Raw genomic sequence first — 144,179 nt, 5'->3', positions numbered from 1 at the left:
AATGTTTGTGCTATGATCGTAATACGACACCAAGGAATAACATTCTAATTGCTTCTCGATATGTTCTGTATTAGTATGAACGAAAAAATAAGACAAGCATGTTCAATTCTCACCAGCGGCAATTTTTTTTTTATCAAATATTTAAAAAAATATATATATATTTTTTTATGTTATGCATCGTCTTTATTTTTTATTTTCGTCATATATTTTCGTATAAATATATTTTGTCCATTAAAAATCAATAAAAAATTAAATATTCTCATAATTTGCAAAACCTTCGCAAAAGAACTTCCATGGAAGCGAAAAAGTCAAACGGCACAATTTCAAATCCCAGCGGAAATGAATTTTTTTTCATTATTATACCCTCCATCATAGGATGGGGGTATATTAACTTTGTCATTCCGTTTGTAACACATCGAAATATTGCTCTAAGACCCCATAAAGTATATATATTCTGGGTCGTGGTGAAATTCTGAGTCGATCTAAGCATGTCCGTCCGTCCGTCCGTCCGTCCGTCCGTCCGTCTGTTGAAACCACGCTAACTTCCGAACGCAACAAGCTATCGACTTGAAACTTGGCACAAGTAGTTGTTATCGATGTAGGTCGGATGGTATTGAAAATGGGCCATATCGGTCCACTTTTACGTATAGCCCCCATATAAAGGGACCCTCAGATTTGGCTTGTGGAGCCTCTAACAGAAGCATATTTCATCCGATCCGGCTGAAATTTAGTACATGGTGTTGGTATATGGTCTCTAACAACCATGCAAAAATTGGTCCACATCGGTCCATAATTATATATAGCCCCCATATAAACCGATCCCCAGATTTGGCTTGCGGAGCCTAAAAGAGAAACAAATTTCATCCAATCCGGCTGAAATTTGGTACGTGGTGTTGGTATATGGTCTCTAACAATCATGCAAAAATTTGTCCACATCGGTCCATAATTATATATAGCCCCCATATAAACCGATCCCCAGATTTGGCTTGCGGAGCCTCAAAGGGAAGAAAATTTCATCCGATCCGGCTGAAATTTGGTACATGATGTTGGTATATGGTCTCTAACAACCATGGAAAATTTGGTCCATATCGGTCCTTAATTATATATAGTCCCCATATAAACCGATCCCCAGATTTGGCTTGTGGAGCCTCTAAGAGAAGCATATTTCAACCGATCCGGCTGAAATTTGGTACATGGTGTTGATATATGGTCTCTAACAATCATGCCAAAAATTGGTCCTCATCGGTCCATAATTATATATAGACCCCATATAAACCGATCTCCAGATTTGGCTTGCGAAGCCTCAAAGAGAAGCAAATTGCATCCGATCCGGCTGAAATTTGATACATGGTATTGGTATATGGTCTCTACCAACCGTGCAAAAATTGGTCCACATCGGTCCATAATTATATAGCGCCCATATAAACTGATCCCCAGATTTGGGTTGCGGAGCCTCAAAGAGAAGCAAATTTCATCCGATCCGCCTGAAATTTGGTACATGATATTGGTATATGGTCCTAACAACCGTGAAAAAATTGGTCCACATCGGTCCATAATTATATATAGCGCCCATAATTATATATAGGCCCCATATAAAACGTTCTCCAGATTTGACCTCCGGAGCCTCTTGGAGGAGCAAAATTCATCCGATCCGGTTCAAATTAGGAACGTGGTGTTAGTATATGGTCGCTAAGGGCCATACCAAAATTGGTCCAATCACACAAAAATTGGTCCATATGGGTTCATAATCATGGTTGCCACTCGAGCCAAAAATAATCTACCAAAATTTTATTTCTATAGAAAATTTTGTCAAAAGTTTATTTCTATAGAAAATTTTGTTAAAATTTTATTTCTGTAGAAATTTTTGTCAAAATTTTCTTTCTATAGAAAATTTTGTCAAAATTATTATTTCTATAGAAAATTTTGTGAAAATTTTATTTCTATAGAAAATTTTGTTAAAATTTTATTTCTGTAGAAAATTTTGTCAAAATTTTATGTCTACTTTGTCAAACTGAATTATATACGTTCGGATCGATCTTTTTTGATTTAATATATACCACGTATGGACTTACATACAATTTAGAAGATGGTATTAGGAGGTTTTAAGATACCTTGCCATCGGCAAGCGTTACCGCAACTTAAGTAATTCAATTGTGGAATGCAGTGTTTAGAAGAAGTTTCTACGCAATCCATGATGGAGGGTACATAAGCTTCGGCCTGGCCGAACTTACGGCCGTATATACTTGTTATTTTTTTACTTTTTTATTAATTTTCTATTTATACCCTTCACCACTACTGTGGTACAGGGTATAATAAGTTTGTGCATTTGTATGTAACGACAAGAAGGAAAAGTCTGAGACCGTTTAGTATACCGATCGTCTTAGAATTAAATTCTGAGTCGATTTAGCGATGTCCGTATGTCTGTCTGGCTGTCTGTCCGTCCGTCCGTCTGTCTGTCTGTCTGTTCATGTATTTTTGAGCGCAAAGTACAGGTCGCAGTTTAAGTCCGATCGTTGTCAAATTTGGCATAGGGTCGTTTTTTGGGACAAAGACAATCGCTATTGATTTTGGAAAAAATCGGTTCAGATTTAGATATAGCTGCCATATATATTTATCCCCGATCTGGTCATAATTGGCGTGTTTATCAACCGATGTTCTTCAAATTCAGTACATCCAAATATTTTATGAGTCTCGAAAAACTTGCAAAATATCAGCTGAATCGGTTCAGATTTAGATATAGCTCCCATATATATCTTTCGTCCGATTTAGACTCATATGACCACAGAGGCCAAAGTTTACTACCGATTTACGTGAAATTTTGCATACAGAGTAGAATTGACATTTTATCAATGCTTGGTAAATTTGATTGAAATCGGTTCAGATTTAGATATAGCTCCCATATATATCTTTCGTCCGATTTGCACTTATATGGACTCAAAAGCCAGAGTTTTGCCGTGATTTGGTTCAAATTTTGCACAAAGAGTACGTTTAATAGTGCCGATAAGTGTACCAAATTTGGTTGAAATCGGTTCAAATTTAGATATAGCTCCCATATATATCTTTCGTCCGATTTGAACTTATATGGTCTCAAAACCCAGAGTTTTGCCGTGATTTGGTTCAAATTTTGCACAAGGAGTACGTTTAACAGTATCGGTAAGTGTGCCAAATTTGGTTGAAATCGGTTCAGAGATAGATATAGCTTCGCCCGATTTATACTCAAATGACCACGGGGCCAAAGTTAAACTCCCATTTACGTGAAATTTTGCAGAGATAGCAGAATTATTATTCTAACTATGCATGTAAAATTTAGTCGAAATCGGTTCAGATTATATATAGCTCCGTTATATGTACACCAGAGTTGGGAAAATATGGTAGACTATTTCATATTTCAGACACATTTTCAATGGGATTTTCCTCCAATTGACTGCATAGTTTCCACGGAGAATATATTTAATATGATATTTAAGTGTGTCAAATTTGATCTAGTTTGGTTCAGAATTAGATAAAGCCTCCATATATTCGTTTTTCCGGTTTATACAAATATGGCCTAAATTCCCACACTTTACACAAAATTCTGTGATACTTTCCCCATATCTTAGTCATATCCTACACACTGTAATGCCAGACTTTCCACAGAACGTTTGAGTTTTAAATAAGGCTCCAAGTCGCCCGACTTGACCAAATAATATATCACAACCCACACTTGACCACATATCTTGGCAAGATCTAACCAATATCCTTGTAAAATCGTCACTGCTGAGTAGAAAAAATTGTAAATGTTACTCAAATTGTCCTATATCTCGAATACATAAGTATCGCCTGATAAATCGCTAAATGCTCTTTTATACAATTGCCTCAAAATTTCTCTCGCTTCATATTTCCCATATTTTTTTTATTAACATTGTGTTTCATTCCAGGGCATTAGCCGATTTCAATTTTAATTCTAGAGATTTTGTAGAAGTACAAAAAATTGTCTCCATTATAAGTATTTGTATCTGGAAATGCAAACCTTAATATAGCTCCCAGCAGTAGTTGAGATGGTAACACAAATGTTGGTCTACATGGAGGTGAAGGGTATAATATAGTCGGCCCCGCCCGACTTTAGACTTTACTTACTTGTTTTTTATTAATTTTCTTTTTTTTTTTTTTGGTAAAATTTAAGTGTCCAAAATTTGCATTTAAAATAGTCTGATTGCGTACTTTCTAATACTTGTCCACAACGACTGCATCGGAAGTAGAAAAAAATCATTGGGGGATCCCAAGATGCGCTTTAGAAGAAATGTTTGTGCATTTGTCCAAAAGGACTGCATCGGGAGTGGAAAAAAATTATTGGGAGATACCACCATGCGCTTTAGAAGAAATGTTTGTGGACTTGTCCAAAAGGACTGCATCGGAAGTTGAAAAAAGTCGATGGGGGATTCTGGGATGGGCTTTAAAAGAAATGTTTGTGGAACAACTTCCAATTTTTTTGCTGGGATGTTATATAGGCAAGATGATAGATATACCCATAACTCGGTTTAAAAGTTCGTTAGCTATGTTAACGGACCACTAATGGAGGTTCATGCAAATGGGGGTTAGTGGTATAAATTTTAAATTACAAATAAGTTCGATTCTTAGTATAGGCGAAGGGTAAAATCGAAAAACAAACCAGTAAGGAAAGTCTAAAGTCGGACGGGGCCGACTATATTATACCCTGCACCACTTTGTAGATCTAAATTTTCGATACCATATCACATCCGCCAAATGTGTTTGGGGCTATATATAAAGGTTTGTCCCAAATACATACATTTAAATATCACTCGATCTGGAAGAATTTTAATTACTTCTACAAAATCTATAGACTCAAAATTTAAGTCGGCTAATGCACTAGGGTGGAACACAATGTTAGTAAAAAACCAGTAAGGAAAGTCTAAAGTCGGGCGGGGCCGACTATATTATACCCTGCACCACTTTGTAGATCTAAATTTTCGATACCATATCACATCCGTCAAATGTGTTTGGGGCTATATATAAAGGTTTGTCCCAAATACATACATTTTAATATCACTCGATCTGGAAGAATTTGATATACTTCTACAAAATCTATAGACTCAAAATTTAAGTCGGCTAATGCACTAGGGTGGAACACAATGTTAGTAAAAAAATATGGGAAACATTTAAATCTGAAGCAATTTTAAGGAAACTTAGCAAAAGTTTATTTTTGATTTATCGCTCGATATACATGTATTAGAAGTTTGGGAAAATTAGAGTCATTATTACAACTTTGCGACTAAGCAGTGGCGATTTAACATGGAAAATGTTGGTATTTTGACCATTTTTGTCGAAATCAGAAAAACATATATATGGGAGCTATATCTAAATCTGAACCGATTTCAATCAAATTTGGCACGCATAGCAACAATGCTAATTCTACTCTCTGTGCAAAATTTCAACTAAATCGGAGTTAAAAATTGGCCTCTGTGGTCATATGAGTGTAAATCGGGCGAAAGCTATATATGGGAGATATATCCAAATCTGAACCGATTTCAACCAAATTTGGCACGCATAGTTTCAACGCTAATTCTACTCCCTGTGCAAAATTTCAACTCAATCGGAGTTAAAAATTGGCCTCTGTGGTCATACGAGTATAAATCGGGCGAAAGCTATATATGGGAGATATATCCAAATCTGAACCGATTTCAACCAAATTTGGCACGCATAGTTACAATGCTAATTCTACTCCCTGTGCAAAATTTCAACCAAATCGGAGTTAAAAATTGGCCTCTTTGGGCAAATGAGTTTAAATCGGCCGAAAGCTATATATGAGAGCTATATCTAAATCTGAACCGATTTGGCTGGTATTTTGCAAGTTTTTCGAGACCCATAAAATATTCGGATGTACGGAATTTGAGAAAGATCGGTTGATATACACGCCAATTATGACCAGATCGGCGAAGAATATATATGGCAGCTATATCTAAATCTGAACCGATTTTTTCCAAAATCAATAGGGATCGTCTTTGAGCCGAAACAGGACCCCATACCAAATTTTAGGGCAATCGGACTAAAACTGCGAGCTGTACTTTGCACACAAAAATACATCAACAGACAGACAGACAGACAGACAGACGGACAGACAGACGGACAGACAGACGGACAGACAGACGGACAGACAGACAGACGGACATCGCTAAATCGACTCAGAATTTAATTCTAAGCCGATCCGTATACTAAAAGGTTGGTCTATGATTAATCCTTCTTGGCGTTACATACAAATGCACAAACTTATTATACCCTGTACCACAGTAGTGGTGAAGGGTATAAATATGGGAAACATTTAAATCTGAAGCAATTTTAAGGAAACTTTGCAAAAGTTTATTTATGATTTATCGCTTGATATATATGTATTAGAAGTTTAGGAAAATTAGAGTCATTTTTACAACTTTGCGACTAAGCAGTGGTGATTTTACAAGAAATTGTTGGTATTTTGACCATTTTTGTCGAAATCAGAAAAACATATATATGGGAGCTATATCTAAATCTGAACCGATTTCAACCAAACTTGGCACGCATAGCAACAATGCTAATTCTACTCTCTGTGCAAAATTTCAACTAAATCGGGGTTAAAAATTGGCCTCTGTGGTCATATGAATGTAAATCGGGCGAAAGCTATATATGGGAGATATATCCAAATCTGAACCGATTTCAACCAAATTTGGCACGCATAGTTTCAATGCTAATTCTACTCCCTGTGCAAAATTTCAACTAAATCGGAGTTAAAAATTGGCCTCTGTGGTCATATGAGTGTAAATCGGGCGAAAGCTATATATGGGAGATATATCCAAATCTGAACCGATTTCAACCAAATTTAGCACGCATAGTTACAATGCTAATTCTACCCCCTGTGCAAAATTTCAACCAAATCGGAGTTAAAAATTGGCCTCTTTGGGCAAATGAGTGTAAATCGGGCGAAAGCTATATATGAGAGCTATATCTCAATCTGAACCGATTTGGCTGGTATTTTGCAAGTTTTTGAGACCCATAAAATATTCGGATGTACGGAATTTGAGGAAGATCGGTTGATATACACGCCAATTATGACCAGATCGGCGAAAAATATATATGGCAGCTATATCTAAATCTTAACCGATTTTTTCCAAAATCAATAGGGATCGTCTTTGAGCCGAAACAGGACCCTATACCAAATTTTAGGACAATCGGACTAAAACTGCGAGCTGTACTTTGCACACAAAAATACATCAACAGACAGACAGACAGACGGACAGACAGACGGACAGACAGACAGACGGACATCGCTAAATCGACTCAGAATTTAATTCTAAGCCGATCCGTATACTAAAAGGTTGGTCTATGATTACTCCTTCTTGGCGTTACATACAAATGCACAAACTTATTATACCCTGTACCACAGTAGTGGTGAAGGGTATAAAAACAAGTATATACGTCCGTAAGCTCGGCCAGGCCGAATCTTATGTACCCTCCACCATGGATTGCATAGAAACTTCTACTAAAGACTGTCATCCACAATCGAATTACTTGGGTTGCGGTAACACTTAACACCGTCTTCTCAATTGTAAGTTAGTCCATACGGGGTATATATATTAACCCTCTAATGCCCCAATTTTTTTGCCAGCTGATTAAATTTTCAATGATAAAGACACAAAAGCATGAAAACTAAACAAGAAAAATGTATACGTTAAAATTCAGTATATGCTGCAAAGCCTCTTGAACAGTTTAAACTAAGTTTTCTTTTTATTTTACCCATTTTTGTTGTCTTACGGTGTGTTTTACTAAAAGTTTCCATATTAAATGAAGCCCGCCTAAAGGCGGGATTGGGCATTAGAGGGTTAAACAAAAAAAGGCCGATTAAATACGTAAATAATTCAGTTTGACAAAATCTTCTGTAGAAATAAAATTTTGACAAAAAGTTCTATAGAAATAAAATTTTAACAAAAATTTTCTATAGCAATAAAATTTTGACAAAATAAAATTTTGGTAGATTATTTTTGGGGATCGGCTATGAGGAGCAAAATTCATCCGGGTCGGATGAATTTTTCTCCTCCAATAACTCCGGAGGTCAAATCTGGGGATCGGTTTAAATGGGGGCTATATATAAATAAGACCGGTGTGGACCAATTTTTGCATGGTTGTTAGAGATCATATACTAACACTACGTACCAAATGTCAACCGGATCGGGTGTATTTTGCTCTTCCAAGCGGTTCGGGAAGTCAAATCTGGGGATGGGTTTATATGAGGGCTATATATAATTATAGACCGATGTGAACCAATTTTTGCATGTTTGTTAGAGACCATATACTAACACCATGTACCAAATTTCAGCCGGATCGCATGAAATTTGCTTCTTTTAGAGGTTCCGCAAGCCAAATCTGGGGATCGGTTTATATGGGAGCTTTATATAATTGTGGACCTATGTAGACCAATTTTTGCAGGGTTGTTAGAGACCATATACTAACGCCATGTACCAAATTTCAACCGGATCGGATGAATTTTACTCCTCCAAGAGGTCCCGCAAGCCAAATCTGAGCGTCGGTTTATATGGGGGCTATACGTAAAAGTGGTCCGATATGGCCCATTTTCAATACCCTCCGACCTACATCAATAACAACTACTTGTGCCAAGTTTCAAGTCGATAGCTTGTTTCGTTCGGAAGTTAGCGTGATTTCAACAGATGGACGGACGGACACACTTCCTTAGATCGACTCTGAATTTCACCACGACCCAGAATATATATACTTTATGGGGTCTTAGAGCAATTTTTCGATGTGTTACAAACGGAATGACAAAGTTAATATACCCCCCATCCTATGGTGGAGGGTATAAGAAATCATAGAATCGAATGATTTCTTCTACATTGTTTGTATTACAGAAAAAGGTGCTAAGAGCTAAAAAACTCGTGGAGGTGAGAAAGTTGTGAGAAAAATTTTTTTTGAGTTAGTCTTTATGAAATAGGTTCTACATGTTCTAAAAGAATAAACGTTTATCACAAAATGTATATATTTTTCTTCCAAACAAACTTCCTTACAGCGAGTTTGTTTGCATCCAAAGATTTTTACCTTGCCTTAAGTATTTTTTAGCGACACTTTTTAGCGACCTATGTGGCATCTGAATCTAAGATCAATAAAATTAAAATTAGGATAGATATTTTATTTATCGAATTTTCATTCGCTTTTCGCGGTATAAATAAAAGCTATTCAAGTACAAACAACTGTCACTTTAAAATTTCAAATTATAACGGATAAAGTGTTTTCTTAATTCCAAAAGGACTTTAAACCTACACAGTCTTACACAAGTTTACATAAGGTTTAAGAAATTGTATTTTCTTTAATTATTAAAATATAATAAAATATGCATATATATGCTTTAGATTTTGTAAATTAATTTGAAAAACAAAGTATTTGTCCATTTTCAAGAAGATGTTTTTAGTCTGGATTATAAACAACGACAAGAAACATGTTTAGTTATAAGGTAAAAACCTCAAGGGTATGTAAACTTATGTGAGACTGTGTATATCCTCAAAATAAGTCTTAGCCTATATTTGAAGCGTTTTTATCTTAAATCTAAAGATTCTATATATCAGTTAATTTAAGAACGATTTCTTTAAATCAAAAATGTATTTTTTTTCATTTAATTTTTATTGAGATTAAAAGATTAAAGATTAAGATTAAAATCTTATAATTATAGTGCAGGATTATAAATGTTATAACATCTCCGACTTATTATAAATATATATAATAATTAAATTTTGAAGATAAAAAGAAAATAAATAAAAATTAATATAAATAAAATACAAAATTAATATTAATTGAAAAAATATTAAAGACTAATTTTAATATTCAAATACATTGTACTCTTGATGATTGAAATTGTGAGCCAATATTATATCCACAAGCAAAATTTTAATATTAGATATTCTAACATAATTGTGAAATAAATTTTGAATATTCTTTTTAAAAGATGGTGCGTTGCTGATGCATTGTGCAACGGGTGGTAGAGTGTTCCAGAGACGTATTGTACCAATAACGAACTGCCACTCGGATACAAGACCTGTCCTTCTAAAGGGTATTATATTCCTATTCCTATCAGATCTGGTAAACCGTATTCTATCAAGAGATAGCTTGGTTTTCGTCTGTAAATCAATTTATGTGGAGATACTAACGATTTGACATTAAGCAGGGTATTAAAACTAATGCCAAAGAGGGAATCTGTAACATGCTAACCATGATCGGTCCTGCGTAACCCATACACATAACGAACTACTATAGAATGCCACGTTAAGTCTATTTTTGCTCACGGAGTCACAATTCGCGAAGAGTTCAGATCCGTAAATTAACCCCGGTATCAAAAGACTTTTCGCCAGGAGAAGTCGAATATTGACTGGTGTGTAGGAATGAGTAACCCATTAAGAACGTAATTTAGCATATGTCTGTCCAACGACTGTCTTTACATGACTTGACCACTTCTGACCATTTATCGTATGAGAATATCAGCATTCGACAAAGAGAACCTTCTATTCTTGTGTATAATCAATCAAACATTTAGACTTTTGTGGATTTAGTTGGCCCTTGCCACACTATCACACTATAAACACACTATCAAGGTCGTGGTTAAGTTTCCTCAAACACACTGAAAAAAATATTGTCGTGAGGTCAAAGATTTCATGTCTTTAAAATACGAATGCAAATTTTGCTTAGCATAGAAGACGTATTTTTCTAGTATAAAGTTTTTTTCCTTGACCAAAGGTCGATAAACTTTTCAATGAAGTCGTATTGTCCTTATAATTAAGTGATTTGATTTAAAAATGGATATCATAACATGAAAGAAAAAATGTTTGAGCTAAAGTCAACTTGACTTTAATAATTTATAAAAAATCTTTAAATTTTATGAAATTGTCTTTAAATTTGTTGTCTTTTTGCATCTTGACTACAAAGCAAAAAATCGTTCAAATATAGGACATGTTTTTCAACACTTTATTTTAAAGACGTTTTTTACTTGAAACACAGCATAATTTCTACTAGAAGTCGAGTCTTAATTTGGAAAATAAAGTCGTCGTTAACTTGTTTTTAAAGGACTTTGATAGCATATGAAGAAAAAAAGCTGGAAAAGCGAAAAATTAAAATTTGCTTCCTAGAAGCAAGTACACAAAACCCGATTTTAAAAGAGAATTGTATCTTAAAAGTATCCTTACTTGTATTCTCCGCTTCTTTGGCTCAGAATCAATACCAAATTTTTTAAAGTATAGACAAAATCTTTGGAACCGGGTATGCTTTTTTTCAGTGCACTCACTAGCATCACCTTGGGAGTCACCGTGGTGCAATGGTTAGCATGCCCGCCTTGCACACACAAGGTCGTGGGTTCGATTCCTGCTTCGACCGAACACCAAAAAGTTTTTCAGCGGTGGATTATCCCACCTCAGTAATGCTGGTGACATTTCTGAGGGTTTTAAAGCTTCTCTAAGTGGTTTCACTGCAATGTGGAACGCCGTTCGGACTCGGCTATAAAAAGGAGGTCCCTTGTCATTGAGCTTAACATGGAATCGGGCAGCACTCAGTGATAAGAGAGAAGTTCACCAATGTGGTATCACAATGGACTGAATAGTCTAAGTGAGCCTGATACATCGGGCTGCCACCTAACCTAACCTAACCTAACCTAGCATCACCTACCGGACTGCTTAAAAAGATTTGTATGTCGTCTGCATACATAAGCATCTGACCATGGACTATTTCTACAGGGAGGTCATTGGCGTACATGCAAAATAATAGAGGTCCAATTATAGAACCTTGTGGAACCCCTTTCGTAACTGGTATTTAATGGCAATGAAAAAGTATCTCCGGTGTAAACCGTCTGTAACCGATTTTTAAGATAGGAAGTAATACGAGAGGTAGCAGTAGGAGGGAGCCACCGTGGTGCAATGGTTAGCATGCCCGCCTTGCATACACAAGGTCGTGGGTTCGGTTCCTTCTTCGACCGAACACCATAAAAGTTTTTCAGCGGTGGATTATCCCACCTCAGTAATGCTGGTGACATTTCTGAGGCTTTCAAAGCTTCTCTAAGTGATTTCACTGCAATGTGGAACGCCGTTCGGACTCGGCTATGAAGATGAGACATTGACACAAGGGACATTGAGCTTAACACGGAATCGGGCAGCACTTAGTGATAAGAGAGAAGTTCACCAATGTGGTATCACAATGGACTGAATAGTCTAAGTGAGCCTGATACATCGGGCTGCCACCTAACCTAACGTAGCAGTAGGTGAGAAATTGAAAAATCTTTGAAGTTTCAGACATAACATTGTGGGATCAACAGTATCGAAACCCTTTGAGTGATCTAAGAGGACAAGAAATATTTAATATTTCTCCTAGTTGATTCTGATACTTCGATCAATGCACTCACATAACTGTGATCTCTGCGAAAACCGGACTGCCTTTCAGATAACAAGTTACCACGAAGAAGATAATCATATATCTGATTAAGTAAAATATTTTTGAACACTTTGGAAACATAACTCAAAATAGCAATGGGTCGTGACTCTGAATTAGATTTCGGTATCGGAGTAATCTTTACATGCTTCCATATGACGGTATAAGTGCTGGAAGTCAGAATTGTGTTAAATAAGTAGATGAAAAGAGGTACAAGTTGAGGGAGTAGTATTCGTATAAACCTGGGGCCCATTCCATCTAGGCCAATAGCATTTGACTTAACCATGAAAAAAACTCTCTATTACTTCATCCTGGGTTACGCACCTGAACTCGAAATCGTTCCTCTCAGATAAGTTTCCTCATACACTGTCATCCGTGTCATAGAAGGATATGTCTGTCGGAGGGGCAGGAATATTAGAAAACATTTCGTTCAAATCATTTGGATCGCCATGATAACTGCCCGATGACTCAGACTTCCCAACACCAATATCATGTATAATTCTCCATTTGTCCCTGGAATCTACAGCAGAATTGAAACACGTTGCGTAATATTCGGTTTTCGCCACATTGATATATATGTTCGCTATTCTTCTCGCCGATCGATATTCCTCTAGAAGTTGTGGTAATCTAAAGCGCTTCCATCGAGAGTATGCAATATCCCTTAATTATGTCGTTAAACCATGGTTTAGTATTTGATTTGACTTTGATCCTCTTAATAGGCACAATTGCGTCATAAAGTTCACATATAGCATTTTGCAAAAAATTAAATTGTTGGTCAACAGAGATGAGTTCGTACATGTCATGTCAATTTATTTGTCCAAACATATTCTGCAGTTCAATATAATTCAAATTACGGAAATCACGGTACATGTATTCGATCTGATCCTTTTGAAGTTCAAGTTTATAAGACAGGAAAATAAAATCGTGTTTCGAGAAACAAGGAGCCGAAATCTGGTCGTATAGAAGGACGTCCGACAAATTATTGACAAAGAACATATCCAAAAGAGTGTTAGAAGAGGATGAAACATGTGTTGGATTCGTATTATTAGTTGCATATAGCCCAATAGCTAACATATTATCTGTTAATGTGGAATTGAAGAGAATATTCGAATTAAAATCACCGGTAAGAATTACGTCTTCATACCCCAATGTAATAGATTCTAATTTAATCTGAAACTGATCCAAACTTATTGTATTATTGGTTCGATAACAACATCCAACTAAAATTTTCCTGGAAGTCGATACAATTTCAAGAAACACATACTCTATTCTCTCATCGCGGGTAGATTTCGTCCGAAACTTTGCCGTCATTTCTTTACCTCAAGGAAAATTGGAATTAGTTCAAAGACATACGACCTTAACGGAAGGACGCAAATTTTCAAAAAAAATGTGTCCCACATTTAACAAAAATTTTTAAATTATAAGATTATAGTTTTTATTTTAATTAAAATGTCTTTATTTTATGGAAATTTGTCCTTAATATATTGCAAATGTCCGATGTATCAGGCTCACTTAGACTATTCAGTCCATTGTGATACCACATTGGTGAACTTTAGGTTGCGTAATCTTTAATATTACGTAAATATTATTTTTTTTTTTCAGTGTAGGAGAGTCTACGAGTATACATAATTATGAGCCGATGTGAACAATTTACGCATGGTAATTAGAAGGTCAAATTTCAACCGGATTGGATGGAAGTTGTTTTTCTATGAGCCTCCCGAAGTCAAATGTTGGGAATTTATACACTGAAAAAAAGCATGCCCGGTTCCAAAGATTTTGTCTTTACTTTAAAAATGTTGGTATTGATTCTGAGCCAAAGAAGCGGAGAATACAAATAAGGATATTTTTAAGACATAAATCTCTTTTAAATTTGGGTTTTGTGTACTTGCTTCTAGGAAGCAATCAAAGTCCTTTAAAAACGAGCTAATGACAACTTTATTTTCCAAATTCAGACTTTATGCCAAATTCAGAAATTATTCTATGTTTCAAGTAAAAAACGTCTTTAAAATAAAGTGTTGAACGATGCAAAAAGACAACAAATTTAAAGACAATTTCATTAATTTTAAAGAATTTTTCTGAATTATTAAATTCAAGTTGACCTTAGCCCAAAAATGTTTTCTTTCATGTTATGATACCCATTTGTAAGTCAAATCGCTTTATTATAAGGACAATACAACTTCATTGAAAAATGTTTTTACTTTTGGACAAGGAAAAAATCTTTATATTAGAGAAATGCGTCGTCTATGCTAAGCAAAATTTGCATTCGTCCTATTGCATAAGAAAAAGTTCAAATATACGTAAAAATAATGATGATTACTTTCCCATACAATTGTTTACCATTTGCACTGAAAAAATGTTGTCGTGAAGCACAAGATTTTTTTTCATTAAAATACGAATGTTAATTTTGCTTAGCATAGAAGATGTATTTCACTGATGCAAATTTTTTTGCTTGTCCAAAAGTTTAATAACTTATCGGTGAAGTCGATTTTTCCTTATAGTTAAGTGATTTGACTAAAAACTGTGTATCTTTACATGAGAGAAAGTGTTGATTGATTAAAGTCAACTTGGCTTTATCAATTCTTGGAAATCCTCCAAGATGATTAAGTTTGCATCTTGACAACAAAGCAAGAAAGCGTTCAAATACAGGAAATGCTTTTAAATATTTTATTTCAGAGACGTTTTTACTTGAAACATAGCATAAATTCTACTTGAAGTCGAGTCTTTGCTTCTTTGGCTCGGAATCAATACCAAAATCATTAGTGTAAAGGAAAAAATCTTTGGAACCGTGAATGATTTTTTCAGTGTGCTTTCGCTGCAAAAAAAGTTTTTTTTTTTTTTGGAACAAAGTACAGCTTTTTCAAATATGTTCCATGTTTACCTTCCAAAAATAACATTAAGGTCATACGTCATTGATCGCAGCAAGTGGTAATCAGAAGGAGCAATGTCTGGGCAATATGGCAGGTTGGGTGGTACACTGTGAACCCACCAAGAAGTACACTTCCCGAAGATAAATTTAAAGATTTACCTATGAAGACTATATCAGATTCTGGATTTGCTAGAACCAGTTTTGTTTGAGTTTTAGAGGAATCATTAACATCTCTTGTAAGTGTGCAAGAAAATGATGAAATAACGCCTTGATTTGAAAACTTAAATCTGTAGATTATACCCCTTTTATTTAAATGATTACGAGTAGTAAAATCTGGGAATTTTACTTTCAGTTTCAAGCAATTTTCATGATAAGTGCGCCTTATATACCCTCAAGAAATCAAATCGTTCTATATGGAGGCCTTACCAAATCGACCCATAAAAACTAAATCCGATACACGTATTTGTGACTCTAAAATACCAGTATATTTACATTTTCAGGCAAATTGAATAAAAACTACGGTTTCTAGAAACCCAAGCAGTTAAATCTGGAGATCTGTCTTATGAGCGCTATACTACAACTTGGACTGATACTCACCATTTTTGACACACCTCTTTATGGTCCTAAAATACCTCTAGATTTCTAATATCAGGCAAACTGGATAAAAACTACTGTCTCTACAAGTCCCAGACCCCAAATCGGGAGGTCGGTTTATATGGGGGGCTATACTAAAACATGGAACGATATAGCCCATCTTCGAACTTGACCTGCCTGCAGACTGTAGCGTGATTACAACAGACAGATAGACAGACGGACATGTTTACATCGTTTTAGAATTTCTCCCTGATCAAGAATATATATACTTTATATAGTAGGAAATCGATATTTCGATGTGTTACAAACGGAATAACAAACTTATTATACCCCCATCACCATTCTATGGTGGTAGGTATAAACATGTATAATAACCTGGTTTGACCACATTTATTGTAGCCTAAACAAGTATATACGGCCGTAAGTTCGGCCAGGCCGAATCTTATGTACCCTCCACCATAGATTGCATACACACAAAAAAATTTCACGAAAAATTTTCCAATTAAAATTTTAATTGAGTTTTAAAAAATATTCAATTAAAAATTTAATTGTTTAATTCAATCACAAAAATAATAATATCAATTATTTTTCAATTGGATCAATTAACTTTTTAATTGACCTTCAATTAATTTTTTAATTGATACTATCATTTCTGTGATTGAAGACATTTCAATTAAAAATTAATTGGATCAATTAATTTCGTGATTGAATCCGAAACAAATTTTTTGTGTGTAGAAACTTCTACTAAAGACTGTCACCCAAAATCGAATTACTTGGGTTGCGGTAACACTTGCCGATGGCAAGGTATCTTAAAACTTTTTAACACCGTCTTCTAAATTGTAAATTAGTTCAAACCGGGTATATTTTAAACAAAAAAGCCCATTAAATACGTATATAATTCAGTTTGGCAAAATTTTCTATAGAAATAAAATTTTGATAAAATGTTCTATAGAAATAAAGTTTGGACAAAATTTTCTATAGAAAGAAAATAAAATTTTGACAAAAAATTTTATAGAACTAAAATTTGGACGAAATTTTCTATAGAAATAACATTTTCTATAGGTATAAAATTTTAACAAAATTTTCTATAGAAATAAAATGTTGACAAAATTTTCTATAGAAATAAACTTTTGACAAAATTTTCTATAGAATTAAAATTTGGGCAAAATTTTCTATGGAAAGAAAAAAAAATTTTGACAAAATTTCCTATAGAAATAAAATTTTGACAAAATTTTCTATAGAAATACAATTTTGAAAAAAAAAAATATTAGAAATAAAATTTGGACGAAATTTTCTATAGAAAGAAAATAACATTTTAACAAAATTGTCTATAGAAATAAAAATCTTGACAACATTTTCTACAGACACAAAATTTTGACAAAATTGTCTATAGAAATAAAATTTTTACAAAATTGTCTATAGAACTAAAATTTTGAAAAAAAATTCTGTAGAAATAAAATTTTGACAAAATTTTCAATAGAAATAAAATTTTGACAAAATTTTCTATAAAAATAAAATTTTGACAAAATTTTCTATAGAAATAAAATGTTAACAAATTTTCTATAGATATAAAATTTTGACAAAATTTCCTATAGAAATCAAATTTTAAAAAAATTTTCTATAGAAATAAAATTTTGACAAAATGTTCTATAGCAATAAAATTTTGACAAAATTTCCTATAGAAATAAAATTTTGACAAAATTTTCTATAGAAAGAAAATAAAATTTTGAAAAAAAATTATAGAAATAAAATTTGGACGAAATTTTCTATAGAAAGAAAATAAAATTTTGACAAAATTTCCTATAGAAACAAATTGTTGACAAAATTTTCCACAGAAATAACATTTTCTATAGAAATAAAACTTTGACAAAATTTTCTATAGAAATAAAATTTTGAAAAAATTTCTATAGAAATAAAATTTTGACAAAATGTTCTATAGAGAGAAAATACAATTTTGAAAAAAAATTTATAGAAATAAAATTTGGGCGAAATAAAATTTTGACAAAATTTTCAATAGAAATAAAATTTTGACAAAATTTTCTATAAAAATAAAATTTTGACAAAATTTTCTATAAAAATAAAATTTTGACAAAATTTTATATAGAGATAAAATGTTGACAAATTTTCTATAGATATAAAATTTTGTCAAAATTTTCTATAGAAATCAAATTTTAACAAAATTTTCGATAGAAATAAAATTTTAACAAAATTTTCTATAGAAATAAAATTTAACAAAATTTCCTATAGAAATAAAATTTTGACAAAATTTTCTATAGAAATAAAATTTGGACGAAATTTTCTATAGAAAGAAAATAAAATTTTGAAAAAAAAAATTTATAGAAATAAAATTTGGACGAAATTTTCTATAGAAAGAAAATAATATTTTGACAAAATTTCCTATAGAAACAAAATTTTCCGCAGTAATAACATTTTCTATAGAAAGAAAACTTTGACAAAATTTTCCATAGAAATAAAATCCTGACAAAATTTTCTTTAGAAATAAAAATTGACAAAATTTTCTACACACAAAGAAAATTTCATTAAAAGTCAACCAACGAAAAATTTTCATTGATATAACGAAACATTTTCATTAATACAGTGAACCTATTCGTTAATAGTACGAAACGTTACGTTGATTTGCAGAAAATTCGTTATATTAACGAAAATATTCGTTGTATTAACGAATTTGTTTCATTGGCTGACTTTTAACGACACATTTCGTTAATATAACTAAACTTTTTCTATTAGTGTATAAAAGTAAGATTTTGACAAAATTTTCAATAGAAATAAAAATTAACAAAATTTTTTATAGAAATAAAATCTTGACAAAATTTTCTTTAGTAATAAAAATTGACAAAATTTTCTAAGGAAGTAAAATTTTGGTAGATTATTTTTGGCGATATGGACCAGTTTTTGTGTGATATATAACAGACTATATAAAGGGTGATTCTTTTGAGGTTAGGATTTTCATGCATTAGTATTTGACAGATCACGTGGGATTTCAGACATGGTGTCAAAGAGAAAGATGCTCAGTATGCTTTGACATTTCATCATGAATAGACTTACTAACGAGCAACGCTTGCAAATCATTGAATTTTATTACCAAAATCAGTGGCAGAAAATCCGCTTTTTTATCGACAAATTTTGTTCAGCGATGAGGCTCATTTCTGGTTGAATGGCTACGTAAATAAGCAAAATTGCCGCATTTGGAGTGAAGAGCAACCAGAAGCCGTTCAAGAACTGCCCATGCATCCCGAAAAATGCACTGTTTGGTGTGGTTTGTACGCTGGTGGAATCATTGGACCGTATTTTTTCAAAGATGCTGTTGGACGCAACGTTACGGTGAATGGCGATCGCTATCGTTCGATGCTAACAAACTTTTTGTTGCCAAAAATGGAAGAACTGAACTTGGTTGACATGTGGTTTCAACAAGATGGCGCTACATGCCACACAGCTCGCGATTCTATGGCCATTTTGAGGGAAAACTTCGGAGAACAATTCATCTCAAGAAATGGACCGGTAAGTTGGGCACCAAGATCATGCGATTTGACGCCTTTAGACTATTTTTTGTGGGGCTACGTCAAGTCTAAAGTCTACAGAAATAAGCCAGCAACTATTCCAGCTTTGGAAGACAACATTTCCGAAGAAATTCGGGCTATTCCGGCCGAAATGCTCGAAAAAGTTGCCCAAAATTGGACTTTCCGAATGGACCACCTAAGACGCAGCCGCGGTCAACATTTAAATGAAATTATCTTCAAAAAGTAAATGTCATGGACCAATCTAACGTTTCAAATAAAGAACCGATGAGATTTTGCAAATTTTATGCGTTTTTTTAAAAAAAAAAGTTATCAAGCTCTTAACAAATCACCCTTTATAACTATAGACCGATATGAACAAATTTTGGCATGGCTGTTTGCGGTCGTATACTAGCGCAATGTACCAAGTTTCAACCGAATCGGATGAAGTTTGCTCCTCCAAGAGGATCCGGAGGTCAAGTCAGAGGATCGATATATATTATATCGGGATTATATATAATTATGGACCGATATGGACCAATTTGTGCATGGTTGTTAGAGACCGTATACAAACACCACGTACCAAATTTCAACCGGATCGGATGAAATTTGCTCCTGCAAGAGGCTCCGGAGGTCAAATCTGGGGATCGGTTTATATGGGGGCTATATGTAAACGTGGTCCGATATGGCCCATTTGCAATACAATCCGACCTACATCTATAACAACAACTTATACCAAGTTTCAAGTCGATAGCTTGTTTCGTTCGGAAGTTAGATCGACTCAGAATTTCACCACGACCCAGAATATATATGCTTTATGGGATCTTAGAGCAATATTTCGATGTGTTACAAACGGAATGACAAAGTTAATATACCCCCATCCTATGGTGAAGGGTATAAAAATAATGATATTATTTTCTGTGCATTATCAATTTTGTTTGCATAATATCTCATAATAACTCAATGTTTTTGTTAGTGTTCTATGAAATTTATTCTTGATTCTAAAACTGTGATATGCCATCGATCTTAAAGAGTCAAATTAATCTATTTCCATCGAGTGTTATTAATGATTGTCATAGATACAATATTGACCTATGAATTAGAAGACCAAAATGCTCAAAATTCCCTTTGTTTTTCCACAGAATCTTGTTAATCACAGCAGTAGCATGGCCATCATAATGATCTCCATTATAAAACAATTAATAAACCATGACATCTTTTGCCTATGAAACACTTACACAAAAAAAAAAACAATTTCTATGGAAATAAAATAACACAAAACAACAATTCCACATGAACCAAATAAAAGTCTATGGATTTACATCTTTCTTGGCTACAAACCACCACAATGGTTGGTCCAACCAACAAAGCCAAATAAAAGACAATGAACCGCATAACTCTACAATATTTCAGGAGCTGTAAGCAATTTCTAATTCCATTGAAATCATAACATTATTAGGGCCAGTTAATAGATATCACAAATTGAGATTGAGTTGGCTGGAATGAATGGCTTACTGATTTAGGGCCACAATGCGTGAGGTATGGATGAGTGAGAAGAAAGCGTGATAATGCTATGATTTACCTAAGCAATGTCCCAGCCTTAGCCATGGAGACAAGAGCCCTTGAGACTATGACAAATTATCTGACATTGTGAGCCTCCTGAGATGCTTGTGAATATAGGCTGTCTGTCGGTCGGTCGCACATGCGCTATCGTTGATTTTTATGGTTGGTTATTAATACCAAGAATTAATATTTCTCTTTGTTTCGGAGCTGTAGATAAGACAAACCAAGTACAAAAAAAATCTCAATATAAACGAGAGCAGTAGCCAGAGGCCAGCAGTCGTGTATTGCCCCATTTTTCTTATTTTTATTTTCTTTACACATGAAAGGAGGAGTGTTTGTTATTATAGGAAATTGTCTTTAATTCTAAAGAAACCTACTGAGGAAAGAAAACATAACACAGTCACCGAACGACCAAACCTACCAAATTAACCCAACTTGAACCCAATGTTGCCCATTGATGTTGGTTTTATGGCCACAAAACAAAAATGAGAGAAAACCAGTAGCCGACACATATGACAGTTAAGAAATGACAACTTATAATTTTCAGACCTTTTAAGGAAACCGAGGCAAAGAAACAGATACGATCACAATCAGTTTAACTCATTCAAAATATGAATGTAATGAAGGTACACCGAATGTTTTTTTTTTTTTTTTTGGTTTATTATGAATTTATAACGCCATATATGCACTCAAAAAAAAAGTGAGCCCTCTATTTCACTAAATCCAATGTAACATTATTTTAGTTCATGGAATTAGTATTATTGGAGAAAGTTTCCTTTACTCTTATAAATTTTTGAGTACGTTCCCAATAAGTACCAAACACAAAAATCATATATTGTTAAAATTTTATTTTTATATTTTTTTACAATTTTTATACCCTAAACCACATAGTGATCAGGGTGTAGTAAGTTTGATCGGCCATATATATGTATCGCCCGATTTCGACAAATGGGGTCACGTTGCGCTTTTTTCAAACTGTTCGTTGTCAAATATGGCACAAAATAATCTTTTTTATCACCCTTCAAGTGTGCAAAATTTCATCGAAATCGGTTCAGATTTAGATATAGCTCCCATATATATGTATCGCCCGATTTTGCCAAATTAGGTCATAAAACCCTTATTTATCAACCGATCTTACTCAAATTTGGCTAAATGTAATCTTCTATAGCACTAACTATATGTGCCAAAAATCATCATCATATATATGTACCGCGCGATTTTTCTATTTTTCTTTTTTTCGATTTTTCTCCCAGACCTACATCAATGTTACCCCACAAATGCTTATGTTTACTAATTCAGTAAGTGTGGTTTAGGGTATGATGGTCGGCCCCGCCCGACTTTCTACTTTACTTACTTGTTTTCATTTTATTTGTATAAACAAATTTTGTTAAAATTTTATTTTTAGATTTTTTTATTTGTATAGAAAATTTTTTATTTGTTTAGAAAATTTGACAAAATTTTATTTCTATAGCAAATGTTGTCACAATTTTAGTTATATAGAAAATTTTGTTAAAAATTTTAGTTATATAGAAAATTTTGTCAAAATTTTAGTTGTATAGAAAATTTTGTCAAAATTTTATTTCTATAGAAAATTTAGTCAAAAATTTATTTCTATCGAAAATTTTGTAAAACTTTTATTTCTATAGAATATTTTGTTAAAATTTTATTTCTATAGAAAATTTAGTCAAAAATTTTATTTCTATAGAAAATTTTGTTAAAATTTTATTTCTATAGAAAATTTTGTCAAAATTTTAATCCTATAGAAAATTTTGTCTAAAGTTTATTCCTATAGAAAATTTAGTCAAAAGTTTATTTCTGTAGAAAATTTTGTAAAAATTTTATTTCTATAGAAAATTTTGTAAAAATTTGATTTCTATATGCAATTTTGTCTAAATTTTATTTCTATAGAAAATTTTGTCCAAATTTTTTTCCTATAGAAAATTAAAAATTTTGTTTTTATAGAAAATTTTATCAGTATTTATTTCTATATGCAATTTCATCAAAATGTTAATTCTGTAGAAAATTTTAACGATTTTTTTAAATTTTTTTTCTGTACAAAATTTTGTCTAATTTAACGTTTTTATAGAAAATTTTGTCAAAATTTTATTTCTATCGAACATTTTGTCAAAATTTTATTTCCATAGAAAATTTTGTCAAAATTTTATTTCTATAGAAAATTTTGTCAAAATTTTAATCCTATAGAAAATTTTGTCAAAAGTTTATTCCTATAGAAAATTCAGTCAAAAGTTTATTTCTGTAGAACATTTTGTAAAAATTTTATTTCTATAGAACATTTTTTCAAAATTTTATTTCTATATAAAATTTTGTCTAAATTTTATTACTATAGAAAATTTTGTCCAAATTTTATTCCTATAGAAAATTAAAAATTTTGTTTTTATAGAAAATTTTATCAGTATTTATTTCTATATGCAATTTAATTTTTTTAATTTTATTTCTGTACACAATGTTGTCTAATTTAATGTTTTTATAGAAAATTTTTTTCAAATTTTATTTTTATAGAAAATTTTGTTCAAATTTTATTTTTATAGAAAATTTTGTCAACATTTTATTTATATGGAAAAATTTTGAAATACCTCTCAGTTAGAGAGGAATATTTTGCGAAATCTATCAAACCATCAAGAACTCTGCCAAATAGTAATAAATCTACCATTCGAATTCTACCTCATCTTGCATACACCGGGTCGTGTGTTCGATTTCTGCTTCGACCGAACACCGAAAAGTTGTTGGATTATCCCACCTCAGTACTGCCGGTGACGCCGTTCAGACTCGGCTATAAAGAGGAGGTCCCTTGTCATTGAGCTTAACATGGAATCGGGCAGCAGTCAGTGATAAGGGAGAAGTTCACCACTGTGGCCACCTAACCTAACCTAACTCTGGCAACTGTGCATTTTAGACGCGATACACACAAAGAAAATTTCATTAAAAGTCAGCCAACGAAAATTTTTCATTGATATAACGAAACATTTTTATCAATACAATGAAAATATTCGTTAATAGTACGAAACGCTACGTTGATTGGCAGAAAATTCGTTATATTAACGAAAAAATTCGTTGTATTAACGAATTTGTCTCATTGGCTGACTTTTAACGACACATCTCCTTAATGTAACTTAACGTACCCTTTCACGATATTAATGAACCGGTTCAACATGGGCTACCAACAGCCACCCATCCAATTTGGTATATGGTGTTGGTATATGGTCTCTAACAACCATGCAAAAATTGGTCGACATTGGTCCATAATTATATATAGCCCCCATATAAACCGATCCCCAGATTTGGCTTGTGGAGCCTCTAAGGGAAGCATATTTCATCCGATCCGGCTGAAATTTGGTACATGGTGTTGGTATATGATCTCTAACAACCATGCAAAAATTGGTCCACATCGGTCCATAATTATATATAGACCCCATATAAACCGATCTCCAGATTTGGCTTGCGAAGCCTCAAAGAGAAGCAAATTGCATCCGATCCGGCTGAAATTTGGTACATGATATTGGTATATGGTCTCTAACAACCGTGCAAAAATTGGTCCACATCGGTCCATAATTATATATAGCGCCCATATAAACCGATCCGCAGATTTGGGTTGCGGAGCCTCAAAGAGAAGCAAATTTCATCCGATCCGCCTGAAATTTGGTACATGATATTGGTATATGGTCTCTAACAACCATGCAAAAATTGGTCCACATCGGTTCATAATTATATATAGCCCCCATATAAACCGATCCCCAGATTTGGCTTGCGAAGTCTCCAAGAGAAGCAAATTTCATCCAATCCGGTTGTAATAGAAAACGTTCTCCCGATTTGACCTCCTGAGCCTCTTGGAGGAGCAAAATTCGTCCGATCCGGTTCAAATTAGGAACGTGGTGTTAGTATATGGTCGCTAACAACCATACCAAAATTGGTCCAATCACACAAAAATTGGTCCATATCGGTTCATAATCATGGTTGCCACTAGAGCCAAAAATAATCTACCAAAATTTTATTTATATAGAAAATTTTGTCAAAATTTTATTTTTAGAGAAAATTTTGTTAAAATTTTATTCGGTTCATAATAAAATTTTCATTATTGTCAAAATTTTATTTCTATAGAAAATTTTGTCAAAATTTTATTTCTATAGAAAATTTTGTTCAAATTTTATTCGGTTCATAATCATGGTTGCCACTCGAGCCAAAAATAATCTACCAAGATTTTATTTCTATAGAAAATTTTGTCAAAAGTTTATTTCTATAGAAAATTTTGTTAAAATTTTATTTCTGTAGAAATTTTTGTCAAAATTTTCTTTCTATAGAATATTTTGTCAAAATTTTTATTTCTATAGAAAATTTTGTTAAAAATTTATTTCTGTAGAAAATTTTGTCAAAATTTTATGTCTACTTTGTCAAACTGAATTATATACGTATTGGATCGATCTTTTTTGATTTAATATATACCACGTATGGACTTACATACAATTTAGAAGATGGTGTTAGGAGGTTTTAAGATACCTTGCCATCGGCAAGCGTTACCGCAACTTAAGTAATTCGATTCTGGATGGCAGTGTTTAGAAGAAGTTTCTACGCAATCCATGATGGAGGGTACATAAGCTACGGCCTGGCCGAACTTACGGCCGTATATACTTTTTTTTTTTTTTTGAGTGTACAAATTCACACTCACACCAAAATAAAAATGAATCTCAAACACGTCAGACCATCGCACACAAATGGTTTTGAAAGAAACGTGGCCAATAAACTTGAATGCCACATTGGTAATGAACTCCTTTTTGACCAGGATCACTGTTTTTATGACCTACAAACATTTTTTAATGTAGAATATATGATCAGTGTACATGTGTATGAATGTTTACATCTTTTATCACAATGTCGGAATCTCTAATGTTTCAAAAGCAATCACAGATACGATCACAATCATATATCAAAGGACACAAGTGCGCTTCGAAACGTCAACAATAAAAATGTGGAAGTGATTTTGGTTATACAATAATCGCCTTAAATCGCTTGGATGTGGTCTTCTTATACGATTTTAGAGAGACAACACTAAAGCTACAAGATATTGTATCTCGGTGTTTAGAAGAGGTCAGATAAGTTTAGATAGATTGTTTACAGATTGATATGTTAATTCATCCCTGGATATTTTATAACATCCACCCCAGTGTCTAATAAATTTTCTTGAATTTGTCGAAAAATATTTACTTATTTTTATGATATCGGCGTGATGCCAGCGTCTGTAATACTGTTTAGTTAAAATTTCCTAAAAAATAATATAAATTTTCTAAAATTAATCAAAATTGTTGTTCCTGGTGGGTTCTCTGCTTTTCACTTCAGCTACTTTATGTACCCTTCAGCTACGAATCTTATGTACCCTCCACCATGTAGTAACTTCTACTAAACGCTGTCATCCACAATCGAATTACTTGGGTTGCGGTAACACTTGCCGATGGCAAGGTATCTTAAAACTTCCTTAACACAGTCTTCTAAATTGTAAGTTAGTTCATACGGGGGATATATTAAACAAAACAAGGCCGATTAAATACGTATATAATTCAGTTCGACAAAATTTTTTTGAAAAAATTGTCTATAGAAATAAGATTTTGACAAAATTTTCTATAGAAATAAAATTTTGAAAAAATTGTCTATAGAAATAAAATTTTGACAAAAATTTCTATGGAAATAAAATTTTGGTAGATTATTTTTGGCGATATGGACCAATTTTTGTGTGATTGGCCGTCGGCTATATATAACTATAGACAGATATGGACCACTTTTTGCATGGCTGTTAGCGCAATGTACCAAATTTCAACCGAATCGGATGAATTTTGTTCCTTCAAGAGGTTCCGGAGGTCAAATCTGGGGATCGATTTATATGGGGGCTATATATAATTATGGACCGATATGGACCAATTTTGCATGGTTGTTAGAGACCACATATTAACACCTCTGGAGTTGAAATCTGGGGATCGGCTTATATGGGGCCTATACGTAAAAGTGGTCCGATATGGCCCATTTGCAATATCATCCGACCTACATCAATAACAACTACTTGTGCCAAGTTTCAACTGCCATTGCATTGTATTTGCATCAGTTTTTAAGTAACAATTTAATTTTTTTACTCTCCACTATTGGTTGGGAGTATCCTAATTTTTTGTAATACGTCGAAATATTGGTCCAAGACCCCTTAAAGTATGCATATTCTGGTACGTGGTGAAATTCTGAGTCGATCCGTCTCTCTGTTGAAATTACGCTTACTTTCGAACGAAAAAAGCTATTGACTTGAAACTTGATACAAATTGTTGTTATTGATGTAGGTTAGGTGGCAGTCCTATGTATCAAGCTCACATAGACTATTCAGTCCATTGTGATACCACAGTGGTGAACTTCTTTCTTATGATTGAGTGCTGCCCGATTCCATGTTAAGCTCAATAACAAGGGACCTCCTTTTTATAGCCGAGTCGGAACGGCGTTCCCCATTCCAGTGAAACCACTTAGAGATGCTTTTAAACACTCAGAAATGTCACCAGCATTGGTGTGGTGGGTTAATCCACCCCTGAAAAGCTTAACACGGAATCGGGCAGCACTCAGTAATAAGAGAGAAGTTCACCAATGTGGTGTCACAATGGACTGAATAGTCTAAGTGAGCCTGATACATCGGGCTGCCACCTAACCTAACCTAACCTATAGTCTCCAATAAACTGGAAAAATTGGTCTCTATCGATCGATAATATATAGCGCTCATATAAACCGATCCCCTGATTTGATTTCCAGATCTTCCTGAAATTATTTATACACTCATGAAAATATCATGCACGGCGTGCTCGTTTCAAAACGATTCGTTCATGAAATTGAATCAACACACATGTGGTGTCAAACTGTGGACAGGCGGTGTCAATCTGACAACGATAAAATGACACCATGCGTTGTCAAAACAACCAGCGTTAATGATCTGGAAACGTTATGGTTACGACTTTGTAAACAAAATTAAAAAAATATTTCCGCTAGAGTGACTCGACCTGTGTATTCTGCACCATACGCGTTAACAGTCGCCTTAGCACATTGCACCACCGAGGGAGTTGCCATAACATAGTCTAACGATTATTTTAAGGCTTTTCATGGCCAACGAAAAACGAATGCCGTTCATGAAATCGTGAACGCCCGTGGACGAAATTGTGCACATTCCGTTTTGATTTTTTGTGAACGTTTCCGTTTCATTTTGTCACCGTCCGTTCACGACTATGGAACGTAATTTTTATACCCTCCACCATAGGATGGGGGTATATTAACTTTGTCATTCCGTTTGTAACACATCGAAATATTGCTCTAAGACCCCATAAAGTATATATATTCTGGGTCGTGGTGAAATTCTGAGTCGATCTAAGCATGTCCGTCCGTCCGTCCGTCTGTCCGTCTGTCCGTCTGTCCGGCTGTCCGTCCGTCTGTGGAAATCACGCTAACTTCCGAACGAAACAAGCTATCGACTTGAAACTTGGCACAAGTAGTTGTTATTGATGTAGGTCGGATGGTATTGAAAATCGGCCATATCGGATCACGTTTACGTATAGCCCCCATATAAACCGATCCCCAAATTTGGTTTGGGGACCCTCCCGGAGCAGCAAAATTCATCCGATCCGGTTGAAATTTAGTACGTGGTCTAAGTATACGGTCTCTAACACCCATGCAAAAATTGGTCCATGTCGGTCCATAATTATATATAGCCCCCATATAAACCGATCCCCAGATTTGACCTCCGGAGCCTCTTGGAGGGGCAAAATTCATCCGATCCTGTTGAAATTTGGTACCTGATGTTAGTATACGGCCTCTAACTACCATGCAAAAATTGGTCCATATCGGTTCATAATTATATATAGCTCCCATATAAACCGATCCCCAGATTTGAGCTCCGGAGCCTCTTGGAGGAGCAAAATTCATCCGATCCAATTGAAATTTAGTACGTGGTGTTAGTATATAGTCTCTAACAACCATGCACAAATTGGTCCATATCGGTTCATAATTATATATAGCTCCCATATAAACCGATCCCCAGATTTGACCTCAGGAGCCTCTTGGAGGAGCGAAATTCATCCGATCCAGTTGAAATTTGGTACATGGTGTTAGTATATGGTATCTAACAACCATGCAAAAATTGGTCCATATCGGTCCATAATTATATATAGCAAAAGTCATCCGATGCGGTTGAAATTTGGTACATTTTGTCAATATATGGCCTTTAACATCCATGTAAAAATTGGTCAATATCGGTCTTTAGTTATATATAGCCGATGACTTATTACACAAAAATTGGTCCATATCGCCAAAAATAATCTACCAAAACTTTATTTCCATAGAAAATTTTGTCAAATTTTATTACTATAGAAAGTTGTGTCAAAATTTCATTTCTATAGAAAGATTTGTCAAACGTTTATTTCTATAGAAATGTTTGTCAAAATTTTATTTCCATAGAAAGTTTTGTCAAAATTTTATTTTTATAGAAAATTTTGTAAAAAATTTATTTCTGTAGAAAATTTTGTCAACACTTTATTTCTATACAAAATTTTGTCAACATTTTACTTCCATAGAAAATTTTGTCAACATTTTATTTCTATAGAAAATTTTGTCAAGTTTTTATTTCTATAGAAAATTTTGTCAAAATTTTATTTCTATAGAAAATTTTGTCAAGTTTTCATTTCTATAGAAAATTTTGTCAAACTATATTATATACGTATTTAATCGGCCTTTTTTTGTTTAATATATACCCCGTATGGGCTAACTTACAATTTAGAAGACAGTGTTAAAAAGTTTTACGATACCTTGCCATCGGCAAGTGTTATCGCAACCCAAGTAATTCGATTGTGGATGACAGCCTTTAGTAGAAGTTCCTACGCAATCCATGGTGGAGGGTACATAAGATTCGGCCTGGCCGAACTTACGGCCGTATATACTTGTTTTCTATTAGTGTAGTCACCATATAAACCGGTTACCAGATTTGACTTGCGGATCGTCTTGGAGGAGAACTTTCATCAGAACCGGTTGAAATTTAGTTTGTGTTGTTATTCTATGGCCTAGGATATCTAGCAGTAAGAGATATGCAATATTTTCTGACAAATAAATCAGACAAAGTAAATATTACAAAGTTCCTAAAAAAACAGATCATAACATTTTTTCAAATGAGGAACATGCACGGACGAAAAAGACTGTTTTTCATATGTTTGGATGTAAAAATTATATGTTTGGAAATCAAATGTATTAACACATTATTTTTAATTGCAAGTATATAATGTTCATAAACTAGCATAACATGTTATTCGACATATATGTTAATATGTTAGAACATATTACGTTTGGGACATAATTTTTTTGTAAATATAATATGTTTGGATGCAAACATATATTAATTTAGATATAGCCCATAAACTTATGTGTGTTTAGAAAGAGAGACCTAGAGAGTAAGCTGCAAGTAATAGAATGGAAGTAACCAATTGGCGCCTTAAAAATAAATATACACAAAGAAAATTTCATAAAAATTTTTTTCTACCAGTGTATGCTTAAGGTGAAACAAATATGTTTGAATAATACAAACAAAATTTTGTTTGGACCAATCCTGAAAATATATATGCTTGAAGCAAAATGTGTTTGGGGTAAATGTTACAGAAGCGATTTTTTTAAGGGTCTGGAGAAAATTCCTTTCCGAGCACCGGAAGATGAAGCACCCTCTGTATTGTCTGTCACTAAATGTAAATTTATGTTTTTTACTTAAAAAAGTCGGACAAGAAGAAACTTCCCCTCCTGTGCAACCGTCAAAAACTAATGTAGTTAGTTCCCATACAGATGAAAATCGGAAAAACTTGGGTAGGGAGAAGTGTAAATCCTCGACGAGATATTGCAAAATTACGTACCCTAAGATTTTTTGGTTCTATTGTTTTAAAAAGGCATCCCCTTTCCCGATCAAATATTGAAAAACAAATTGTTCAGACACAACTTTAAACTTCTCTGAAATTTCAAGAAAATCGTTTCAAAAAGTTTAAAAATGTCGGGGAAGGAGGTAGTCCTGATCCCGTCCAAATATTAAATTAAATCAGGTATTAATATCAAAACCCCCAAAGTAAATCAGAGATTTTTAGTTTTTTTTTTGCTGAACTTAAAAAAAAGTCGGGCAAAGGGGAAGCCAACCTCGCCGACCAAATATCGGAAAATGTCCTTTGTAAATTTCAAGTAAATCATCCAAGATACTCTCAGCGATTAGCCAATGGATTTCCTGTTTATTTTTCGCAAAATACATTGTGTGCTCATATTACCATCACGCTTACAATTTAGCTCTACGTAATGCGGCAAAAGAGTACAGCTCTATGTAATGCGGCACAACAGTACTTCCCCATAGATTATTTGGTAATGCCCTTAGTTGCTTCCAGGAGATAACATTTCTATACACTATTCAAAAAAATTTATTTTGAGAGCAATTCGAATATTTTTTTTTTTTAAATCAGTTACTGCCTATTGCATATCGCTATGATATCTTAAATCATTATAAAAATACTTTTAAAATTCCAAGTTGTTTTTGCAATGAATGTCCAAATATTTGCAAATTTTTATGTAATTTATTTGTATGTATAAAAATTCCCCTGTGTATTCTGCACCATACGCGTTAACAGTCGCCTTAGCACATTGCACCACCGAGGGAGTTGCCATAACATAGTCTAACGATTATTTTAAGGCTTTTCATGGCCAACGAAAAACGAATGCCGTTCATGAAATCGTGAACGCCCGTGGACGAAATTGTGCACATTCCGTTTTGATTTTTTGTGAACGTTTCCGTTTCATTTTGTCACCGTCCGTTCACGACTATGGAACGTAATTTTTATACCCTCCACCATAGGATGGGGGTATATTAACTTTGTCATTCCGTTTGTAACACATCGAAATATTGCTCTAAGACCCCATAAAGTATATATATTCTGGGTCGTGGTGAAATTCTGAGTCGATCTAAGCATGTCCGTCCGTCCGTCCGTCTGTCCGTCTGTCCGTCTGTCCGTCTGTCCGGCTGTCCGTCCGTCTGTGGAAATCACGCTAACTTCCGAACGAAACAAGCTATCGACTTGAAACTTGGCACAAGTAGTTGTTATTGATGTAGGTCGGATGGTATTGAAAATCGGCCATATCGGATCACGTTTACGTATAGCCCCCATATAAACCGATCCCCAAATTTGGTTTGGGGACCCTCCCGGAGCAGCAAAATTCATCCGATCCGGTTGAAATTTAGTACGTGGTCTAAGTATACGGTCTCTAACACCCATGCAAAAATTGGTCCATGTCGGTCCATAATTATATATAGCCCCCATATAAACCGATCCCCAGATTTGACCTCCGGAGCCTCTTGGAGGGGCAAAATTCATCCGATCCTGTTGAAATTTGGTACCTGATGTTAGTATACGGCCTCTAACTACCATGCAAAAATTGGTCCATATCGGTTCATAATTATATATAGCTCCCATATAAACCGATCCCCAGATTTGAGCTCCGGAGCCTCTTGGAGGAGCAAAATTCATCCGATCCAATTGAAATTTAGTACGTGGTGTTAGTATATAGTCTCTAACAACCATGCACAAATTGGTCCATATCGGTTCATAATTATATATAGCTCCCATATAAACCGATCCCCAGATTTGACCTCAGGAGCCTCTTGGAGGAGCGAAATTCATCCGATCCAGTTGAAATTTGGTACATGGTGTTAGTATATGGTATCTAACAACCATGCAAAAATTGGTCCATATCGGTCCATAATTATATATAGCAAAAGTCATCCGATGCGGTTGAAATTTGGTACATTTTGTCAATATATGGCCTTTAACATCCATGTAAAAATTGGTCAATATCGGTCTTTAGTTATATATAGCCGATGACTTATTACACAAAAATTGGTCCATATCGCCAAAAATAATCTACCAAAACTTTATTTCCATAGAAAATTTTGTCAAATTTTATTACTATAGAAAGTTGTGTCAAAATTTCATTTCTATAGAAAGTTTTGTCAAACGTTTATTTCTATAGAAATGTTTGTCAAAATTTTATTTCCATAGAAAGTTTAGTCAAAATTTTATTTTTATAGAAAATTTTGTAAAAAATTTATTTCTGTAGAAAATTTTGTCAACACTTTATTTCTATACAAAATTTTGTCAACATTTTACTTCCATAGAAAATTTTGTCAACATTTTATTTCTATAGAAAATTTTGTCAAGTTTTTATTTCTATAGAAAATTTTGTCAAAATTTTATTTCTATAGAAAATTTTGTCAAGTTTTCATTTCTATAGAAAATTTTGTCAAACTATATTATATACGTATTTAATCGGCCTTTTTTGTTTAATATATACCCCGTATGGGCTAACTTACAATTTAGAAGACAGTGTTAAAAAGTTTTACGATACCTTGCCATCGGCAAGTGTTATCGCAACCCAAGTAATTCGATTGTGGATGACAGCCTTTAGTAGAAGTTCCTACGCAATCCATGGTGGAGGGTACATAAGATTCGGCCTGGCCGAACTTACGGCCGTATATACTTGTTTTCTATTAGTGTAGTCACCATATAAACCGGTTACCAGATTTGACTTGCGGATCGTCTTGGAGGAGAACTTTCATCAGAACCGGTTGAAATTTAGTTTGTGTTGTTATTCTATGGCCTAGGATATCTAGCAGTAAGAGATATGCAATATTTTCTGACAAATAAATCAGACAAAGTAAATATTACAAAGTTCCTAAAAAAACAGATCATAACATTTTTTCAAATGAGGAACATGCACGCACGAAAAAGACTGTTTTTCATATGTTTGGATGTAAAAATTATATGTTTGGAAATCAAATGTATTAACACATTATTTTTAATTGCAAGTATATAATGTTCATAAACTAGCATAACATGTTATTCGACATATATGTTAATATGTTAGAACATATTACGTTTGGGACATAATTTTTTTGTAAATATAATATGTTTGGATGCAAACATATATTAATTTAGATATAGCCCATAAACTTATGTGTGTTTAGAAAGAGAGACCTAGAGAGTAAGCTGCAAGTAATAGAATGGAAGTAACCAATTGGCGCCTTAAAAATAAATATACACAAAGAAAAGTTCATAAAAATTTTTTTCTACCAGTGTATGCTTAAGGTGAAACATAATATGTTTGAATAATACAAACAAAATTTTGTTTGGACCAATCCTGAAAATATATATGCTTGAAGCAAAATGTGTTTGGGGTAAATGTTACAGAAGCGATTTTTTTAAGGGTCTGGAGAAAATTCCTTTCCGAGCACCGGAAGATGAAGCACCCTCTGTATTGTCTGTCACTAAATGTAAATTTATGTTTTTTACTTAAAAAAGTCGGACAAGAAGAAACTTCCCCTCCTGTGCAACCGTCAAAAACTAATGTAGTTAGTTCCCATACAGATGAAAATCGGAAAAACTTGGGTAGGGAGAAGTGTAAATCCTCGACGAGATATTGCAAAATTACGTACCCTAAGATTTTTTGGTTCTATTGTTTTAAAAAGGCATCCCCTTTCCCGATCAAATATTGAAAAACAAATTGTTCAGACACAACTTTAAACTTCTCTGAAATTTCAAGAAAATCGTTTCAAAAAGTTTAAAAATGTCGGGGAAGGAGGTAGTCCTGATCCCGTCCAAATATTAAATTAAATCAGGTATTAATATCAAAACCCCCAAAGTAAATCAGAGATTTTTAGTTTTTTTTTTTTTTTTTGCTGAACTTAAAAAAAAGTCGGGCAAAGGGGAAGCCAACCTCGCCGACCAAATATCGGAAAATGTCCTTTGTAAATTTCAAGTAAATCATCCAAGATACTCTCAGCGATTAGCCAATGGATTTCCTGTTTATTTTTCGCAAAATACATTGTGTGCTCATATTACCATCACGCTTACAATTTAGCTCTACGTAATGCGGCAAAAGAGTACAGCTCTATGTAATGCGGCACAACAGTACTTCCCCATAGATTATTTTGTAATGCCCTTAGTTGCTTCCAGGAGATAACATTTCTGTACACTATTCAAAAAAATTTATTTTGAGAGCAATTCGAATATTTTTTTTTTTTTAAATCAGTTACTGCCTATTGCATATCGCTATGATATCTTAAATCATTATAAAAATACTTTTAAAATTCCAAGTTGTTTTTGCAATGAATGTCCAAATATTTGCAAATTTTTATGTAATTTATTTGTATGTATAAAAATTCCCCAAAAATAGGATTGAAAACAAAAGGAGCGACATAATTTTGACAAGAGTCTGCAGTGCTTTTCAGCTCTTGAGAGCAATACGGTTTATGTCACACGCTGTATCTCTTTCCGGATTTGTGAACATTTTTATATGTGGTCTGGATCATAAGAAAAATCCCTTGGTCAATGTCCACCTGATGATCATAGCGAAAAAAATTACCATCATTAATAACTTAACCTGTGGGCACCAAGGGCAGCTATCCTTCCATGGCATCTTCTCTCAGAAATGCTTCCCATGGACGTGTTTTATTTTTGTATTCTTAACCTTATCATAAAAATCCACCGTTGTGAATGATTCAGCGGGAAAATGTTGTTTTTTTGTTTTCCATCCGTTTTCATCCCTTTTTTCCTATACTTAAACCTTTCAACCACACAGTTTCAATTCATCTCCTTTCAAGATCATATTAATGGTTTTCAATTAATTTAATATACGAAATGGGCCCATGAATTTTATAAGACAAGTGGACAAATGGGTTAAAACTGTCACAAAAATTCCATCACAAAACCATTACATACTCAGTGATTCATAGAAAGTGTCAACATTTCTTCGGTTACCTACTGTTTTAATGGATGGCCAAACTCGGGGAATATTGACAAACCTATGTTAAGCCCTTATGTGGTCAAGGATTACCGAATACTGACTGAGCCAAGGAAAAACCTATCGGTATATTTATCAAACGGCTATGAAATTCTCAGAATATAATTAAATCCAATATCGAGTTTAATAGTGAAAACTTCAATTGACCTAACCAAAGATTTAGGTTTTAACAAACGGTGTGATTAATGACACTGCACTGTAATAAAATAACAATATTTCACTGTTGCGCTTGCTATGTCCTCGTTTGATAGTAGAACTTCAAAGATGCAGTGCCACACATAAGTATTGGCACAGCACTTTAAACCACATAGTGTCCGGGGTATTTGCGAAAATGTGCCTACCAGAAATATTGATTTTAAGCCCCATAAAATATATACCGATCGACTCTGAACCACCTCCTGAGTTGGTTTGTTGTTCGCAGTATTCAGGTCGCTATTATAAACCGATTATGTTGAAATTTGGTACAGTGTTGATGGGAGAATGGGGGGATATAGGTGCAGATACAAAAAAAAACAAGTAAGGAAAGTCTAAAGTCGGGCGGGGACGACTATATTATACCCTGCACCACTTTGTAGATCTAAATTTTAGATACCATATCACATCCGTCAAATGTGTTGGGGGCTATATATAAAGATTTGTCCCAAATACACTGAAAAGAAGCATGTCCGGTTCCAAAGATTTTGTCTTTACTTTAAAAAATTTGGTATTGATTCCGAGCCAAAGAAGCGGAGAATACAAGTAAGGATACTTTTAAGACACAATTCTCTTTTAAATTTGGGTTTTGAGTACTTGCTTCTAGGAAGCAAATTTTAATTTTTTGCTTTCTCAGGTTATTTTCTTCATATGCTATCAAAGTCCTTTAAAAACGAGTTAAGGACAACTTTATTTTTCAAATTAAGACTCGACATCCAGTAGAAATTATGCTATGTTTCGAGTAAAAAACATTTTTAAAATAAAGTGTAGAAAAACATGTCCTAAATTTGAACGATTTTTTGCTTTATAGTCAAGATGCAAAAAGGCAACAAATTTAAAGACAAATTCATTAAATTTAAAGAAATTTTCTGAATTATTAAAGTCAAGTTGACCTTAGCCCAAACATTTTTTCTTTCATGTTATGATACCCATTTTTAAGTCAAATCACTTAGTTATAAGGACATTACGACTTCTTTGAAAAGATTATCGACTTTTGGGCAAAGAAAAAAGCTTTGTATTAGAGAAATGCGTCTTCTATGCATTCGTATTTTAAAGACATGCAATCTTTGACATCACGACAATATTTTTTTCAGTGTACATACATTTAAATATCACTCGATCTGGACAGAATTTGATAGATTTCTACAATATCTATAGACTCAAAATTTAAGTCGGCTAATGCACTAGGGTGGAACACAATATTAGTAAACAAATATGGGAAACATTTAAATCTGAAACAATTTTAAGGAAACTTCGCAAAAGTTTATTTATGATTTATCGCTCGATATATATGTATCAGAAGTTTAGGAAAATTAGAGTCATTTTTACAACTTTTCGACTCAGCAGTGGCGATTTAACAAGGAAAATGTTAGTATTTTGACCATTTTTGTCGAAATCAGAAAAACATATGTATGGGAGCTATATCTAAATCTGAACAGATTTCAACCAAATTGGGCACGCATAACTACAATGATAATTCTACTCCCTGTGCAAAATTTCAATTAAATCGGAGTAAAAGATTGGCCACTGTGATCATATGAGTGTAAATCGGGCGAACGATTTATATAGAAGCTATATCTAAATCTAAACTGATTTCAATAAAATTTGGCACACTTGACTACGCTACTAATTGTACTCCTAGTGCAAAATTTCAACCAAATTGGGGTAAAACTCTGGCTTCTGGGACCGTATTAGTCCATATCGGGCGAAAGATATATATGGGAGCTATATCTAAATCTGAACCGATTTCAATAAAATTTGGCACACTTAACTACTCTGGCTTCTGGGACCGTATTAGTCCATATCGGGCGAAAGATATATATGGGAGCTATATCTAAATCTGAACCGATTTCAATAAAATTTGGACCGATTTCAATAAAATTTTTCTTCTTGTGCAAAATTTTAAGCAAATTAGAGTAAATCTCTGGCTTCTGTGGCCATATAAGTCCATATCGGGTGAAATATATATATTGGAGCTATATCTAAATCTGAACCGATTTCTTCCAAAATCAATAGGGTTCTATTCTGAGCTAAAACACATACTTGTGCCAAATTTGAAGTCGATTTGACTAAAACTGCGACCTAGACTTTGATTACAAAAATGTGTTCACGGACAGACGGACATCGCTATATCGACTCAAGAGCCCACCCTGAGCATTTTTGCCAAAGACACCATGTGTCTATCTCGTCTCCTTCTGGGTGTTGCAAAAATATGCACTAACTTATAATACACTGAAAAAACAGTGAACTCACCAGGAAGAAAACTTTCGGTTAATTTTAGAAATTTTTGAATATTTGTAGAAAATTTTAACTAAACAGTATTACAAACGTTGGCATCACGCCGATGTCATAAAAATAAGTAAATATTTTTCGACAAATACAAGAAAATTTATTAGACATAACTAAGTTTTTTCACTTGTTAAAGAAAATGTTGTAGTTTGAAGAAAAAACTTGGTGTTCAAAATTGCAAGAATATCTTTAGTGACATACGAAGTTCACGATGGACGCATTTTTGGTAAAATTTACAAATTTAAAGAAATTCTGAACTATTTTGTGGAAGACACGAATTTAGTTAATCTTTATGCTTCATTTGAGTATATTTTTTTCCTCGGGTTTAGTTAATTTAACTAACGTACACAAAAAAGTATTAGAGTAAAGAAAACTTTCTCCAAACATAATATTTCTATGAACTAAAATAAAGTTAAATTGGCTTTAGTGAAATAGAGAGTTCACTTTTTTTTGAGTGTACCCTGTTCCACAGTGTGGCGCAGGGTATAATAAGGCCATTCAATGTTTAGACTGCTTGATGCTGTTATCAAACAAAAAGAAATGCCAACAAGTACTAAATGTACCAAGAAACTAATTTAGAATTCCCTGTGCCAATAATTTCCTAAAAATTGAGATTTTCCAATTTTTTGTTTTATAATTTAAATACCCACCAAAAAAGCGTCGCCAAAAATGTAGTGAAAATCTTCTTTTTGGATCCGGAAGTGGTGCCAAATTGACGCAGAAACGATTAATTTAACATGGGCTTGTCTTTGGACCGATCTCCACCATTTCAACAGTCGTTGCACTGAATTTGCATCACTTCCTAAGGTGTGATCCGAAATCAGTGGTTTGGATGTTAATTAAAAAATTTTGTGATATTTTGCGAAATAAATATTTTTTATATTTTTTATGATTTTTATAGCTCTTAATGCTTGTCTGAAACGTTAGCCCTCAAATATTGCCAAAAATTTGCGATTGTTATACCCTGCGCCAAACTGTGGAACAGGGTATTATAAGTTAGTGCATATGTTTGCAACACCCAAAAGGAGACGAAATAGACACAGGGTGTCTTTGGCAAAAATGCTCACGGTGGGCTCCTGAGTCGATATAGCCATGTCCGTCTGTCCGTGAATACATTTTTGTAATCAAATACTAGGTCGCAAATAAAAAATTGTTTGTACTGTGCAAACATATTTTATATTTCACCCTAAGCATATCTTTTTTAAGGCTCCGAATACACAATGTTTAAATTGCATAATGTTTAGATTTAAGCAGTTAAAATTTTTGATATCGATGAATGCTAGCTCATTTGATTATATTGCTCATAGAGAAATGTCTCTCAATCAGAACACCATTCCCATTTAATTTTCGCACTGTGTTACGTTGATGTCTTTCGTTATCTATCTTCGTCGCCATATTTATATTTTTCCTCTATTTTCTCTTACACTTATCTGACATTTCTAAACATATATATGTTTACACGAAAATTTTAAATTAATATATGTTTGCATCCAGATATTTTATATTTAAAAAAATGTGATGTCCTAAATATAATATGTTCTAACATATTAACACGTACCAAACATGTTATCCTAGTTTATAAACATTATTTGATTGCACTTAAAAATAATGTGCTAAAAAATTTGAGTGCCAAACATATCATTTTTACACTGAAACATATGCAAAATACTCCTTTTCGTCCGTGTATGTTCTATAACAATAACTGCTTGAACACGCGCTGTTTGTGCTTTGGAATAACTGTCCGTTGATTACAATGGCCCCATCCCTGCAAAAGGCATAATTTAGAAATTCAATTATTTTTTTCTTCATTGTTTGTACTACTGAAGAACTACATAAACCTTGTGCACCCTAAAAAAATCGCTTCTTTAACATATGTTCCAAACATATTTTGCAGGAAGCACATATATTATTGGATACTGCCGAAACATTAATATGTTTGTTTTATGTGAACATATTACATGTTTGGAAGCATTTTGAGCCCAAAAATATTATATGCTTGGAAGAATTTTTCCCAAAGGCGATTGTGCTCATTCCCTAACATACTCGTAATTTTCACTTCCACAAAATTTTTTAGTTATTGGTACCTTTTTCTGTAATACAAATAATGTTGAAGAAAATATTCACTTTTATAATTTTTTTTAAATTTTACCTTTCGCCTGCACCGAGAATCGAACCGCGGACCATGCACTTTGTAAGCCAACACACTAACCACTGAGCTATGTACCTGTTATGGTCACGAATAGATAATTATCCATATAAGTTATATTTATATAGCATAGCTTGCGGCGCCCACGAACCGAATAAGCAAAGTTTATTTAACAGAAACAAACATTTAGTTTGGCACCGTGGAGCATTGGTTTCTACGTCCGACTTGCATGCCAAGGGTCGTGGGTTCGATCCCTGCTTCGACCAAAGATTTTTTGTTTTTTTTTTTGTTTACATATATTCCAGATATGTTCGGAAGACTCCGAAAAAATGTTCAACATTATATTGTACTATATTAAATTTTGAACTGTAAAATGTGTCTTACTAAAGACTTAAAGTTAGAAAAGAACAGTGTTTGATATAAACGAAATGGACTGTGTTGTAAAAAAAAAGCGTCGCCAAAAAAGCAATGAAAATGTTCTTTTTGGATCCGGAAGTGGTGCAAAATTGACGCAGAAGCGATGAATTTAACATGGGCTTGTCATAGGACGGAAGTCCTCCATTTCAACAGCCGTTGCACTGAATTTGCATCACTTCTTTAGGTGTGATCCGAATTCAATGTTTTGGATGTAAATTAAAAAATTCTGTGATATTTTGGCAAATAAATATTTTTTATAATTTTTAATGGATTTTAACGCTTGTCGGAACCGTTTGACCTCAAATATTTTTAAAAAATCACAAATTTTTTAGATTGGATTATGCATTTTTTCAACAAAATTTAAATGATTTGTACCATTTTATGAATTCTTACTCTGTTTTTAACCTTTTTGAAACAAAACAAGTATATACGGCCGTAAGTTCGGCCAGGCCGAAGCTTATGTACCCTCCATCATGGATTGCGTAGAAACTTATTCTAAACACTGCCATCCACAATCGAATTACTTAAGTTGCGGTAACGCTTGCCGATGGCAAGGTATCTTAAAACCTCATAACACCATCTTCTAAATTGTATGTAAGTCCATACGTGGTATATATTAAATCAAAAAAGATAGATCCAATACGTATATAATTCAGTTTGACAAAGTAGACATAAAATTTTGACAAAATTTTCTACAGAAATAAAATTTTAACAAAATTTTCTATAGAAATAAAATTTTCACAAAATTTTCTATAGAAATAAAAATTTCGACAAAATTTTTTATAGAAAGAAAATTTTGACAAAAATTTCTACAGAAATAAAATTTTAACAAAATTTTCTATAGAAATAAACTTTTGACAAAATTTTCTATAGAAATAAAATCTTGGTAGATTATTTTTGGCTCGAGTGGCAACCATGATTATGAACCGAATAAAATTTGAACAAAATTTTCTATAGAAATAAAATTTTGACAATGATGAAAATTTTATTATGAAAACAAATTTAACAAAATTTTTTCTAGAAATAAAATTTTGACAAAATTTTCTATAGAAATAAAATTTTGACAAAATTTTCTATAGAAATAAAATAAAGAAATAACTATGATTATGAACCGATATGGACCAATTTTTGTGTGGTTGAACCAATTTTGGTATGGTTGTTAGCGACCATATACTAACACCACGTGCCTAATTTGAACCGGATTGGATGAATTTTGCTCCTCCAAGAGGCTCCGGAGATCAAATCTGGAGAATGTTTTATATGGGGGCTATATATAATTATGGACCGATATGGACCAATTGTGGCACGGTTATTAAAGATCATATACTAACACCATGTTCCAAATTACAACCAGATTGGATGAAATTTGCTTCTCTTGGAGACTTCGCAAGCCAAATCTGGGCATCGGTTTATATGGGGGCTATATATAATTATGAACCGATGTGGACCAATTTTTGCATGGTTGTTAGAGACCATATACCAACAACATGTACCAAATTTCAGGCGGATCGGATGAAATTTGTTTCTCTTTGAGGCACCGCAACCCAAATCTGGGGATCGGTTTATATGGGCGCTATATATAATTATGGACCGATGTGGACCAATTTTTGCACGGTTGTTAGAGACCATATACCAATACCAGTACCAAATTTCAGCCGGATCGGATGAAATTTGCTGCTTTTGAGGCTCCGCAAGCCAAATCTGGGGATCGGTTTATATGGGGGCTATATATAATTATGGACCGATGTGGACCAATTTTTGTATGATTGTTAGAGACCATATACCAACACCATGTACCAAATTTCAGCCGGATCGGATGAAATATGATTCTCTTTGAGGCTCCGCAAGTCAAATCTGGGGATCGGTTTATATGGGCGCTATATATAATTATGGACCGATGTGGACCAATTTTTGCACGGTTGTTAGAGACCATATACCAAAACCACGTACCAAATTTCAGCCGGATCGGATGCAATTTGCTTCTCTTTGAGGCTTCGGAAGCCAAATCTGGAGATCGGTTTATATGGGGTCTATATATAATTATGGACCGATGTGGACCAATTTTTGCATGGTTGTTAGATACCATATACCAACATCATGTACCAAGTTTCAGCCGGATCGGATGAAATTTGCTGCTCTTTGAGGATCCGCAAGCCAAATCTGGGGATCGGTTTATATGGGGGCTATATATAATTATGGACCGATGTGGACCAATTTTTGTATGATTGTTAGAGACCATATACCAACACCATCTACCAAATTTCAGCCAGATCGGATGAAATTTGCTTCTCTTTTAGGCTCCGCAAGCCAAATCTGGGGATCGGTTTATATGGGGGCTATATATAATTATGGACCGATGTGGACCAATTTTTGCGTGGTTGTTAGAGACCATATACAAACACCATATACCAAATTTCAGCCGGATCGGATGAAATATGCTTCTGTTAGAGGCTCCACAAGCCAAATCTGAGGGTCCCTTTATATGGGGGCTATACGTAAAAGTGGACCGATATGGCCCATTTTCAATACCGTCCGACCTACATCGATAACAACTACTTGTGCCAAGTTTCAAGTCGATAGCTTGTTTCGTTCGGAAGTTAGCGTGATTTCAACAGACGGACGGACGGTCGGACGGACGGACGGACATGCTTAGATCGACTCAGAATTTCACCACGACCCAGAATATATATACTTTATGGGGTCTTAGAGCAATATTTCGATGTGTTACAAACGGAATGACAAAGTTAATATACCCCCATCCTATGATGGAGGGTATAAAAATATGATGTCCTAAATATAATATGTTCTAACATATTAACACGTCCCAAACATGTTATCCTAGTTTATAAACATTATTTGATTGCACTTAAAAATAATGTGCTAAAATTTGAGTGACAAACATATCATTTTTACACTGAAACATATGCAAAACAGTCCTTTTCGTCCGTGTATGTTCTATAACAATAACTGCTTGAACATGCGCTGTTTGTGCTTTGGTTGTTATAGGAATAACTGTCCGTTGATTACAATGGCCCCATCCCGGCGAAAGGTATAATTTAGAAATTCAATTATTTTTTTCTTCATTGTTTGTTCTACTGAAGAACTACATAAACCTTGTGCACCCTAAAAAAATCGCTTCTTTAACATATGTTCCAAACATATTTTGCAGGAAGCACATATATTATTGGATACTGCCCAAACATTAATATGTTTGTTTTATGTGAACATATTATATGTTTGGAAGCATTTTGAGCCCAAAAATATTATATGCTTGGAAGAATTTTTCCAAAGACGATTGTGCTCATTCCCTAACATACTCGTAATTTTCACTTCCACGAATTTTTTTAGTTATTGGCACCTTTTTCTGTAATACAAATAATTTTGAAGAAAATATTCACTTTTATACATTTTTTAAATTTTACCTTTCGCCTGCACGGAGAATGGAACCGCGGACCATTCACTTTGTAAGCCAACACACTAACCACTGAGCTATGTACCTGTTATGGTCACCAATAGATAATTATCCATATAAGTTATATTTATATAGCATAGCTTGCGGCGCCCACGAACCGAATAAGCAAAGTTTATTTAACAGAAACAAACATTTAGTTTGGCACCGTGGAGCATTGGTTTCTACGTCCGACTTGCATGCCAAGGGTCGTGGGTTCGATCCCTGCTTCGACCAAAGTTTTTTTGTTTTTTTTTTTTTTTTGTTTACATATATTCCATATATGTTCGGAAGATTCCAAAAAAATGTTCAACATTACATTGTACTATATTAAATTTTGAACTGTAAAATGTGTCTTACTAAAGACTTAAAGTTAGAAAAGAACAGTGTTTGATATAAATGAAATGGACTGTGTTGTAAAAAAAAGCGTCGCCAAAAAAGCAATGAAAATGTTCTTTTTGGATCCGGAAGTGGTGCAAAATTGACGCAGAAGCGATGAATTTAACATGGGCTTGTCATAGGACGGAAGTCCTCCATTTCAACAGCCGTTGCACTGAATTTGCATCACTTCTTTAGGTGTGATCCGCATTCAATGTTTTGGATGTAAATTAAAAAATTCTGTGATATTTTGGCAAATAAATATTTTTTATAATTTTTAATGGATTTTAACGCTTGTCGGAACCGTTTGACCTCAAATATTTTTACAAAATTAAAAATTTTTTAGATTGGATTTTGCATTTTTTCAAAAAAATTTAAATGATTTGTACCATTTTATGAATTCTTACTCTGTTTTTAACCTTTTTGAAACAAAACAAGTATATACGGCCGTAAGTTCGGCCAGGCCGAAGCTTATGTACCCTCCATCATGGATTGCGTAGAAACTTATTCTAAACACTGCCATCCACAATCGAATTACTTAGTTGCGGTAACGCTTGCCGATCTTAAAACCTCCTAACACCATCTTCTAAATTGTATGTAAGTCCGTACGTGGTATATATTAAATCAAAAACAAGTAAGGAAAGTCTAAAGTCGGGCGGGGCCGACTATATTATACCCTGCACCACTTTGTAGATCTAAATTTTCGATACCATATCACATCCGTCAAATGTGTTGGGTGCTATATATAAAGGTTTGTCCCAAATACATACATTTAAATATCACTCGATTTGGATAGAATTTGATAGACTAATGCACTAGGGTGGAACACAACGTTAGTAAAAAAATATGGGAAACATTTAAATCTGAAGCAATTTTAAGGAAACTTCGCAAAAGTTTATTTATGATTTATCGCTTGATATATATGTATTAGAAGTTTAGGAAACTTTGAGTCATTTTTACAACTTTTCGACTAAGCAGTGGCGATTTTACAAGGAAAGTGTTGGTATTTTGACCATTTTTGTCGAAATCAGAAAAACATATATATGGGAGCTATATCTAAATCTGAACCGATTTCAACCAAATTTGGCACGCATAGCAACAATGCTTATTCTACTCCCTGTGCATAATTTCAACTTAATCGGAGTTTAAAATTGGCCTCTGTGGTCATATGAGTGTAAATCGGGCGAAAGCTATATGGGAGCTATATCTAAATCTGAACCGATTTCAACCAAATTTGGCACGCATAGCTGCAATGCTAATTCTACTCCCTGTGCAAAATTTCAACAAAATCGGAGCAAAAAATTGGCCTCTGTGGTCATATGAGTGTAAATCGGCCGAAAGCTATATATTGGAGCTATATCTAAATCTGAACCGATTTCAACCAAATTTGGCACACATAACTACAATGCTAATTCTACTCCCTGTGCAAAATTTCAACTAAATCGGAGAAAAAATTGGCCTCTGTGGTCATATGAGTGTAAATCGGGCGAAACCTATATATGGGAGATATATCTAAATCTGAACCGATTCCAACCAAATTTGGCACGTATAGCTACAATGCTAATTCTACTCCCTGTGCAAAATTTCAACTAAATCGGAGCAAAAATTAGCCTCTGCGGTCATTTGAGTGTAAATCGGGCGAAAGCTATATATGGGAGCTATATCTAAATCTGAACCGATTTCAACCAAATTTAGCACGCATAGTTACAATGCTAATTCTACTCTCTATGCAAAATTTCAACAAAATCGAAGCAAAAAATTGGCCTCTATGGGCAAATGAGTGTAAATCGGGCGAAAGCTTTATATGGGAGCTATATCTAAATCTGAACCGATTTGGCTGATATTTTGCAAGTTTTTCGAGACTCATAAAATATTCGGATGTACGGAATTTGAAAAAGATCGGTTGATATACGCGCCAATTATGACCAGATCGGTGCAAAATATTATGGCAGCTATATCTAAATCTGAACCGAAATCAATAGGGATCGTCTTTGAGCCGAAACAAGACGCTATACCAAATTTTAGGACAATCGGACTAAAACTGCGAGCTGTACTTTGCACACAAAAATACATCAACAGACAGACAGACGGACTGACAGACAGACAGACAGACAGACGGACATCGCTAAATCGACTCAGAATTCAATTCTAAGACGATCGGTATACTAAACGATGGGTCTCAGACTTTTCCTTCTTGGCGTTACATACAAATGCACAAACTTATTATACCCTGTACCACAGTAGTGGTGAAAGGTATAAAGATCGATCCAATCGATCGAAATAAAATTTTGATAAAATTTTCTATAGAAATATAATTTTGGTAGATTATTTTAGGCTCTAGTGGCAACCATGATTATGAACAGATAGGACCAATTTTTGTGTGATTGGACCAATTTTGGTATGGTTGTTAGCGACCATATACTAACACCACGTTCCTAATTTGAACCGGATCGGATGTATTTTGCTCCTCCAAGAGGCTCCGGAGGTCAAATCTGGAGAACGTTTTATATGGGGGCTATATATAATTATGGACCGATATGGACCAATTGTGGCACGGTTATTAAAGATCATATACTAACACCATGTTCCAAATTACAACCAGATTGGATGAAATTTGCTTCTCTTGGAGACTTCGCAAGCCAAATCTGGGCATCGGTTTATATGGGGGCTATATATAATTATGAACCGATGTGGACCAATTTTTGCATGGTTGTTAGAGACCATATACCAACAACATGTACCAAATTTCAGGCGGATCGGATGAAATTTGTTTCTCTTTGAGGCACCGCAACCCAAATCTGGGGATCGGTTTATATGGGGGCTATATATAATTATGAACCGATGTGGACCAATTTTTGCATGGTTGTTAGAGACCATATACCAATATCATGTACCAAATTTCAGGCGGATCGGATGAAATTTGCTTCTCTTTGAGGCTCCGCAACCCAAATCTGGGGATCGGTTTATATGGGCGCTATATATAATTATGGACCGATGTGGACCAATTTTTGCACGGTTGTTAGAGACCACATACCAATACCATGTACCAAATTTCAGCCCGATCGCATGCAATTTGCTTCTTTTTGAGGCTTTGCAAGCCAAATCTGAAGATCGGTTTATATGGGGTCTATATATAATTATGGACCGATGTGGACCAATTTTTGCATGGTTGTTAGAGACCATATAGCAGCACCATGTACCAAATTTCAGCTGGATCGGATGAAATATGCTTCTCTTAGAGGCTCCACAAGCCAAATCTGGGGATCGGATTATATGGGGACTATATATAATTATGGACCGATGTGGACCAATTTTTGCATGGTTGTTAGAGACCACATACCAACATCATGTACCAAATTTCAGCTGGATCGGATGAAATATGCTTCTCTTTGAGGCTCCGCAAGCCAAATCTGGGGATCGGTTTATATGGGGACTATATATAATTATGGACCGATGTGGACCAATTTTTGCATGGTTGTTAGAGACCATATACCAACATCATGTACCAAATATCAGCCGGATCGGATGAAATTTTCTTCTCTTTGAGGCTCCGCAAGCCAAATTTGGGGATCGGTTTATATGGGGACTATATATAATTATGGACCGATGTGGACCAATTTTTGCATGGTTGTTAGAGACCATATACCAACATCATGTACCAAATTTCAACTGGATCGGATGAAATATGCTTCTGTTAGAGGCTCCACAAACCAAATCTGAGGGTCCCTTTATATGGGGGCTATACGTAAAAGTGGACCGATATGACCCATTTTCAATACCATCCGACCTACATCGATAGCAACTACTTGTGCCAAGTTTCGAGTCGATAGCTTGTTTCGTTCGGAAGTTAGCGTGATTTCAACAGACGGACGGACGGACGGGCATGCTTAGATCGACTCAGAATTTCACCACGACCCAGAATATATATACTGTATGGGGTCTTAGAGCAATATTTCGATGTGTTACAAACGGAATGACAAATTTAATATACCCCCATCCTATGATGGAGGGTATAACAAGTTAAAATTACCCATTAAAAGTATGAACAAACCAAGTTATAAACAATTGAATTAAAAGAACTTCCTGGGTAGTTAAAATAAAGAACATCATTCGAAGTGCATCTTCTGGAAGTGCTTTTAAAGTTGTGCCTTTGGAAGAACTTCCAAATTTTTTTTGCTGGGAAAGAAGACTTCAATGTTCTATAGATTTTGACAAAATTTTCTATAAAATAAAATTATGACAAAATTTTCTATAAAATAAAATTTTGACAAAAAATTCTGTAGAAGTAAAATTTTGATAAATTTCCTATTGAAATAAAATTTTGCCAACATTTTCTATAGAAATAAAATGTTGACACAATTTTATATCAAAAATTTTTTTTAAAAATTTTTGTTTTTGGTCCTCCCTTTAAAGTCCATTATAATGGACTTTTTATAATGAGTAAGTTCTTTTGAAAGATGTAATTAAATTGGTAAAAAAATATTACATATTATATTTATACTTCAAGGGACCCAAAAAATTGTCGCTAATAAAACAATTCTTTCGAAGGAAAATACAATCTTCATAATAACCACAAAAATTTGATCAAAAACTACAAATTGTGAAAATTTTTTCTATAGAAATAAAATTTTGACAAAGTTTTCCATAGAAATGAAGTTCTGACAAAATTTGCTTTAGAAATAAAATTTTGACAAAATTTTCTATAGAAACAAAATTTTGACAAAACTTTCTACAGAAATAAAATTTTGACAAAAAATCCCAGCAAAAAATTGGAAGTTGTTCCGCAAACATTTCTTTTAGAGCCCATCCCAGAATCCCCCATCGAGTTTTTTCAACTTCCGATGCAGTCCTTTTGGACAAGTCCACAAATATTTCTTCTAAAGTGCATCGTGGGACCCCCCAATAATTTTTTTTCACTTCCGATGCAGTCCTTGTCGACAAGTATTAGAAAGAACGCAATCAGGCTATTTTAAGTGCAAATTTTGTATAATTAAATTTTACAAAAAAATAGAAAACTAAAAAACAAAAACTAGAAAAAAATAGAAATTAATAAAAAAGTAAAAAAATAATAAAAAAGAAATAAATTTCATCCCCGCTGGGATTTGAACCTGTGCCGTTTGACTTTTTCGCTTCCATGGAAGTTCATTTGAGAAGGTTTTGCAAATTACGAGAATATTTAATTTTTTGTTGATTTTTAATGGAAAAAATATATTTATAAGAAAATATATGACGAAAATAAAAAATAAAGACGATGCATAACATAAAAAAATATATATATTTTTTTTCGTTCATACTAAAAAAGAACATCTCGAGAAGCAATTAGAATGTTATTCCTTGGTGTCGTATTACGATCATATCACAAACATTTGAATTGACCTTTCGACGCTTTATGTTCAATGGCGTTTGTGGCTGAGTGTGCTAAGGCGTTCTGTTATGGTGCCAGCAAACCCAGGTTCAACCCCTGGTCGGAGCGAAAAAGTTTTTCAAATTGTAAAAATTAGATAATAGGAAAATAATTGTGTAATAAAACATATGGGTGGAAAAAAAGTGAAATTGGTTGAAAAAATTTTTTTCTTCGCTTTTTAAATTTCTTCATTCAAATTAACTTCCAGGGCACAACTTCTAAAGCAATGCAAAGGATCCAAAAAGGGTGTACTTCCGTCCTATGACAATCCCATGTAAAATTCATTGGAGATGATCCAAGTTTGCACTACTTCCGGATCACAGATTGGGGATCCAAACTACTTTTTTGGAAGCTCTTTTTTTGCTGGGATATTCTATAGAAGTAAAATTTTCTATAGAAATAACATTTTGACAAAATTTTCTATAGAAATAAAATTTTGACAAAATTTTCTATAGAAGAAAAGTGTGTTCTCATCTGTCCACAAAGGCTAATATGTTCATTTAGTTCTTTTCATGGCATGAAAATTTTAAATTTTCGTCGAATCCCGCGAGACGAAAAGAACGATTTTATATTTTGAGCATTACGGCAATTACCGTACCATTAACGTGGACTAAAAGCGCAGTGGCTAATCTTTGTTAGATTTGCAAAATGAAAGAGATTTTTAAAAAATTAAAATAGAATCTATTTATTTAAATCTATTATGGATGGCCTAACGTTTTGGCTTTGGTCTAAGTTAGTGCTCTTCGTTGATCCCCCAAAAATAAATAAAAGAAAAATGTTATAGTATTTTCATATTTATAATTTATTTATAAAGATTTTTTTGTTTTTTTCATATCATTCAATTTATTATAATTATATAACTTTCAATAATAAGTAATTGAATAATGAATGTTTTTACTATATAAATGAATTCAAAGTGTGTTTGGTATTTAATTGTGTTATTTATGAAGTTTTATTTATATATATGCTTATTTATTAGATATGAAGTATTTAATTAACAAGTATACATTGATTTTTTCCATACATAGTCTATATATATATTTTTGTTTTTACCTAGTCATATATTAAATTTTCAAATTTTCTCATTCATGGTAAACATATATTTACTTATATATACATTATTATCACAGTTTTTCAAAGGGGTTTTATTTATAAAACTAATAATTCATATGAATTTGAATTACTTAAAGACTTATATATACTTTCGATATACATGTACTATATATATAGGAGAGTAAAGTAGATGGGAATATAATGTGATTATTTGTGTTTGGAGAAGAGATTGTTTTTAATTACTATATTATTTTAATGAGTAATTAATCCATCTTATTATAATTTATAATATGCATTAACTTTACTCAGTCATTATACACACAGTTGTTAAATTTTCATTGCCAATGCCATAGTGTAGAGTCATTGCACGTTGCTGTATTTTATATATATATATATTTTTTTTTCGAAATGCTTAATTAGTAATTACAGTGAGGAGCTTAAAAGTCTAGTATACTGTTCAAGAGACTTTTGTATTGTTTGCGATCGTTTAATGAAAAATAAAAATCGTTAAATTAAATCAAAATAAGGAGAGTAAAGAGCAGGGTATTTTTATGCATGTGTTTGTAATGTGGGTCGAGTTTTTTTTGTAATTTTTTCATTAATCTTAAGATTTGTTTGTTGAATTAAAATTTAATTTTAATAATACAAAAAATAAATCGGAAAGGACATTTTAGTAAATTAATTTGTGTAGTGTGGTTTGTATAGTGCGTCTTCACACAGTACACAGAAATAAATCCTGGTGAAGAGATAATTCAGAACCCACACTGAAAAAAAAGCAAAGATTTTGTCTTTACTTAAAAAGAAATTTGGTATTGATTCCGAGCCAAAGAAGCGGAGAATACAAGTAAGGATACTTTTAAGACACAATTCTCTTTTAAATTTAGGTTTTGTGTACTTGCTTCTAGGAAGCAAATTTTAATTTTTCGCTTTCTCAGCTTTTTTTCTTCATATGCTATCAAAGTCCTTTAAAAACGAGTTAACGGCAACTTTATTTTCCAAATTAGGACTCGACTTCCAGTAGAAATTATGCTATGTTTGAAGTAAAAAACTTCTTTAAAATAAAGTTTTGAAAAACATGTCCTATGTTTGAACGATTTTTTTGCTTTGTAGTCAAGATGCAAAAAGACAACAAATTTAAAGACAATTTCATTAAATTTAAAGAATTTTTCTGAATTAATAAGGTCAAGTTGACCTTAGCCTATAAATTTTTTCTTTCATGTTAAGATACCCATTTTTAAGTCAAATCACTTAATTATAAGGACAATACGACTTCATTGAAAAGTTTATCGACTTTTGGACAAGGAAAATAACTTTAGTTTAGAGAAATGCGTCTTCTATGCTAAGCAAAATTTGTATTCGTATTTTAAAGACATGAAATCTTTGACCTCACGACAATATTTTTTTCAGCGTAGCCTAGGTTTCGAGCCAGAGAGCAGAAATAAAATTGTATACAATGAAAACGACAAGATAGAGCTTTCATTCGACATGAGAGAGGGATATTATTGAAGCTAGTTCTACAAAATCATACCTTTTTTAAATTAATTAAACACATCAGTCGATAAACATGAATCATTTTTGAATTATTGCTACATATGTAGGATTTGTTAAGTTTTATTTATAATGGCAACCCTTTATCCAATTGGGCTGATTTCTGAACTACAACTTCACCCAGTTGGATAAAGGGCAACCATTTTAAGTTAAATTCCAATTAAAATTTATTTCAATATGAGTCGATCTGTGCCAATAAAATAGCCAAAATACTAAATCGAACATTTTGGTGTTTTTTTCCATTGCTTTGAAACTACCATTATGGAGTTTCCTGAATTATTTATTTACAGTCCACTTTCGTAGATCTCCCTCAATTGTACAGACATCTTGATTCTCTTTTCAAGCTAAAAGTTTCGATGTCTTATCTAAAAAATATTACGACTCTTATCAACATCCCTAAATGGATGGATGTTGATTAAAGTCGTTTCCGCGAAGTGTAAAAGAAAAAGTTTTCGCTGAATGTTGAAAATTTGCAAACAGTCACATTGAAACTGTTCAACTTTAACAATCAGGTGAAAAAAAAATCGTTCCAGCCGAATATAACATATAACAACTTTTTTAATTGCTTTTAAATTTAATATACTTTTAAGTACTGCAATTTAGTTTACCGAATAAAGTTAGTAGTCGTAATAAACAAATGCAGACACAACTTTATTTAGCATCTCATTAGGGTGTGTCGAATTATAGACTGAAGGACAATTGTTGTTGGATACGTTATCAAAAGCGAAATTGAACGTCATCTCTAAAACCAACAAAATTAGAAATTTCGTATTATTTTCTATACACAGAAAAAAATGTAAACTGTTTTATAGGAAGAACGAAGTACCATGTGCAAACTACATAGCTAAACCAAATTATACTCTACGCGTTGAGATTTCCACAAAGCATTATTAAAACCAGGAAAATTGAATGTCCTGGTTTAACAGCAATTCACGAAATTGCAAACGAAATTCTCATTTGACACTACAAATTTTTTTTTGTTAAGAAAATTAAAAAAAAAAAAAACTCGATACAACCTTTGCCAAGCTAATCATAAGTCATTCGGATTCATTTGCAGTTAAAGAAGATGAAGGCTATTAATAAAGGAAAATTTCATTTGTCTAAAATTTCATTCCGGAGGAAAGTATAGAAAATGCAAAATACTTTGAAAATAAATGAGACGAATTTCGTAAATTTCAATTTGACTACAAACAACGACCCACCCTACAGGTAATAAACGACTTCATATAATATTTTCATTTGGATTAAAAAACAAATCATTAAAATTGTGATGATTAAGCATGAAAAAACAAGTAGTAATACAACTTAAAATGTTTTGCATTTATTTTATAAAAATATTTTAAGTACGATCGCAAGTCCACATGTCTGTCCATCCTTATTCACTACCATTAATTTGTCTTCTGCTTTTCCTTCGTAAGTGTTAAATAATTTTCGAGGCATTAAATTTTTTTAAGTCTCGTGTTAATGTCAACGATAGAAGTCCGTGAATTGTTTTTTTCCCCCTCAAGTGTTAACGATCACCTGCAGTTTTTAGCTTCCCTCTTGAAATAAAGTACATGGATATACAAGTAATGCAATTAATTAAATATAAATTTGCCGGCAATTTAATAAAGAGAAAAATAAATAAATGCTAAGCTGTATTCGGCTAAGCTCTAAGCTAATATGCTCTTCTCTCGTAATTATTGTTAAGCATATGTTTTTTTAATTGCTGTATTTTTTATATATGACGGCTGCTTCTGAATTAATTACATATTCTAAGAGTGTTGCCTAGTCATAATTTTTATTTTATTGTGTTTACTTAACAATTGTTTGTTTTCATTTATGTACATAATAAAAATAAAATAAGTATTTACAGTTGATATTTTTTTTATTTTTTTTTTCTCTTTAAATTTATAACTTAATAGTGTTTTAAGTGGTTTAAAAAAAAAAAAAACAAAAAATAGGTGATTGCACTTCAAAGTGCTATTGCAATTTGTTATGGAAGCTATGAAATGCTCTAGTTGTGGAGGGAGAAAACACAAAAACAGACTTTTCTTCGGAATGAAATTCCCCTTTATTATAAAGTATTTCCTTGGAGAACAAATAACCCCGAATTTACACTGAAAAAAAGCATACTAGGTTCCAAAGATTTTGTCTTTACTTTAAAAAAATTTGGTATTGATTCCGAGCCAAAGAAGCTGAGAATACAAGTAAGGATACTTTTAAGACACAATTCTCTTTTAAATTTAGGTTTTGTGTACTTGCTTCTAGGAAGTAAATTTCAACTTTTCACTTTCTCAGTTTTTTTCTTTATATGCAATCAAAGTCCTTTAAAAACGAGTTAACGGCAACTTTATTTTCCAAATTAGGACTCGACTTCCAGTAGAAATTATGCTATGTTTGAAGTAAAAAACTTCTTTAAAATAAAGTTTTGAAAAAACATGTCCTATATTTGAACGATTTTTTGCTTTGTAGTAAAGATGCAAAAAGACAAGAAATTTAAAGACAATTTCATTAAATTTAAAGAATTTTTCTGAATTATTAAAGTCAAGTTGACCTTAGCCTATAAATTTTTTCTTTCATGTTAATATACACATTTTTAAGTCAAATCACATAATTATAAGGACAATACGACTTCATTGAAAAGTTTATCGACTTTTGGACAAGGAAAATAACATTATTTTAGAGAAATGCGTCTTCTATGCTAAGCAAAATTTGTATTCGTATTTTAAAGATATGAAATCTTTGACCTCCCGACAATATTTTTTTCAGTGTATGACATTCAATTTAAAATTTTAAATTTAAAATTTAATTTTTAATTTAATTCAAAATTTAAAATTTAAAATTTAAAATTTAAAATTTAAAATTTAAAACTTAAAATTTAAAGTTTAAAGTTTAAAGTTTAAAATTTAAATTTTAAAATTTAAAATTTATAATTTAAAATTTAAAATTTAAAATTTAAAATTAAAAATTTAAAATTTAAAATTTAAAATTTAAAATTTAAAATTTAAAATTTAAAATTTAAAATTTAAAATTTAAAATTTAAAATTTGTAATTTAAAATTTAAAATTTAAAATTTAAAATTTAAAATTTTAAATTTTAAATTTATAATTTATAATTTAAAATTTAAAATTTAAAATTTAAAATTTAAAATTTAAAATTTAAAATTTAAAATTTAAAATTTAAAATTTAAAATTTAAAATTTAAAATTTAAAATTTAAAATTTAAAATTTAAAATTTAAAATTTAAAATTTAAAATTTAAAATTTAAAATTTAAAATTTAAAATTTAAAATTTAAAATTTAAAATTTAAAATTTAAAATTTAAAATTTAAAATTTAAAATTTAAAATTTAAAATTTAAAATTTAAAATTTAAAATTTAAAATTTAAAATTTAAAATTTAAAATTTAAAATTTAAAATTTAAAATTTAAAATTTAAAATTTAAAATTTAAAATTTAAAATTTAAAATTTAAAATTTAAAATTTAAAATTTAAAATTTAAAATTTAAAATTTAAAATTTAAAATTTAAAATTTAAAATTTAAAATTTAAAATTTAAAATTTAAAATTTAAAATTTAATTTAATTTAATTTAATTTAATTTAATTTAATTTAATTTAATTTAATTTAATTTAATTTAATTTAATTTAATTTAATTTAATTTAATTTAATTTAATTTAATTTAATTTAATTTAATTTAATTTAATTTAATTTAATTTAATTTAATTTAATTTAATTTAATTTAATTTAATTTAATTTAATTTAATTTAATTTAATTTAATTTAATTTAATTTAATTTAATTTAATTTAATTTAATTTAATTTAATTTAATTTAATTTAATTTAATGGAATTGAATTTTATTTAATTCATTATGTGACATTGTGACTTTTTCAGTTGAATACGAAAAGCAGAGTGACCCAAGTTTCTTTGCATAAGAGAAAGCTGATCTATCTCCATCCTCCATATTAAAGTCATTCTATAGTAAATATGCGATTTTATCTCTTTGAAATAAATTATCTACTTAAGGAAAACAAAAACAACTTTAAAACACTTTCTGTTTTATTTGCATTAGTCTAGGAAAGCTATGGTTATAGGTTAGGTAACTAATAAAAGCTTATATCTAAACTTACATCTGCTATAGTTGCACTTAACCCTTTTAGGAATACAATCCATCTTCAGGATTTGAAACAAGAAAACAAGAAGTATAAGACCCACCAGAGGCCCGTTGTATATGCAATAATTATTGCATTTCCAAACCAGTTCGTGATGATGTGGAACCATCACTGCCATATGAGGTATTCAGGGAGCTGCTACCACCCCCAGATATATAAGCCAAAGAACTAGGTGGGGTATTACCCATGAGACCACCACTATTGCTGCCATTACTATTAATGGCATGCTTCATATTGGGTGGTGTTTGTGGGGGAGTGTCGGGTTGGATTTCAGGAAACCCCAAACGTCCCTGTTGCTGTTGGTGATGATGATGATGATGATTGGATGAACCACTTGAGCTATATTGATGTTGGTGCTGATGCTGGTTACCCGCTGTCATATGCATCATATTCGATGTGGCAGGTGAGATTGACGTATTCATTTGTGGGTAATTACCTCCACCGGAGGGACCACCGCCATAGCCAGCTGTGACCGGTAACCGCGAATAGGGTGAAGCATTCACATAATTACTCATCATGGATAGAGGTGAATTATTAGCTAGTTGATTATTCATGGCCAGGTTATTCGAGTAATAGGCCGCTGCAGCAGCGGAAGAGGCCGCCGATTGGGGAGCCATTGCTTGTTGCTGTGGCGTTTGTCCATTATTCATGTAGGCTGCTGCTGCCGCAGCTCCCACCAAGGAGGGTGGTGGAGTTTTATTTGCTACTGTATCAGCTACACTCCATATTTTGGGTTTTGTGGCCGGTATTGGTATGCCACACTCATCTCGGCCCCCATAACCTCCTAGGCTACCCTGTTGTTGTAAGAGTTGATGTTGTTGTTGCTGGTGATGATGTTGTTGCTGATAGTAAAGACTTTGTGAAGGATGCGAAGGATTGTGACTTTGGTAAGGATGATAGGCATTGGGATGATGACCACTTGGGGCTCCAGCACCGCCACCGCCACCACCACCATATAACGATGCGGTATTGTAATTTTCCAATTGTCTAGCGGCGGTTAGATTCTCTGGTTTACGGTCCTCTTCATCGTCATGCTTTAAATCAGTGAGCTTAACATTACTACTATGATGGTCATTGCCTTTGTGTGGCTCATGTTCTACAATGGAATAGAAAAGGAAATAAAGCAGGAAAAAGGAAATTAGATATATGGTAAAACACAATGTATCTCAAAGGAGGATATAAGAATTTGTTTTTCTTAAATCTTTATCTAATGCCACTTAACGTTGACATCTTAACCTTCCAATTTTGTGTTTTTGTGGGGGGATGAAAAAGTTAAACTGCTCGAAAAGCTTGCCGTCTTTTTATGTCAAAGTCAAGTGTTGTCATCTTCCAGATTTTGAAGGAACTTTCCACTCAAGCCGAAAGGAAGGATGGCCGTTTAGAGAGAGAGAGAGAGAAGGATTTCTTTGTTAGTGATTTAAAGGTGGTGACTTCTTCCTGGGAGGAATAGACAATGAAAAAACGAGCATATCCTCCCCACAATCAAGGCGGTGGGTGGACATTCAGAAAATTTATTTTCCTTTTTTCCCCCAAAGTTATTTAATTATTTAATTTCACGGGGTTAGTCTCGTTGATTGATGGTGTGATATGATTAAGCCGTTTAACAGAATCTGCTGAAGGATGATTGCCAGAAGAAACATATTTTCAATTTGTGATTAGGCTTATGTGGAGCAAACATAAATCTTCCATTAGATTGCATTTTTGATTATGGGGGGTTGTTATTAGAGAATTGAACATGAATGAATGAAATCACTATATATTTTTAAAATAATTCTATTGAAAAAGTTTTTTGTTTTATTTTGTGTAATTCGTTGTAATTCTACTGTCACTTCCTTTAAAGATTATAGAAAAGAAGTAGCACTCGATATAATCGACTTTTGAATTGAGAATTACCTCATATACATGCCAAAAAAAAACAACAATTTCTTTTCTCGGAAACGAAATTTCATATTAATGAAATTTTCTTTTGTTGGCAAGTGTTTTTTTAATGCCACAAACAAAATTCATTGGATCAAAATAAATCTTAGCCCAAATTTAAAGGCCCCGCTGCCCTACGTTTTTCTTATTATTATTTTATTTTTATTTAAGTAAAAAAATAATTGAGAAAATATACATAAAAAAATAAATACTTTTAGATAAACGAAATTCTCTTTTCTTATAAAGTATTTTCTTTTATGATAAGCGAGACAACGATTGTCCTTAATTTTTTTTAAATTGGCTATTGGAGACAATTTTTACCACCAAAAGAAAACTTTGCTAGCCTAAAATTTCATTCCTCAAGAAAAGAAAATTCTTCTTACTGTGTACTTATAATACAAATAAGAATTCCGGTTGTTAAGCAAATTTAACATTTTTGGTTCACAAAATTTTTTGCAACTACATACGAAAGAGGAACGAAATTTTAGACAGATGGAATTTCCTTTTGTTATGAAGTATTTTCATTGAGAACAAATTAATTCGAATTTATGACAAATCTCATAATGATTATCTCTAATAAGTTTTATTTGCTTTTAAATAAATTTACAATTTCAAAAAAAAAACTTCGTTTGTCTACAATTTCATTGTCTAGAAAAGAAAACACTTCTTTTTCGTCGACTCTTTAAATTCCAAGCCAATTTCACATTCACATTTTCTTACAACTCACCTTTAAGCAACTGTTGGCCATACATCGATCCAGATCCTGAATTGCTACCACCCGTCAATTTATTCATATCACTTTTTTCCATCTCCTTTTCATCATCGGAAAGCATGGCATCATCATCATCGTCTTCGGTACGATTCTTTGGTTCCCAAGTCATTTTATTCTCCTTCTTTAAACGGCGACGGGCATTTGCAAACCAAGTGGAGACCTGTGTCAGTGTCATCTTGGTGATGATGGCCAACATGATTTTTTCGCCCTTTGTGGGATAGGGATTCTTTTTATGTTCATTTAACCAGGCTTTTAGTGTGGCCGTAGATTCGCGGGTGGCATTTTTGCGTCGAGAGGCCAAGTCATAAGATGCTCCATATCTACAAAGGGAAGGAGACAATATGAAAAAAAAAGTTCTTATTAATAAAGTTTTTCAAATAGCGTAGATATTATTATAAGTTTAATATTCTTATAATAAAAATGCTGGAAGTTTGCTAAAGTGTAAATGAATGTGTCCATCATAATGATGCTCAACATTTCTTTCTTTAAATTCTAAAGTGTAAAGAGCAGCATATTTCATAAACCATCAAAAATGTGGTAATTATATTTTCTATTAAAATTCTAATTGAAATTGAGAATATATTTAAATAAAAGACATTAAATTCAATTAAATTAAATTTGTCCAACGTCTGAAGGCCAAAATTTGTGTCACATGTAGCCAATTCGAACAAATTTAAAATTTTATTTCCGAAATTTTTTAATTAAAATTAAAAAAAGGTGTAACCAATATATCATATATCTAACATATGTCAGCAAGTGTTGGAGCATTGACCTACGGTGGTTGGCAGATCTAAAATATTTCAGGTATAGATGACACTATGTTAGTGCAGTTTATGCGAACACGGTAACAGCGGGAGCAGCCTACTAAATGGCCAATTTGTCCTAAAATACAATACAGTGCACTCTCGGTAACGTGAACTAATTAAAACCAAGAGAGTTCACGTTAGCGAAAATGTTCATGTTAGCGAACTTCAGTGAATTTCAAAACAACAAATAGTCATATTCGGGAGTTTCACACGATCTAGAGTGACAGTCTTTTAATTTTGTTATTAGTAGTATTAAAAATTTAATATAATTTCATGAAAAAATTTAAAAAAAAAAAACAAGTATATACTGCCGTAAGAGCGGCCAGGCCGAATCTTATGTACCCTCCACCATGGATTGCGTAGAAACTTCTACGAAAGACTGTCATCCACAATCGAATTAATTGGGTTGTAGTATCTTAAAACTTCTTAACATCGTTTTCTAAATTGTGAGTTAGTCCATACGTAAGTTAGTCCATAGGTAAGTCTACAAATAATTACGAATCGATATGGACTTTTGCACGGTACGTAGAGAACCAGAATTGAAATATGGGGGTCGCTTATATGGGGGCTATATACAATTATGAACTTGATATGGACCAATTTTTGTGTGATTAGGGATCGATTTATCTGAGGGCTATATATAACTGTAGACCGATATGGACCTAGTTAGGCATGGTTGTTAACGGCCACACTGTTAGAAAAATATGGTTTTCATATGTTCCGATATAAACATAATGTGTTGCGGGCACAATTTTTAAACACAATATATTTAAGTGAAAACATTTAATGTTCCTAAACTATTACACAATGTTTGGGACACATATGTTAATATCTTAGAATATATTATGTTTGGGGCATGAATGTTACATAAAAATAATATGTGTGAATGTAAACATATATAAATTTACAAATTTCGAGTAAACATATATATGTTGTGATACTTTATTCGGAGAGCGACAGAGAGAGTTAGTATAGAGAAAGAAATAGAGATGGAAACCGGGAGGGTTGAATAAAAAGATATCAATTTCTGTGAAACCGCTTGTATGTTGTTTCGGAAAACTGTTTCATGATAAGGCCAAAAATTTAATATGCTTAAGTCTAAATATTATTTAATTTGAATATTAGAATGAGTATTCGGAATAAAGAGAATAGACATTCGGAACCAAGAGAATAGACATTAGAAAAAAACTCACATATTTGTATTACAGAAAAAGATGCGAAGAACTCAAAAATTTCGTGGAAGTGAAAATTATGTGAAGGAATGAGCACAATTCTTCCAAGCATATACTATTTCTGGACTCAAAATGCTTCCAAACATATAATATGCTCACATAAAACAAACATATTAATGTTTCGGCAGTATCCAATAATATATGTGCTTCCTGCGAAATATGTTTGGAACATATGTTAAAGAAGCGATTTTTTTTTTAGGGTGCATATACAAACACAATGTACCAAATTTCAACTGACTCGGATGAAATTTGCTTCTCCACGAGGCTCCAAAACCAAATGTCGGAATCGGTTTATATGGGGGCTATATATGATTACACTGTTAGAAAAATATGTTTTTCATATGTTCCGATATAAACAAAATGTGTTTCGGGCACGATTTTAAACCACAATATATTTAAGTGCGAACATGTAATGTTCCTAAACTAACACTAAATGTTGGGACATCTATGTTAATATGTTAGAATATATTATGTTTGGGGCATGAATGTTTCATAAAAATAATATGTGTGAATGCAAACATATATAAATTTACAAATTTCGAGTAAACATATATATGTTGTGATATTTTATTCAAAGCGACAGAGAGAGTATAGAGAGAGAAATAGAGTTGGAAACCGCGAGAGTTGACGAAAGATATCAACATAACACAGCGAAAGAATCAAAAGACAACAATTTCTGTGAAACCGCTTGTATGTTGTTTCGGAAAACTGTTTTATGATCAGGCCAAAAATTTGATATGTTTAAGTCTAAATATTATTTAATTTGAATAAAGAGAATAGACATTCGGAACCAAGAGAATAGACATTTGAAAAACAAACTGCATATGTTTTCGCCTTGAGAGCAGCATTTTATGCATGTGTGAACATGTGTTTTGTTTATCATTTTGGCATTATGGGCACAATTTTTCGTTAAAATAAATCAGGGGTATTCATAAAAATAACGAAAGGGCACTATACTCTTTTTAGAGTTGGGACAGTAAAATGAAATAAGGAGGAAATAGTGAAAAATTACACAGTAAAATGTAAAAAAACAAACTTTAGTTCCTCTTTATTAAAAAGTAGTCCACGAGGAGTTGACGGACACCATCAAATATAAAAGCGGGCATTAAGTTCGAGTTTTGCAGCTAAAACAATTTAAAAAGTTTATTTTCTTTAAAATGAATTATTAAAGAAAAATAAAAGGAATTTTAGAGCGATGGTGTTAAATGCTAGTAAAAAACTGTTCACTCCTAAATAAATTTATGTTTATATTATAAAATTATGTATGTATGTTTATACTCGACTCCACGTTCTTTTGTTAGTGTTTGAATTCCTTCCAAATTTTAAAGTTTTGTATATAAACAGTTTTTTATTAAAAAATTGTTATTTTTGCAATAAAAAATAATATTTTAAGCAAAAATCAGCCAATTTCGTTTATATCAAGCACTGTTACTGACTATAAATCTTTAATAACACACATTTCGAAGTTTCATTTAAAAAAAAATTAATATAGTATAAATATAAACGTGTAAATTAAAAAAAAAAGAAACAAAAAAAAAAGTTCGGTCGGAGCAGGGATTGAACCCACGACCCTTTGTATGCAAGGCAGACATGCTAACCACTGCTCCACGTGGCAAACAAATGTATGTTTCTGTTAAATAATGCTATGTTTGCATGGGCTCGTGGGCGCTGCAAACTATGCTATATAAATGTAACTTAAAACGATAATTATCTACTGGTGACTATAACAGCTACGTAGCCCAGTGGATAGAGTGTTGGCTTACAAACTGTATGGTCCTCGGTTCGATTCTCCGTGCAGGCGAAAGGTAAAATTTAAAAAATTTATAAAAGTGAATAATTTCTTCAACATTATTTGTATTACAGAAAAAGGTGCCAATAACTAAAAAATTTCGTGGAAGTGAAAATTACGAGTATGTTAGGGAATGAGCACAATCGTGTTTGGGAAAAATTCTTCCAAGCATATAATATTTTTGGCTCAAAATGCTTCCAAACATATAATATGTTCACATAAAACAAAAATATTAATGTTTCGGCAGTATGCAATAATATATGTGCTTCCTGCAAAATATGTTTGGAACATATGTAAGCAATTTTTTTTGAGGGTGTATGGACTAATATGGACCATTTTTGTTATGGTTCTTAAATACCATATATTAAAATAAATGCTTTATAATAAAGGGCAATTTCACGTTCTTTGTGCGTATTTTCGGTTTTAAATCTTTTCACTGTAAGTAGGAGACGTTTCAACAGTGTCACTTGACTACTTGCTATTTTATATTCCCCCCATTTTTTTGCCACCTTATTCTACAAAAAATTACGGAAAAATTCTATAGTAGCCTAAGGGGAACAATATTATTCAATAACATTAAATCCCTTACCATAGAACAAGAAAGAAAAGAAACTTTCGATATATATCGCAAAAGTTTGATATACTTATGGAAAAAGAAAATCCAGCAAAGCAAAGAAATTAAAAACAAACAAAAAAAAAACGGTACAACAAATCCTATCTAAAGTTGTTTTCAGTACTCAATTGTAGCAACTTTTCTCCCGTAGATTAAATTCAATAAAAATGCTGATAAAACTTATAAAAAAACGTAAATCTTACAAAGTGCATCGTGCTGTATATTCTGTAGTAGATTGTTCTTATCGTTTAATCATAAGACTGGCTCATTTATTTACGATGTGTTGAAAGATTTGTCGAGGATTTAAATTGGATGTGGGGGAAAAAATAAAATAACATTAATACGATTTATGTCATTTTGGTATATTGCCACTATTTCAAGTCATATTTAAACAGCTATGTGATTCCTTTATATAATTTCTGTCCATACGATTATAAATCATTTGGTTTCATGTACAATGGAACATTTGAATAATGTTTGTCCATTGAGTTGGTGACATTTTGACTTACCCATATGCAAAGGTTGGATCGTATGAATAATAACCAGTGGTTGGTTGTAAACCAGCTGTTGACCAAGCTGCAGCAGCAGACATATCCGAGCCGCTCGTCGATTCTTTCAAGCTATAGGGGTTACCCTGAAAATGAATGAGAAGGGAAATATTTTTAAATGCGTTTTCTTGTTTTAACTAAGAATTTAGTCTATCTAAACTACTATTTTATACAAATCTCAACCTTTTTTATTTTATTTATTTTGTTATTGTTTTTGTGAATATTAACCATTTTTTTTTCAATAAAATACACTCTCATGTCTGGCATCTTTGCAAACCTCTATTAGATGCCACAAGCCACAGGTCATAGTTATCAGATATTGCATTCAGTCAGGCATCAATGAATTTTATAATGAATTTATATTTTTATCAAATAGAAAATATGAAGAAAATAAATATTTACTCGTCAACGTGAATACGAACTGCAATCAAGCAAAACTAAAAAACAAAATCAAACGTTGCCATTTAAAATATTTAATTAAAAAGCCATAGGATATGACACAATTCATGCTACTACTAAAATATTTTTTCTCAAACCATAAAATAATTGAATAAACTCAAAAAAAAGTGAACCCTCTATTTCACTAAAGCCAATGTAGCTTTAATGTAACCATAAAAATATGAAATAAATAATCTTTTATTTGCATAAACTCATGACCTTGAAAGCCTGACTAGAAATTCTAGAAATCATAAAAAAAGGACGATACAATAAGGTCAAAATTTTTCTAAAGTAATTTTACTTTAGTTCATTGAATTATTATGTTTTGGAGAAAGTTGGAGAGTACAGGAACTCTAATAATTTTTTGCATACGTTAGTTAAATGAACTAAAAATCGCGAAAACAAATTATACACAAATGTAGCATTAGAATTTACTAAATTTGTACTTCTCTCAAATTAGTTCATTATTTCTTTAAATATGTAAATTTTACTACAACTGCGTCCATCATGAACTTCGTATGCCACAAAGGACATTCTTGCAATTTTGAACTCCAATTTTTTTTCCTTCAAACTACAAAATGTTCCTTAAAAAGTGAACTGAAATTAATTATATCTAAAAATTTATCTTGAATTTGTCAAAAAAATATTTATTTATTTTTGTGATATCGGCGTGATGTCAGCATTTGTAATACTGTTTAGTTAAAATTTTCTGAAAATAATCAAAATTTTCTAAAATTAATAAAAAAAAATTCTAAAATTTCTAAATTATCCCGGGTGGGTTCACTGTTTTTTTTTTCAATATAAGGAAAAATGAACTTGGTCTAATGCTATTAAAGTTCCAAGAACTGGAAGAGCCCACCAATGCACAAAAAATTTTGTCTGGAAAGAGCCAAAGGCAACGTGGCCAATTTCCGAATTTAGTTTTTTCCGATGAGAAATTATTTCAAATTTTGAAGTTTTTGAAAAAAAAATGATCGAGTTTACCTGCCAAAAAAATCAGATGAACATTTCCACTTTCGATTGGCCAATCGATCGCCGACGGATGGCAATAGTGTGGGCCGCCGATGGTTGCTCCCCGCTTGCATTTATTATCGACCTTGGGATCAGAACATTTTTGGGAAAATGGTAGTATTGAAGCCCTGGGCAGACTTACAATTCAAAAGCAGACCATGGGCATTCCAACAGAACTCAGCACCACGGTTGTCACAATTGGTAGAATTCTACCAAATATGGTAGATTTTTTACTGTTTGGTAGATTGGTAGAATTCTTGATGTTTTGGCACTTCGCAAATTTTTATAGAAATAAAATTTTGACAAAATTTTCTAAAAAATGTTGACAAAATTTTCTTAAGAAAAAAATGTTGACACAAGATTCTAAAAAATGTTGACAAAATTGTCTGAAAAAATGTTGACAAAATTTTCTTAAGAAAAAAATTTTGACACAAGTTTCTAAAAAACGTTGACAAAATTTTCTTAAGAAAAAATTTTCACAAAATTTTCTAAAGAAATAAAATTTTAAGAAAATTTTATATAGAAATAAAATTTTGAGAAAATTGTCTAAAGAAATAACGTTTTGAGAAAAGTTTCTATACAAATAAAATTTTGAGAAAATTTTCATTAGAAATAAAACTTTGAGAAAATTTTCTATTGAAATAAAATTTTGACAAAAGGTTCCCCAGAAATACAATTTTGAGACAATTTTCATTAGAAATAAAATTTTGAGAACATTTCCTATAAAAATAAACTTTTAATAAAATTTTCTACATAAATAAAATTTTGGGAAAATTTACTATAGATATAAAAGATTGGCAAAATTTTCTATAGAAATAAAATTTTGACGCAATTTTCTATATTAATAAAATTTTCTATTTTCTATAGTAAAAAAATTTCTATGGCAATAAAATATTGCCAAAATTTTCTATGGCAATAACATTTTGCAAAAATTTTCTATAGAACTAAAATTTTGGCAAAATTTCCTTTTTTTATTTCTACAGAAATAAAAACAAGTATATACGGCCGTAAGTTCGGCCAGGCCGAAGCTTATGTACCCTCCATCATGGATTGCGTAGTAACTTCTTCTAAACACTGCCATCCACAAACGAATTCCTTAAGTTGCGGTAACGCTTGCCGATGGCAAGGTATCTTAAAACCTCCTAACACCATCTTCTAAAATGTATGTAAGTCCATACGTGGTATATATTAAATCAAAAAAGATCGATCCAATACGTATATAATTCAGTTTGACAAATTATACATAAAATTTTGATAAAATTTTCTACAGAAATAAAATTTTAACAAAATTTTCTATAGAAATAAAATTTTCACAAAATTTTCTATAGAAATAAACTTTTGGTAGATTATTTTTGGCTCGAGTGGCAACCATGATTATGAACCGAATAAAATTTGAATAACATTTTCTATAGAAATACAATTTTGACAATGATGAAAATTTTATTATGAACCGAATAAAATTTTAAAAAAAATTTTCTCTAGAAATAAAATTTTGACAAAATTTTCTATAGAAATAAAATTTTGACAAAATTTTCTATAGAAATAAAATTTTGACAAAATTTTCTATAGAAATAAAATTTTGGTAGACTATTTTTGGCTCTAGTGGCAACCATGATTATGAACCGATATGGACCAATTTTTGTGTGATTGGACCAATTTTGGTATGGTTGTTAGCGACCATATACTAACACCACGTTCCTAATTTGAACCGGATCGGATGAATTTTGCTCCTCCAAGAGGCTCCGGAGGTCAAATCTGGAGAACGTTTTATATGGGGGCTATATATAATTATGGACCGATATGGACCAATTCTGGCACGCTTGTTAAAGATCATATACTAACACCATGTTCCAAATTACAACCGGATTGGATGAAATTTGCTTCTCTTTGAGGCTCCGCAAGCCAAATCTGGGGATCGGTTTATATGGAGGCTATATATAATTATGGACCGATGGGGACCAATTTTTGCATGATTGTTAGAGACCATATACCAACACCATGTACCAAATTTCAGCCGGATCGGATGAAATATGCTTCTCTTAGAGGCTCCAAAAGCCAAATCTGGGGATCGGTTTATATGGGGGCTATATATAATTATGGACCGATATGGACCAATTTTTGCATGGTTGTTAGAGACCATATGCCAACATCATGTACCAAATTTCAGCCGGATCGGATGAAATTTTCTTCTCTTTGAGGCTCCGCAAGCCAAATCTGGGGATCGGTTTATATGGGGGCTATATATAATTATGGACCGATGTGGACCAATTTTTGCATGGTTGTTAGAGACCATATACCAACACCATGTACCAAATTTCAGCCGGATCGGATGAAATATGCTTCTGTTAGAGGCTCCACAAGCCAAATCTGAGGGTCCCTTTATATGGGGGCTATACGTAAAAGTGGACCGATATGGCCCATTTTCAATACCATCCGACCTACATCGATAACAAATACTTGTGCCAAGTTTCAAGTCGATAGCTTGTTTCGTTCGGAAGTTAGCGTGATTTCAACAGACGGACGGACGGACGGACGGACGGACGGACATGCTTAGATCGACTCAGAATTTCACCACGACCCAGAATATATATACTTTATGGGGTCTTAGAGCAATATTTGGATGTGTTACAAACGGAATGACAAAGTTAATATACCCCCATCCTATGATGGAGGGTATAAAAATGATTAAAAACTGCAAAATAAATTTTTTTAAATTGGGAGATTTTTTGGTATTTTTTTTTTTTAATTTGGTAGATTATTTTTGGTACTAGTGGTAACCGTGCTCAGCACGCGTCAACCAAGAACGGTTAAGAAAATCGGTTCCTTGCTTGATTTTTACTGCACCATGGCAACCAATCTATATTGCGCTTGGGGCATTTTGCTGTGTGCTTGCTTTGTCGGCCTTTTGAAAGATAACAAATTCGAAAAAATTTAAACTGATTCTAAAATTTGATATTATTCTCGATATGGAACAATGAAACAATATAATGTTTTTTTTTTGCATTACATATCAGCCACCCTGTAAACACTGCCAGAGACAGAGACATACCAGACATATTTCCTTATAGAAACCCTACCAAATATTTGTAGTAGGCGTTTGAGGAATGAATAAAAACTGTCAAATAGTGGCTTTGTTTGCCACCTTCCCCCCTCCAAAATGAATTGCAATGTTAAAATACAAATGTTTTGGCGAATCAATGGGTGGGTGTAAAGTACAAAATACCCCAATCCCAAAACCTTAACGAAACGGTGAATAATTTTAAATAAATTCTCAAAACAAAACAGAATGTCATTGAATACCACATCGCAATGGCTGGCGTTTTCACACTGTTGTTGTCAATAAACGACCAAACGAAAAGATGGGAGGTGTTATTTTGTTTTTTTTTACTCCGTTGTGTTTTCTCACTCGGCTCTGTTGTTTTGTCACTCTATGTCTATGATGGGTAAACTCATTCTTTACGAATAAGTGGAAGGGTGGAGGAGAGGAATGAATATTGCATTGCACAGTTTGGTTTTTATTTTTTTGTTTTGTTTTGCATTTTTTGCCACAGTTTTTGTAATCGTCAATGACTAAATATAGTTAACTTGTTGTCGTTGTATTGAGTAAATACAGTGAAAACAACAACAATAATAATAACAACAATAACGACAATGACAAAACTTTTATAGAGATGTTCAGACATGTGTTTAACATTTCCAATAGTAATAATATTAAAAGGTCTTATATATAGAAAAATGAATGAAAAAAACGAAAACTAGGGAGAATTGGTAACCGTAGATGTAGGATGGAGTGGGTGTCCCGAATACTCCGCAAAAAAATTGTGAGAAAGATTTACCAGGGCCAATGGCCAGGTGGTATAATCACCTTGCCATTTATATGTACTTGAGTAAGTGCATATAAATACCATTTCTTTACAAAAAAAATGAGCTAACGAAATATTTTCATTGGCACAACGAAAATTTTTGTTTGGGATAAATGTCGATTTGCCTCGATTTTTCAAAAATTCCAAATTTCATATGTCGAATGGGATTACGACTTCGATTTTTCGTCATCCTTTTGTTTTATACCAACCACGATAAAATAGTGATGGGGGTATAATAAGTTTGTCATTCTATTTGTAACACATCGAAATATCGATTTCCGACTACATAAAGTACACGCAAAGAAAAAACAAAACGTTTGGAAAACGTGTACCGAAAACGTTTTTCTTGTGTTAGAGTTTTTTGAATTGCATCGAAAATTTTAAACTTTTATCACCAAAAAAATTCGTTTGTTACAAAATTTTTATTTTTTCAACAAAAAAAAGTTATTTTTGAAACAACAACACAGTCCATTTCGTTTATATCAAACACTGTTCTTTTCTGACTTTAGGTCTTTAATAAGACACATTTTACAGTTCACAATTTAATATACTACAATGTAATGCTGAACATTTTTTCGGAATCTTCCGAACATATCTGGAATATATGTAAAAAAAGACAAAAAAAAACTTTGGTCGAAGCAGGGATCGACCCCACGACCCTTGGCATGCAAGTCGGACGTAGCAACCACTGCTCCACAGTGCCAAACTAAATGTTTGTTTCTGTTAAATAAACTTTGTTTATTCGGTTCGTGGGCGCCGCAAGCTATGCTATATAAATATAACTTATATGGATATTTATCTATTGATGACCATAACAGGTACATAGCTCAGTGGTTAGTGTGTTGGCTTACAAAGTGCATGGTCCGCGGTTCGATTCTCCGTCCAGCCGAAAGGTAAAAAAAAATTTTTAAATTTATAAAATTGTATAATTTCTTCTACATTGTTGGTATTACAGGAAAAGGTGTTAAGAACAAAAAAATCTCGTGGATGTGAGGGAAAATGCAATTAGCAAGAAAACAATGTTTTTTTTTTTTGAGTTTGTCTTTATGAAATTGTTTTTACATCCTGGAAAAGAATAAACGTTTATCACACAAAGTATATACTTTTCTTCCAAATACACTTCCTTACAGCGAAAAGCAAATGAGAAACGAACTTTGTTTGTCTAAAATTTCGTTTGCGAGGAAAGAATTATTTTTTTGCGTGTATATACTGTATTCTTGATCAGGGAGAAATTCTAAGATGACATAACCATGTACGCCACAGTCTTCAATAATGAAGCTACCATGCTGAAATTTTGTCTGCAGGCAGGACAAGTTCGAAGATCGACTATATAGGTCCAGATTTTGATATAAACGATTTGGGATTTTGAGCGTTTAGAAATTGGGGTCTTGAGCGTCTAGAATTTCGAAATCTAGAGGTATTTTGGTTTCATAAATAAGTGTACGGAATATTTATGGTGTGATTCGATCCACATATTGATATAGCTCCCATATAGCGTGATCTTCTGATTTGGCTTCTTAGACTTCTAGGTACAATTTTTATCCGATTTTCTGGAATTTTAAAATCTAGAAGTATTTTGGTTGTATAAATAAGTGTGCCGAATATGGTGTGTATCGGTCCATGGTTTGGTATAGCCCTCATATAGCCCGATTTCCCGAATTGACTTCTTGAGCGTCTAGACAACCGAATTTTTATCCGATATGACTGAAATTCAATGTCTGCCGGTATTTTGGCTCAATACCAAAGACAATAGAGAAAAGAAGATGGGAGATTGGCTGCTGAGAACATCAAACCATTTACGGTGCTACTAGGTCCATACTTTTCGTTTATCGAACTAAACGCGTATACGACAAGTATTGATATAGCATTAATATGCAAATAAAAAGAAATTGAGTGCAGGAAATAAATTTCCATAAACGAGAAAATGTAATTTTTTTTGTTGCCTAACATTTAACATTGTTTCATTAAGAAAATTAAGTTTTTCATTTAAAAAAATAAAAATAGAAACCAAATAAAAAATTACAAACATGTATTGATCCAGCACCGTCAATGCAACATTTGGTGTGACGTAGGCCAATTGCCCATCTTATTATCTTTATTGTTTTAGGTCAATACATAAGTACGCCGAATATGGGGCGTATCGATCCCACTTTGACTTCTTGGGCACTTTGACTTCTTCCGTAATTTTTATCCGATTTGCCTTAAATTCAATTTTTTTTTTTGGTCTGTAAATACCAGTAGCGATTATGGTATGGATCAATCCATGTTTTGGTATAGCCCCCATGTGTTAAGTCTCCCGATTTGTGTGATTGGTTTATATTTGACTGTAAATTTTGCATTTGAATGTGAATAAATATTTTGTTTATTGTATCAACAATCGTGGACAAAAACAAACGGCAACAACGCCAGAAATGATCCCAAAAGTGAAGGCCAGATTTGATCGAAATCACCGCCGCAGTGGTACAAAACTTACTCGTGAGCTGAACACATCGTGAGAACGACTGCAACACTTATTGAAAAAATGAGTTTGGACTAAAGCCATTGAAGTTCCAAAAAGAGCTCACCGATACATAAAAATCAGTTGAAAATGTACACCTTCGATTGGCTACCAGAGCTCAAAGGCAGATAAGTAATGTCATTTTTGAAGGAGAACATGGAACATTTTTGCCGCAAAAATGCTATTTTGTCTTCAAAAATGTATATGGTTGGGAGCCACCGTGGTGCAATGGTTAGCATGCCCGCCTTGCATACACAAGGTCGTGGGTTCGATTCCTGCTTCGACCGAACACCAAAAAGTTTTTCAGCGGTGCATTATCCCACCTCAGTAATGCTGGTGACATTTCTGAGGGTTTCAAAGCTTCTCTAAGTGGTTTCACTGCAATGTGGGACGCCGTTTGGACTCGGCTATAAAAAGGAGGTCCCTTGTCATTGAGCTTAACATGGAATCGGGCAGCACTCAGTGATAAGTGAGAAGTTCACCAATGTGGTATCACAATGGACTGAATAGTCTAAGTGAGCCTGATACATCGGGCTGTCACCTAACCTAACCTAACCTAATAGTGTGGACCGCCATAACGGCCGATGGTCTCTCCCCGCTGGTATTCATCGACCGTAGGAGCGATATAAATGACGAATATTATCGGGAATATGTTCTAAAGACAGTATTGATTCCGTAGGGAACAAACATTTCAGTCTTAGACCTTGAACATTCAACAGGACTCTGGAGCATCGTACCTAGAATGCGACAACTAATAATGGCTTAAAAAGAAGGTTCTTCGCTTTATTTCTACCGCGGATCTCAATTCGATCTTAACATATTTTTCGCCTGAAACATTTTCGAAAGTAAGTTTGGCACTAAGAAATAACAAAATTTCGATCATCTCGGGCATGGGCCAAAATCACGGTTGACACAGTTGGTAGAATTCTACGACTGTTTGGTGGATTGATAGAATTCTTGATGTTTTGATAGATTTTGCGAAACATTCCTCTCCACAAAAAAGGTACTTCAATTCTCTGCAAAAAAAAATATAATTTAGGAAAATTTTACTATAGAAATAAAATTTTGACAAAATTTCCTATAGAAATAAAATTTTGACAAAATTTTCTATAGAATTAAAATTTTGACAAAATTTTCTATAGAAATAAAATTTTTACAAATTTTTTTAGTAATAAACTTTTGACAAAATTTTCTACAGAAATAAAATTTTGACAAAATTTTCTATAGAAATAAAATTTTGACAAAATTTTTTATAGTAATAAAATTTTGCTAAATTTTCTTTAGAAATAACATTTGGACAAAATTTTCTATAGAAATAAAATTTTGAGAAAATTTTCTATAGAAATAAAATTTTGAGAAATTTTTCTATAGAAATAAAATTTTGAGAAAATTTTCTATAGAAATAAAATTTTGAGAAAATTTTCTATAGAAATAAAATTTTGAGAAAATTTTCTATAGAAATAAAATTTTTACAAATTTTTTAGTAATAAAATTTTGACAAAATTTTCTACTGAAATAAAATTTTGACAAAATTTTCTATAGAAATACAATTTTTACAAATTTTTTAGTAATAAAATTTTGACAAAATTTTCTACAGAAATAAAATTTTGACAAAATTTTCTATAGAAATAAAATTTTGACAAAATTTTTTATAGTAATAAAATTTTGCTAAATTTTCTTTAGAAATAAAATTGTGACAAAATTTTCTATAGAAATAAAATTTTGACAAAATTTTCTATAGAAATAAAATTTTGACAAAATTTTCTATAGAAATAACATTTGGACAAAATTATCTACAGAAATAAAATTTTGACAAAATTTTCTATAAAAATAAAATTTTGACAAAATTTTCTATAGAAATACAATTTTGAAAAAATTTTTATAGAAATAAAATTTTGTTGTTGTTTTTTATTTCAGCTTAAAACCATACATTGACTAAACTACAAGAGTAGCTTAACCAACAGAGGAAAAGAATGTTTGTCAAATTTATTTGGGCAAAGCCCTAGAGACTGCAAGATGGTTGGATGGACGCACGTTTCGGAATTCCCACATTCCTCATCAGCATCCTCTACTTGCAGCAAAACTATCAACCAATTATCAGAATAAATTCAGGCAGTTTATTAAACCCAACAAAAACCACACTTGAACCCTCCGAAAAAAGGTTTTACATTTATAGCTGGCTTATGCCGAAATAAATTCGAAACAAACATATCTCTTTTCCTATGCCACTGTCAAATCATCGATTTGAATTCACATGGCTGGGTTTATTTTGAGCGTGCCTCCTCTTCTTTTTCCATTTGTTTTGTTTTGTTATTGTTGGTTTTGTTCTTTAAGCATTGTTGTTGTTTTTTATTTCAGCTTAAAACCATACATTGACTAAACTACAAGAGTAGCTTAACCAACAGAGGAAAATATTTTCAAATTTATTTTTTTTTTAAATTTTTTTGGTGGTAAATTTCTATTTGCTACCGTAGAACCACTTTTGTGCGCAATGAGACGACTTGGTCGGCCGTTTTAAGGCCATAATTCGTGCCAAAAGTAGCCAATTCAAACAACTCAAACTGATTCTAAAATTCGATGTTATTCCGAGATTTTTTGCTTTTTGTCAATAAAATTAATTTAAAATTTACATAGAATAATGGATTTCATATTCCACGAATGAATAGTTTCCTTAGCTTTTAGATATCTGTTTTATTTTTTCCATACCCAATAAAGTGACACTTTTCTACATTATGGTCTATTACAGGGTCTGTATATACGCCTGTCAAATACAACTGTAGATATTTAAAAGTGACTCTTCCCAATACTTACTGTCAAATTGCTAATTGGATTAGTTCGGTATATTTGTGGTTGTCTAGGTCAATGATTTTGATTTTGAAACATACACATGCTCATCTCCCAGTAGGGCAAAAATACGTTGTGAAGATACTACAAGAACACCTGATAAAGCAAACAGTAATCATGCGATATGAAACCAGTTTTATTTGAAAGTTTTACTAATTATTACATTGTGTGTAATTTGAAACCTAAATTTACTCCCGAAACTTCTTTTGATACACAGACGCGTCTAGATAGCTCATGCAAATGTTGAATGTACTAAAAGAAAACAGGCATAATGACTACTAATGATTTATTGCATTGAAATTGGCCTTTGTGAGGCCTAATCTCTAAGTTTAGAAGTCAATGACAATCGACTTAAAACCAATCACTATGAAAAAAAAAACTTTTAAAAATTGGCAAAGCCTTAATTAATTCCTAAGGAAGGCCTTAGGAATTTTCCAACTGGGCCCCTAATCGATAGACACATACAAACATTTAAATTACAACGAAAGCCAGTTTTTGGCTATGTTTGCTAAGTATTGTGGCTATCATTATTAGTGTATACGCATTGAGATAGCCAGAATGTTACTGGTCATGTTGATGCTGATGTTCAGTCGTTTCAGCTAATCCTTTGAATTGAAATCTGCGGTTTATGTGTGTTTGAGTTTATGGGCCAATGAAAATCGAATATCAATCTCCGCAGCATATGGGCATGATTTCAAAATTAGTTAGGATTTATCAAACAAGTGGTAGATTAGCTAATTACAATGATGTCTTCATCAATTAAGTCGCATTTATAATTTTGCGTTATCGCATTTAATGCCCAGCAAAAAAAGCGTAGCCATAAACTATAAAAATGTTCTTTTTGGAGCGGGAAATGGTGCAAAATTCGCTCACACTGAAAGAAGAGTTTTCTTCTCTCAGGAACGAAATTTTATACAAGCAAATGAAAAGTATTAAAGACAATCGTTGAATCGTTTGTCATCAATTCGGACATATTTGCTCTTAATGAAAAGGGAATTTCGTTTGTCTAAAATTTCGTTCCGGAGGAAAGTATTTTTTCTTTGGGCGCAGAACCAATGAATTTTATATGGGCTTGTCATAGGGCATCCGCAGCATTGATTTCGCATTAGCTCTTCGGATGTGAAGCTACTTCGGCATTTTCGATTTCATTTCAAAATGATGTGAAACTTGAAATAAATAAATTTTGTTTTTGGTTTTTCGAATTTTATCACAAAATGTTTCTAATTTTTTTCGAATTTAATGTCTTTAATGTCGACTTTTTATCCCAGTCGAAAATACTCGATGAAAGGAAAATGGTATTTTCTGGATTTTGCTAGATTGGTTGCCGTACTTTTTTTATGAGCCGCTATAATTTTAACACCAAATTCGGTGAAAAAAGTAAACTGACATTTTTGGACTTTTGAGTGTGAAGATGAAATTTTTCTGACGTAATATATTCTTGGCCGAGTCAAGAGGTACAACTTTTCTGAAGACTGCACAACAAAAAACTTCAAAACATTTTTCCAGCTTGACCATGTGAAAAATAGCAGAAAATTTCAAAAAAATTCTCAAAATTGAATTTGGCTTTCGCCACACTAGGCTCATAAAAAACGAATGGCAACCAATCAAGCAAAATTCAGAAATTACTTTTCTCCTCTCATCGAATACTTTCGGCTGGTATTAGATTTTTATACCCTGCGCCACACTGTGGAACAGGGTATTATAAGTTAGTGCATATGTTTGTAACACCCTGAAGGAGACGAGATAGACACATGGTGTCTTTGGCAATAATGCTCGGGGTGGTTCCCTGAGTCGATATAACCATGTCCGTCTGTCCGTCTGTCAGTCCGTCCGTCTGTCTGTGAACACATTTTTGTGATCAAAGTCTAGGTCGCAATTTAAGTCCAATCGCCTTCAAATTTGGCACATGTTCCTAATTTGGGTCAGAATAGAACGCTATTGATTTTGGAAGAAATCGGTTCAGATTTAGATATAGCTCCCATATATATGTTTTTCTGATTTCTACAAAAATGGTCAAAATACTAACATTTTCCTTGTAAAATCGCCACTGCTTAGTCGAAAAGTTGTAAAAATAACTAATTTTCCTAAATCGAGCTACATGAGTAGCTCGATAAAGCCAAACGGGCTGAATCGTATTGACATGAGCAAACGGTTTGTCCTGATACTGGATCTGTCATAATGGGCCTGCCATTTTCACAACAACCACCTGTGCTATTGGCACCTCCAATCATGGATGAGCCAGTGGTGATCGTAAGATTTCCGCTTGCTTGAGAGGCATCTGCATTATTGCCACTTGCAACAGTCAGCGCAGAACCAGCAGCTGATTGTGGCGGCACACTTCCCGCATTATTTGTAGATGTTTGTGACATAGCTCCATCACTTAAGGGACCATTGGCCGCCGATGATGTGGACGAAGAGGAAGAACAGCCTGAGGGACTTAATGAGTTTTCATGTGATCCCCCCGACAATGGTGAGGGTGCATTATGTGACATAATTGATGATGTTTGGCCAATATTACTGCCACCGCCACCACCAACTTCTAATACATATATATCGAGTGATAAATCATAAATAAACTTTTGCTACGTTTCCTTAAAGTTGCTTCAGATTTAAATGTTTCCCACATTTTTTTACTAAAATTGTATTCCACCCTAGTGCATTAGCCAACTTAAATTTGGAGTCTATAGATTTTGTAAAAGTCTATCAAATTCTGTCCAAATCGAGTGATATTTAAATGTATGTATTTGGGACAAACCTTTATATATAGCCCCAAAGACATTTGACGGATGTGATATGGTATCGAAAATTTAGATCTACAAAGTGGTGCAGGGTATAATATAGTCGGCCCCGCCCGACTTTAGACTTTCCTTACTTGTTTTTTACTAACATTGTGCAGCGCATTAGCCGATTTAAATTTTAACGCAAGAAATTTTTTTAGAAGTCAAAAAAATTGGGAATATAAACCCTTATATATAGAACTCAACAAACTTAAAGGATTTGAGATGATACCGAAAATGTGGATCCAAAAAGTGGTGCAGGGTATAAAATAATCGGCTCCGCCCGACTTTATATTTTCCCTACTTGTTGTTATTGGGTATTAGAGATATTCGCCTACTAAGCCTGGCAATATCGCAGATGAAAATAACGAAATGTCATATGGGGGATTAATAGAATGCCTTCAATAGAATTTTACAGGTGAATAACATAGGATTTATTTTTTATACACAAAACCTAATTTTGAAATTACTTCTACCGTGGAAAGGTTGGACTAAACAAATGAGAATGAGAAACTAATTTAATAAGATTAGCAATTGCAATTAATTGGATCAATTAATTTCCTGATTGAATCAGCAAACAACTTTTCATGTGAGTGCTGATAAACTTACCAATGGTGTATAGAACGCTGAACTATCCACTCCGATACTGGGGTAGGGATTCTGTTCGGTTGAAGGATATGCCGTACCATAAACACCCACACCAGCTGCTGGCATACGTGAGTAGCTCGATAAAGCCAAACGGGCTGAATCGTATTGACATGAGCAAACGGTTTGTCCTGATACTGGATCTGTCATAATGGGCCTGCCATTTTCACAACAACCACCTGTGCTATTGGCACCTCCAATCATGGATGAGCCAGTGGTGATCGTAAGATTTCCGCTTGCTTGAGAGGCATCTGCATTATTGCCACTTGCAACAGTCAGCGCAGAACCAGCAGCTGATTGTGGCGGCACACTTCCCGCATTATTTGTAGATGTTTGTGACATAGCTCCAGGGCTTAAGGGACCATTGGCCGCCGATGATGTGGACGAAGAGGAAGAACCGCCAGAGGGACTTAATGAGTTTTCATGTGATCCCCCCGACAATGGTGAGGGTGCATTATGTGACATAATTGATGATGTTTGGCCAATATTACTGCCACCGCCACCACCAACCCCGCTGCCAAGTAACTGCAAACATAAATGGAAGAAAAGACGTTAACACCAAACTCTCTCAGAATTATATATGTATATGGATCATTTTGTGTTTGTGTATATGTGCGTGTGTGTGTGTGTTTTTTTGTAATAAAGAAATACTACAGGGACAAAGCAAAAGGCGGAAATTTTCAAACAGGTATCTTTTTGGTACTCCAGCAAACGGTGTGAGTATCTAAACTTGGTCAAGTATGTTTACCTTCACAAACCTAAAGGGAACGAACGAACGACCGACCTAAAGGCCATGCAAACAAAAGAAATGGACCGCATCGGCCAAACAAAAACAAAAGTCCCAATTCATGTTGGGTTACCTATATCAAGCAACCCTCTTTGTGTTTGGCTTGCCAAGAAAGAGGTTTTTTGATGTCCGTCCTTTCATGGATCTATGTTATGGTCAATGAGGTTCGTCTCTGAAGTCAGTCTTTCCATCTGTTTTCTGTTGACCGAATGTTTTGGTCTTTCATTCTCTCTTTTATTTTTGTTTCGGTCCTTTGGCCCTCGTTTTCGTTTTAAAAGTCATTGAAGCAGATTAAGACGATAACTCCAAATGTCAAAATATTTTATTGGCTTTGGCGCAATTTGCGATCCGTTCCATCTATTTTCACTTCATTAATTTTCAATTTATCACTCGTCCAGATTTCTGATTGTGAAGTGTTCAGTTAGTGAACGAGTGTTTGTGTGTGTGTGTGTGGATGAGTGCGTATATCACCGTGTGCGCAATCGCATAAGACCTTTTTATAAGATTACGTACAAAGGGATATGTATGGATGGATCAAGGGAATCTTTGATGGTATGTTGTTGTTCTCTTCCAAATCCCCCGTTTTACTCTACTGGTCCGTTTTATTATTTTTTCTTTTTTTTATCCAAAAATTTGCCATTTAGTTTTTGATTTAAATGTCTTCAAGGATTTCTTGGAAAAGGGGTTATATTTTTAAGAAGAGTTTTGGGTTTTCGAATTTTAAGGAAAATAAATACCTCAAGATTGTATTTTGTTGGAGGCCTGCTTTAAAAAGCTCTTAATAATTTATTAACTGCATTATCCAGTTCGTTTAGAATATCTGTAGATAAGATTTCCATATAGAACAAAGATGGGATAAAATTTCCACGGACTCAGGATCTTGCTTATATTTGATACCAATGATATGTAAGCCTACTCAAATTTGCTATCAATAATGCTTTTCAGGTGCAGACAAAGTTTAGCAAATATTCATACAAATATTGTCTTAAGCACATAGATTTAATGGTTTTCAATTACAGTTTCATTTTTACCCCCATCACTATATGATAGGGGAGTATTTATGCAAAAACTACAAATATTCTTGATCAGGTGAAATTCCAAAAAAAATCTATAGTTTTCAGTCTACCCATCTATTTGTTTATATTAGGCTGCAACGAGGATACTGTCCCAAAATGAAGGTTTGTTGTCACTGGACCAGATCATCTTATTCACATATAAGGTAAGAATGACTTCTTTTAAGCCGAAATGCGTATTTAAGATTTTTTCATCGTACTCCTGAGAAAAATATCCCAGCAAAAAAAGCGTCCCCAAATAAGTAGTGGAAATGTTATTTTTGGATCCGGAAGATAGGCAAAATTGTCGCCGAAGCGATGAATTTAACATGGGCCTCACTTCTTAAAGTGAGATCCGAATTCAGTGTTTTGAATGTAAATTAAAAAAATTTGTGATATTTTGCCAAATAAATAATTTTTATATCTTTTTACGATTTTTGATGCATTCTAATGCGTGTTGTAAACGTTTGACCCCAAATATTTCCTAAAATTCGCAAATTTTCCAGAATGGATTTAGCAAAACCAATTGAATCGATTGTAATAACACTTGCCGTTGGCAAAGTATAGTTTTTTTTTTCATTGTATTCTAAATTGCAAGTTAGTCATTATGCTACATACATAAAAAATATACGTTTTGTCTTCAATCACGAAATTAATTGATCCAACTAATATTTAATTGAAATGTCTTCAATCACAGAAATGATAGTATCACTCACCAAAGTCAATAAAAAATTATTTATACAATTAATTTTTGTGATCGATTTTTCTTTCAATTAAACATTTTTTTATTAAATATTTTTTTTACCCTAAACCACATAGTGGTCAGGGTATAATAACTTTGATCTGCCAAAAACTGTGCCTACCAGAAATATTGACTTTAGATCCCATAAAATATATACCGATCGACTCAGCATCATCTCCTGAGTCGATCTAGCGCTTGGTGTCCCTCCGTCCGTCCATCCGTCCGTCCATGTATTTGTTGTTCGCAGTATTCCGGTCGCAATTATTAACCGATTTTTGTATGTGGCGTTTTTTTTGGTACAAGGACGTACGCTATTGAATTTGGAAAAAATCGGATCAAATTTAGATATAGCTCCCATATATATGTATCGCCCGATTTTCACAAATTTGGCCATAAGTCTCTTATTTATCAACCGATCTGACTCAAAGTCGGCCAAATCTAATTTTCTATAGTACTTACTATATGGGCAAAAAATCATCCAAATCGGTTCAGATTTAGGTATAGCTCCCATATATATGTATCGCCCGATTTTCAGAAATTTGCCCCTTATAACCTTATTTTTTCTGCTTTACTCACTTGTTTTAATTCAATTTTAATTTTAATTTGAAACATTTTGGTGTTATTTTATTCTGAGTAAAAAGACAGATTAAATAGCTATATAAGTCTTTGAATGGTTTATATAGAGGAGTCTATATAACCCGATCTAGGGATCAGTTTATATGGGGGCTATATATACTTGTGGACCAGTATGGACCAAATTTTGTATGGTTGTAAGATAATATACCAACATCGTGTACAAAAATTTCAACCGGATTCGATGAAAATTACTCTTCAAGTGCCTTCGGAAGTTAAATATGGTGATCGATTAATTATGGATCAATTTTTGCATTATTGTTGGAGGGAAATATCAACATCACGCACCAAATTTCAACCGGATCGGATAAATTTGCTCTTCAAGAGCTTCGGAAGTCACCAGAATTAAAGAGAGGGGATAATCCACCGCTGAAAAACTTATTAATGTTCCATGAACAAGCTAACCATTGCCTAAAAGTAGTCCTATATCGCCCATTTCAATAACAACAATTTTGCCAAGTTTCAAGTCGAAAGCTTGTTTCGTTCGGAAGTTAGCGTGATATCAAAAGACGTATAGGCGGACGGACACCGCAACATCGGCTCAGAATTTCACCAATACCCGGAATACGAGTATATATACTTTATTGGGTATGAGATCACTATTGCGATGTGTTACAAGCTGTCTAAAAATTAATGAATAGATTGATTGAAAAGCTAAAGAGTGAAATTAATGAAACAATTTTTTCAGTTTTTTCATCATACAAATGATTTTCCAAGTCATGACTTCTAAGGCAACGAAAAGAAACCGAAAACGGAGTACTTCCGTTCTACCACAAGACCACTTTCAATTAATTGGAGGTGATACAAATTTGAAGTGGTGTTCCGGATTTTAAGTTGGAGGTTTAAAGTAATTTTTTGGAAGCTGTTTATATTGCTGGGTAATGAGAAGTGATTCGACAAATGATTTTTCTAATCTGTTTTATTTCCTTAAAGAATATTTCTTACAACCACAAGAAAACTTTGTTTGTGTAAAATATTGTTCGTGAGAAAAAATCTCTTCTTTCAAGGTAGAAGAAGCGTATGCTGAAAATGAATCATGTTTTGTTTTTACTGGCTACAGCCATCATATGAATCGATCAACAAGTTTGGCATCTTGAAGGCAAACACAACTTATTTTTAATCCAATTGGACTCAAAATTCAAATCTAACTTTGCCCTATGTCTTCAGACTATTTTCTAAAGTTGTCTTCTATTTGTCAATTTCTTAAGACACTTGAGAACTAATACAACAAAAATAAGATTTTTAAAACAATGATTAGCCATATATATATACTTGGAAAATGAGATTTAACCCAATAAACAAAAACTCCAACTTAAACAGGCATACGGTCAAAAACCAAAATATGCAAATTATACAATGATGACACAAAAGAAACCTTAAGATTTTATTTTTGTTCTTTTTAAATTTTCATTCCCATTAAACAAAAAAAAAAAAAAATGTGCAGATTACTACACCTATCATATTACACATATGCATGCTAAAAGTTGGTCTGTTGCTTTTGTTTTTTGTTGTTGGCTCTGAAATCATGGTTACTGCGATTTAAACATGAAATTTATGATCAAAATGGCATTTTTGTCATTTGTGAGAATTTGAGGAGTTATATTTCACAGAGCAAAATACTAAAGACCGGAAGTTGAAATTTATTTGCTTTTGTTGTGAACCATCTTGCAGTGTATGTTGCAGTAGCACCTAATATTTATTTTGGCAGACATAACATTACAATAAATCTAATCCTAATTAAAAATGATAACCGTATAAGCAAATTATGCTTACTTGACGAGCAGAAATGTCACCACATAATGGGGCTGTCTGATGTAGAAATTCATCTGAAGGCCAGGAAATAATAATGGTAATCTACCGTGTATTTGGTTGGAGATTCTGAGATGAAACTACCTTTGGTGCAATTTATGGCCATCATAGATGTGGCTTCGCGGTATTTTGGTCTACTCCGGGCGAAGGACCGTCTTCGAAACTTGGGTATTTTTTAGTTCCAATCTTACTCTTTAAAAATGCCCCAATTGCAAAAGTCCAACGGATCGAGTTCCGCCGGTTTTGGTAGCCATTGTGTGGTAGAAATGAAAGGAGGTAGCTCCTTCTTGGTTAACGTGTGCTGAAGCTGAAATATTTGCCTTCAATACTTTAGGACAATTTATCGATAATATTTGGCATTTACTTGGACCCCCAGGTCGATGAAACAAGCGGGGAGCCACATTACCATCGGCGGCGCTTCTGGTAGCCAAAGGTGTAAAATTTTAGCTGACCTGACCCCTTTGACAAGTAAACGCGATCATTTTTTTTATTCACAACTCAGCAAAAAAGCGTCGCTAAAAAAGTAGTGAAGATGTTCTTTTTGGATCCGGGAGTGGTGAAAAAATTAATGCAGAAGCGATGAATTTAACATGGGCTTGTCATAGAACGGATGTCCACCATTTCATACCACATTACCATCGGCGGCGCTTCTGGTAGCCAAAGGTGTAAATTTTTAGCTGACCTGACCCCTTTGACAAGTAAATTCGATCATTTTGTTTATTCACAACTCAGCAAAAAAGCGTTGCTAAAAAAGTAGTGAAGATGTTCTTTTTGGATCCGAGAGTGGTGAAAAAATTAACGCAGAAGCGATGAATTTAACATGGGCTTGTCATAGAACGGATGTCCACCATTTCAATGCACTAGAATTGTATCACTTCTTAAGGTGTGATCCGAATTCACTGTTTGAGAAGTGAATTAAAAAAGTTTGTGATATTTTGCCAAATAAATAAATTTTATAATTTGTAATGCATTCTAACGCTTGTGTGAAACGTTTGAACACAAATATTTTTCTTGCCGTCTGCAATGTCCACCACAGATGGAGTAGCATTAAGAAAGTCTAACGAATATTTTAAGACTTTTCATGGCCAAAGAGAAACGAAAGGCGTCCATGAAATCGTGAACGTCTATGGACGAAATCGTGACCATTCCGTTTTTATACACTAAACCACGTAGTGGTCAGGGTATAAAAAGTTTGATCTGCCAAAAAATATTGATTTTAGACCCCATAAAATATATACCGATCGACTCAGAATCACCTCCTGAGTCGATCTAGCGCTTGGTGTCCGTCCGTCCGTCGGTGCATGTATTTGTTGTTCACAGGATTCCGGTCGCAATTTTTAACCGATTTTGATGAAATTTGGTACAGGGTGTTGTTTTGGCACAAGGACGAATGCTATTGAATTTGGATCAAATTCGGATCAAATTTAGATATAGCTCCCATATATATGTATCGCCCGATTTTGACAAATGGGGTTCATGTTGCACTTTTTTGCTAACCGATCGTCGTCAAAGTAATCTTTTGCATCACCATTTAAGTCTGCAAAATTTTATCGAAATCGGTTCAGATTTAGATATAGCTCCCATATATATGCATCGCTCAATTTGCCCAAATTTAACCATGATACTCTTATTTATTAACCAATGTTACTCAAATTTCAAATTTTGATATACTAGCCGATCGTATTTAGACTTACACGTAGCTCTTACAAAATAATATTGCCCGATTTTTACAAATTTGGATTTATTATCCACAACTAATTGAGCGATTCCCTCTTTTTTTAATAATGGACTCAATATTACTAGCATACTACCTCTGTAGGTTCAAAATCAACGATAGCTCGTAATATCGGACATTTCTGTTCGGCTTGTGACAAGACTATCATAAACATGTACCCCTTTATGTTCTTAAATATGAAAATGCAGTTTATCACCCAAACCTATACCATTGATACGCCACAAACAATGTCTACCAATTCAGTAGGGATGGTTTAGGGTATGATATAGTCGGCCCCGTCCGACTTTCTACATTACTCACTTGTTATTTTTCGTAAACGTTTCCTTTTCATTTTGTTACCGTGCGTTCACAATTTTGGAATGTAATTGTTTCTATTAGTTTTCTATCTACACTGTTTCTTTTCGACCCAACAAAGCAAATAATAATAATACGAAGGATACATTTAAGAAGCAATTTTCTTTTAAATTTGAGTTTTGTGTCAAATTTTAGTTTTTAGAATTATTAAATTTAAGAGCGATTTCAATAATATTGGAAATTTGTTCTAAATGATTTAAGACAAATTGACCTCAGATCGTTAGAAATGTTTCCATCGTTTCTATCCCAATTTAAATTCGAATTTTCTAAGTCAAAAGGCAAAACGATCAAACGTTTTTTGGACTTTTGCTCAAGCAAATAAACTGTGTTCCATAGAAATGTGTTTTATATCCCAAGAAAAACTCTCTTTTTATACCCTCCATCATAGGATGGGGGTATATTAACTTTGTCATTCCGTTTGTAACACATCGAAATATTGCTCTAAGACCCCATAAAGTATATATATTCTGGGTCGTGGTGAAATTCTGAGTCGATTTAAGCATGTCCGTCCGTCCGTCTGTTGAAATCACCCTAACTTCCGAACGAAACAAGCTATCGACTTGAAACTTGGCACAAGTAGTTGTTATTGATGTAGGTCGGATGGTATTGCAAATGGGCTATATCGGTCCACTTTTACGTATAGCCCCCATATAAACGGACCCCCAAATTTGGCTTGCGAGGCCTCTAAGAGAATCAAATTTCATCCGATCCGGCTGAAATTTGGTACATGGTGTTAGTATATGGTCTCTAACAACCATGCAAAAATTGGTCCACATCGGTCAATAATTATATATAGCACCCATATAAACCGATCCCAGATTTGGCTTGTGAAGCCTCTAAGAGAAGCATATTTCATCCGATCCGGCTGAAATTTGGTACATGGTCTTGGTATATGGTCTCTAACAATCATGCAAAAATTGGTCCACATCGGTCCATAATTATATATAGCCCCCATATAAACCGATCCCCCGATTTGGCTTGCGGAGCCTCAAAGAGAAACAAATTTCATCCGATGGTATATGGTGGTATATGGTCTCTAACAACCATGCAAAAATTGGTTCACATCGGCAAATAATTATATATAGACCCCATATAAACCGATCTCCAGATTTGGCTTGCGAAGCCTCAAAGAGGAGCAAATTTCATCCGATCCGCCTGAAATTTGGTACATGATATTGGTATATGGTCTCTAACAACCTTGCAAAAATTGGTCCACATCGGTTCATTCTTATATATATAGCCCCATATAAACCGATCCCCAGATTTGGCTTGCGAAGTCTCCAAGCGAAGCAAATTTCATCCAATCCGGTTGTAATTTGGAACGTGGTGTTAGATCTTTAACAACCGTGCCAGAATTGGTCCATATCGGTCCATAATTACCCAGCAAAAAAATTTGGAAGTTCTTCCAAAGGCACAACTTTAAAAGCACTTCCAGAAGATGTACTCCCACTGATGATCTTTATTTTAACTACCCAGGAAGTTCTTTTAATTCAATTTTTTATAACATGCTTTTCATACTTTTAATGGGTAATTTTAACTTTTTTTGTTTCAAATAGGTTGCAAACAGAGTAAGAATTCATAAAATGGTACAAATCATTTAAATTTTGTCGAAAAAAATACTAAATCCAATCTGAAAAAATTTTCAATTTTTGAAAATATTTGAAGTCAAACGGTTCCGACAATCGTTAGAATCTATTAAAAATTATAAAAAATTATAAAAATTATTTGTTTGACAAAATATCACAGAATTTTTTAATTTACATCCAAAACATTGCATTCGGATCACACCTAAAAAAGTGAGGCAAATTCAGTGCAACGACTGTTGAAATGGAGGACTTCCGTCCTATGACAAGCCCATGTTAAATTCATCGCTTCTGCGTCAAATTTGCACCACTTCCGGATCCAAAAAGAACATTTTCATTACTTTTTTGGCGACGCTTTTTTTGTTGGGTATATATAGCCCCCATATAAAACATTCTCCAGATTTGACCTCCGGAGCCTCTTGGAGGAGCAAAATTCATCCGATCCGGTTCAAATTAGGAAAGTGGTGTTAGTATATGGTCGCTAACAACCATACCAAAATTGGTCCTATCACACAAAAATTGGTCTATATCGGTTCATAATCATGGTTGCCACTAGAGCCAAAAATAATCTACCAAAATTTTATTTCTATAGAAAATTTTGTCAAAATTTTATTTCTAGAGAAAATTTTGTTAAAATTTTATTCGGTTCATAATAAAATTTTTATCATTGTCAAAATTTTATTTCTATAGAAAATTTTGTCAAAATTTTATTTAAATAGAAAATTTTGTTCAAATTTTATTCGGTTCATAATCATGGTTGTTACTCGAGCCAAAAATAACCTACCAAGATTTTATTTCTATAGAAAATTTTGTAAAAGTTTATTTCTATAGAAAATTTTGTTAAAATTTTATTTCTGTAGAAATTTTTGTCAAAATTTTCTTTCTGTAGAAATTTTTGTCAAAATTTTCTTTCTATAGAAAATTTTGTCAAAATTTTTATTTTTATAGAAAATTTTGTGAAAATTTTATTTCTATAGAAAATTTTGTTAAAATTTTATTTCTGTAGAAAATTTTGTCAAAATTTTATGTCTACTTTGTCAAACTGAATTATATACGTATTGGATCGATCTTTTTTGATTTAATATATACCACGTATGGACTTACATACAATTTAGAAGATGGTGTTAGGAGGTTATAAGATACCTTGTCATCGGCAAGCGTTACCGCAACTTAAGTAATTCGATTGTGGATGGCAGTGTTTAGATGAAGTTTCTACGCAATCCATGGTGGAGGGTACATAAGATTCGGCCTGGCCGAACTTACGGCCGTATATACTTGTTTATTTTAAGAACAAGAAATCTTTGTACCCAAGACAATATGTTTTTTAGTGTATTAGTTTCCTATGTATTTATGTGCTTCAGTTTTTTTCGCCAGATTTTCGCTATCAAAAGTGCCATAACTTTTTCCTTTGATATCACAAACTGCGATAATTTCCTCTTGGCAAATATAAAGAGAGAGGCACGAGTCACCCCAAAAACATGCAACGAAAACAAGGACAACTCCCATGGTAGACAGTATAAAAAACAAAAAAAAAACGCCATAAACCAAAGAATTATGATACAAAAAATATGCTCCACACAGTAAACACTGGCGGAATCAGTGATCGAACAAAAAAAAAATTCGAATGGTCAATATTGAAAAGACCACTAAACTTGGTAAAGTTGCGTGCTGATAATAACCCCAAAAGGCAGAAGTCTCAACTAGAGGATAAAAAAGTTTTTCCTCTACAGCTGTTCCATTATGTGTGGACAAGAGAATTTTATTTATATTCGTTGGAAAGTTTCCTCTTTTTGAAAGTTGCCAAAGGTCTGCTACCATGGGATTTTTTGTTGTTGTTGTATGTTTTTGCTTCTTCTGATATAAAAACGTTATGAGTAGCTTGTAGGTTGTTTTGGTTTGGAGATTTCACTGCTATCATGTGCCTTCCCCTTTGCTATCTAAATTGCTGTTGTATGGGGCTGTTGAATCAATAAAAATAAAATATTTATATTGCCACTTGTTGATGGTAACAATAATAAGAGATTTCCATTATCCCCCCACACAAACACACGCACCAACAATATGTTTCCGTTTCCCATTTTACCAAAAGGGAGACAAATGATCGGGGGGTGTTGAATGTTCATGAATGAATACGTTTTTTGTTGGGCTTGTTTGGGGAGTTAATATTTGTCAGAGATTTCATAAATATTTGCCTTGTTCCCAATCTCCTTGAGAGATTAGCATTAATTCCTATTATTATTTCATAAAAGGTGTCGATATGATTGCCGCTCCTTTGCTTTGGTTAAATATTGTTTGTTTTGTTTGCTTCCCTTCCAGTGGTGGGTTTTCAAACACTTAACGGGTAGTTATTTGTGCGATTATTCGATTATATTTATTATGATTTTTATTCATACTTTTAGGCACCAGTGGGTTTTTATATCAATTTGGCTTTGCTTTATAATCTCTGTATTTTGAATGGGATTTCCTTTAGGGTACAATTCAACACCATATTGGTGATATGGACGAGGGAAGGCAACAAAATCGATCCACTCGATTCGAATTGAATTGAATAATGGACTATGAAATGTATGCGCATAACTGAATGTTCATTAGCTAGAGAATGCGTGCTTATGTGTGCATGTTGGCTTTTTATAACTTTATAAACGTTTACGATCGATAACAATTAAATTATTTAATAGCAATATTGATTGAGTCAAGGATGGGGGAGGCAAACATTCAAATGTTTTATATATTAAGCAATTCTATGATATATGATTGATTTGGTGTAGGAAATAGTAAACATAAATGTAATAAAAGATTTTAGGGGAAGGTCCCCTAAGGATTTAACTGTTGATTTCAAGACCAAGGCGCGATTTCTTCTAACTCTTTCACTAGCGAATTAAAGCGAATGTTAAAAATTTTAATTTTTCGTTTTTTACTTGTGTTAAAAAACATTTTAATGTTGAGGACCTACCTCAATTAGATGCACTCAAAAAAATTTGAACTCTCTATTTCACCAAAGCCAATTTAATTTTGTTTTAGTTCATGGAATTATTATGTTTGGAGAAAGTTTCCTTTACTCTAAAAACTTTTTGCATACGTTAATTAAATTAACTAAAAAACGGGGGGGGGGGGGGGGGGGGGGAAATATTTCTCACAAAATAGTTTATTATTTCTTTAAATTTGTAAATTTTACTACAAATGCGCCTATCATGAACTTCCCAGCAAAAAAAGCGTCGCCAAACAAAGTAATGAAAATGTTCTTTTTGGATCCGGAAGTGGTGCAAAATTGACTCAGAAGAAATGAATTTAACATAGGCTTGTCATAGGACGGAAGTCCTCCATTTCAACAGCCGTTGCACTGAATTTGCATCACTTCTTTAGGTGTGATCCAAATTCAATGTTTTGTATGTAAATTGAAAAATTCTGTGATATTTTGTCAAATAAATAATTTTTATAATTTTTTTATAATTTTATAATTTAACGCTTGTCGGAATCGTTTGACCTCAAATATTTTCAAAAATGCACAATTTTTTCAGATTGGATTTAGCATTTTTTTTTTCGACAAACTTTAAATGATTTGTATCATTTTATGAATTCTTACTCTGTTTTTAACATATTTGAAGTGCAAAAATTTTAAATTACCCATTAAAAGTATGAAAAAAACAAGTTATAAAAAAATTGAATTAAAATAACTTCCTGGGTAGTTAAAATAAAGAACTTCATTGGGAGTGCATCTTCTGGAAGTGCTTTTAAAGTTGGGCCTTTGGAAGAACTTCCAAATTTTTTTGCTGGGTTCGTATGTTATGTCACTAAAGACATTCTTGCAATTTTGAACTCCAATTATTTCCTTCAAACTACAAAATTTTCTTTAACAAGTGAAAAAAATTAATTATGTCTAATAAATTTTCTTGAATTTGTCGAAAAATATTTACTTATTTTTGTGATATCGGCGTGATGGCAGCCAGTTTGTAATACTGTTAAGTTAAAATTTTCTAAAAATATTCAAAATTTTCTAAAAGTAACCGAAAGTTTTCTTCCTGGTGGGTTCACTGTTTTTTCAGTGTGAAAAGCCATATGAGTTTGTTCTGAAAATTTGATTCTTGAATTATAACCAAATGGTCTTAGGAAAATAAGCACTATTTCGCCTATATTATCTGTCAAAGTGTGAGAAAAAATACAAACAGGTATTTGATGTTCATTTACTAAAACGTACAGTTAGAGAAATGATCGTTGGATGTTAAAGAAGCTTTTAAAAATGCTTTTTAATGTCCACCATTATAGACAACGTATATAGATTACAGCCTCTCAATCCCATCTAAGTGGGGAGTTGGAGTTTGGTGTCGTTTTCGAATGGCTTCTGTACACTGCAAAAACAGCTTGTCCGGTCCCAAAGATTTTGTCTTTACGAGTATACCCATAAAAAATATGTGATGTCAAACGGAGAACAGACGAAAAAATTTTATTTCTATAGAAAATTTTTGCAAAATTTTATTTCTATAGAAAATTTTTGCAAAATTTTATTTCTATAGAAAATTTTGTCAACATTTTATTTCTATAGAAAATGTTGTCAAAATTTTATTTCTATAGAATATTTTTGCAAAATTTTATTTCTATTGAACATTTTTGCAATTTTATTTTTATAACAAATTTTGTCAGATATTTATTTCCATAGAAAATGATTGCAAAACCTTATTTCAATAGAAAAATTTTGCAAAATTTTATTTCTATAGAAAATTTTTGCAAAATTTTATTTCTATAGAAAATTTTTCCAAAATTTTATTTCTATAGAAAATTTTTCCAAATTTTTATTTCTATAGAAAATTTTGTCAAAATTTTATTTTTATAGAAAATTTTGTCACACTTTTATTTCTATTGTAGAAATTTTGTCAAAATTTTCTTTTTATAAATAAATTTTGTCAAAATTTTATTTCTATAGAAAATTTTGTCAACATTTTATTTCTAGAGAAAATTTTGTAAAAATTTTATTTCTACACTGAAAAAACAGTGAACCCACCAGGAAGAAAATTTTTGGTTAATTTTAGAAAATTTTGGATATTTTTAGAAAATTTTAACTAAACAGTATTACAAACGCTGACATGTCGCCGATATCACAAAAATAAGTAAATATTTTTCGACAAATACAAGAAAATTTACTAGGCATAATTAATTTTTTTCACTTGTCAAAGAAAATTTTGTAGTTTGAAGGGAAAACTTGGAGTTAGTGACATACGAAGTTCATGATGAACGCATTTTTGGTAAAATTTACAAATTTAAAGAAATAATGAACTATTTTGTGGGAAGCGCGAATTTAGTAAATCTTTTTGAGGATAATTTTTTTCCCCGTTTTTTAGTTCATTTGACTAACGTACGCAAAAAATTATTAGAGTAAATGAAACTTTCTCCAAACATAATAATTCCATGAACTAAAATAAAGTTAAATTGGCTTTAGTGAAATAGAGAGTTCACTTTTTTTGAGTGTATAGAAAATGTTGTCAACATTTTATTTCCATAACAAAATATTTCTATAAAACTTAGTGAGTAACTTAGTGTCTTAGTTGGAGAGGAATCTTGAATGTTCGTTAATGGGACTAAAATAAATATGCCGTGCGTGAGAAATAAAATCGGTTCGTGAATGTGCGTGAGTAAAATTTCTGCAAAATCACGCTCACAAAAAAATCAATATTTAATTCATCCTCGTATGTTAACTGGAATTAATTTTGCTCTCGAAATATATTCTATTTTTCAATTTTGTTACCTTTGCTGATTTCCGTTTGGAAAATGTCGTGAGTCCCTTGAATTTGTCGTAAATTATCTTGAATCGTGCATGAGCGTGAGTCTTTAGAAGTAGTTCGTGCATGAATACTGGTTTTCATTTCGTGAATGTGCGTGAGTGGGATTGCCTACCACACGTATCGTGCGTGAATTTGTTTAGTGAATGTGCGTGAGTGAAATTTCAGTCACGCACACACCCCTAGTAAGAATTCTAGCAATCTACGAAACAGTAAAAGATCTACCAGTTTTGGTAGAATTCTGCCAACTGTAACAATCGTGACTGTAAATCAAGTTTGAAGCTATCTCAAAATAAGTCTTATACTACTTTACTTTATAGATTCAATATCTCTTCTTGACTTCTTCAAAAAAAAAGACATTTTGAACTTTTTAGTTTTTTTTTTTAATTTTTTAGTTAGTTATATTTTGTCCCGGCTTTTAGCTGTGTAAATAAATAAATAAAAAAAATTCAAAAATCCTAACAAAAAGCCTGTAATTTACGCTTTTGTTACCTTACATCCAAAAATCCAATATCTCAGTTAAGTTAAAGGGATTTTTTAATAAAAAATGTTTTTTTACTTTACTTTAGGAAAATTTTCCTTACTTCGAAGATGTAGGACTTTATCTGTGGGATGAAAACATTGAAGATTCGTGTCCTAAATTGTGTTAATTAAAAATTTTATATTTAACAAAAAATTGTCCTTAATGTTGTATAAATTGTGTGTCCTACAATGTAAATGACAGAACCTTTGATATTACACTGAAACTGTCAACCAACCAGAAAGAAACATTTTGGGTAATTTTAGAAAATTTAGATTAGTTTTAGAAAATGTTAACTGAACGGTATTACAAACGCTGACATGAAGCCGATATCATGAAAAGAAGTCGACTTGTTTCAACAAATTCAAGAATATTTATTAGACATAATTAATTTTTCTCACTTGTTTAGAAAATTTTGTAGTTTGAGAGAAAAAAAATTGGAATTCAAAGTTCAAGAATGTCTTTAGTGCCATACGAATTTCAAGATGGGCGCATTTGTAGTAAAATTTTGAAATTTAAAGAAATAATAAACTATTTTGTGAGAAGTACGAATTTATCTTTATGCTTCATTCGTGTATAATTTTCCCCGTTTTTTAGATCATTTAATATTAGAGTAAAAATATTATTAGAGTAAAGGAAACTTTCTCCAAGCATAATAATACCATGCACTAAAATTAAGTTAAATTGGCTTTAGTGAAATAGGGGGTTCACCTTTTTTTTGAGTGTAGATTTGTTTTTATACCCTTCACCACTACTGTGGTACAGGGTATAATAAGTTTGTGCATTTGTATGTAACGCCAAGAAGGAGTAATCATAGACCAACCTTTTAGTATACGGATCGGCTTAGAATTAAATTCTGAGTCGATTTAGCGATGTCCGTCTGTCTGTCTGTTGATGTATTTTTGTGTGCAAAGTACAGCTCGCAGTTTTAGTCCGATTGTCCTAAAATTTGGTATAGGGTCCTGTTTCGGCTCAAAGACGATCCCTATTGATTTTGGAAAAAATCGGTTCAGATTTAGATATAGCTGCCATATATATTTTTCACCGATTTGGTCATAATTGGCGTGTATATAAACCGATCTTCCTCAAATTCCGTACATCCGAATATTTTATGAGTCTCAAAAAACTTGCAAAATATCATCCAAATCGGTTCAGATTTAGATATAGCTCCCATATATAGCTTTCAACCGATTTACACTAATTTGCCTACAGAGGCCAATTTTTTGCTCCGATTTAGTTGAAATTTTGTATAGGGAGTAAAATTAGTATTGTTACAGCGCGTTCCAAATTTGGTTGAAATCGGTTCAGATTTGGATATATCTCCTATATATAGCTTTCGCCCGATTTACAGTCATATGACCACAGAGGCCAATTTTTAACTCCGATTTAGTTGAAATTTTGCACAGGGAGTAGAATTAGCATTGTAGCTATGCGTGCCAAATTTGGTTGACATCGGTTCAGATTTAGATATAGCTCCCATATATATGTTTTTCTGATTTCGACAAAAATGGTCAAAATACCAACATTTTCCTTGTTAAATCGCTACTGCTTAGTCGAAAAGTTGTAAAAATGACTCTAATTTTCCTAAACTACTAATACATATATATCGAGCGATAAATCATAAATAAACTTTTGCGAAGTTTACTTAAAATTGCTTCAGATTTAAAAGTTTCCCATATTTATTTTTTACTAAAATTGTGTTCCACCCTAGTGCATTAGCCAACTTAAATTTGGAGTCTATAGATTTTGTAAAAGTCTATCACATTCTGTCCAAATCGAGTGATATTTAAAAGTATGTATTTGGGACAAACCTTTATATGTAGCACCCAACACATTTGACGGATGTGATATGGTATCGAAAATTTAGATCTACAAAGTGGTGCAGGGTATAATATAGTCGGCCCCGCCCGACTTTAGACTTTCCTTACTTGTTTTGTACAGAAGCTATTTCATTATAAAAGCGGATAACTCAACTTTGTAGAATTTTTTGCTATTCAATAAAAAAAAAACGAATATCTGCCTGTATCCAGAAAAAATTGAACACTTTTTCGGCAGGATTGTAAGGGAGAGAGGGGCAGTACCAACTGCTTACAAAACAACCGAATCAGCGCTGATTTTTGTGGGCGATGTCCCAATTTACAGCAGCTTCTACATAGCGCTGATATAAGTGCTCATTTTAATAGGAATATTGCTCAGAAGTTATATATATATTTAATCATGAGTATAGCATTGTTGGCGTTATTGGTTGCAATAACGTAAACGAATGATCATAAACTAGTTTGATTACTCGTTTACGTTATTGCCACCGATTCATGCAGTATGGATGCACTGCCTACTTTATTGTACACCAAAATGCGCAACTAACCTCTTCCGGCTGAAGTATTTTTTGCTGGGATAGAACAATTTTATAACACCTTTCCAATGATTGTTTTTCACCCAATATGGAACCAAACTAAATAGATTGAAAAATCTGTAAATCGAAGGCTTCAAAAACCTTTTTTTTAGGTTGTTATGCGTTATGGATTTAAGGTTAAATTTCAGTGAATTTAACAGAAATTTCTCTTCCATGTTATGGTACAATTGCATTTATAATTCATAATAAGGACAATCTTGCCCAGCAAAAAAAGCGTCGCCAAAAAAGTAATGAAAATGTTCTTTTTGGATCCGGAAGTGGTGCAAAATTGACGCAGAAGCGATGAATTTAACATGGGCTTGTCATAGGACGGAAGTCCTCCATTTCAACAGCCGGTGCACTGAATTTGCATCACTTCTTTAGTTGTGATCCGAATTCAATGTTTTGGGTGTAAATTAAAAAATTCTGTGATATTTTGTCAAATAAAAATTTTTTATAAATTTTTATAATTTTTAATGGATTCTAACTTTGACCTCAAATTTTTTCAAAAATTCAAAATTTTTTCAGATTGCATTTAGCATTTTTTTCGACAAAATTTAAATGATTTGTACCATTTTATGAATTCTTACTCTGTTTTTAACCTATTTGAAACAAAAAAAGTTAAAAATTCCCATAAAAGGTATAAAAAACCTAGTTATAAAAAATTGCTTTAAAATAACTTCCTGGGTAGTTAAAATAAAGAACATCATTGGAAGTGCATCTTGTGGAAGTGCTTTTAAAGTTGTGCCTTTGAAAGAACTTCCAAATATTTGTGCTGGGTGATGCTTATGACAATATTCCTTTCTTTGCATATAAAGGGTGATTCTTTTGAGGTTAGGATTTTCATGCATTAGTATTTGACAGATCACGTGGGATTTCAGACATGGTGTCAAAGAGAAAGATGCTCAGTATGCTTTGACATTTCATCATGAATAGACTTACTAACGAGCCACAACGTCGAATTTTCAGTGAATGGGCCCTAGAAAAGTTGGCAGAAAATCCGCTTTTTTATCGACAAATTTTGTTCAGCGATGAGGCTCATTTCTGGTTGAATGGCTATGTAAATAAGCAAAATTGCCGCATTTGGAGTGAAGAGCAACTAGAAGCCGTTCAAGAACTGCCCATGCATCCCGAAAAATGCACTGTTTGGTGTGGTTTGTACGCTGGTGGAATCATTGGACCGTATTTTTTCAAAGATGCTGTTGGACGCAACGTTACGGTGAATGGCGATCGCTATCGTTCGATGCTAACAAACTTTTTGTTGCCAAAAATGGAAGAACTGAACTTGGTTGACATGTGGTTTCAACAAGATGGCGCTACATGCCACACAGCTCGCGATTCTATGGCCATTTTGAGGGAAAACTTCGGAGAACAATTCATCTCAAGAAATGGACCGGTAAGTTGGCCACCAAGATCATGCGATTTGACGCCTTTAGACTATTTTTTGTGGGGCTACGTCAAGTCTAAAGTCTACAGAAATAAGCCAGCAACTATTCCAGCTTTGGAAGACAACATTTCCGAAGAAATTCGGGCTATTCCGGCCGAAATGCTCGAAAAAGTTGCCCAAAATTGGACTTTCCGAATGGACCACCTAAGACGCAGCCGCGGTCAACATTTAAATGAAATTATCTTCAAAAAGTAAATGTCATGGACCAATCTAACGTTTCAAATAAAGAACCGATGAGATTTTGCAAATTTTATGCGTTTTTTAAAAAAAAAAAGTTATCAAGCTCTTAACAAATCACCCTTTAATATTTCAAATTCACATCTAAAGATTTCGATGTTAAACCAAAAACGCTTTACTTTCGTCGCACACATGATTTTCTGCATGTGTATTTTTTTTAATAGTCTCATGTAGTTTTAATTTTTCTTTCTTTAGAATGAAAAAACACACAAACAACATCATATTAATTATGAATATTTGTGCAAATTCAATAAACACCACAAAAAAATATCACCATCGCCGTCTTTGCGTCAGCAAATAAACATGGTGCCATTACCAGCACCCAAAGAACTACATCGACATACCAATGCATATGCAGTGGTGGTACTGGTACACTGCACCAACCGAAAATACTTTGACATCCCAAGCGTATATTTCACGCATTGCATAGCAAAATGGAATTTTTTGCATTCTCAGGCATCCACCAGCAACGCATCGATTTGAAACAGCCCAGACTCCCATGCGCAAGTGAAAGAGGAAATAAAAAGTATTGGCGGTTGAAAGCCAAACGGCTCTTCATCAAACAAAAACTAACTAAGAATGGGTCATGAGTAACTAAAAGTTCCAGCAATCATAATACTACTGTCGTCTGTCACTACTATCGTGCCCAGTATACAGAGAGAGTTCTACAGCATTCATACATCCAATTTATACGCACGACGACCAAGTGGCAAAAGACATCCGCCTTGGTGTCCACACATAACCAACCACACATGTATTGGAAGAAATCAATTCCTTTTGTTTTGTTGGAAAGCTTGTCCTTATTTTCATAACAAGGCCAGACGCCAGAGCCACCAATAAAAGTTGGTTCGTTTTTTTCAGTACTTGGCTCCTTATTAAAAATCCTTTAAGACAGTGGAGGAAAAAAAATCTCCAAAGTTAACTTTAAACCTCCATTGAAATTACGAAATAAGTCCAGTAGTTTGCTTGAGTTTGGCTACCACACAAAAAACAAACGGGAGTTTGTCTGGAAAGTAATGGCACTTGTGGTTGGTAAAAAGAAATCAAAGAGTTGAACGATGTCAGGACTTAAGAGGTGAGGTTCATAAAATTCGGTAGAGAATAGAGTAGGATTTTTCTGCATAATTTTGCCTAGCATTTTAAAAGATCTCCAAGTGATGTCACACATAGACTAGGCTTTCCGAAAAAATCGTGCAGCACTCATTGATAAGAACGAGTTTGGCATCTGTGCCATCACACTGGTCTTGAAAATCCAAATGAAATACCGATAATTGCTTTCTCCGTTCCGTCTAGATACTAAAAGAAAATATGACGTCAAAATAAGACCATATTAACCGTCAAGTAGTTCATTCTTATACACTGAAAGAAGAGTTTTCCTTTGTGAGGAACGAAATTTTAGACAAACTAAATTTTCTATTGAAATACATAAAAGACATTAAATAAAATCGTTGCAACACTGGTCACAAATTCGGGTTTAGTTGTTTTTTAAGAAAATACTTTATAACATAAACGAATTTCGTTTGTCTAAAATTCGTTCCTAAGGAAAATATTTTTTCTTTGGTTGTAAGAATCGTCATAGGAATAATCGCACCATTTTCCCCTTTTATTCGATTTTAAATATTACCTTTAAAATCCGATTAGCCAACATCAAAACTCGATGTGAGTCAATTATCAAAAATATCAAAAGGCGATCTTTTCCTTAGATTGATAAAATGTCAATTAACCGAAAAGTCATACTGTGACCTTTGTTCCCCTACTCATTATGCGATATTGCATTTAATTTGGCCCTTCTCTAAGCCCAAAGTATAGAAATTTGAACTTGGGTTCCTGCTTTTGCTTGGAAATCTTCACGGAAGGTGATTTCTATTTGAATATTTGGTAGTTAACTTTTTTGAAATCTTGATAGAAAGGGAAGCCTTCATATCCGAATTTTCAAATTGTAAGCAAGAGAACTATTAATGTTCCAAACAAGCAGAGTAGGAATGATCATGTGTCAAGATAACAATGTCATTTTTCGATGGGGAACTAGAGGTGTGCACGTGAGTAATATTTTGCTCACGCTCACGCACACTCACGACGGAGAAATCTTATTCACGCACACTCACGCACGATATTTTTTGGTAGGACTCACGCACGCTCACGAAAAGAAAATTTGTTCTCACGCATACTCACGCACGAAAATCTTTTAAATGACTCACGAAAAATGTCGTGACTCACGAATAATTTTATGAGTAATTTACCTACAGAACCTGACTGAAAGCATGAGTATGATTAAAATCGAGAGCGTTATAAAACTCTTAACACCTAGGATATCACAAAAATGATAAATGAATTCAACTCCTAAGCATTTTATGTTCGTAAGCGTGATTATTTTCGTGAGCGTGTTTTTCCGTAATTCGTTACTCACGCACGCTCACGAAGATATTATTTTCGTGAATCACGCTCACGCACACTCAGGCCGTTTCCCTTAGTGTGACTCACGAAAATGTTCGTGTCACGTGCACACCTCCATAGGGAACGTGTAACATACTCCTCGGAATTTATTTTATGCTTGTCCAAATAAAAAATTGGAAAAACGGTTCCATGTTTTGTTCTCGACCAGAGATGGTCTGTATCAAAGTTTTTAAGCTTTGCGACTGTCGCAAAGTTGTAAACGTCGTAAACGTCACATACACGTCGTAAATGTGGAAAAAGTAGCAAAACGACGCAAACTCCAAATGCTTCAGACGCTTCAGCTACACCCTCAAAAAAATCGCTTCTGTAACATATGCCCCAAACATATTTTGCTTCAAGCATATATATTTTCAGGATTGGTCCAAACAAATTATTGTTTGTATTGTTAAAACATATTATGTTTCACCTCAGGCATACACTGGTAGAAAAAAATTATAATGAAATTTTCTTTGTGTATATATATATTTAAGTCGCCAATTGGTTACTTCCATTATTTTACTTGCAGCATACTCTCTAGGTCTCTCTTTCTAAACACATATATGTTTATAGGCTATTTCTAAATTAATATATGTTTGCATTCAAGCATATTATATTTACAAACATGTTAATATCCCAAACATAATATGTTCTATCATATTAACATATATGTCCCAAACATGTTATGCTACACGGATGAAAAACACTGTTTTTCATATGTTTGGCTATAAACATTATATGTTTGGAACACAAATTTTTAAACACAATATTTTTGAGTGCAAGCATATAATGTTCATAAACTAGCATAACATGTTTGGGACATATATGTTAATATGTTAGAACATATTATGTTTGGGACATAAAATGTTTGTAAATATAATATGTTTGGATGCAAACATATATTAATTTAGAAATAGCCTATAAACATATATGTGTTTAGTAGCTTGGAGCGCTATTTAACAGGGAGCGATATTGAATTAAGTTGGTGGTTGTTGCTTGTTATTACAAAATTAACATTTTATTTTTCCTTGGGCAATTGATCAGCTACTTCTTTGATCCTTACAAACTGTGTGGTCCGCTGTTCGAATCCCCGTCCGGCAAAAGGTAAAATTAAAATAAAAAAATCATACAATTGAATAATTTCTTCTACAATGTTTGTATTACAGAAAAAGGTGCTAAGAACTAAAAAATCTCGTGGAAGTGAGAAAGATGTGGGGGAATATACAATTGGGCAGAAACAAAATTTTGAGCATTCAGGTCGAAAACCTATGTTGTTAGCACCCATATTACCTGTTTATTTTCATAATTCATTATGATTGTAAATATATAAATAAATAAATAAAATTTTGAGCACAATATTGTTAGGGAGAATTTTTTTTAAGCATATAATATTTTTGGGTGCAAAATGCTTCCAAACATATTATATGTTCACATAATAACATATTGTTTTTTGGAAGACAACATTATTGAATTTGGATGCAAAAATACAAAATGTTTGGAACTTAGACTACCCAAATATATATTGTTTAGACCAATATGCTTTCAAACATATTATATATTGGAAGAGATCAAACATATAAATGTTCGGGCAATACCCAAAAATGTATATGCTTGAAGCAAAATATGTTTGGGAGTATATGTTACAGAAGCGATTTTTTGTGAGCGTGTAGTTTATGAACATTATATGCTTGCACTTAAAAATATTGTGTTAAAAAAATTGAGTTCCAAACATATAATTTTTACACCCAAACATATGAAAAACAGTCTTTTTCGTCCGTGTAGGCAGCGAATGATAATGACATATGATGATATATGCCAAGAATTCACAATTTCTTTAATTCAAAATTAGGGTTTCTACACTAGGTTTACGACTTTTGCGACATACATATTATACCGTTGTAAACGTATGTCGCAAAAGTCACAGTTTGCGATAGACCAATCCTGCTCTTAACACATCTTGGAGGTTATAATACTCCATCTCTGCAAAAAAAAAAATTTTTGTCGTTTTTTAAATTTGTTCATTCAAATGAACTTCCAAGGCACAAATTCTAAAGCAATGCAAAGGATCCAAGAAGTGACAATCCAAACTATTTGTTTTTTGGAAGCTCGTTTTGCTCTATTTGCTTTTGGAAACTCAAAATTTGTCATACCATCCTCATATCGATTCACCAAAAAACAATCCTACCAAACCTACACATGCAATTAAATACAAAATCGAAAAAATGGGCCTGCATCAATGAAAAAAAGAATACACCAACAATAAAATGCCACGCAAAAACGTTCCAAAACAAAACTAATAATATTTTCATGCACACATTCCATAATTGATTTATGAATTTTTAATGCAAAAGTTTTTTTTTCTCTTGTTTCTTTTATTTTTCTTTAGTTTTGTCGCTGCAGATGACTGCAATGGAACTGCTTCCTAGTCTACAAAAGTAAAAATCCTTTGACTACGTACCCAAGAAAGAATGAACCAACGCACCAAAAACAATACCCAGTACAACAATTAAAAAACAATGACATGTATGGTATGATGATAATTCCAACAAAACCAACAATAAATTGAATTACTTGCAACTGCTGGTGATGCTACTACGGCTGTTGTTGGATGCTACAGGGAGCTGCTGTTGCTGTTCTCGTATACCTTTGACTAAGGCAAACGGAAAGTGGACATTCATATCCCCATCTTTAGGACGCATAAGTTTTGCATTATGAACCAAATCGAATGGTAGGTAGAATGAGTTTGGAAGTTACGGCAGTAGCAACGGAGTCTATATTAGCTACCAACTGAAATCGAATTTTATTTCCTTAAAAACAAAAAAACAAAAAAAAACGAATTTACTGGGAGTTATGTTTAGTCAAGCCTGTTGTTATCATCCATGGCCAACAATGGTCAATGTGAGAATATGTGTGTTATTCATAATCATACTGGCACTTCGTTACTTCTGTGTGGTGGGGATTTCTTTTTACTCCTTCCTACAGGGAACTGAGTTCATTTGTTTTTAGAGATTTAGGTAAAACTTTGTGGCTTGTAAATGTTGGATTTAGAGGTTATATAGCATATATTAAATTATAATTCCATATATACAGTGTGGCTGATATTTATTGCAGCCAACTTCAGCTTGCTATAATTTCTAAACAGCTCGTCTGACAACTGGTAGATCTATTCCAGTCGCAGTTCATTCGATTGTTTGTAAGCTTACAAAAGCATTTTGATCTATAGCATTCAGAAATAAAGTTATTCGTAATAGAATTTAAGCGTGATAGTGTGATTGCTTTGTATTAAGCTGGAAACCACACATGCTTATTGTAAGAACCCCTCCGCATTTAAATGTGAACACATTATTTGTTTCTCATATCATTGCCCATTACTCGTAATACGGGCAGTGTTACAACGCGTCCAATAAGAGGACGAAAAAATCCGTCAACAATACCAGAAATGATCCGAAAAGTGATGGCCAAATTTCAACGTATGCCACGTCGAAAACTTGCTCTTGAGCTGAATATATAGCCAGAACGGATGCAGCACATATTGAAAAATGAGCTTGGACAAAACCATTCACCCATAGAAAAAGCCAATAACCAGCGCTCATGATCTGACAAAGTAATGGTTACGAATTTATAAAACAAAATCCGTTATCGTGACTCAAACCTGGATTGTCTGCTCCATACGCCTTAATAATAGCCTTAGTACATTGCACCACCAACGGAGTTCCCATCACATTTTAAGACTTTTCATGGCGAAGAAATTGTGAACATTACGTTTTGATTTTTTGTGAACGTTTCCGTTTAATTTTGTAACCATTCGTTCACGATTTTGGAACGTATTTTTTCTATTTGTGTTGAAGTTCCCAGAAGTTCAATAGCTCATTGACTGAAAAGACCCAAAGAGATCAAGTTAGACTGGAAAGATCCACAGAGATGATGCGCACAAAAGTGGCCAGTTACCGAATTTTTCTCCGATTAGAAGCAATTCAAAAATGATTAGTGTGCCAAAAGGTAAGCAAAACTTGTGCAGCTTCGATTGGGCATAGAACTCAAACATTGCCGATGGCAATGACATGGGCCGCCCTAACAGCAGATGGTCGATCCCCGCTCGTATTAATCGCCAATAATCGAAAAAAAGTATATATGGCCGTAAGATCGGCCAGGAGGAATCTTATGTGCCCTTCACCATGGATTGCGTAGAAACTTCTACTAAAGACTGTCATTCACAATCGAATTACTTGGGCTGCGGTAACACTTGCCGATGGCAAGGAATCATAAAACTTCTTAACACCGTCTTCTAAATTGTAAGTTAGTCCTTACGGGGTATATGTTAAACAGAAAAAAGCCGATTAAATACGTATATAATTCAGATAGACAAAAATTGCTATAGAAATAAAATTTTGACAAAATTTTCTATTGAAATAAAATTTTGACAAAATTTTCTATAGAAATAAAATTTTGGTAGATTATTTTTGGCGATATGGACCAATTTATGTGTGATTGGCGATCGGCTATCAGTTTATATGGAGGCTATATATAATTATGGACCGATATGCACCAATTTTTGCATGGTTGTTAGAAACCATGTACTAACACAACGTACCAAATTTCAACCGAATGGGATGAATTTTGCTCCTCCAAGAGGTTCCGCAAGTCAAATCTGGGGATCGATTTATATGAGGGCTATATATAATTATGGACCGATATGGACCAATTTTTGCATGGTTGTTAGAAACCATATACTAACACTACGTACCAAATTTCAACCGGATCGGATGAAATTTGCTTCTTTTAGAGGCTCCGCAAACCAAATCTTTGGGTCCGTTTATATGGAGACTATACTTAAAATTGGTCCGATATGGCCCATTTGTAATACCATCCGACCAACATCAATAACAACTACTTATGCCAAGTTTCAAGTCGATAATTTGTTTAGTTCGGAAGTTAGCGTGATGTCAACAGATTGACAGACATGCTTAGATCGACTCAGAATTTCACCACGACCCAGAATATATATACTTTATGGGGTCTTAGAGCTATATTTCGATGTGTTACAAACGGAATGACAAAGTTAATATACACCCCATCCTATGGTGGAGGGTATAAAAATGCCTAAAATTATTGGTAAAAAGTCCTAAGGGCAGTATTGAAGACAAACATTTCGAACTCACGCGGAGGGCATTTCAACAAGGCTCAGCACCATAGCAATTAGTACGAACAAGAATGGTAGTTCTTCGCTTCATTTCTACCTCACCAGAATCTGCGGATCTCAGTACGATGGAGTTTTACACCTAGGGCATTTTGGGAAGTAAGCCAATTTCATTCTTTGTTTGTTCATGGAATAATTATATTTTTGGAGAACATTTTCTTGACTTTAAAAATTTGTAGTGTACGTTAGTTAAATGAAGTAAATAAGGGGGGGGGGAGGGGGGTGGTGAATAGTACACAAATGAAGCATAAGGATTTAATAAATTCGTGTCTCCTACAAAATAGGTTAGAATTTCTTAAAATTTGTAAATTTTACCAATAATGCGCCCATCGTGAACTTCATATGATACTAAAGATATTTTTGCTAGTTTGAATACCAAATTTTTCCTTCAAAATTCGAAATGTTTTTTAACACATGAAAACAAATAATTATGTTTAATAATTTTTGTAAAATTTCTCGAAAAATATTTACATATTTTTTTGAAATCAGCGTGACATCTGAGTTTGTAATACAGTTTAGTTAAAATTTTCAAAAATGTACCTACATTTTCCTTCTGGAGCGTTCACTGTTTTTTGAGTGTGGTTAGTTCAATATAGAGGAAAAATATTAATTGAATCAAACAATATTTTTTTTGTTTCTTAATTCTATCAGATTTTTGTAATTGTTTTTGTTTTTATTACAAAACTAATTGAATCCATTAATTTTTCAATTAAATATGATGTAAGCATAAGTTTTCTTTTGGAAAATTTCTGTTCTTTCTTTTTACCATCTAAAAGAGATGTCCGTCCCATGTATATCTCAAAATGTTCTATTTTTCACCTTTCGCTTTTCATTCATCTCAACTCGAAATTTATACTCAATTCTGGTTATCTCACCTCTGTGGCCCATTTACTACATATTGCCTAAAACAAAGATAGCCCATAGCAAAAAAAAAAAAAAAAACACACATACAAATAACAAGGAGCTTCAATGATTTTCAGAAAATATTTCTATGCGAGCAAGATCGTGCTTTAAAACATAAATCATAAAATTAATAACCGTAAAGTGACAGCTTCGAAGAGTTTTTCCATGCCTTCATCAATGTTGGCTCGGTTATTACTATGCGAATGTTTTACCCTGCAAAAAATACCAGCAAAAGCCCGTTACAGTTTCGATGCTGTTAGCGGGTGTTAAGACGTTTGTGTAAATTCACCAATAAAACCATATGAATATTTCTAGTACAACTCACTTTAATGGAAAAATAGATAGTAACTGCATCATAATACATATTGTGCATTCCATGCCAATTTGGATGGTTTCGAAATGATTCTATAGAGAGGTGTATATGCGTGATAAGAAAAAAACTGTATATGCGTGCAGAGAAAAAATAGCATTAACTATTTACTTTTATGTTATAACTCCACTAAAAAAATATATTGTTGTGAATCCAAAGATTTCTTGTCGATATACGAATGCGTTTTTTTTTTGCTAGCATACACAGAAAAATATTTCACGAAAAAATTTCCAATTAAAATTTTAATTGAGTTTTAAAAATATTCAATATTCAATCAAAAATCAATCACAAAAATTAATTTTTTAATTGTATCAATTAATTTTTTAATTGATACTATCATTCCTGTGATTGAAGACATTTCGATTAAAAAAATTAATTGGATCCATTAATTTCGTGATTGAATCGGAAATTTTTTTTGTGTGTAGAAGCTGCATTTTTCTTATATAAAGTGTTTTTCTTGTCTAAAAGTTGGGAGCCACCGTGGTGCAATGGTTAGCATGCCCGCCTTGCATACACAAGGTCGTGGGTTCGATTCCTGCTACGACCGAACACCAAAAAGTTTTTCAGCGGTGGATTATCCCACCTCAGTAATGCTGGTGATATTTCTGATATTTCTGGTTTAAAAACTTCTCTAAGTGGTTTCACTGCAATATGGAACGCCGTTCGGACTCGGCATTGAGCTTAAGTGTCTAAGTGAGCCTGATATATCGGGCTGCCACCTAACCTAGCCTAACCTTGTCTTAAAGTTGATAAACTTTTCAATGGAGTTGCTTTGTCCTTATAGTTAAGTGATACGACTTAAAAATTGGTATCTTTATATGAAAGAAAAGTTTGTTTCACGAAGGCCAATTAGTCTTTAATAATTCTGAAAAAATCTTCAAAATTAATGATATAGTCTATAACTTTGTTGTATTTTTGTGTCTTCAAAAATGTGTTTCAACACTATATTATAAAGACAATATTTTTCCAAACGAAATAAAATTGATTTTGGTTATGGACACTCAAAAAAAAAAAGTGAACCCTATATAGCACTAAAACCAATTTGATTATATTCTCGTTCATAGAATTATTATGTTTTGAGAAAGTTTCCTTGACTGAAATATTTGTTTGCGTACGTTGGTGAAATTAACTAAAACAAGGGTAAAAAATTACACAAAAAAGTCAGTTGCAAAACTGATGCCAAAAATTAATTTATATTTATTACTAAAATAAATTTAATTAATCTTAAAGTTTTTAATACGATTTACTTCAATTTTTTTCTGTGTATACACATATGAAGCATACAGATATTTACTTATTTTTGTGAAACCGGCATGACCTATGCGTTTTGAATGCAGGTTAGTAAACACTTTTGAAAAAATAACCAACATTTTTCTTCCTGCACCGAAAGAATTTTCTTCGTAAAAAGAACGAAAAAATTTCGTTAAAAGTACGACATTTTTCATTGTTTTACAAACAAAGCAACTTTTCATTTAAAGTACGAAATATTTCTTTCTTTTTACGAAGAAAAGTTCTTACAAATTTGTTGTAATTTGTAAGAAACAAATTCGTACTTTTTATGAAACAATTTCGTTCATTTTATGAAACTGTTTTGTACTTTTTACCAACATTTTTCATACTTTCAATGAAATAGTTACGTACTCTTAATGAAACAATTTCGTACATTTTATGAAAAACTTTCGTACTTTTTGTGAAAAATGTTCGAACTTTTAGAAAAAAAATTATAGTCCAAAGTGCATTTGGTTGTAGTAACAAGTTTTACATATTAAGCATTTGAAATTTGATTACTTCACTTTTATTCATAGCATGCTGTCACCCAAATGAGAACTAGCATAGACATGCATTCAAAAATTGAATAAATGAATACACTCAAGTACATTATCGAAGACAATTTTGTGTCACGAACGGAAATTTTACAACTTCAATGAAATTTATTCGTTATTTCAAAGAAAATGTTTCGTACTTTTTATGAAGAAAGTTTAACGCAGAATGTTTCGTAAAATCTCCGCAAAAGCTTCTTCACAAAAGTCACGAAATTTCAAGAAAGTTTCGTTAAATTAAAAGTACGAACTTTTCACGAAGAAAAATTAATGTAGAATATTTTGTAGACGTTTCGTATATTCGTAAAATGTTCTTCGTAATATTTACGAAAATGAATGAAAATTTCGTTATTTTAATGAAGAATTCACGAAGAATAATTAATGAAGAATTCTTCGTAAAATTAACGAAGAGAATTCTTTTGGTGTGGTGGGTTCACTGTTTTTTGAGTGCATACAAAAACAAAAAAAGCAAATATACATTGTAAAAATTTGAAAATTTTGGAAATACTCTGTTTAGATCATCAATTTATGAACTTCAAATTCATTCGAATTCGAGCGAATACTTTTCGTTGGAATAAGTTTTCCTATCCTGCAATCAAGTACGTAAAACATAAATTTAAAAGAGAATTGCGTCTTAAATGCAATTCACGCTTTTTTGGTTCGGAATCAATACCAAACACATTAATGTAAAGACAATCTGCTTGGAAGCAGTCAAGCTTTTTTGCACTGGACGAAAATGGTATTTTTCCATCTTATTTGTGCCTTCTTTGTGGGCCCCTATATCGGGAGAATCCTCAATTGTATTTCATTTATGGTACTTTAGTTTAGAAGTATATTACTCAACACATAATTTTTATTTGCATACCAGATTTATTTTTCTTAGCTATATGTTCAACAGCCTATAAAAAAAATCAATTTTCAACTCTTTACCCTTTACCACTTTGTGCTTTATAAATACATATTTACCTAAAGCGTGGCTATTTCCGTTGAACATTTCATATATAATAATGTTTTTTTGCTCAATACATTTTCACTTGAGTTCTCTTCCAACTAATTGCTCTTTGATCTAAAACCGCTTAAAAAACAAAACACCAACAATCACTGAAGAAATACTCCCTCTATTTCCATCATTAACTAGATTTAGTTGGAGAAAATTCCAAGAAATATTTTTATTTGATTGGTCGTTTAACTAATATCACTATCCACAGATATGCCGCTGACAACAAACCAACCACAACATGGAAAGCTTTACATGGGGATTATACCATAGACGTAACTAAACCATCGAAGAATGTTCTTTTATTTTAAAATTTTATGAAGAAATAAAATTTGCTTATTCCTTTATGGGTCCAAAACACACATTTCTCTTGATATTCTTAAAGACCATCAACTTAAATTTCAAATAATAGCCCAAAAGGAGAGCATGAGGGCGGGTGTTTGGCTAGCTGCCTAATCTTTGAATTATTTATGCATAAAGGAAATGTTGCTTAATTTAGGCTATTACATTTTGAGGTAACAAAAGGAAATAGGGAGAATTCTACCCCACCCCCCCCCAACCGCACATGAAATCCTTTGTACATTGTGAGCAAGAATAACAATACAAAACGTCTTTATACCTTACAATATCCCCAATATAAAACAGCCATTATAATAAATGCTAACAGTGTTGTTAGTATTATCTACTACCATACATTCGCTTGCACATACGTAACATAAAGAGTGGCCTGCTGTCTGGCTGCCTTTGTGTATGTATGTGAGTACTCAAAGTTATTCTCGAACCTCTTGGCCACTTGAATTTTAGCCTGAATATCCTTTTGTGACCGACCATGTTTTGTAAAATGTCTGCGTTTTAAACTGATTTTATGTATAATTACTTTCTGTGGGCAACTCGGAGGTGGGTGGGCAGATGATGATTTCTTCTTTGCACTAGCCAAGTAATGGAATATTCTCTCACTTTTGCTTTGTCTCATAATAGAACACAAATGCCCCATATGAATGTGAGCCACCGAATCGAATGGTGTGAGAGAGTGTGCATGGCTTTATGTATGAACAACAGAAGACATTTTAACATAAATTTAAATGAGAATACAAATGTGTGTGAGTCTCTGAGACAATGTGGAGTGGGTTGATAGAGGTGGCATAAAACTGCAAGTGTTTGTACGGGTTGATGAATCTATGAATGCTTGAGGTTTGTATAATGAATGTGAAGGTACACAGATAGAAAAAACTTTTGATCAAATATCTTCTCCGTAAATATATTAATGTAAATAATGTTATTATTAAAATGAAATATTTTATGCGAAATTCTCTATACGTCTTCTTTCATAAATATAAAATAAGTAAACTCTAGACAGTTTTTGAGATTTCCACAATGCGTTGTTAAAATAATGATATTTTTGCATTTTTTAACACCACACTGAAAAAAAGCATGCCAGGTTCCAATGATTTTGTCTTCACTTTAAAAATGTTGGTATTGATTCCGAGCCAAAGAAGCGCAGAGAACAAGTAAGGATACTTTTATGACAATTCTCTTTTAAATTTGGGTTTCGTGTACTTGCTTCTAGGAAGCAAATTTTAATTTTTCGCTTTTTCGGCTTTTTTTTCATACAACTTTATTTTTCAAATTAAGACTCGACTTCCAGTGGAAATTATACAATATGTTATAAGTAAGTAAAAAACGTCTTTGAAATAAAGTGTTAAAAACAAGTCCTATATTTGAACGATTTTTTGCTTTGTAGTCAAGATGCAAAAAGACAACAAATTTAACCCTGGACCGTCATCCTTCGTCAAAATGACGACGCATAATTTCATTTTCGATTTAAAATGCATTTTGGTCGATTGGGAAATGAAAAATTTAAGTTATACCAAAACAACAATTTCATGAATTTTTGTCTCATACTAATTAAAAACAAATTGAATAAGGAAATTAACTCAATTTTGGTTCTCATTTTTGCTCACGATGCAAATTATTGCGTTTTGCAAAAAGCCGTAGTCAAAATGACGAAGGATGACGTTAGTGTACAAAAAATAAGGATGACTTTCCAGGGTTAAAGACAATTTCATTATATTTAAATAATTTTTCTGAATTATTAAGTCAAGTGGACCTTAGCCCAAAAATTTTTTCTTTCATGTTATGATCCCCGTTTTAAGTCAAATCACTTAATTATAAGGACAATACAACTTCATTGAAAAGTTTATCGACTTTTGGACGAGGAAAAACACTTTATATTAGAGAAATGCGTCTTCTATGCTACGCAAAATTTGCATTCGTATTTTAAAGACATAAAATCTTTGACATTACGACAATATTTTTTCAGTACATTTACGAAAATTTGCATTCGTATTTTAAAGACATAAAATCTTTGACCTTACGACAATATTTTTTTCAGGGCATTTACGAAATTTTTCCTTCTAAAAAAAGCAAAAATGAACTAAACGTAAAGAAAAAATCATTGGCGCTAAATCATTATACACGCCGTAGTTCATTCTTACTTATTTTGAGAAGTGTAGGAAAAGTTTATTCTACTTTAGTTAGAAGTGAACTTATTTGTACGAAAATTAAAATTTAATTTAATTCATAATATTTTTGAGACATACCAGATATAAAGAAAATTTTATTGGGCCTGTTCTACTAGAAAATATATTTATCAGAAATGGTAGGGACAATCTCAATCGACTCCAAATAAAGTCTTGAGTCATTTTTAGTCTAAGAGTCCGTTATCTAGTTTTAGAACCACACTTTACTTCGATCCACAGATCTTCACCTTCTGTAAAAGTTTTTGGTGATGTTTTCAAATATGCCGCTTCTTTGAAATAAAGATATTTTTTAGATAGTTATCTATTTTTTACCTCTTGACTACATAAAATTGAAATTGCGTTACAGAAGTTTATTATGGAGTTTTTGTTCTCTTTTTGCATTATATTAATAAAGCTTTTCTCGTAGAAATTAATACCAGCTTTAAAACCCAAATTGTAGCAGATACTTCAAAGTAAACAGTTTTTCTTAAATCTCAAAAACGACTTTAAACCAAATATGTAAAATCTTCAAAACAAGTCTTGGACTTAATTAGAAACTTTTTTTAACTTTAATCCAAAGACTCAACATAATAATTTAAAGATTTAATAAAACTTCAACTTACTTCAAAGCCATACGAATTTTACGGAGTGACGTAAATTTCAAAAATAGTGTGCTAAATTTAATGCAAATATTATGAAAATTCTATTAATTAAAATTTCATTTTAAAGAAATTTGTCTTTAATATTGTTTTTGCTGTCATAAAATTAAGGTTACTTAATATTTCAATTAGGTCAATATTTATTTTTTTAGTGCAGGCTCTATAAAATAAAAATTAGATATAGATCCAATTTATTGAAATTTTTAATTGTCTTTTTGCGATATATTCATAAAGCTCTTCACATATAAATGAATGTCAGTATAAAAATTCAAATTATAAGCCATATTTCAAAGTAAAAACGGTTCTTTTTTTAATGTAAAAAAAAATCAACTAAAGATGCAAAATCCTCAATATAAATCTTAACACAAAAATTTTTTTTCTGATTCATTCACGAAATTATTTAATCCAATTAAGTTTTTGATTGAAATGTCCTCAATTACAGAAATGATAATTGGACTGGTTTCTTTTAGCACTGAATACTCTAAGCCGTGAAGGACTAAAAGAAAACAGACTACTCGTTTATCCAGGACATATCCATAAATATGCAACACTGTCATCAGATGTTTAAAAACAATCACAGAAAAGAAGTGAAATCTTGCATGTTTAATGTATGAAATGCTCAAATAGTAATACATATTTACTGCTGCCATTATTTATAACACTGTACCACTTTGATTTTCATGTTTTTCAATAAATTAGTCACAATAAATTGCTATTGTGAATCAAAAAAGCGTCACTTTATCAAAATATAATCTGTCAACATCGGCGCGACTTGCACTGATGAGTTGATTATCTATTGTTAAAATAACATTAATTAAATTTTGGTTCACATATATTTTTTATAAGGACGACCATCATCTAATATGGCAATAATTTGGCATCAATGATTTTTTTATTTTTTTTTTTTTTGTTAATTTTTATTTTAATCTGATGTTTAGGAGAAGGAAGAAATTGGTAAATGGTAGTTAAAAGTCAGAAAGTGTTATTCTAATAACTTGTTACGGAAATTATTTTTTATTTATATATTATCAAAGCAATTCCGACCTAAGACGTGTCACTATAAAAATCTCTTTTATAACACATGTCCAGGTGTTTTCTAAATATCTATAAAGAATCTAAATTATATTACTCTATAGTTGAAGTATTTATACCCAGCTCCACACTGTGGAACAGGTTATTATAAGATATGTTTTTTATCTAAAAAATAAAGATCTCGGTTAGTTTAGAAAATATTTCTTTAAACTAAAAATATTTTCTTTATACACTCAAAAAAAAAGTGAACTCTCTATTTCACTAAAGCCAATTTAACTTTCGTTTAGTTCATGGAATTATTATGTTTGAAGAAAGTTTCCTCTACTCTAATAATTTTTTGTGTACGTTAGTTAAATTAACTAAAACAAATAACGGATAAAGATTAACTAAATTCATGTCTTCCACAATATAGTTCAATATTTCTTTAAATTTGTAAATTTTACTATAAATACGTTCATCATGAACTTCGTATGTCACTAAAGACATTCTTTCAATTTTGAACTCCAATTTTTCCTTCAAACTACAAAATTTTCTTTAACAAGTGAAAAAAACTTAATTATGTCTAATAAATTTTCTTGAATTTGTCGAAAAATATTTACTTATTTTTATGACATCCGCGTGATGCCAGCGTTTGTTATACTGTTTAGTTAAAATTTTCTAAAAATATTCAAAATTTTACTTAAATTAACCGAAATTTTTCTTCTTGGTGGGTTCACTGTTTTTTCAGTGTATTACTACAACTTTCATATTAGCTTATTGGACATGAAGATTAAGGTATTGAAAAGAAAATATTCATCTTTATGTCAAGGCAAATTTCTTTACTTCAAAGACATACCATATGTCTAGCGAAAATATCCATTTTTCAAAATGAGTTTCCTAAATTTAAAAGCAAATATCATAAACTTTCTTTTGCCCTAAATATTGTGTAAATTTACGTCCACAATTAATGTTATCTAATTTTTCATATTAGGTCAAAATTTTGTCAATGTTCCTTTCTACTAAATCTGTACTACATTACTGAATCGCACTAATTGAGCTGTTGTGAAAGTAGGCTCATTTTATCACTTTCTTTATTTTGCTTTTTCTTTCCATTACTTTCCTTTTCTGTTTTCTTTTTTTGAATTTTGCAAAAAATCCATTCATTGAAACTTACCTGATTAGCCGACGGATAAGTGCCGTATCCAAATTGTGTATAAGCCGCCATATTTGTCGTAAAATTCACTGTTATTTTCTTGTTGTTTCTTGATTTTTTGTTGTAGCTGTCACTTTTACAACAACAAAAACAGGTTTCTTGTTAGAAATTTTAAGGGCCTTTATTCAAATCCTTTTTCATTTGGTTTTGTTCTATTAAAAACAAATGGAGAACACTAATTTGAAGAGTACACCAGAAACAATTTTATACCGCATAAATGTCAACAAAAGTTTTTTATGTTTTTTCTATAATTTTGTCAATCCTTTTTTATCAAAAAAAAAAATCCCCCATATCATGGACAAAAGATACTTTGGGATCTTTTCGAGTCCTTTTGTTGATGTCAAACTGAGTTGGTGACTACGAAAAATTTGATGCTGATAAGCGCTGTTGTTTTTTTTTTGTCCTCTTCTTAACGGAAATTTCAAACAACCGGCAACATAACCAAATATCCACAAAAAAGACGAATACACACTAAACACACAAATACGAAGATGTGCCAAAAAACGAACAAAGAACTCCGTTAAAAAAATGTCGACAACAATGTGATTGCTGCTGTTGCTACAGGATCACCGGAATCCGTTACACACTCGACGAACACTGAATACTTTCTGTTGGTTGTTGGTCTATAACTGTTGTATATTCTAGCCGAGTTGGTGAAGAAGGCGAATCAAATCAAGGCTCCAGTGTTCAGTAGCTTTTGAATATTTTTGTGTTTTTTGTTTTTGCTCTTGTCCCATGAAGTGGGTTGCAAATTTGTTTGGTTATAGCGACGGGATACTTTTTTGTTTGGGACCTCTTTTATTTTGGTTGATGATAATCGATATGTTGGCAAGGACAAACCAAATTGTTGTCACAACCGTAACGGTTATTTTGAATGAGTGTAAAGTTCTTCCACTAATCCCATAGAGTTTGTAATGGATGATTCAAGCAATTTGCCATACAATAAATATTGTGGCGAATGATTTAATTTGTTTATAATTGGAATATTAGTGGTAATTTTAAATCTGTCAAAAAGCTTTTTTTATTTATTGTTCTACGAAGTCCATTTTAGTATTTTCTAGATTTGTTTTTAACTTTTATGAATATTTAGTTTTGAATTATTTTCAACCATATTAATATCTTTCTGTGATTTTCAATTTATTTTCTTGTTTTTCTAAATTTATTTTATTTTCTTTTTTTTTCAATCGGTATTAGTTCACGAGATTTTTTAATATTGCAGCTGATTTTCTTAATTTTATTTATTCTTGGCTTATGCCGTGTATTAAAGCCTCGTCACAAACTACCGATGCGTACTTATCCACGGTCGAACACAAACTGGTTGTATACCGAACATTGGCCACAAAAAATGTGTGTTGAATATAACAAAACCTTGCATTTGCTATGGTTGGGTATAAAAGAGGGTTTGTGTATGGGTGAGTACGGTTATATTGTTTGTGTAGTTGGTAGTGGCAAACGATTGAAATAAAAACATTTTACAAAAACAAAAAAGAAATCCAAACATCTTAATAGCATTAGTGTAAAAGGGACAGCACCATTACCAAACTTCAATAACAACAAATATTACTGTCTCACTTTTTAAACCTATATTACCACCGAGAGAGAGAGAGCGCCATAGAGTTCACTTATGTTTTTGGACTTTTTTTCATATACCTAGCGGTTGATTGGAGGGGGGTGGAGTCATTACCAATTTAAAAAATGTCTGTCTGCGCCAGTGTTTACTCGTTCGCAAAATTCGTTATTCGTTAGTTTACTTATAAAGGTATGGGAATCTTTTATTCGTTACTTTTCAGCGACCACTCACTCTCTTTCTCTCTGTTTAGAGAACTCTGTATGGGTGGGTGGTGTCTTTATTTCTCGTTGCATAAGGTAAAAGAGAGTATTCGTGTTTTCAGCCATTTAGTTACGAATGGAAAAAATCTGGAATTCTCCCAATTTTAAGGGGAAATGCTTATAATGCACCTTCTCTTCTTTCCAGGGAATGGAAATTTTATTCATGATGGCTTTTTTTTTGACTTGTTGGGTTTCTTCCATTCCCTTTCACCATAAAGTGTTTGTTGCAATTCTTGTGCAATAAATAAGAGGAGTGGTATAGGCCTTATTATGAAGGGATGGGTTAGTGTTATGTTAGCTTTTTTTTGTCTAGCCTATCCTAGCCCAAGTTGTGATTAATGTGTGCAAGTGTGAGTACAAAAAGACTATTGTAACTGCAATAGTAGATGTAAAAACTATTTCCTTGGGTTTTGGTTTATATTCACACCTTTTGTTTTTGTTTTTTCAAAGGTCTTTTGAAGTTTTGTCTCTCTTGCCCAAATAAAAACAAAAGCAAAAGCGATAGCAAAGTCTCATTTATGTTATTTCTTTTTTACTTTCTTACCAGGTGTGGTTTAATTTTGTAACTATTGTTTTTACTGTTTTTATTTTTTTGGAACACGCCTACTTTTGAATGTTGTTGACTTAAGCTTTTCACATCGATGGCTCTAACAAGGAAAATATTTACTCTTTCTTAACAAAAATAGAAGCAATAAAGTTCAAGTAAAGCTTAAGACCTGCCTTTATGCTTGTAATTTATGTAATAAATAAATAAAAGTTAAAATATGTTTAATACTTATTATACATTCCTATAATAAGTCTTCAAGTGATTGGGAAATTGCTTCATTTTATACCAACTTTTTATTTAAAACAATGCAGGATAGCCTTGAAATATTAAATGGTACGACGATCATTTCTAATTTTTTTTAATTTGTTCACATCAAATTATAATTTTGTCGTTTTTATTTAGCAAAATCTTATATAACAGAGAAATGCGTCTTCTACACTCTCATAAATTATCGCCTCTGTAACGTGTACTCCCAAACATATTCTGCTTCAAGCATATATATCTTAAGAATTTTTTTCAAACAAAAAATTGTTTGTAGTATGCAAACATGTTAAGTTTCGTCGTAAACATATAATTTTTTATTCCCGTTTCGAATCATTTCAGCAATCTACACTTTTATTGTGTAGTTTGCTGAACTTTTAGATCTGAAGTAAGAACTTTTCCATAAATTGAAAAGGCGTCATTCTGTGAACTACTGTAATCATTTAAAAAGGGGGGTTTTAAGGCTGCATCATTTGTTGCTCATTCAATTATCTGCGAACAAATGGAAAAAAATATCCTCTTAACTTTTTTTGTTCTCACCCGCTCTCTTTGAAGTTTTTAAACATATATATGTTTATATGAAAATAAATTAATACATGCTTACATCCAGAGATATTATATTTAATAACATGTGATGTTGAAAACATAATATATTCTAACATATTAACATCTGTGTCCCAAACATGTTATACTTGTTTATGAACATTATATGCCTGCACTTAAAAATAATGTGCTAAAAATTTGAAATCCAAACATAAAGGGTGGTTAAATTGTAAGGGCCGATGTTGAATGTGAACCACACCTAAACGCCAAGTTTTTTCCGAATTTTATTTGACATTTCTCTATTTCAGACTCACTCAATTTGAACCATCGAGAGATACACAATCCAACAACGTGTTAAATGGTTCCAAAAAAATGGCAACAGTGGATGATCAATTTTCGAAGAAAATCATCTTCAGTGATGAGGCACATTTTCACCTCAGTGGATTCGTCAATAAACAGAATTGCCGCATTTGGGCGAATGAGAATCCAAGAGTGATTGTCGAAAAACCAATTCACCCACTAAGAGTGACTGTTTGGTGCGGTTTATGGGCTGGCGGCATCATCGGGCCGTATTTTTTCCAAAATGAGGCCGGTCAGTCAGTTACTGTGAATGGTGTTCGCTATCGTGAGATGATAACGGACTTTTTATGGCCCGAATTGGAAGATATGGATGTGGACGATATGTGGTTTCAGCAGGACGGTGCCACTTGCTACACAGCTAACGAAACAATGACTCTTTTGCGCAACAAATTCAATGGCCGTGTTATCTCACGTACACTGAAAAAAAGCATGCCCGGTTCCAAAGATTTTATCTTTACTTTAAAAAATTTGGTATTGATTCCGAGCCAAAGAAGCGGAGAATACAAGTAAGGATACTTTTAAGACACAATTTTCTTTTAATTTTGGGTTTTGCGTACTTGCTTCTAGGAAGCAAATTTTAATTTTTCGCTTTTTCAGCATTTTTTCTTCATATGCTATCAAAGTCCTTTAAAAACGAGTTAACGACAACTTTATTTTCCAAATTAAGACTTGACTTCCAGTAGAAATTATGCTATGTTTCAAGTAAAAAACGTCTTTAATATAAAGTGTTGAAAAACATGTCCTATTTGTGAACGTTTTTTTGCTTTGTAGTCAAGATGCAAAAAGACAACAAATTTAAAGGCAATTTCATTAAATTTAAAAAATTTTTCTAAATTATTAAAGTCAAGTTGACTTTAGCCCATACATTTTTTCTTTCATGTTGTGATACCAATTTTTAAGTGAAATCACTTAATTATAAGGACAATACGACTTCATTGAAAAGTTTATCGACTTTTGGACAAGTAACAAAACTTTATACTAGAGAAATGTGTCTTCTATGCTAAGCAAAATTTGCATTCGTATTTTAAAGACATGAAATCTTTGACCTCACGACAATATTTTTTTCAGTGTAATGGCGATGTCAATTGGCCGCCAAGACCATGTGATTTGACACCGTTGGACTTTTTTCTTTGGGGTTATTTGAAAGAAAAGGAGTACGTCAATAAGCCAGCAATAATTCAAGAGCTAAAGGATGAAATAATTCGGCACATTAACGGCATAGAACCTCCATTATGCCTCAGCGTCATCGAAAATTTGGACCATCGGATGAAGGTGTGCCACCGAGGACGCGGCGCCCATTTGGCCGATATTTTGTTCCATACATAATGGAGTATTACCAATATATCATAATAAAATAAAATTACAATAATTTCCTAAATAGTTTGTGTTTTATTCAAAATCAACATCGGCCCTAGAAATTTTAACCGCCCTTTATAATTTTTACATCCAAACGATCGTTTCGTCCGTGTATGCTAAGCAAAAAAGACGTATTCGTATTTTAAGGACAAGAAATCATTGGCGTCACGATAATATTTTTTTCAGAAATGGAATCTAAAGTTGTCGTTAACACGTTTGTGAAGGACTTTGAATGCACATGAAGAAAAAAGCTGAAAAAAAGAGCAAATTAAAAAATGTTCCTATAGTCAAGTGCACAATACTCTAATTAAAAAGGGAATTTTGTCTTAAAGTTATCTTTAATACAATTCTCCGTTTCTTTGGCTCAAAATCAATAATATACATCATTAGAGTAAAGACAAAACCTTTGAAACTGTATGGAAATAAAAAGAAGGTATTCGATTTGAGCCGATTTGTAAGAGCATTATAGTTGTGAATGGAGTGATCCATCTTTGCCGGTTGGTTTTACTGATTTCTTGCAAGACAACTGACAAACAAAAGACTGTGTTCCGCTCAGAATTGACTGTTCTTCGTTGTTCTAGTGGTCCGATTGCGATTTGTCCAGTTTTTCCGAAAAAAAACAGGAATCATTTGTTTAGAAGTGATTTAAGGATAAGGATTTCTTTAAATCAAAAATGTTTTTCTTTACTTTAAGGAAAATTTGTCTTAGTTCAAGGACATAATACTTTAACGAAGGGATGCAGATTTTCAAAGTTTGTGTCCAAAATTTAGTGAATACATTTTTTGAAGCAAAGATTGGAATCTTTCTTTTAATTAAAATTTCAATAATTTTAAAGAAATTTATCCTTAATATTGCGTAAATTACGTGTCCTAAAATGTATGCTGCATAGTCTTAAATACCATGTAAACATATTTACAGTGTATATATGTAAATGCTGAGTCATGGTAAAATTCTGAATCCATCTAGCGATGTTCGTCTGTCCGTTTGTGGAAATCACGCTAAATTCCGAACGAAACTAGGTATCGACTTTAAACATCGTACAAGTAGATTTTATTAATTAAGATTTGAATTCCGGAACATATTGGGGGAGCAAATTACAGCCGAGCCGGGTGAAATTCGGTTCATTTTGCAAGTAGTAGTCTTTGTCCATAAATATCTATAGCACCCATATAACTGGATCCACTGATAAGTGGATGTACGTGATGTTAGTATATGCCCTCTCTTAACCATGCAAAAACATGTCCATTTTGGTTCATAGTTATATACATATAAACCCCACACGCAGAGAAGGAATATGATCACCTCAAACAGGTTTCAAGAGAGAGTTTGTCACTAAAATGTTATTTTCTCGTCAAATATAACCTGCTTTCCGAAATCAGATACATGATTTCCGAGAAAATAACATGGTTGCGAAAACCATGTTACATGGTCACCACCCAAAAGTAACATTTTGCTCTTGAAACATGTTTGAGGTGATCATATTCCTTCTCTGGGTGCATATAGAGCAAAATTTGTTAATTTCACAAAAAAAAAGTAAATTGTACAAGTTAATTGTTTAATTGATTACCTTTTCAACTTCAATCAACTTTTTAATTTCGAAGATTTTGGTGATATTGTACCTGTGATCTTTAAGGGAATATCTTATACGCGATACACGGGGGAGGGTCCACATGAGTTTTCTTCGGTCCAATTTACTTGGGAATAAATTTCTAAAAAGCAAATGATTAAGAAGTTCATACAGAGTTTTGCGTTTTAAACACATGTTAGTATCTCATTCCTGTGTATTGCGGCTAATTTTCTTAAAAAAACACACACGCACACAAAAATTTCAACACAGACATTATCGACTGACAAGAAAATACACATGTTTTAAGTTTCCTAGTTTACCCAAATTCCGATGTCTATTTGACTGAGTGCTAATTGTCCTGATGAGCATATCATTTAAAGTGTGTGCTCATATTGGGATCACATTACGTGGCAACCCCTCTCCCATCGAATGCATTTAGCAGAAGCCAAAAATCAATTCTCAAAGGTTTCATTGAGGGGTTTTACTTCCATGATTTATTGTAATTTGAGCATATATGTATTCACAGTGAACGATTGAAATGATTCCTAAGAATTTCTGTAAAGTGAGAGTTTTGTAAATAAATTTCATACATTTTTCAATATTTGTAAGTGGGTGTTAACCTGCATAGATTTCTCATTTATACACTTTTCTCTTGCTCTTAAAAAAAAAAAAAATTAAATAAAATTGTAGTTGTTTGTCTAGCAATGGTGAAGGTTTAAAGGATAACACATTGGATAAGCACTTGCTGGCGCCCAATTCAAATTGAGAAAATCTACATTGAAAATCATTCACTTAACTAAGAAATCAATTTTTGAAACATTCAAAGTTTTTTCAATGGAAAATAAAGGAGGGTTTGGAATATTCTTGAGATTGTGTATGTGTGGCGTATTGAAAAATGAAATAAAACATAGAAGACTAAATAACTAATATTTTACACTGAGAGAAAAATGATCGCTGCATTACTGACAAAAATTTACTTGAATCCAACAAAAGTTTACTTGGATCCAAAGATTTTGACCTTCCCTCAAGGATTTTGGTATTGATTCCGAGCCAAAGATGCGGCTTCTCTAAAATAAAGAAGTTTTTAGCGACGGATACTTTAAAGTAAAAAATGTTTTCCTAATTCCAAAAAAAACCTTAAACCCAAGACGCTTAATCCTCAAAATAAGTCTTAGCCTATATTTGAAGCATTTTTATTTTAAATATAAAGTTTCAATATTTCAGTTAATTTAAGAACAATTTCGTTACATGAAAACTGTGTTTGTTTACTTCAAGGAAAATTAGCCTTAGTTCAAAGACATGCGAAAATACTTTTTTTACTTTAAAGTAAAAAATGTTTTCCTAATTCCAAAAAAAAAACCTTAAACCAAAGACGATAAATCATCAAAATAAATCTTAGCCTATATTTGAAGGAAAATTAGGCTTAGATCAAAGACAGGCGACTTTAACGGAGGGATGCAAATTTACAAAAGTTGTGCCCTAAATTTAATGAAAAAAAATCGAAACAAAAATTATAAACTTTATTTAAAATAAAATGTAATTATTTTAAAGAAATTTGTCCTTAATATTTTGTAAATTTAGCATCCTAAAATTCAGGTTGCGTGATCTTTAATATCACTCCCTAGAAGCGAGTACACAAAACCCAAATTTTTAAAGAGAATTGTGTCTTAAAAATATCCTTACTTGTATTCTCCGTTTCTTTGGCTCGAAATCAATACCAAAATTTTCAAAGCAAAGACAAAATCTTTGGAACGGGGAATGCTTTTTTTACAGTGTAAATATCAACTGATATGGACTAATTTTTTCACGGTTGTTAAAGGCGATATACTACCACCACGTACTAAATGTCAACCAGATCGGATGAAATTTTGCGCTAGCCAAATTGGGGAGGGGGGTGGGGGGGGTCGGTTTAAATAGGGCCTAAAAGAGGTCCGATATGGGCAATGTGCAATACTACCCAGCAAAAAAAGAGCTACCAAAAATTTAGTTGGGATCCCCAATCTGTGATCTGGAAGTAGTGCAAACTTGGATCATCTCCAATGAATTTTACATGAGCTTGTCATAGGGCGGAATTACTCCCTTGTTGGATCCTTTGCATTGCTTTAGAAGTTGCGCCCTGGAAATTCATTTGAATGAAGGAATTTAAAAAGCAAAAAAAAAATTCACCAATTTCACTTTTTTTCATCCATATTTTTTGTACCCTCCACCATTGGATGGGGGTATATTAACTTTGTCATTCCGTTTGTAACACATCGAAATATTGCTCTAAGACCCCATAAAGTATCTATATTCTGGGTCGCGATGAAATTCTGAGTCGATCTGAGAACGTCCGTCCATTCATCTGTTGAAATCACGCTAAATTCCGAACGAAAGAAGCTACCGACTTGAAACTTGGCACAAAAAGTTGTTATTGATATAGGTTGGATGGTATTGCAAATGGGCCATATCGGTTCACTTTTATGTATAGCCCCCATATAAACGGACCCAGAAATTTGGCTTGCAGATCTTTTAAGAGAAGCAAATTTCATCCGATTCGGCTGAAATTTGGTACATAATGTTAGTATATCGTCTCTAACAACCATGCAAAAATTGGTCCACATCGGTCCATAATTATATATAGCCCCCATATAAACCGATTACCCGATTTGGCTTGCGGAGCGTCTAAGAGAAGCAAATTTCATCCGATGCGGCTGAAATTTGGTACATGGTGTTAGTATATGGTCTCTAACAAACATGCAAAAACTGGTCTACATCGGTCCATAATTATATATAGCCCCCATATAAACCCATCCCCCGATTTGGCTTGCGGAGCCTCTAAGAGAAGCAAATTTCATCCGATATGGCTGAAATTTGGTACGTGGTCTAAGTATATAGTTTCTAACAACTATGCAAAAATTGGTCTACATCGGTCCATAATTATATATAGCCCCGATATAAACCGATGCCCCGATTTGGCTTGCGGAGCCTCTAAGAGAAGCAAATTTCATCTGATACGGCTGAAATTTGGTACGTGGTCTAAGTATAATGTCTCTAACAACTATGCAAAAATTGGTCCACATCGGTCAATAATTATATATAGCCCCCATATAAATTGATCCCCAGATTTGGCTTGCGGAGCCTTTAAGAGAAGCAAATTTCATCCGATACGGCTGAAATTTAGTACATGGTGTTAGTATATAGTCTCTAATGACCATTCAAAAATTGGTCTACATCGGTCTATAATTATATATAGTCCCCATATAAACCGATCCCGAGATTTGGTTTTGGAGCCTCTTGGAACACCAAAATTAATCCGATACGGTTGAAATTTGGTACGTGATGTTAGTATATGGTATCCAACAATCATGCAGGAATTGGTTCATATCAGTCCCTAATTATATATAGCCCCCATTTAAACCGATCCCCAGATTTGTTCTTCGGTGCCTTTTGGAGAAGCGAAATTCATCCGATCTGGTGAAAATTTTGTACGTGGTGGTAGTATATGATATTTAACAACCATGCCAAAAGTGGTCCATATCAGTCCATAATCATATATAGCCCCCATATAAACCGATCCCTAGATTTGGTTTTGGAGCCTCTTGGAGGAGCAAATTTCATCCCAAACACACAAAAATTGGTACATATCAAGTTCATAATTGTATGTTATATAGCACCCATATAAGCGAGGCCACTGTGGTGCAATGGTTAGCACCGTGGGAGCCACCGTGGTCCAATGGTTAGCATGCCCGCCTTGCATACAGAAGGTCGTGGGTTCGTTTCCTGCTTCGACCGAACACCAAATAGTTTTTCAGCGGTCGATTATCCCACCTCAGTAATGCTGCTGACATTTCTGAGGGTTTCAAAGCTTCTTTAATTTGTTTCACTGCAATGTGGAACGCCGTTCGGACTCGGCTATAAAAATGAGGTCCCTTGTCATTGAGCTTATCATGGAATCGGGCAGCACTCAGTGATAAGAGAGAGGTTCACCAATGTGGTATCACAATGGACTGAGTAGTCTAAATGAGCCTGATATATCGGGCTGCCACCTAACCTAAACCATATAAGCGACCCCCATATTTCAATTCTGGGTCCCTACGTACCGTGCAAAAGTCCATATCGATTCGTAATTATTTGTAGACTTACCTATACATACCTTTTTTGTCTAATATATATACCACGTATAGACTAAATCACAATTTAGAAAACGATGTTAAGAAGTTTTAAGATACCATAACCCAATTAATTCGATTGTGGACGTCACTCTTTCGTAGAAGTTTCTACGCAATCCATGGTGGAGGGTACATAAGATTCGGCCTGGCCGAACTTACGGTCGTATATACTTGTCTACACTGTTATTTTCCTGTTATCTAATTTTTACAATTTGAAAAACTTTTTCGCTCCGACCAGGGGTTGAACCTGGCTTTGTTCGTACCATAACAGAGCGTCTTAGCACACTCAGCCTCAAACGCCATTGAACACATAACGTCGAAACGTCAATTCAAATGTTTGTGATATGGTCGCAATACGACACCGAGGAATAACATTCTAACTGCTTCTCGAGATGTTCTTTATGGGCTTGAACGAAAAAATAAGAAACGCAGGTTCAAATCTCACCAGCGGGTTTTTTTATGTATGAATATTTTTCTAAAAAAATATGTTTTTATGTTATACATCGTTTTTATTTGTGAAATTTCATTGTTCAAATCCCAAATGTGCACATAAATAGTCTAATTGCGTAATTCTAATACTTGTCCAAAAGGACTCCATCGGAAGTTGAAAAAAAAAAATGTATGGGGGATTGTAGGATACGCTTTAAAAGAAATGTTTGTGGAGCAGCTTCCAATTTTTTTGCTAGGTATATGTGCTAAGTTTCATATGATTTCAACAGAGAGAGGTACTCCGCTTAATCGACTCAGAATTCCATCACGACCTAGAATATATACTATATATTTATGGGATGTTAGACCAATATTTCCATGTGTCACAAACGGAATGACAATTTTCAAAATGTCAGGCAAGAGGGAGGACCCCATCTCCGACCAGATATCAAAAATTAGTTTGATAGATGTGTAGAGAGATTTAATGAGGATTTGCGAAGAGTAAACCTATGGGCGCAGAAGAATGGCTTGTCCCTCAATACGACGAAGTCCAAGTGTCTTGTAATCCAAAAGCGTGTCAATCGACCGTCACTAGCTCCGTACATTCATATAAATGACGAACCTATTGAGATTGTCGGAAGGTATAGGAATTAGAGGTGTGCACGTGAGTAATTGTTTACTCACGCTCACGCACACTCACGAAAAGAAAATTTGTACTCACGCGCGAAAACGTCGTGAGTCACGAAAAATACCGTGACTCACGAAAAATATCGTAACTCACGAATAATTTTATGATTAATTTACCTCATTCCGTTTGTAACACATCGAAATATTGCTCTGAGACCCCATAAAGTATATATATTCTGGGTCGTGGTGAAATTCTGAGTCGATCTGAGCATTGCGGGTTACTTGATAATGTACAGAATGATAATATATAGAAATGATTAAATAACGCCTTGATTTGGAATCCAAAATCTATAGATTTGGAAATTTGACTTTTAGTTTCAAGCAACTTTCATGATCAGTTCATCTTCTATACCCTCAAGAAGTGAAGTGAAATCGATCAATATGGAGGCCTTACCAAATGAAGCAATAAAAACTAAATCCGTTACAATTTCAGGCAAATCAGATAAAAACTACGTTTATATAACCCAAGGAGTTAAATCAGAAAATTTGAATATACACCGATACACAAAATTCAGCACACCTAACATAGTTGTGGTTCTGAAAAACCTACAGAATTTAGACCCCAAATCGGAGATATATATTATAAGGGGGATATATCAAAATCTATGCCGATACACAATTTATTGGGAACACCTATTTATGGTCCTCAGAAACCTCTAGATTTCAAATTTCAAGCAAATTGAATAAAAACGACGGTATCTAGAAGCTCAAGAAGTAAAATCGGGAGATCGGGCTATATGGGGGCTATAGCAAACCATATACCGATATACACCATATTCGGCACACCTGTTTGTGGTCCGAGCACACCTTTAGATTTCTAATTTCAGGAATATCGGATTGAAAATACGATTTCTATAAGCCCATGAACCGATACACCCAATTTTCGACACACCTATTTGTGGTTCTAAAATACCTCTATAAAGGGTGATACGGTCAAAATTTGGTCAAGGGAAAACGCGTGTAAATCGGTTAAATCGTTTATTTAAAAAATCAAAGTAAATTTCTTTTTCAAGTTCAATTAGTATAAAATTTAGGAAAAATATTCAGTTAGGCTTTCGCTTTTCCAAATCCGAATTGCCGGGCCTCACGCTTGACACCTGCCATCAAATTTTGTACAGCCACCTTGTCCACCTTCTTCGCCGCAGAAAGCCAGTTTGCCTTGAACTGCTGCTCGTCATTTTTTGGTCTTCTTTAGGTTCCGCTTGACAATAGCCCAGTATTTCTCAATTGGGCGGAGCTCTGGCGTGTTGGGGGGTTCTTGTCCTTGTGAACCACCTGCACGTTGTTGGCGGCGTACCACTCCATGGCGTTTTTACCGTAATGGCAAGATGCCAAATCCGGCCAAAACAGTACGGAACAACCGTGTTTCTTCAGGAAAGGCAGCAGACGTTTATTCAAACACTCTTTCACGTAAATTTCTTGGTTGACAGTCCCGGAAGCTATGAAAATGCTGCTTTTCAAGCCACAGGTACAGATGGCTTGCCAAACCAGATATTTCTTTGCGAACTTTGACAGTTTTATGTGCTTGAAAATATCTGCTACCTTTCCCCTTCCTTTTGCCGTATAAAACTCCTGTCCCGGAAGCTGCTTGTAGTCGGCTTTGACGCAGGTTTCGTCGTCCATTACCACGCAGTCAAACTTCGTCAGCATCGTCGTGTACAGCCTTCGGGATCGCGCTTTGGCCGTCGTATTTCGTTTATCATCGCGATTTGGAGTCACTACCTTCTTGTAAGTCGATAGTCCGGCTCGGTTTTTGGCTCGATGCACGGTTGTAGACGATACACTCAGCTTATTTGCGGCATCTCGGAGAGAGAGGTTAGGGTTTCGCTTGAAATTACCGGCAACTCTCTTTGTCGTCTCAGCGGCTTCCGGTTTTCGATTTCCCCCCGATCCAGACTTCCTGTCTGTCGACAAACGCTCCTCAAACACTTTAATTACATTTGTAACGGTTGATTTGGCAACTTTTAGCGATTTTGCCAGCTTTGCGTGCGAGTAGCTCGGATTTTCGCGATGCACGAGCAAAATTTTGATACGCTGCTCTTCTTGCTTGGACGGCATTTTGACAACTGAAGAGTAAATTCCAAAATCAAAATAGGAGCAACATTCTACACACACACGCCTTCAAAATGAGGGGTGTTCAGGTTTTTTAAATGCAAAATTGAAAGAAATACGTCAAGTTTATATTGACCAAATTTTGACCGTATCACCCTTTATTTCGAATTTTAAGCAAATCGGATAGAAAATAAGGTGTCTAGAAGCCAAAGACCCCAAATCGGGGGTCGGTTTATATTGGGACTATACCAAAACATAGGCCGATATACCTCCTTTTCTAACAGGTTGGCTGATAAATCCCCGGTCTGACACATAGATGGCGTCGCCAGTATTAAATGCATAACAAATTATTTTTATATAGTACCAACCTTCAAATGATTCGTGTCAAAATTTGACGTCTTCAAATGATTCGTGTCAAAATTTGATGTCTGTAAAGAATTTCGTGATTTGATAAAATACTGTTTTCTGAAGGGAAAAAATACAGTGGAAGCAAAAACTTGGCTTGGTAATGAGTTTCCGGACTCTGCCCCAGGGAAATCAGCAATAATTGATTGGTATGCAAAATTCAAGCGTGGTGAAATGAGCACGGAGGTGGTTACCGACGAAAACATCAAAAAAAATCCACAAAATGATTTTGAATGACCGTAAAATGAAGTTGATCGAGATAGCAGAGGCCTTAAAGATATCAAAGGAACGTGTTGGTCATATCATTCATCAATATTTGGATATGCGGAAGCTCTGTGCAAAATGGGTGCCGCGCGAGTTCACATTTGACCAAAAACAACAACGTGTTGATGATTCTGAGCGGTGTTTGCAGCTGTCAACTCGTAATAAACCCGAGTTTTTCCGTCGATATGTGATAATGGATGAAACATGGCTCCATCACTACACTCCTGAGTTCAATCGACATTCGGCTGAGTGAACAGCGACCGGTGAACCGTCTCCGAAGCGTGGAAAGACTCAAAAGACCGCTGGCAAAGTAATGGCCTCTGTTTTTTGGGATGCGCATGGAATAATTTTTATCGATTATCTTGAGAAGGGAAAAACCATCAACAGTGATTATTATATGGCGTTATTGGAGCGTTTGAAGGTCGAAATCGTGGCAAAAAGTGTTGTTCCACCAAGACAACGTACCGTGCCACAAGTCATTGAGAACGATGGCAAAAATTCATGAATTGGGCTTCGAATTGCTTCCCCACCCACCGTATTCTCCAGATCTGGCCCCCAGCGACTTTTTCTTGTTCTCAGACCTCAAAATGATGCTCGCAGGGAAAATTTGGCTGCAATGAAGAGGTGATCGCCGAAACTGAGGCCTATTTTGAGGCAAAACCGAAGGAGTACTACCAAAATTTAGATGTTATTTATTTTAGATGTTATTTATTTTTAGCCAGTAGTCTGAAAGGATGTACTATTCCATAGACGAAATGAATAAATAAATAAATAAATGAAATGGTATCAAAAAATTGGAAGGTCGTTATAATCCTTGTATCGCTCTTGAAGAATAATAAAAACGAATTTTGACAAAAAAATGTGTTTTTCTTTGTTAGACCGGGGACTTATCAGCCAACCTGTTACAACAAACATCCAGACGGACATCGTTATATCGTCTTAGAATTTCTCCCTGATCAAAAATATATATAATTCATATAGTCGGAAATCGATATTTCGGTGTGTTGCAAACGGAATGATCCTCATCACCATTTTATGGTGGTGGGTATAAAAAAGCGACAACCACTTTAGATATTTTCAATTTACTTTAAGAAAGCTGACCAGCAGCCAAAACCAACCTTCCCTGAAAATATCAAACAAATCTGAGAACTTAGGATCAAATTTTCAAAAAGTCGGGCAAGAGAGAGGTCCGCCTCACTGACCAGCTATCGAAAAATGAGAGATTTTTGTCCCTAAACTTTTCAAAAGCATCGTGAAAGTTTCTTGAAGATTCAAACTCTTGGGCAACTGTCGGGACCCCCTCTCCGTCCATATAAGAAAAACTCAAGTACCCCGTATTTTCCCCATAATTTCATAATCTGCCACCACATCCTCTGCAAATTTCAAGTAAATCTGAGTGCCTTATATTTTCAAATTAACTCTAAAAACAAGCCGTGGAGGTCCCTTCTGCGACCAGATAACAAAAAAAAAATAGCTGATATTTGTTGATTAATTGATCCAATTAATTTTTTAATTGAAATGTCTTCAATCACGGAAATGATAGTATCAATTAAAAAATTAATTGATCCAAATATAAAAATATTTAATACTTTTAATTTTTGTTATAGTTTTTTTGTTTCAATTAAAAAATTTGTTGAATCAATTAAATTTTTAGATGAATATTTTTTAAAACTCAATTCAAATTTTAATTAGAAATTTTTTTGTGAATTTTTTCCTGTGTAGCAGCCAAACCCAACCGATTTTCAAAAAGTCGGACATGGAAGAGATCCCCCTCCCCGGCTTGATATTGGAAAACAAGGTACCCAATTTTCACCACAAGTACGTTTTTTGGCAGTGTAATTGTATATTTTTTATGAGCTCTTCGACTAAAATTTTTTCATTTTATAAAATATGAGCTCGTAGCAGAGTAAATGCTGGGAATTGTTACACATGTTTCCAACAAACACTAACACTTCTGAAACTTGCTTGTTCTTCGACTTACGAACATCCATAAGTAATAATTCTGTCATCTGCAATTCATGAGTCCTGTACTACATTCTCTCTCTATCATAAGACATTTTATTTATATTAGATATTTACCTACACACTTTGATCTAAAAAATAAACATATATTCATTGAGTGAGTGTTGCAGAATCAATACTTGTCCAAAATATATTTGTTTTTTTTTTTTTTTTTGATAAAGATAAAATGATTTTATTCGATACAAGTAGAAACAAAGCACTTTAAATTTTTAAGGACATTTTGAGATATGTATGGGAATGAGTGCAGCCCTAAGTGGGTTGTTTCATTGACATATGGAGCAGGACAATGGTATAATAAATAACTGAGGTCTTACCTTTTCTATAATCAAAAATTAAATACTTCTAAGAATAAAATATATTACAAGTGGGTTACAACAATAGCAAAAAGTAACCAAGAACGAACATTTGTTATGGAATATAAAATTTAAATTCAGGGAAATTAGAAAGAAGAACTTATGAGAGGATATTTCAAACATATATGGCAGAAAATTAGACCAGTTCGATTTGTCGTAACAGTGGTCGATGGCAAGGTAATATGGAGAGTAGATCCGATTCTGGATCATTATACCCTGCACCCAGAGAAGGAATATGATCACCTCAAACATGTTTTAAGAGCAAAATGTCATTTTTAGGTGGTGACCATGTAACATGGTTTTCGCAACCATATTATTTTCTCGGAAATCATGTATCTGATTTCGGCAAGCAAGTTATATTTGACGAGAAAATAATATTTTAGTGACAAATATGTTACATGGTCACCATACAAAAGTTATTCCTACGCAGTTAAACAAAATATTCCATCACACGAAGTTTCAAACAGGGCAACTTCTAAAAACCCTCTTACGCTAATTCTATCCAAACTGGAGGCAATAGAAAATTTCAATAAATCTTTGGATGCTCGTCTAAGTATACTGGAACAAATCTTCTTTAGTAGCCTAAATTAAATGTACCGGTCCTTAAAAATAATGAAATGGAATGCAAACGGATTGCTTCGTCATAAAGACGATCTCCTAAGTATATTGGAGTATAAAAATATTGATATTTGTCTTGTGAGTGAGACACACTTTACGAAGTTAATCTACAGAAATTATAGCGTATATAGCGCAATCCATCCAAGTAATAATGCAAGAGGAGGAAGCGCCAACATAGTTAAAAAATCAATAGATCATTACCTGGAAAACACATATAGTTCGGAAGACTTCCAAGGCACAACAATTACAATAATGGAAAACAATATGCCGTTATCAATAACATCTGTATACAGTTCGCCTAGACACAATATAAAATCTGAAAGGTACAGAGAAATATTTGAAAAACACAAATATAGATTTATAATGGGCGGTGATTTTAACGCGAAGAACACGTACTGGAGATTAACAAATCCTAAAGGAAGAGAACTGATGAAGGCTCTCACGCAAACAGGGTGTAAACCAATTTCCACGGGTAAACCAACATACTGGCCGACCGATACTCATACGCTCACAAAAAATCGCTTCTGTAACATATACTCCCAAACATATTTTGCTTCAAGCATATACATTTTTGGGTATTGCCCAAACATTTATATGTTTGATCTCTTCCAATATATAATATGTTTGAAAGCATATTAGTCTAAACAATATATGTTTGGGTAGTCTAAGTTCCAAACATTTTGTATTTTTGCATCCAAATTCAATAATGTTGTCTTCCAAAAAACAATATGTTATTATGTGAACATATAATATGTTTGGAAGCATTTTGCACCCAAAAATATTATATGCTTAAAAAAATTCTCCCAAACAATATTGTGCTCAAAATTTTATTTATTTATTTATATATTTACAATCATAACGAATTATGAAAATAAACAGGTAATATAGGTGCTAACAACATAGGTTTTCGACCTGAATGCTCAAAATTTTGTTTCTGCCCAATTGTATATTCCCCCACATCTTTCTCACTTCCACGAGATTTTTTAGTTCTTAGCACCTTTTTCTGTAATACAAACATTGTAGAAAAAATTATTCAATTGTATGATTTTTTATTTTATTTTAATTTTACCTTTAGCCGGACGGGGATTCGAACAGCGGACCACACAGTTTGTAAGGATCAAAGAAGTAGCTGATCAATTGCCCAAGGAAAACTAAAATGTTAATTTTGTAATAACAAGCAACAACCACCAACTTAATTCAATATCGCTCCCTGTTAAATAGCGCTCCAAGCTACTAAAAACATAGATGTTTGTAGGCTATTTCTAAATTAATATATGTTTGCATCCAAGCATATTATATTTACAAACATTTTATGTCCCAAACATAATATGTTCTAACATATTAACATATATGTCCCAAACATGTTATGCTAGTTTATGAACATTATATGCTTGCACTCAAAAATATTGTGTTTAAAAATGTGTGTTCCAAACATATAATGTTTATAGCCAAACATATGAAAAACATCCTTTTTCATCCGTGCAGAAATATCCGGATTTAATAGATTTTTTTATTACAAGAAAGATATCAACTTTCGAGCTATCAATAGAAAGTGGCTACGAGCTCAGCTCTGATCGTACCCCAATATATTTAACCTTCCGAGGTACGAACATATCACAAAACTACAATCATCCCCTGACACATAAAAAAACAGATTGGAAATACTTCAAATATTTGATTGACAGTTCTACGCTTCTTTCTGACATTGAGACTACGGATGACATTGATGATGAAGTGCTTAAATTTTCGAATTCTATCCAACACGCTGCATGGAATAGTACTCCAGTTCTTAATACCCCTATAAATACATCAACGTATCCAAGCGAAAACTTCGCAAAAAATGGCAAATATCGCGGTCCCCAATAGACAAGCGGATTTTTAACAATGCGTCGAAAAATTTAAGTAGAAAAACGATGAGCCCGTCGTAAAACTAGGAAAAACACGACTAATGTAAGCGTTAGAATTGTTGTTGTATCCTGGAAACCAGTTTCTGTTAATTGTCATATGTTGTAGTTGACTGTAGAAGCAATAAGCATTGTTCGACTGTTCACCACTTAGGTGAATTCTAACAAATTAGCTTTCTAAAAATAAATTTCGTGTTGTTGCATTACTATGTAACAAAACGAAATAAAAATAAGATTGAGGGACTCGTAAGTTATATGAAAAGATGATGTATAGTGGGAGAAAAGATGATTCAATTTGTAAGAGGAAATTTCCCAAATGTTTTCTCCATAAGGAGTTAGCATAAAGGGCCCAAAATTGAGTTATCTCTCCCAGCCAGATCTATACTAAAGGCTGTGGAAAGGTTCATTCGCCCGAACCGAAACATGTACAGTCCAGGCGTGTATAGATTGGTATCTGGCGTTTTCTTTTCAATGGCTCTATTAACCATGTTCCTTAATCTATATCTGTCCATAAAGCTCGAAAAATAATTGTATAATTAGGTAGAAAAATAAAAAGATATAATGAAGATCGGTTTTATAAAAGTATATCCAATTTAACTTACGACAGCAAATCAAACTATTCTCTTTGGAAAACAACCAAACAGTATAACAGACCAATAAACCAAAAAGCTCCACTGCGGAGTGCAAACGGAACATGGACTAATACGGTCCCACAAGCCAGAGTTTTATCCCAATTTGATTGAAATTTTGCGCTAGTACAATTAGTAGTGTAGTCAAGTGTGCCAAATTTTATTGAAATCGGTTCAGATTTAGATATAGCTCCCATATATATCGTTCGCCCGATTTACACTCATATGACCACAGAGGCCAATCTTTTACTCCGATTAAATTAAAATTTTGCACAGAAAGTAGAATTAGCATTGTAGCTATGCGTACCAAATTTGGTTGAAATCGGTTCAGATTTAGATATATCTCCCATATATAGCTTTTGCCCGATTTACACTCATATGACCACAGAGGCCAATTTTTAACTCCGATTTAGTTGAAATTTTACACAGGGAATAGAATTGGCATTGTAGCTATGCGTGCCAAATTTGGTTGAAATCGGTTCAGATTTAGATATAGCTCCCATATATATCTTTCGCCCGATATGGACTAATACGGTCCCAGAAGCCAGAGTTTTACCCCAATTTGGTTGAAATTTTGCCCTAGGAGTACAATTAGTAGTGTAGTCAAGTGTGCCAAATTTTATTTAGATATCGGTCCCATATATAGCTTTCGCCCGATTTACACTCATATGACCACAGAGCCAATTTTTTGCTCCGATTTAGTTGAAATGTTGCACAGGGAGTAGAATGAGCATTGTAGCTATGCGTGCCAAATTTGGTTGAAATCGGTTCAGATTTAGAAATATCTCCCATATATAGCTTTCGCCCGATTTACACTAATACACAAATTTTACACAGGGAGTAGAATTAGCATTGTAGCTATGCGTGCCAAATTTGGTGGAAATCGGTTCAGATTTAGATATAGCTTCCATGTATATGTTTTGCTGATTTCGACAAAAATGGTCAAAATACCAACATTTTCCTTGTAAAATCGCCACTGCTTAGTCGAAAAGTTGTAAAAATGACTCTAATTTTCCTAAACTTCTAATACATATATATCGAGCGATAAATCATAAATAAACTTTGCGAAGTTTCATTAAAATTGCTTCAGATTTAAATATTTCCCATATTTATACCCTTCACCACTACTGTGGTACAGGGTATAATAAGTTTGTGCATTTGTATGTAACGCCAAGAAGGAAAAGTCTGAGACCCATCGTTTAGTATACCGATCGTCTTCGAATTAAATTCTGAGTCGATTTAGCGATGTCCGTCTGTCTGTCTGTCCGTCTGTCTGTCTGTTGATGTATTTTTGTGTGCAAAGTACAGCTCGCAGTTTTAGTCCGATTGTCCTAAAATTTTGTATAGGGTCCTGTTTCGGCTCAAAGACGATCCCTATTGATTTTGGAAAAATCGGTTCAGATTTAGATATAGCTGACATATATATTTTTCACCGATCTGGTCATAATTGCACAGGGAGTAAAATTAGCATTGTAGCTATGCGTGCCAAATTTGGTTGAAATCGGTTCAGAGTTAGATATAGCTCCCATATGTATGTTTTTCTGATTTCGAGAAAAATGGTCAAAATAACATTTTCCTTGTAAAATCGCCACTGCTTAGTCGAAAAGTTGTAAAAATGACTCTAATTTTCCTAAACTTCTAATACATACAGTTTGTCAAGAAAGTGTTTTGACAATGGGATAAAAATTATGTTTTGTTCCAAAATTAAGTATAATGAAATTTTAAAAAAATATTTTATTATGTATTTTGCAAAGTATACATACGTACACAGAATTAAAAATTTAATAAAATATTTAATATTTCAATTATTTCTAGAATTTGAAATATTTGGCAATGTCAAAAGACTTTCTTGACATACTGTATATACACGGATGAAAAAGACTGTTTTTCATATGTTTGGCTATAAACATTATATGTTTGGAACACAAATTTTTAAACACAATATTTTTGAGTGCAAGCATATAATGTTCATAAACTAGCATAACATGTTTGGGACATATATGTTAATATGTTAGAACATATTATGTTTGGGACATAAAATGTTTGTAAATATAATATGCTTGGATGCAAACATATATTAATTTAGATATAGCCTATAAACACATATGTCTTTAGTAGCTTGGAGCGCTATTTAACAGGGAGCGATATTGAATTAAGTTGGTGGTTGTTGCTTGTTATTACAAAATTAACATTTTATTTTTCCTTGGGCAATTGATCAGCTACTTCTTTGATCCTTACAAACTGTGTGGTCCGCTGTTCGAATCCCCGTCCGGCAAAAGGTAAAATTACAATAAAAAAATCATAAAATTGAATAATTTCTTCTACAATGTTTGTATTACAGAAAAAGGTGCTAAGAACTAAAAAATCTCGTGGAAGTGAGAAAGATGTGGAGGAATATACAATTAGGCAGAAACAAAATTTTGAGCATTCAGGTCGAAAACCTATGTTGTTAGCACCTATATTACCTGTTTATTTTCGTAATTCATTATGATTGTAAATATATAAATAAATAAATAAAATTTTGAGCACAATATTGTTTGGGAGAATTTTTTTTAAGCATATAATATTTTTGGGTGCAAAATGCTTCCAAACATATTATATGTTCACATAATAACATATTGTTTTTTGGAAGACAACATTATTGAATTTGGATGCAAAAATACAAAATGTTTGGAACTTAGACTACCCAAACATATATTGTTTAGACCAATATGCTTTCAAACATATTATATATTGGAAGAGATCAAACATATAAATGTTTGGGCAATAGCCAAAAATGTATACGCTTGAAGCAAAATATGTTTGGGAGTATATGTTACAAAAGCGATTTTTTGTGAGGGTGTATCGAGCGATAAAACATAAATAAGCTTTGCGAAGTTTCCTTAAAATTGCTTCAGATTTAAATATTTCCCATATTTTTTACTAACATTGTGTTCCACCCTAGTGCATTAGCCGACTTAAATTTTGAGTCTATAGATTTTGTAGAAGTCTATCAAATTCTGTCCAGATCGAGTGATATTTACATGTATGTACACGCAGAGAAGGAATATGATCACCTCAAACATGTTTCAAGAGCAAAATGTTATTTTTGCATGGTGACCATGTAACATGTTTGTCTCTAAAATGTTATTTTCTCGTCAAATATAACCTGCTTGCCGAAATCAGGTACATGATTTCAGAGAAAATAACATGGTTGCGAAAACCATGTTACATGGTCACCACCCAAAAATAACATTTTGCTATTAAAACATGTTTGAGGTGATCATATTCCTTCTCTGGGTGTATTTGGGACAAACCTTTATATAACATATAGCCCCCAACACATTTGACGGATGTGATATGGTATCGAAAATTTAGATCTACAAAGTGGTGCAGGGTATAATATAGTCGGCCCCGCCCGACTTTAGACTTTCCTTACTTGTTGATTTAAAGAAATCGTCTTTAAAGAAATCGTCTCTGTTATATTGAATCGTTAGATTTAAAATAAAAAAGGTTCAAATATAGGTTAAGTTTTTTTTTTTTGAGGATTTAGCATGTTTGGTTTAAAGTTTTTTTTTTTTATTTGAGAAAATATTTTTTATTTTGAAGTATCTATTGTAATTTTGATTTTTATATTGGCATTTGTTTGTATGTGAATAGCTTTGATACTATATCGCAAAAAGAAGTATAAAAGTCGATAAATGAGATGTGTATACTAACAAAAAATTTATTGCTCCTAGATTTGAAGCTATAGAGGCACCACAAAAAATTTTTTTAATTTTAAAGGAGCAATATCTTTGGCTCAAAATCAATACCAAAATGCTTAAGGGAAGGTCAAAATCTTTGAGTCTAAGTAAACTTTTTTTGAGTGTATTCAATAGGCATAATTTTGTTTCCTAAGGATTTACATACCGGCCCCTGGGTTTGCCCAGTCATATGCCGCCCTTCTTCATTAAAAACATAAAATGTATCATCACTTGATAGAAAAGTTTCATTGTTTTTTATGAAATTATTCCATTGGTTTAAATTTAAAGGGAAATTTCTCTAATATTTTTAAATTTCATTATATTTTAATTTAACTTAAACAAAAAAAATAAATTAAAACAAAATAAATTTAAATGATTTATATGAATTAAATGAATTGGTTATTAGAAGTGCTAGTCTATAGATATAAATCAAATTAATTAGTTATTATTGTATAATTAAATCCCTCGACCTGGCTCACGCTCACTAACATTTTTCATCTTCACCCTTCACAAACATTTTAAAATTTGTATACTTACATATTGCGTATGGATGGGGGCAAATACCTTCGAAACGCATTTCATTGAACTTACATGGTACTTATATGTATATAAAATCTGTCTGGCCGTTTGTATGAGCCTTCTTCCATAAGCTTACCTCTAGACGACACGGTTCCAATAGTTTTCAATTAAAGCCCAGCATATGAATGTCACACGCAGTCAGACGACTAAGATGACGAGCATTTAGAATTTACATAAAAATTCCTCACACATGCCAGCAAACGTGCCTCGATTCTAGAACAAAATTGAAGAGGAAATCGTTAGAGTCACATTTTGCCAGTTACATTAGGGGGCTTTCATTTACGGGATGTTGAACATACACATGAGAAGCTTAAGTGTAGTTTCATGTCACCTGGAAAGTAGGATTTTCATACACACGCAGCACATACTTATTATCTGGTTTTGTGAACCTATTTTGTCTTAATATGTAGAAAATTCTTGCAAAGAATGGTTCAATGAAAATGAAATTGTTCTGAGGAAGTATGACGTTTAAATTTTGTTATTTCCCAAAGATACACAGAAAAAAAGTTAACGGTTTTATAGAAAGAATAAACTGAGCCGTTCGAAAATTGTATTAAATTATACTTCACATTTTTAGTTAAATGAACTAAACAACGGAATTTCGAGAATCATGACCAAAGTGTAGTTCATTTAACCATACTATTTTTGGGAATTGTACGAATATTTTCTTTTGCTTTAATTCATATGAACTTATGTGTACACTCCTTGAACTTTATACCCTCGTTTAAATAAAATGTTTGAGACATACTTAAAAAAACAAGTAAGGAAAGTCTAAAGTCGGGCGGGGCCGACTATATTATACCCTGCACCACTTTGTAGATCAAAATTTTCGATACCATATCACATCCGTCAAATGTGTTGGGGGCTATATATAAAGGTTTGTCCCAAATACATACATTTAAATATCACTCGATCTGGACAGAATTTGATAGACTTCTAAAAAATCTATAGACTCAAAATTTAAGTCGGCTAATGCACACAATGTTAGTAAAAAATATGGGAAACATTTAAATCTGACGCAATTATAAGGAAACTTCGCAAAAGTTTATTTATGATTTATCGCTCGATATATATGTATTAGAAGTTAAGGAAAATTATAGTCATTTTTACAACTTTTCGACTAAGCAGTGGCGATTTTACAAGGAAAATGTTGGTATTTTGACCATTTTTGTCGAAATCAGAAAAACATATATATGGGAGCTATATCTAAATCTGAACCGATTTCAACCAAATTTGGCACGCATAGCTACAATGCTGATTCTACTCCCTGTGCAAAATTTCAACTAAATCGGAGCAAAAAATTGGCCTCTGTGGTCATATGAGTGTAAATCGGCCGAAAGCTATATATTGGAGCTATATCTAAATCTGAACCGATTTCAACGCATAGCTATAATGCTAATTCTACTCGCTGTGCAAAATTTTAATCAAATTGGGGTAAAACTCTGGCTTCTTGGACCGTATTAGTCCATATCGGGCGAAAGATATATATGGGAGCTATATCTAAATCTGAACCGATTTCAATAAAATTTGGCACACTTGACTATAGTACTAATTGTTCTTCTTGTGCAAAATTTTAAGCAAATTAGGGTAAAACTCTGGCTTCTGGGGCAATATAAGTCCATATCGGGCGAAATATATATAAGGGAGCTATATCTAAATCTGAACCGATTTCTTCCAAAATCAATAGGGATATATTCTGAGCCAAAACACATACTTGTGCCAAATTTGAAGTCGATTGGACAAAAAATGCGACCTAGACTTTGATTACAAAGATGTGTTCACGGACAGACGGACAAACGGACATGGCTATATCGACTCAGGAGGCCACCCTGAGCATTTTTGCCAAAGACACCATGTGTCTATCTCGTCTCCTTCTGGGTGTTGCAAACATATGCACTAACTTATAATACCCTGTTCCACAGTGTGGCACAGGGTATAAATATGGGAAACATTTAAATCTGAAGCAATTTTAAGGAGACTTCGCAAAAGTTTATTTATGATTTATCGGTCGATATATATGTATTAGAAGTTTAGGAAAATTAGAGTCATTTTTACAACTTTTCGACTAAGCAGTGGCGATTTTACAAGGAAAATGTTGGTATTTTGACCATTTTTGTCGAAATCAGAAAAACATATATATGGGAGGTATATCTAAATCTGATCCGATTTCAACCAAATTTGGCACGCATAGCTACAATGCTAATTCTACTCCCTGTGCAAAATTTCAATTAAATCGGAGTAAAAGATTGGCCACTGTGGTCATATGAGTTAAATCGGGCGAACGATATATATGGGAGCTATATGTAAATCTGAACCGATTTCAACCAATTTTGGCACGCATAGCTACAATGCTAATTCTAATTCCTGTGCAAAATTTCAATTAAATCGAAGTAAAAGATTGGCCACTGTGGTCATATGAGTGTAAAGCGGGCGAACGATATATATGGGAGCTATATCTAAATCTGAACCGATTTCAACCAAATTTGGCACACTTGACTATAGTACTAATTGTTCTTCTTGTGCAAAATTTTAAGCAAATTAGGGTAAATCTCACTAGGGTTCTATTCTGAGCCAAAACACATACTTGTGCCAAATTTGAAGTCGATTGGACTAAAACTTCGACCTAGACTTTGATAACAAAAGTGTGTTCACGGACAGACGGACATGGCTATATCGACTCAGGAGCCCACCCTCACCATGTGTCTATCTCGTCTCCTTCTGGGTGTTGCAAACATATGCACTAACTTATAATACCCTGTTCCACAGTGTGGCGCAGGGTATAACAAGTGAGTAAAGCAGAAAGTCGGGGGGGGCCGACTATATCATACCCTAAACTACCAATACTGAATTAGTAAACATTGTTTGTGGGGTATCACATTTAAGAACATTAAGGGGTACATGGGAGTTTAATCACAATCTGTACAGAAATGTCTGATATTAGGAGCTATAGTTGATTCTGATCCTACACTAATATTGAGTCCATTATTAAAACAAGTAAGTAAAGGGCTAAACTCGGGCGGGGCCGACTATATTATACCCTTCACCACTTTGTAGACCAAAATTTGTTTTACCATCTCAACTCCTTCATATATTCCCATATACAAATATTTATATCTTAACCGATTTGGAGACAATTTTTTGTACTTCTACAAAATCTCTAGAATTTAAATTTAAATCGGCTAATGTCCTGGGATGAAGTACAAATATCAGGTAAAATCCCATTGAAAAAATATTCTACTTTGTCGTACTTGATGATACTATCAAGTGTACTTTTTGTAAGAGCTATATCCAAATCTCAACCAATTTCAACCAAATTTAGCATACTTGAAGATATCATCAGTTGTACGCCTTGTGCACAATTTGAAGCAAATCAAAATGAAAGATCGGTTAATAAACACATGAATTATGACCAAATCGGTGATAAATGTATATGACAGCTATATCTAAATCTGAACCGATTTTTTCCAAAAATCAATAGCGATTGTCTTTGAAACCACTTACAGAAATTTTTGAAACACTCAGAAATGTCACCAGCATTACTGAGTTGGGATAATCAACCGCAGAAAAACTTTTTTGTTTGGTCGAAACTGGGTTCGAACCTCCGACCACGGTGGCTCCCTACTATTATTAAGAATAAACTTTAATGAGGATTATATGTTTTTTATTTTTTATTGTTATATTGTCTTTGTTTCTTTTACATTGTTTCTGTTATTTCTACTTTTTATGATATATTTGCTTTTATTCTAATAATTTTTATGAAAAAAAAAAATAAATAAATTAATACCAATTGTATGAGTTTTTTTATTTGTCACGTTTTTTTTAACAAGTTTTTTTGTGGCCAATGTCAAGCTTTTTGACAAATTGGATCTGGCAAGCCTACACTACGGTCAAAAATAAGATTACAAGGGGCAAATTTTTGAAAATTGGGCGCTACATACATATGGGAGCTATATCTAAATTTGAATCGTTTTAGATGATATTTTGCACATATAGTCAGTACTATGCAACATTATAGTAAGCCAAATTTGAGTAAGATCGGTTGATAAATAAGGGTTTTATGGCCAAATTTCTGAAAATCGGGCGATACATATATATGGGAGCTATAGCTAAATCTGAACCGATTTCGATGATTTCTTGCACACATATAGTATGTTAAGTACTATAGAAAATTAAATTTGGCCAACTTTGAGTCAGATCAGTTGAGAAATAATAGACTTTTGGCCAAATTTGGGAAAATCGGATGATTCATATATATGGGAGCTATATCTATATCTAAATCTGAACCGATTTCGATGACATTTGGCACACTTAAAGGGTGGTCAATTGGATTACTTTGTGGCAAAGTTTTAAATAAAGGCAATCTGACCCCATTTATCGAAATCGGACGATACATATATATGGGAGCTATACCTAAATTTGATCCGATTTTTCCCAAATTCAATAGCGCTCGTCTCAGTACCAAAAAACCAAAATTGGTCCATATCGGTCCATAATTATATATGGGCCCCATATAAACTGATCCCCAGAGTTGACCTCCGGAGCCTCTAAGAGAAGCAAATTTCATCTGATTCAGTAGAAATTTGGTACGTGGTGTTAATATATGGTCTGAAACTCCCGTGCAAAAATTGGTCGAAACCGATCCCCAGATTTGACCTCTGGAGCCCCTTGGAAGAGCAAAATTCATCCGATTCGGTTGGAATTTGGTATGTGATGTTAGTATATAGTATCCACCAACCATGCAGGAATTGGTTCATATCAGTCCTTATTTATATATAGCCCCCATATAAACCGATCCCCAGATTTGACCTCCGGTGCCTTTTGGAGAAGCAAAATTCATCCGATCTGGTTGAAAGTTGGTACATGGTGGTAGTATATGACATTTAACAACCATGCCAAAAGTGGTCCATATCAGTCCATAATCATATATAGCCCCCATATAAACCGGTCCCGAGATTTGCTTTTGGAGCCTCTTGGAGGAGCAAATTTCATCCGAGTCAGTTGAAATTTGGTACATTGTGCTAGTATATGGCCGTTAACAACCATGCCAACCTAGGTCCATATCGGTCTATAGTTATAT

At 33.1% G+C, this 144,179-nt stretch overlaps 1 protein-coding gene across 1 annotated transcript; it reads right to left on the bottom strand.

Annotated features, from left to right (window-relative positions):
- Positions 1-56,758: 56,758 nt before the first annotated feature.
- LOC142236250 (homeobox protein caupolican-like) lies at positions 56,759-116,109 on the bottom strand. Its single transcript, XM_075307520.1, has 5 exons — positions 114,784-116,109; positions 78,606-79,166; positions 64,528-64,652; positions 59,534-59,898; positions 56,759-57,985 (listed from the first exon to the last, which is right to left on the bottom strand). The coding sequence occupies exons 1-5, from the start codon at positions 114,832-114,834 to the stop codon at positions 56,958-56,960; spliced, it is 2,130 nt and encodes a 709-aa protein (XP_075163635.1). The 5' UTR covers positions 114,835-116,109; the 3' UTR covers positions 56,759-56,957.
- Positions 116,110-144,179: the final 28,070 nt, after the last annotated feature.

This window comes from Haematobia irritans, chromosome 4 (assembly GCF_050003625.1).
Source record: "Haematobia irritans isolate KBUSLIRL chromosome 4, ASM5000362v1, whole genome shotgun sequence".
In the NCBI taxonomy this organism is placed as follows: Eukaryota; Metazoa; Arthropoda; class Insecta; order Diptera; family Muscidae; genus Haematobia; species Haematobia irritans.
Note: the sequence above shows the minus strand (reverse complement) of the source record. Positions and strands in the feature narration are given on the sequence as shown.

Bases quoted from the DNA above. Each gene is read 5' to 3' on its own strand.
- LOC142236250 (XM_075307520.1), bottom strand. From the start codon at position 114,834: ATGGCGGCTTATACACAATTTGGATACGGCACTTATCCGTCGGCTAAT. The intron at 59,899-64,527 runs GTAAGTCAAAAT...TTCCCTTTGTAG, and splicing joins GATCCAACCTTTGCATATGG to ATATGGAGCATCTTATGACT. The intron at 57,986-59,533 runs GTGAGTTGTAAG...ATTCCATTGTAG, and splicing joins TGGCCAACAGTTGCTTAAAG to AACATGAGCCACACAAAGGC.